The following is a 144,179-nucleotide window of genomic DNA, read 5'->3' on the forward strand; positions in this document are numbered from 1 at the left end:
GGTCGTTCACTATATGGCTCAGATACAGGTTGATCCAGAATATCGCTCCACATGCTTGCAACATGTCAACAATTCTTGTTCACCCCTGGGCAAAAACAGCAGGAAAGGTACTAAGAGAAACAGAGAGGGAGGGCTTGCAGCATACTGATGTGTTTTCAGTAGCGGGGAGACACTGTACACAATCACAATAACAAACTAGACAGACTTTAGGACCCTGCGATGTCGCGATGCCAGAAGAGATTGGAGGAGTGGGGGCTGGATGAGATAGTGGAGGAGGAACAGAGATGTGGAGAGAGAAGAGGAGCAGGAGAGTCAGAAGCCACTTCTACTGCTGTTTGAAAGTCTTGCCAAAGGGATTCAGACGAGCATTGGTGGTATAAATATCCAGAATAAACAGGATTAAAAGAGCAACTGACTCCATCTGAGTGAGTGTGAAGTGAGAGAGAATAAAGTGCAGGCATCAGGAGTACTGAACTTGGGAGGCAAGAAGCATCACTTCTCATATGCTTAACCTCACACACAACCAGCTTAACTACTCATTAACTCGCACCATCAATCTAAACCCGTTTTACAGCGGCGTGGAAGATATGTGTTGGTGCTGAATTGCTGAATGTGTTGAATTGCTGTATTCGCCTGTTTTGTGGAGTTCAGCAGTGCTGGAAGACACTTGACACATACACACACCCGCACACCCCACGGACATCATCACAGAGTTCAGCATTAGAGGTAGGTTCTGCTCTGCTCTTTTTCTGCTCTCATCTTGAACTTTTTATTTGATTGTTTGAAATATAAAGTGCACTTCAGAACAGTAAAATTCTAAAATTGATTGTCTTGCACGGGTTTTTCTTTTTGAACAATTGTGCTTAAACTACCAGCTTCATGTTTACTGTTCGGTGCATTGGTTTATTTTTATTATTACTTCATTTTGTTTTAATAAATTCAGGATTTATTGTTTATATTTCTCTGGGTTGTAACTGTTATATTTCTCTGTATTCCCCTTCGACCGGATATGTAATATTTCACATCACACCTAGAATGAACAGATGTGTGGGACATTTTTCAATTTTGCTGCGCTGTCGTTCAGACCTCTGACCTCTCCGCATTCTGCCCAGAACGCAGGAAAAAATTGGAAACAATCCTTTTTGATTTCTGCAGACAGCTGATGGTTGTGTTGAACAGATTCAATTCCAAATCATGATAACGGCTCACTCAGCCAGCTCAACTCTCCTGTGCCTTTTACTTGTATGGAATGTTATGCTATTTCTGGCAATCAAAACACGTAAGCCATTATTATTGTGTCATAATATTCGGATACGAGGATGCTGTTGCTCAGCAGTAAATGGGCTCGTTTTGGCAAGGACGCACTTTCTGCTATTGTTAGGGGAGCTGCACCAGCTTCCATTAGAGAGAGACATTTCTATTGTTAGTGACTGTATCCGCAGTTCACCGTTGCCTCCCTAGTGATTCATGCAGATTGTGTTCTGCAAAGTAACTGCAAAAATGTATGACTACTCGCCTATATTCATGCATTAAGATATTTACTCATAGTAAACAAAATTCAAGTGGACACTCGTGACACCCTTTTCTATCGTGTTGACGTCTGGTATATTTTATTTAAATTACCCCAGAACATATAACTCTCAGACAAACCTTTTTACATTTATATTATATTGGAATTTATATGATTTAATATTTGTATCAAGACATTTTCAACATGCAGTAAGGACTTGAAAGGGCTTTTCCCCTCATTTTGGTGACACACACAGAGGTTGTTTCACAATATTGGTGAGGATCATATCATTACCCTTTAATTAAAAAAGCAACAACAGCTGAATGGAAAAATTGTGAAAATATTCCTTTTAAATATAAAGTATATCTTCTTTGATTCACACCTGCAGATTTAAAGTGTGTCTTCTTTGAATTTAGCAAATGATCGATCTGTGATGTTAAGATTCTCTGCTGGTCACTCGTCTTGTGATGTCAATTTTTATGTCAGAGTTCACCAAACTTGAACTTTTCTACACAGTGGAATGTAAAAGTAGTTGACAAATAAATCACACGTGTGCCAATGGTGTGAAGTTCACTGACAATGAACATACATTTCTAATATTCTATTCTATTTTTTATACTATACTATAAATACTATAAAAATGATATATTATTACACATGTTACGGATTATTTGTCAACTACCCATTTACAGTTTTTTGCATTTGTATCAGTATGAATAGAAATCAATGGAGTTCAAATTATAATGTGATCTCCCCATAACCCTCACGCAGACCTGTAGACTTTCAGTACATCACAACACAACCCTTTTTTTAATTATTTCATTATTATTCTTTTTATTTTGTTTTTATAGGACCTCCTAATCATTTTTGAAATTACTTACTAAATTTATGAAGAAATGTAAAATATTTTCCCCATAAATGTGGTTATTTTAAATGGAATGTTTTTATGAAATCTCTATAAATCACACTTTCAGATTACGAATTAATTTTAAACTCTATGTATCTTTTCACCACCCGCCATTGTGGACACTGAATGGAAACTGAATCTCACAACCAATCTAACCTGTCCTGAGGACACACACACAAACGTACACTCTTGTTGTTTATCAGTGTAGTGCTGTCACATGCAGCAGCGTGCCGCTATATTCTCCTGCCTGCTGCCCGCTGTCGAGATAACCTTTTACTTAGTGTGAGTAATAAACAATTAGCCGGTGATTATGTCAAACATGTGATATTCATTTGATTAAATGTGTACTCTGTGATGCCGAGCATCTGTGCCATCGCAAACTCCCAGACCTTGTCAGATTTGTGTCTATCTAGTAATTTTACTGTTAGAAGACTGTTTTTTACATTGTTATTGTTAAATATTTCACGTGGTGCATGTCAGCGGTATAGGTTTGTGTGTTTGTGTGAGCTCTGGGAATGGTCTATCTGCATGACTGTGATGAAGGAGAAGAGGAGAACGAAAGGATTTCAGAAGAAATTAACAAGGTGAAGCAAGGCGTTGCTGCACATGTTCCTGTTTTAAATAGCTTGTTTAAAGCCTCAAATGCGCACCAAACTTACAATTACTTGCACCAATATAAACAACAAAATAAAATAATGTCATCTATTGCTTAATTCTAGAGTATGAGCAAAAAGCATGTAGGCTTATTATGTTCTTTGATGCACCATCGTAAGCCGGTAAATTTAAAATATGCCCTTGACACTGCTTGTGTATGAAAGTGCATCTTGTGTTGTATGTGCCATATGTGCAATACACCATTTCCGAATTATCGTGTTTTTGCTCCCTGTGCACAGCACAACGATTGGGTTCTGTAGCTTGCACAGTTAACAGCCCTGACATGAGGTGAAAATATCCAATTCAGACTTAATGAGAATGAAATGGAGAACTGAGGCAATTTCACGAGAACAGAAAGTGAACAACAACTGCTGCACTGTTCACGGTCATGAATCAGGTTCATTGACCTCTCTTCTTTGAAACTACACACTGCTTACTGCAGGACTAGAAGTGTGCACAGTGATCTCAGAAACACTGTGTTGAGGGTAGATGTGACAGAGTCGTCTTGAGCAGATGTAAGCACACAGGAGAACAGTTGCAAACAGATGGGATCTTTTTATTTATCCTCCGTAAGGCCAAAGAAAGGTACTATAAATTTAACAAAAGAAAAAAAACATACAACAAAACAAAAAAAAAACTAGAAAATTACAAAATATTATTTCTATGGATTTATACTTTGTCAAATAGTTTATAGTTAAATTAACCGCTGAAAATTATTAACTTAAACTCCGAACCACTTCCTATTGACCCGGAAGTCATAGCGTCATATAAGCCCCACAATTGAGGCAAAAAATCCTTTACTCCAACAAACAGGAGACGGCAGTAAGACACAAAGATGGTATGTCAGAGCTATGTTAATTTTAAACTAAATAAAAAGATACATGATTAACGAAAAACCTGTGTTGCGTGGTTATTGTAACTGGTAAAGATTGTGAAGTAAATTACCTGGTTTTAAACAGCTCAATATGTATTGATAATAGAAGCTACAGCATTTAAATCACCGTAGTATTAGATATTAAAGTGTGCACACGAAAGCTACGGGATTACTGTAGAGTTTGGATAAAAGACTAGGTTAACCGCTAATTTGCAAGAATATGAGGAATAGGAGAACACATTGACCCGCTATAGACAAACAAATACCAGCAACATTTGCACTCAGTCTTTGTGAACTTGAATAGGTAGCGCATCGCTGCCGTGACGGTAGCTATGTGCCCCGTCACACACTGACACTCCCAGGCATCATCTACTATGTGATTGTTCAAGGAAATGTTAAAAATGTTATATTAGAATGGAAAAAAAAATGCAAAGATGGATATGAAACAAACAACTTTTTAAAGCGCTTCATATTTAAAATGTGGGTCTGTTTATTTTGAACTATGGTCACACCTACAATAATGTTCAATTGGAGATTAGTAAACTCATTAGTTAACATGAACTTTCTTATTGGCATACAGTGTGTGGTAAATGAAGATCTCGCATAGAAAGAGACTCCCTTTTCTCTCCTGAACTTGGCAACCCTACAAGCAAGCAAAAATAGACTTAAACAAAAAGAGTGCAACGCAGTACAAAAATACTCAAAAATAAAAAAAATTATAGTTTCCTCCACTCTCTTCTTTATCATCACCAGTATAGATCTGTCAAACCCTGATGCCCTTTTCTGTACCCAAATGGTCCTAGAAGAATAATGAGATGTCCTATTATAAACAGATGACATATAATGAGGGAAAAGTCACACAGACGCACACACAGTGTTCATGCACACAGACAAACACGCATAACACGAATAAGACAAGTTTTGTCTGTAGAGGGTCTGTATGTTCCCGTCTGCCTGTCTCTCTTAGGCACAGCTGGTGTGGGGCACAATGAGGCCTGAGGGATGAGGGAAATCACCCAGCTAAGATATGTGCAAATGTCTCTTCTGAAACAGTGACTGCACTCGCCAACTCAAGGGAAAGAGAGAGAGAGAGAGAGAGAGAGAGACTGTACAAATAAGTGTAGGAGGCACTAAAAATGCATGCTATTACTATTTTATGTCTTTAAAAGGTGTCCAAAACTCTAAAAGCAATAGTGAAAATGATTCAATTTTGTAAGTACAATTTAATTCAAGTAAATAATATTTATAGCGGATTCCATGTATAGCCCACTATAAATGACATTGGTTTCAAATACCACCACTGTACCCCAACCAACCTTTTTTTAATCTGACTACCAGCAAGCTTGAGATAAAGACAAAGAGAGAACGAGAAAAGGTTAATGGACTTGAAGGATGAATGATAAATGAGCTTATTTCCAAACACGCGTAGAACGCTGCCGTGCAAACCCTCCCCCATCCACCTCCCGCACAAACCCCTTCAGTGAAGCTGAATTCCTTTTTCCATTATAATGTCATTTAGAGAGAATTATGTATCCTTCCATCCCGATTCTAATGTGACACTGCTGGGCTCAAGGAAATATTGTGCTTGAATTATCAAGACTAAGCAGAGACGTACAGCACGGAAATGGCACTTGAAACTTTGCCTCATTAATCTTAGAAAGTACATTGCCAGCAAAGTCAATCGGTTTTCATATAGACCCATTCCAACAACAGTGACTTCATTTCTGGCCTGTTTAGCAACATGCACCCGTTTCCATTCTACTTCATTTCAATCATGTGGGGCCGCACACTGAGAGTGCTTTCTGCAGGCTGCTATTGTCTTTTCTCTCATCACGCCTCTTCTGTGCTATCAGTGAATATTTCCATCATACATCAGCGTGTTTGTTAGTGCCTCGGCTGCGACCTCCTACTGCCACTTACAGAGAGTCATCTGTGTTCTCTAATGATGTGTTTGTATAAAAACTTAATACAAGTATCCCCCTAAAATCAGACATCTGACACGCACACATTTACTATAATGTTAAACATGATATAAAATAACACAGAAAATATAGCAAGGTTATTATATTTGTAAATGTATTGATGTCGAAAACATTGTCCTTTGCTAGTTTAATATTTAATATATGTAAATAATTTGTAAGTTCACTGCACCAAAAATTAAAACGGACGGAGTGTCTATTTAAACAGAGTACAAATAGCCCGCTTTGTTGGCACTGTGAACTAGCTCCGCCCACCAATATGTGATTGGCATAGAGAAAGTGTAAGAACGACGTCATTTCAAATAGCAAATTTAGTGGCGGAAGGTGTAAAGTTTGGCACAGGAGACAGGGGTCCACCTCTTGCTGCAAATGCTTTTTTTGGGGGGGGGGGGGGTTGCCTTTAATTGTACAGCTTAGATATAGAGAAGGCAGGAAGCGTAGTGGGAGAGAGAGAGAGAAGGAATGGACCACGAGATGGAAATCGAACCTGGGTCGCCCGGATCACTGCCCTCGAGGCTATCGGCTCCAACCTGAAAACGCTTTTTAACATGTTTCTTTTACCTTACAGATCATAAAGGCATTTTTTAAAATAAGATTGATTTAAGACTTAAAATAAAAAAAATTATCATAAAGTTTGGGTGTAGGGTAATGTTAGTACACTAATAATGTACAGAGTAATACACTCTGTTATTATTGCATAATGTTTAATGCACAACACAGTACTGAGGTGCAAATAGTAAAGTTATCTGCCACTATTTATAAGTAAATAGTCTTTTACTACTATTTCTACTTAATCCAAACAAAATACAGGTATTCTCGGTTAGTGTAAATAGCATATCACTAAGAAATCTTTCTGAAAGTTAGTCTGAGCATCCCGACGGGTCTATGGTCTGAGTTTGTCTGACATTTGCAGATCGATAATTATTTCAATTACTGAAACATTTTTGTTACTCTGGTGACACTTTGGTGAAACTGTCCCTTCAAGAAATCAGTGAATATGCTGATAACTGATTGTTACAAGGTGGCTAATTCATATGAATTTGTAGGATGTGATTGTGAATCGAATAAAACATTTACAATTCTTTAAAAAACGATACTGAAATCCCTACCCAACTTAATCATCACTGGCACGAAAGCAAATCATACTAAAACGTACAAATTAGATCATACAAATTCATATGAAACAAACAAAATAGTTGCCATGAGATTGTGTTGGAATATGATTCATAACAAATGTACACCCTCAGTGTACACACATTATTGGGACATACACTATATGGACAAAAGTATGGGGACGTCCCGTTTCAATGAACAGCTTTGACTAGGCATTTCTCTCTTCTGTGACTACAAAGCTTAATACTACATCATAGAATATATTATAGCAACAGTTTGGGCAGGACCTGATTCTATTTCAACATGACAATACCCCTGTACACAAAACAATGGTACAAAAATGATACTTGACTCGAATGAGTCTAATGTGGAAGAACTTGACTGGTCTGCAAGCCTTGATCTGAACTGAGTTGAACAACATCCAATCACCCAAACCCATCAATGACTTGTACACAGGCTCTTCCAAAACTGTTGCAACAAAGATGGAAACAATTAACCACTTTAATATGGTATTGTACTATGGTATAGCATTAATAGTTATTTTGATCGGACTTACTGGAATAGCTCAATATTTATTCCAGGCGTCCCAATACATTTAGTGTATTTATTGTGATATCAAGCTATTTGGCTTGGGCAGTCCATTTATAAAGAGAGCCTGAAATGGTCTGTTTCTAAAGTAATACTGAACTGGGTAAAGCAATCAGATAAAAGACTGAGGTCAGTAAAGCGGTTAAAAAAGATAAAGTAGGAAACGCAGATAAGAGTTGCAGAAAAAGAGCAGGGTGAGGTAAGAGGCTCTCTATTAAAGCGTTGGTGCTGATTTGCTGCCTGTGCTGTCCTTGTAGAGCTCTGTCCAACTGACGGGGTGTTTTATGTGTGTGGCAGAAATCAAACAGGGAGGCAGACTTATGATGCAGCAGACAGCACTTCTTTTATAGTGACCGGTTGGGAGGGACTTTGCAATAAAGCTGATTGCATCTCTCCTGGAAGCAAGCCATCATAGCGAGTGTGTGCTGGGGGAGGAGTCGGAAAGGCTTAAAGGGATAGTTCACCCAAAAAAATAACCTCTGTCATTTATTTTCCCTCGTGTCGCTGCATTTTTAATTGAAAGACAATGCTCTGGTGATCGATGGATTTCGAATGTGTTAACATGGGTTGAATCTCCAAACTCACGAAGAAGAGGGCAGCTGTGATTTTGTTAGTAAAGTCTTTTCTCATTACTTTTTACATTTGGCTGCAAGTAAATGTTAATGATAAACTTTGAATTGACGGGTGATTTATTCCTTTCTGATCAAAGGAGTTATATCAGTTTGGGTGCAGTTCGGTGTCTTTGAACAATTTGCCAGCATGTTAACAGCAGCCCTGCAGTAATGTTGATGGGAGGAAGAAACAGGTATCTGCTGCTGAAGTATCACATTGCCAATCTATCTGTGCCTGGCCACAGGAGGAGCAGAAAGACAAAACACATGACAAGAAATGAAAAGGAAGAACAGTAAAGGATATAAATGGACAGGAGAGTTGAATGAGATGAATTGGAGTAATACAGGCTACAGTTATTATAGCAAACCACAGGAATGCTTTACCAGCAAGCTACAGTAGTCCATAGATCTTCTGAGTACGGTAATAAACAGACTTACAAAGTCAGATAAAATTCAATTTGGCTTCTACTTCATACATCTAAGTGCACCACTATGGAACAAATTTCTTTCTTCGTTGTGACATTTTGTTTAGGGCTGCTCGATTATGACAAAAATCATAATCGTGATTATTTTGGCCAATATTGAGATCCCGATTATTTAACACGTTTACTCATTAACCTTTAAAACAACATATAAAATAAAATAAAACTTTAATAAACTAAACAAGAAAAGAGAGGATCCTTATCCGTTTACCTCGATTATTTTGTTTTTGTAATTGATGATGGCCAAAAGTGACAATATTATACATTTTTGTTGAGAAAAATATATTATTTATTGATAAAGTTTGAAGTATTCTGCAGGGTAAATCTCACAAGTGACAGGAAAGTGACAGATCTGTCTGATTTGTGAGTTAGCAAAAACTAAATGATGTAATGATGAATCTATTGTATATTATCTCAATTTCATTGTTTTACTTTCAATAGAAACCCCTGACAAAACACATGCCGTCCTGCACTGCACAAACAGGGATATTCATAAACGTTTGAAGCTTATAAGAATTCAGCTTTTTTGCGTGCACACAGACACACTCATTGGAGAGGGCAAACGATTGCCTCGAGGTAATTGTTAAAATCTAAATTAAATTGAAACTGCTTTTTTTTTCTGAAGCAGTGTTCTTGAATGTCATTAATATTAAGTATGCAGAATCCTTTATCAAAGCAGTTTTACAGGCCATTAACAACTAGCTTCAAGGCTGTAACGTGCATTCTTAAACCTAAATCCATTAAGATATTAAATTACAAAACATATTAATTTACAAAATAATCTGCTATGCCTCAGGTAAATCTTTCACAACCACATAATGCCATCGACAGACATTATTTTCGGCACGCTAGACCGGTGCAGACAGGCATGTAACTGATGGAGAACAGCATAAGGTTAGTAATGAGAGACAAACTTTCACCTGCTTCTTCCTGAAGCTGTCATCCTGGTTTTTCAGGGACTGGCTGACTGACAGAGAGACCCCTGGGAAATGTGACAGTACTTTCTTTCGGATTGTGATAGGATGTAGTTCTGTTACTGAGACTCGGCCCAGAAATGGCTTATTAAACAGAGGTCTATCAAGAGTAAAGCTGCAGAATCTGACACTCAAGCAGGGGGAATGATATTTTATGCATAAACATCTTTCATTAGAAAATTAATGCCATTCTGTCTGTTATGTCTTCATATTTGCTTTATTTATTTTGACTGAATTTTAAAGTTAAAGGGATAGTGTACACCCCAAAATTACAATTCGGTAATTATTTATTCACCCTTGTTTCGTTCTGTGGAACACAAAAGAAGATATTTTGAGAAATGTCTCAGTGGATTTGTGTCCATACAATAGAAGTCAATGCGCCGAATGTTGTTTTGGTTAGCAGTGTCCTTCGAAACATCTTCTTTTGTGTTCTGCAGAAGAAAGAAAGTCATACAGATTTGGTGTGAAATGAGAGTGAGTAAATTATGACAGAATTTTCTTTTTTGGGTAATCTCAAAATTTGAAGTAACAATAAAACACAAATGCAAAGTGCTCACTTCAAAAACTTTGTCCAGAGTCAGCAGCACTGTGATGTTCTCTAATGTTCAGTTGGCATTAACTCCAAAAGTGCACACCCCTTTATAAAGAAAAGCTATTGAATAAAGCATTAAGATGACTCTAAAGCATTAAGATGACTCAAATTCTTAAGACAAATCAGACCAACTGATGGTATCAACTTAAACAGAAGCTGGAGGCCATATCATAAATTAAGAACATTATCTGATCATAAGGTCCATTTCACACTGAAGATCTCATATAACTACGCATTTGTCCGGCTGTTTATATTGCAAATGTTATTTTATGAATACATAGCTCGAAGCAGCAGACCTCAGCTCTAAATAATTTCTCATTTGACAGTTCTGAGCTTTTTCGGGTGTTTTTAGGTGAAGGCCACAGAGATTTATATAGAGAGCTGTGAACCACATGACGTCCATCACGGGCCACAGGATCTGCCAGAGGGTGTGTTGAAAGGAGCCTATTTCAGTGCCCATCTAACATTTTTTTTAAGGGAACTTGGGCCACTGGCATCTTGCTGCAGAACATTTTTCCACATCAAAAAGCCTTCTGGTCTCTCGCTGACACGCTTTGCCTTTGAGACAGATGTGCTCCTGAAATAGGCCATTCAGAAAACTTCAAAAAATAAGTTGAATTGATGAGTGTCTGTTACTTGGACGTACTGGCCTGCCATTCAAGCTTCACAGACGGGTTGCAGTTGATAGTTTATGCAGTTCAGCAGTTCAAGTGGATCACTCATGTGCTTTAAAGCTAAATACTTTGTTCTTTTCTTTTGGCAGCACTGTCCATGTGCCACGATGAAAGGTGAGAGGTGCCAGAGAGACTCTGCGTCTGTTCTGACGTGGGCCGGTTGGGAGAGCATGCTGCATTAAAAATACATCTCCCAATGGAGCGTTCTGGTCTCAACTAGCACACAGCAGACCCTGCCAACCTGCCAGAAATCAATACCTGAGCACTGAGCATTTCTTCATCAAGACATTTCTCTACGGCCACAAACGGAATGAGATTCCTGGGCACTTGCTGAGCAGAAACTACACTCTGGAGAATTTCTATTTTTGTGGATGTCAATTTCAAAGCTCTGAAAACCAACTGGGGGACTACAAACTGAGTAAATCTATATATGTTTATTTATATATTTCCATCAATAATAGTTGCTGAAGCTGAATTTTTTAAACCTACTGGCGATTGGTCTTCGAGGATGTTTTTAACACCAACATTTTCTTAAATTATTTCAAAGACGTCTGCTTTGATCTGTCCAAATCCCAGCTATTTATATTTCAGTCAACTACTTATTTAGATAAAAGTCTCCCACTGCTGTTAAAATTCTGTTAAAATAAATTTTGCCCTTTTTGTTTGTATAGAGAATCAAAGTGAAAACAGAAGGGTAGATTACAGATAAAATCCCTCAGCATTACACAAGCCGTCTGCGGTCTCTGCGAAACAAGGTATTCTATCATCAGAACTGACTTCCATATTTTTCATGCAAATTGAAGCACATTAGCATATGTATGGGATGAGATACATCCAATCATGTCAAATGTGCTATGCGGGCCTTGTATTCAGCCATCGAGAGAAGGAACAAATGGCATCTGACATGTGAATATGCAAGAGCTCTACGCATTTAAATCACATACTGAAATAAGTCCTCACTCAAAGCAACCTCAGATGAGAATTCGTCATAGCATTAGCTAGTCACCAAGATTTATGCTTGTTGAACCAAATATTTTATATGAGATGATTTATTGCCAAGCCATTGCTTCTGTATAAGTGACACATTCTTAAGAGTGAAACTGTCATTCAATCCGTGGCAAAGACTCAGTAAATGTTGTCACCTCCAGACTTTAACATTGACCTCGCAAAATGGAGAGTCTAGATGAACTTGAACATCCACTGTTGGCTGGCAGCCCCAAGAGCCCACGTGGAACAAGCAGTGGTCGTGGTCTGTTTAAAGGCATATTGGTGAGAAATGAGCAGGACAAAAGACTGCCCCCTCTGGACTGGAGAAATTATTGCAGTTCTACAGATATTCAACAGCAGCAACTATTGGACCCATGTTCATTGACTAGCACTCTAGAGACTCTTTACCCTCCAACCACCATTTGGGCGGCTGCTGACTCCTTGGGCATCCACAGTAAGGAGTATCTGGAAACCACATTTGTGGACATTGGTCCTGGTTCGCCTTTGGAAAGGAAGTTACTGGCAGAGACTAGAGATGTCCACAGCGTATCTTACAGCATGGAGGATGGGGATGACCTTTTACCAGACTTTGCGGTAAGGAGTTAAATCATGAAAAAATTTAAGGGAGACCAGGGCGGCTCACATGGGGAGGTTAACTCTAAAATAATTACATTTTTAACTTTATGTTTACATTTATTATGTACAATTATATATGTACAAATATATAATTAAATATTCTATAAATTGTTATTAATAATCATATATCAAAATAATAAGTAATCATTCTTATTTGTTATTATTATTTATATTATGTGGTATTTTTCAAGAAAATAATATTTAGATTTTCAATAATTGTTTTGTTCCTCATATTTATTTTATTTATTTAATTATAAACAGTTTAAAGGCAATTTCCATTGTAAAATGTTCAGTGATCTTTCCAAAATAAACCCTGAAATATATTTTTGTGAGTTTAAAGTGAACAGTCAACCTAGGTCTCCCATATAGTAACAAATGTGAAGTTTCCATATACCGTGGCTTCTTGCATGTGAACATCAAATCTTCTAGCTGTTAAGCTTTGTACTGCATTCACTAATGTGCTGCATATTGCAGTTCAAATTTAGAATTCAAATTCAATACTGTCAGGGATTGACAAATGAGCTTTTAAATGAGAAAATCAAAAAGGCATGAATAGCAGGGATGGGGGGGTGGTATGTACGGGCATTGGCCTTCAAACCAAGCACAATTGTTGAAAGCTCTGCATCCACTGTTGTGTGAATAATAATGCCACTGTGTTGATGAGCCGCATGCCAACCTCTATTTCATACACCAGTAAACAAGATCTAGTTTGGCAAATATTCAAATAACAGATTTAATTTTTTCCCTGAAATCAATATGATTGTCGCCCTAAAGAAGGTACCTGAATAGTTCTTTATGGTGAGTCTAAAGCTGAAATACAAAATATTAAATCTGGAAATTTGACAGCATGCATGATTCTTATTCACTTTGTGTCATTGCATGTTGTCAAAGAAGTGATTAAAAAATCATACTGCTTAGCATTCTGCATTACAGCGCAAAACTCCTCAAAAGCAGCTTGTCACAAAGCAAACAGTTAAAAGCGCGTTTGACGTTCTCTCTGTCAACACTGATTACACATGCTGTCATGCTATCAGAGCTTTTTATCAGGCAGTCAAGTGTAAAACTGCTACTACTTAAATATTTAAAAACATGCGGATAAAGAAGAGAGGCATGTGCAGACCAGAGCATGTGACTGTGTTGTTTAATTAAAAGCATCTCGTCTGTGACACTTCATCAGTAAAACATCTGACTGTCTATTAATTATTATAAATATTACCACAGTATTTCTTAATCTTAGTTCATTTCAGCATTTACTAATATACTTTTTAAAGCCAAACATTGAGTGGCGGGGCTTATGTCTAGGGTGGCCAGGGTGTGACCAAGGAGACATCAGGGGATCCACAGACCATGACAAAAAATGTGCGTGTAACCCTGACCTGGCATCAAATTATAAATAAATAATCCTAGGATTGCTGATAAGAGGTACAATGGGATACTGTACTTCTAAATGTATGTAGATTAAATAAATTATAAAATATAAATAATGAAAATGCTGAAAACATAGTTTAACATAGTTTAATTACTTGTTTAATTTAAACAGAAGCAAAGCAGCACCAGAGGTTTCTTTAAACTGATGCGGATCTTAGAAGTAGTCTTAAAAATACAGTTATTATATATATATTCAAAGTAGGTTTTCGATGTAGTCTTTTATGTAGTCTTCCAAGACTTCTTCTAAGACTACTTGGAAGACTACTTGGAATATAATAAAAAGATTTAAGACTACTTTTTAAAGAAATAACTGCATTTTAAGACTACTTGGAAGACTACGTTGAAGACTATATTTAAAATAACAGAATTTGGAATAAAATTAAGTAACTGGATTTTTTAGTCTTCCAAGTAGTCTTAACAATACAGTTTTTTATTCCAAGTAGTCTTCCAAGTGGTCTTCCAAGTAGTCTTAAAAGTACAGTTATTTTATTCCAAGTAATCTTCGAAGTAGTCTGTGAAGTAATCTTCGAAGTAGTCTTCGAAGCAGTCTTCCAAGTAGTCTTTGAAGTAGTCTCCAAAGACTACTTTTGAAGCAAGTATCAGATTCAAGTCACTGATGCTTGCCTAGAGGACTATCACTTGATCTGCACCGGGATACTTTCACACCATCCTTCCTGGTGGAACATTCTTCCTAACGCAGTTCGGTCAACCACATCTCTTACAACCTTCAAAAAACTACCTAAAACCGATCTTCCTACACAAACTTCTGCGAATACTTGACAGACAAATGAAAAAAAAATGTTTTATGAAATAACTATATTTTTAAGACTACTTCTAAGACTACTTGGAAGAGTACTTGGAAGACTACTTGGAAGACTACTTCTAAGACTACTTCTAAGACTACTTGGAATAAGATAACTGTTTTTTTTACTTCTAAGACTACTTGGAAGAAAAAAATTAAATAACTGTATTTTTAAAACTACTTGGAAGACAAATAAAATAACTGTATTTTTAAGACTACTTGGAAGACTTCTTCTAAGACTACTTGGAAGACTATTTGAAAGAGTACTTCGAAGACTAATGGGAAGACTACTTGGAAGACTACTTCTAAGACTACTTGGAAGACAACTTCTAAGACAACTTGGAAGACTACTTGGAAGACTACTTCTAAGACTGCATGGAAGACTACTTGGAAGACTACTTGGAAGAGTACTTGGAAGAGTACTTGGAAGACTACTTTGGAGACTACTTGGAAGACTACTTTGAAGACTACTTGGAAGACTACTTGGAAGACTACTTGGATTTTTATGACTACTTTTTAAAGAAATAACTGTATTTTTAAAACTACTTGGAAGACTACTTGGATTTTTAAGACTACTTGGAAGACTACTTGGAATAAAATAACTGTATTTTTAAGACTACTTGGAAGACTACTTGGAATAAAATAACTGTATTTTTAAGACTACTTGGAAGACTACTTGGAATAAAATAACTGTATTTTTAAGACTACTTGGAAGACAAATAAAATAACTGTATTTTTAAAACTACATGGAAGACAAATAAAATAACTGTATTTTTAAGACTACTTGGAAGACTATATTTAAAATAACTGTATTTGAAATTTAACCTTTTTAAATTAAAAAAAGATTGCATTTATAGATAAAAAATCGTAAAAGATTTTAAAAGCATTGATAACAGGAAAACAGTTCAGTGATTGAATACAAATTCTCTTCTTGTGTCTTTGAATTATGTTTCTACAGAAGTTACCCTGCTGTGTTAAAAATACACAGTGCACATGTGAAGGACATACTGTACATGATGTTTTTAGAAGGACTGAGTCAGAATTGTTATACACAGTCCTAGGGAAAGAGACAGATTGGAAACACAGCCCTTTTTTTGTAAAAAAAAGGCAACATTTGCCTGTAGGCAGCACAAGTGCTGAACATTTGCCATAACCTCATTCAATCACATTATCTCACAGAAACAAGCAAAACCTGCAACAGATACGTTTATACAGCACAGCAAAACAACTGTGAATCATTGCCCTTGTAAAACAAGATCAAATATACCTCAAGCACACATGTACTTTTAATATTAAAAGAGCAGTTTATTTTAAAATCAGTCGTGCTGAAATACAAAATATTGTTCAGTAGACCTAAATACAAGGTACAATATTCTATGTTGGGCAGTTTCATCGTTTGAAACATTACATTTTTATTAAAAAGAGAGATTACAGATCCTCCGACTTAATCTTTTTGAACGTTGTCTTCCAGGACTCTTCCAGTGATGACTTCAGTGATACAGACAGTGAAAGCAACTTTCCCATCATGATCCCTCAAGATTACCTGGGGTTGGCTTTCTTCTCCATGTTGTGTTGTTTCTGGCCTCTGGGCATCGCTGCATTCTATCTTTCCCAAAAGGTAAATTCCTCATGGACATATGCTGCTCTTGTTGCGCAAACTGTATACAATTACATCTGGTTGTCTTATCTGAGTGGACAAGCAAATGCATTAAATGGACGTGAAACATTCGCTTAAACTGTAAAGAGAAATGAGAGAGACAATTAAGAAGCACAGCTGGAAATGAATTGTCCCGGACAAGTTCCTTTATACAGCAGTCAATATAGAAAATTATTTGACAGCAGAATGTTGAGACTGAGCAGTTAGTATAGAGTACTCTGAACAGGCGTATAATACAGTAAGTGTTTGATATAGCACTCATGTAGCCATAAAGCATAGTTATGTAGTGAATCGACAGTGAAATCTAAATCCTCCAATCAAATAGACAGCATGAATATTCTTTTACCCATGACCTCTTATCGATGATGAAAATCAACAATTCTGATGTCATATTGCCCTTCAGTTATTACAAATATGGCAGATGGTATGTGGGCAAAAACTAATTGAATGTCAGTTGACTGAGAGGACAAGAAAAATGAGGGGACGAACTCAACCCATTAATCACAGACTATAAAGTCTTACTGCGATACTGCTCTATAAAGCCTAATTATAACTTGTCTTTCACACCCAGTATATACATTTAATGAGGATATCATCATATAAAAAGTATTTCTTTTCTTTTTTGAAGTGTAATTATTGTTGACAAACCATTGTTCAAGATGAGTTTGCTAGAGGACTTCTCATATTGACATTGTTTTTATATATATGACCCACTTGGTTCTCACAGTCCAGAGAGCAAAATGACTGAAACTGGTAGAGATTAGCTGAAGAGCTCAAGGCAAGTGCTCTTTTGGGAAGTGCGTGTGTGGACATTATGGAATTACACCTGAGGCTTTAGGCAGGATTACCCTGAGATTTGCTGGATTATGCCACCAAAGAAGCAACATGGCAGACATCACAATAATACAAGTCAGTCCACTGTTCTGAGTGAGGTTCAGTGAGTCTAACCGGTGAGGCGAGCAAGTAGGTGTTGAGGTTAAATGGGGCAACAGACATAAAGAAAAATTTTAATTTAAGTTTTGGGATTGGTAACCAACTCAAAGCAATGTTTAGCAATCTTGCAATGAATTGTAAACAAATGTCAATGCTTGGTGTCCATAGCAGTGGGCAGCCTACAGTTGACAGACAAAGCTCTGATCAATAGACTTAATTCAGGTTTTAATTTGTGTCATAATGAGGTGATTGATTTTCAATCGATTGTTAGGTGTTGTTTAAAATGAGGGGATCGCAGATGTATAGAGAAACTATTATTAGAGATCTTATGAAATGACTGAAAAACACACACCTTTGACTAACCAGCATATTGAAAAATAGACACATCTCTTGAAAAAAACAGTATATGCTGGTTAGGTAGGCTTTGAAGCATGGTAGCTGGATGTGCTGGTTTAAACTGGTCATGTGCTGGTCCTTTAAGATGGTTCTTAACCAGCTCAGTACCAGTTTAAACCAGCACATGACCACCTTAAACCAGCTACCGTGCATCTGACCCAGCCTATGCTGTTAATTCAACAGGGAAGCTACAGTATATCTTTTGACACACAATAAACAACATAAAGCAATATTTCACAAGCAAGTAAAAATATTTCGATTTAGCTTTGTTAAAATATTAATAACTAAAAATGTTAAATGTTTTTAAGGAGTTAAAATCAAAATGTGCATATGATTTAGAATATAGGTCTTACTGATGGGACTGTGGGGGTTCATAAAACTGAGTTGAGACAGCAGAGGTCCATCACCTACAGTGATTGTTCACTTTTCTCTCTCCTCTCCAGACAAACAAAGCGTCGGCGCAGGGAGACTTCCAGGGTGCCAGTGCCGCGTCTCGGCAGGCTCTGTGGCTCTCTATCCTCTCAATTGTTTTCGGGATCATCACTTACATCTGTGCTGTCGCTGCCCTTATCTCCTATCTGTCTGGGAAACCTCCTTAAAGACAAATGCCTCATTATTCTCTCTCATTTACTGCAGCAAAACACCTCCCTGTATCATAGTCACACAAACTGCTGCTCTTTACATACATACAGTACACTCAATACACCTGCACATGTAATTAATACTGTACAGGCATTCAACAAAGACCACATCTTATTTATACTCTCTGCAAGTTCATGGCAGTCAAAACTTTATTTACAACACAAGATGTACAGCAATAGAACAAGATGCAGCCAATAACAATGTGATTTGTATTGTAATTTTGCTGAAAGCTTTGGGTCAAAACATACAGTATCATCGTAATCATTGTAACATGCACAGAAGAGAGAGAGATTTGTAATCTGTATCTTCAGTCGTGTATGAGTAAGCAGGGTAGAGAGCAACTGAGGCCCAAGGGTTTGTTTGAAAAGATCATGACAAGGACAGCAATATCTGGACATCACGGCAGACTTCGCTGCAAAACACCAGGACAATCCCCCCTGAGACATGTGACTCTGAGCAAACTGGGTCAGTTTCTACTGCAACTCTAAGACTAAACTAAAGATAACTAAATCGAAGATACCGCAGTATATCATAATTCATTTGATATTGAAAATCAGACACTAAACATGAGGTTGCAATACAGTGTATGCAGGGTCCAAAAATTACTTTAGTCAAATCTGAGTAGAAATATTCAATATTGATAATGTATACATATTACAAGTTACATTTATTATTTTATGATAGTTTGATCCTTGCAAATAGAAGCTATGCAATGGATTTAAATCAAAGAAATGCAAACTGTAAAGAAAATATCCTGTACGTCATCATTTTGTCTCCAATTCCAAAAAGTATACTTATACTTTTCACATCGAACCCAAACCTAAAAATATGAAGGAACAAATCAAGCTTGAGCTGTTTGTCACAGAAAAAGCTAAATGTAGCCAGTAATAATATTTAAAGAGTCTCTTTTGTCTCTCACCATAGTGACAAAAAGTTGGTTTCGGAACCAGTATGTACATGAGAATTACAGATCTGTTTAAACACACATGCACAGGTATATACGCACACTCATACAGCAATTTCTGTTATGCATAATATATATGGCATTGCAACTTTCACCATGAATCATGACATTATAAAAACCTCTCTTGCTTTATAAATGTAGACACTCCATCTCCCCATCATCTAACTAAGCTAAATGGAGATATTAAACACCTCAGGTGGCTCGGCTAAAACAACTTTCAAATCTGAACTAGTCATAATTAATATTCCTACTGAACTACAAAGCAAATTACATGTTTTGCATATGTCATATTCCCTGAGGTGAAAGGATCATGTAAATTAAAATCTAAAGCGTATGTGCTTACTCATAGAGTCACTGACTTAAGCTGCATGTGTGATTGAGGGCGTGCGGTAGATGTCATGAACAATGGATGTTCCATACACAATGGAAAAGGGAATTCTGGGATATTGACCAAAAACGTCTGTTTATTCATTTGATTGGTAATTAAATATTCACACAACAGACCTGACGTAACGGCGTAAAACCTGTGTAAACTTACACTCACAATAGGATTCTCTAAACTAAAACGCTACATATTTCAATGGCAAACAAATCAATATCATATCAAGTCCCAGAATTTGGACAATTTTCAAGAAATATTCAAATGCCAACTGATTTCCACTACAATCAGAAAATAACAGTATTTCATTTAAAGGTTGACACGTGCCCTGTTCCAAAAAGATTAAAACTAAAAAACAGCAGTCAACTGTCTTGGCAGGTGTTCTCCGAGCTCCCTGCAGTTCAAAATTGGGTCATATAATAGTAGGAGATTGTGTTACTTCTACAAGATGTCCCATCGTGCAGAGGCGAGCAGTTGCACACCCTCTCTGCTGAATCACTATGGCCTCTGTGATATCAGATTTGAAGAGGAATCATCACAAACAGCTACACAGAGTACAAGTGCTGGAGTTTATTCTCAGTTATATGGAAGAGATGATAAAGAAAAGATGGTTCTGCCTTCCTTCCTCTACATTTTTCTTGTGTAAATGTGTATGTAAATTTCCCAGATTCCTATTACGAAATAAAATGCACTTAATTGAAGGCTTAATTTTCTTTTGCTTTCGAGAACATTTGCTGTTGCATTGTTTTTGTGTTTCTTTGGGAAAAAAAGTCTACACGCTCTAATGATACTCATTACAAGGCTCATCTCTAGAGGAAAGAAATGAAAGATCAAGCACAACTTCACTGAACAGCAATTAATGGTAATACATGTTAATGTACTATGTAATTTTCTCAAAGAAGCAGCTTACGCAACCTAATAAAAAAAATTCATCACTTCAGTTCCATTTGTTTTATAATGATGGTTCCCACAAGTGTTTTAAACTCCTATCGTACGTACCGTACAAGCATGTGCTTTTATGTCACACAACAAACAGCAGCTTTATTATTCATATTCAACAACTCCCTCCTGATATTCATCGATTCAATAACTTGATGCCAAAATCCACAACACCTCATGTTCAACTTTTTTTTCAGCAGGGCAAACAAAACAAACTGTTGCACCGAACACAAATATTATGCAAATTAAAACAGCACGAGTTTCAGAATGCATAGAACTGATTGACGACTTGGAATTAAGGAATTAATCTGAGATGAAAAATAAAGCCTTGTGGGTGAAACCATGTGGGCAAGGTCATAACAAATACTGTTAAACACATACATTATGCATAAGCAAAATTGATTGGAGCCACATAAAAATAAATCAAAAAATGTTATAATAAGCAAAGGAATGACAATGCACACTCAAAGTAATAAGCATGTTTTATTTTATCTTTGAATACCGCCGTTTGACAGAATCTCTGTAAAACTGGAAGATCTGTTCAGAAGCTTTTTGACTGATCGCTATGCACTGCTGCAGCTGTACAGAGAGAAAACAAGATAATTTCTATGAAAAATGTTTGTGCGTTAAAAACATATATACAGGTAACAATGTTTCAATGTCATAAATAAATCATAAAGCAGAAAGAAACTCTTCACGTTAACTTACCTCTTTGATTGAAAATGAACCTGTAGTTGTTGACATCAAAACATTGTGTTCGACGCTATCAATAGCAAACGTTAACAACGCTCGACTTTCCTGAGGACACAAAACACTCAGAATAAAGACCACGGTCACAAACTGTATGTTTGTGCTAGTTGTAAGTGGGAACGTGAAGTGTGGATTACCTTCTCCTGTCGAGTCGTTGGATCTGTGATGATCTGACCCTCTTTGCCAATGGCACAGGTCACGCCACAAAAAAGGTAGCTCATGGGCAGCCCGGCATCAATCAGAGCCATACAAGCAGCATTCAGACAGCACGATAACAGCTAAATGTTTGATAAGGATACATACTACAAAGGACAAACAGGAAACTGGAAAGTGGTAACGTTTAATTCAACTTTGTCTGACTAGATAAATATATTATGAACACACAGGTGAGTTAAGTACTGGAAAAATACAAATCTTCAAAATGTTTTTGCTGGTGGTCAGGATACAGAACCATCATCATGGATGACCTGCAGGATCAGAGTGAGAGAAGACCGGGGGTGAAGAGTCAACAGAAGAGCTGCCTCACAGGTCTCTCGTACACACTGTTCTCTCGCACGCTCTCGAACACCTAACACAACAAGAGTTTAAGAAGATCATGGGAAACATTACCTGTACCTGTCTGACATCTGATGGTAAGAACTGGAGAATGCAAGTCTAATATGAATGACACTGCTTCAAGTGCATTTGGCCGCTGATAAATGGGGTGTTTACAAAAAGTCATTACTAAATTGAAATTCACTTCTCCTTAACAACACCTGACGTGATCATTAATCACTTTAACAGTCTGGGCAGTTACTCATTTTTCACATCTGTCTAAACACTTTACTGGTAAACTGAACCGATAATTGCTGTTGTTTTAAAGAAAGTGGCTGAAATGTAATGGCTTCATGAAACGTACAGTTTTAATACATTTTAAAGGGGCACCACTGGGAAAACGTGCAACAAGTTTAACACTCATAAAGTTTTTTACTCATAAACAAATGCACAAATTATTCAGATTATGAATATATACAGAACGACTTTCAAATGATTCTGTGATCACATACTTGGAAGCCCTACTTTAGGCTGGATAAGAACCTCCACTGTTGCACGGTCATAGATTTCCTTGCTCACTTTAACCTCAGCTGGTCCATAAACTCCCGCAAGGATACTTGTATCCCCTGAAAGTGTATTTACAAGATCTTCAAATTGATACAGCTTTAAATCCATCAATCAAATAACTACATGCTGTGGCTCTGGAGGCAGCCATTCCAGAAAATTTTGAGATGAAGACACACCCCTCTGGAGAACTGATGCAGATAACGGTTACCTTGAACAAACGTGGACGATCCGTCAGGTCTGGATAATAAACTCTGCTCGTTTCCATATTCTCTTAAAAATGGACAACTCTTATCTAACTCCATGGTGGTAGCTCAGTCACACACTGCTTGTCGCACTCGAGACGCGTTTTCGGCGCACGATTATGACGTGGAACTAGTTGTTTACGGTTGTTGAGGACATACGCACTCTAGTGGTAGTATTACGGTAAAACGCGTGACCGCACAAAAACGCCTAGTGCACGTTATTTAAAACGATTTTTAAGTCTCTGTTTAGGTAATACAAAAGCACGTATTCTCCAAATATGTAACTACTTTTCCTGACATAAGACTTCAAATTTAAGTATATTACATGTTTCTGTTGTGTGACTTTGTCCAGCAGGTGGCGCGCTGTAGAGGATTTACACAGATTAGGAACAGAGTCGAGAAAGTCGTGAGATATATTGACGTAAAGATGGCGGCTGCTAGATGTGTAAAGAAGTTATACGGTGTCGGGCTTAATGCAATTCGTCAAAATGCTGCTTTGAAGGCCACAACGGTCCTCCAGCAAAGGACATTCCGGGTCAATGTAAGCTTTAAACGCACTGCAGTTGCATTAAGTCGTAAGGCGTGGATTTATGGCTAGCAAAGCTAGCCAATGAGATGTATGGAGTTGCGCGAGCTTCAAAACATTAGCTTTTATTTGGCTTGCTTGTTATGTATAAAATCAGCAATACTTCTTTGTTAAGCAGCATAATCGTGCTCTTAAAATACCGTTAATGTATTTTGAAAAATCTTAGTAATGTTAATGTAATGCTTTCATTTGTAAACCTATATACTGCTGGATGACATAGAAATGTGCTTACCATTTATGGTAACATGTACGTCATACTTGAGTTAGATTTATTGGTTCATTTAATCTAGTATGTTATTATGGGATAGATTTGCTTTGCTATGTTATGGATAACCTTCACAAGACTGTAGATTTACACTGACAGCCGATTGGCTGATTCCGGGGGTGTGGACCAAAATTCAGTAAAGCTCTCAGTCGCCGTGTGTCATTTTTATACCTTTTAGATTGAATTATGTAGAATTAAGCATATAAAGTGTGTAATATATTTTGACATTGATCATTTCATTCATGTACAGATCTATTTATCATAGCTCTTTGCATCCACACTTTGCCTCAAACATGTCAGTTGCTAAGATTTTGTAAAATATCTTTCTCTCTCCAGGCAGCTCTATTCCAGGAGTCTGATTCTTCAGCAGATAAGCCTCAGTTTCCTGGGGCCTCAGCTGAGTTTATTGATCACCTTGAGTTTATCCAGCCCAATGTGATCGCAGGAATCCCTATCTATCGAGTGATGGACAGACAGGGCCAGATCATTAACCCTTCAGAGGATCCTCAGGTATGGAGAGCATGAATGTACACAAGTGACACCAAATCCTGATATAATTTATCATTATTGGTCTGTTTATAAAATCATGTTGTTATGGCTTTTGCTCTAAAGATATTTTGTAAAATGTCTTTCAGCTTCCAAAAGAGATGGTTTTAAATTTCTATCAAAAGATGACACTTCTCAACACAATGGACCGGATTCTTTACGAGTCTCAGAGGCAGGTAAGAGACACAATAGTCAGACTTTATTTCAGTGTCGCACTTGATTATTATGTGACTAGAATGAAAAAATAAATCTTGGTGTTATTTGTGATCTAGGGGCGTATCTCATTCTACATGACCAATTATGGTGAGGAGGGCACACATATTGGCAGCGCTGCAGCTCTTGACCCACAGGATTTGGTGTTTGGCCAATATCGAGAAGCTGGTGAGAATATTTACAACCTGGAGACACAGATCATCCAAAATATTGGACGTGGCATAAAAATGCTCAGAGAATGATTTTTTTACGAATATATTGAAGCATCTGTTTATATTTTACTAAACCCTCGTTTTTAGAGTCTAAACATAAAAAATGTCTGTCTATGAACACATTTTCTATTTTAAAAAAGTGAAATAAACTTTGTTATGAATGTAACCAAAAAAGGATGCAGTTTTTTGGAGATGACAAACTTTGTAGGATTTCTGTGAAAAATCATGAAACAATAACACCTTATTAATGGAGAAGGAATGCTACTTTATAGAACATAAAATAGTTACTTTATTTTATGAATATGTAGCGTTATGGATGTGACAATCATGAAAATGGCACTTACCTGACTATATGCACAAAAAATTAAAGATCTAACATGGCTATTTGAACCACCAAATGTTAATATCTGTGCTGTTACCATAGTTAAAACCAGTAATTTTGTCACGGTAAGGTTGACATTTTCATGGATTTTTTTTCTCTGAATATTACAGAGCAGTTTTATCCATATCTCCATTTATTCTGTGTTTAGGTGTATTGATGTACAGGGGCTTTCCTCTGGATCTGTTCATGGCTCAGTGCTATGCCAATGCTGATGACCTGCACAAGGGCCGGCAGATGCCTGTTCACTACGGCAGCAAAGACCTAAATTTTGTCTCCATCTCTTCACCACTTGCCACTCAACTCCCACAAGGTAAGAAGTTACAGTCTGTATGCACTTATAAAGTCTGTATGTGTATCCTTGTTTGATCATGTCTGTACTTTGATCTAATATGGCTCTTGCAGCGGCCGGGGCAGCATACGCTGTGAAAAGGGAGAACTCAAACCGAATTGTGATCTGTTACTTCGGAGAGGGGGCAGCCAGTGAGGGAGACGCTCACGCCGGATTTAATTTCTCTGCCACCCTTGAGTGTCCGCTCATATTCTTCTGCCGCAACAATGGTTACGCCATCTCCACACCCACCCATGAGCAGTACAGAGGGGATGGAATCGGTAAGTAGTTCTTATTGTGATAGGTTCTTGTTGCATTTGCTTTACATTTGCTTTATTTATTTTTTTGCCTGTAGCTGCTCGAGGTCCAGGATATGGACTCATGTCGATCCGTGTGGATGGTAATGATGTTTTTGCTGTGTACAATGCAACGAAGGAGGCGCGACGTCGAGCAGTGGCCGAAAACCAGCCTTTCCTTATTGAAGCCATGACCTACAGGTATAGTTTTATAGTTCTCACTAAAGGCACATGATTTCAGTATAGAAAGGTGTAAGATTAAACAAACTGAAGGCCTGTTTTACACCCCTTATACAGATGGAAAGCATAGTATCAAACACTTTTTGTTATGAAAGAGCTTGACCTTTTTCATTTGAAATTTGGGATAAAAGTTGTCACAAGTTCACAAAATTAAACAAAAAAATTATATTATTATATAAACACATACTGTGTTCTTATTTATTAGTAAATTTACAAAAAAAGAAAAACATTGTGGTCTCTTAATTTGTTTCTGCGGCTGTAAAATCTATTGCTGTTGTTGATTTGAGACTTGGGTTGGACCTATGCCCAAGACTTTATATAAGACTTTATTCACACTCAGCGTCACACTTTTGAAAACGTCTGCTCAGCACAAACCACACTAAAATGCACAGTCAACCTGTTTATGACTGGGGTCTGTATGAGTATAGGCTTTTATGAAGCATCATAAAATAATGGAGCTACTCAACCATTGTTTGTGCTTGATACAATGAATCTCTTGGGCGTAATACAGGATACACATGAAGTGACGAGGCACACAAACAACACTTACTATTAAGTAATTCTGACTGAATTCTGTTGATGTAAGCAGTTTATGGCTAAACTTTATATATTTCCATTTGTATGTGAATATGGTTATTATTAGATTTTATGACAATCAAGTTTCCGGTCATTCCTAATGGCCCACTCCCAGTAATCATTTCATGTTTATGACCATTATCAAAGCAAACACTCAATCCAGTAACCCAAATTATTTTCTTTTTAGAGCCACAGCTTAGTTGTTTAGTAGACATGCTTATTATTCGTATGATTTTTTCCATCTATTGCAAAATGAGCAAAGATTTAATATCTGTTGCATCCTGCAGGATCGGACATCACAGCACTAGCGATGATAGCTCTGCCTACCGCTCGGTTGATGAGGTGAACTATTGGGATAAGCAGGACCACCCCATCTCGCGCCTGCGACACTACATGACCGCCAAAAACTGGTGGGGGGAGGAAGACGAGCGGGCGTGGAGGAAACAATCCCGCAAACTCGTCATAGAGGCCTTTGAGAAAGCTGAGAAACGACTGAAGCCCAACCTCAACCTGCTCTTCACTGACGTCTACTGCGAGATGACCCCTCATTTAGCCAAGCAGAATGAAGCCATGTGGAGACACGTGCAGCAGTATAAAGAGCATTACCCACTTGATCTCTATGAGAAATAATCCCTGGATTTTCAAAGGGTCAATAGACCCAAATAGGAAGTGTCTGCACGTGTGAATTTTTTCGTTCAGTTTCTGAAATTTAGGTCGGGTTAGAAAGCACAGATGGATGTATCTGTTTTTCATGTTCTACTCTCATGTTTGCAGCTAGAGAGCTCTCCACTTTTATTTTGTGCCTTGAGATGCAAATAAGTGTGAAAATCAGTAGAAGATCCTATACACAGGTACTGATGTAGTTAACATTTCCATAGTAGTCCTTTCATAAAGTTTAACTGTATTGACAGTGTTATTAACATGGTTGTCACACCTTCTCTTTTTGATTTAAATCAGGATAACATTCATTCCTGTGCAATCCTTCAATAATCTCGTCATATTCTGAAGACGTTTATTACTTTTTCAGTATCTTTGCAACGTGGGCCTTCAAAACACTGTATATCACTAGTATTCATGTCTCAGTTTTCCACAAGTAATAATACAAATTCTTAAAGGTGATCTGATTGGAAAAATGGTTTTGAAATATACATTTCATAATGTAGGTCAGATTTTCCACTCTAGATTAAGCTTTAAAACTAGATGCACAATGTTGGACTGACCAGGGGTTAGAAATGTTTGCTGTCCTTTTGTAATAATTTTCCTCCCTTAGACGATATAGAAAAACTGTAGCTCTCATTCTTTGGTAATAATGAACAAACTGTTACTGTGTGAGACCCACTCAACTGTTACATGACATCAGGATTGTTGTGTTTGAGACTCATTCTTTAGGGGTTTGTAAATTGTATTTTAAACAATAAAAATGCTCATTAAATGTAATTACTTATGTCAGTGAAGTGCTTACTGTACGCAGCCAGAGCTAATAAAATGGAATATGGGTATGGTCCTTGTTTAATAGATACCACAGAGGGTTTATATATGTAATAACTGTTGTCAGCTGAAGCATTGTGCTAGCTAATGGAGTTCAGTATGTGCATTATAAATGAGGGCTGAGCGGTGGTGAAAGCTACAAAAAATGACTTCCTTCTGAAAACTGTAACAAAGATAATGTGTGGTATTTTTATAAACCATGATGCATACATTGAATGAGAATTAAATGGATTGTTGAAATGGGATGTGTCTTGTGAAAAGATAAAATAGAGCCTAAAAAGACTATTTTCAAGTTATGGGTAAAATATGACTTGATTTTTCTTTTAAAATTCACCCATTAACGTTTTCTCTATATGTTGCAGTATAACTGTAAGTCACGAAAATGATTAGTAAACCCCCTGACTTGGACTTCAATTTTTAAGTCATTTGTGACAATACTGCAATAACGTCATTTCATGTGCTATTTTTGTCCTGTGGGGGGTGCAATGATATCTCTTTTTGTTCCTGTTTTTATGTTAGGTTCACCATACAACCATTTGTACCTGTCTGGCTCAGATAATTCATCGGATTTCATATAAAAGAGATTCCATTTTTACCCTGCATACATTTTTGGTATCCTAAATTAAATTGTGAGAACAATTCAAATGGTTTTACAGTTCATAGTCAGCTATTACAGATTTCAAAGTACTGTTTTTTGTGTTATTGTTTTTTGTCATTTGGGCTTACAAAATTAAGATAAAAATCTTATTTTGATGAATTGATGTAAAAACACTAGCAAAATAAGTTGAAATGACTTTAAGAGATAATTTGGTTTTACAAATTTTCCCATGTCAAGTGTGAATCAGGCATCTCTTAATAAAACGCAGTTGGCCAGTTTAAATCAACAGTTTTATCAAAATGCACGTCTACATATTTTTTTAGTGTGGCTGAAGTGAAATTTGCTCAGCTGTTTTCGCAGTTTACATAGAGAGCTCTCTGACGTGTTCTGACAAGTTGACAAAAGAACGGGCTTTTGTCACTTTAAATGTAATACAATTTGAGCTATCAATAATCCGTCGCATTAGAATTATGAGGTTCCATCTGACATTTTGGTCAAAATTGAGTTATTCACATATTCTAATTTATTTACATTAACTTATAATTGTTTTTTAATGTGTACATTTGGCCCTCCAATAGCATCTGTCTGCAAACGAGATGCACTGTCAGACACATGCACTCTCAGCAGCGCATGCGCACTCGTCACATGCACGCTCTAACGTATTTCACCAGGTGAACTGTAAGATTCTATTAATAAAATGTAAAGGTTACTGCTTTTTAAGAGTACCGTAGGTATTTATTATAATTATAGCTGAAATACATTGCTGAACATCTACACTAATAATGAAAATACATTACTAAATAAAACCTTTTCTGTACACACATATACATAAATGACTCCTACAATAAACAGGTGCTTGTTAATCAATGGTTTAATGATAAAGTTTTATTATGTAGACATACTATATATATATATATATATATATATATATATAAAGAGCAGGACGACTCACGTCTGTTTTTGCAAAATTGAGGCTTCCATATCAGCTTTCAATGCATATGTGGCATTGTGAAAAGATTTAACATAAAATCATAACACAAAACAAAAAATGGACAACCCTGTTCAATTTTGTACTCGACAAAAGACTCTAAGATGCATTTTGTACATTCTCTAAAAATGTTTGCATGTCCTGCATAAAAACAAACATCAGAGGCTCTACACTATCATGTTCTATGAAATGTGTACTGAAGAACTGTTCCAAGGCCTCTGCAGCCTCATCATCCTCCATGCACATTATAAGTGGAAGCTGAACTGAGCCAAGAAGATCCAAGTAAGAAGGTCCAAGTAAAGTTGTTTACAAATGTGTCTGCTGCAGCTCGGTCGGTATACGCCATAATTGAAAATATTACAACAAAGAATGGCCTTCTCAGCTGCAACTCTTGCTTCATCACAACAGGGCGCAAAGTTTTGTCGGGGCACGGACGGTTTTCTCGCGTGCATAGACGTCACGATGTTCATGAATGAGTGTAAAATGCCCACTCACGTTGCTGTCCGATTAATTACAGTGGGCACTTGTGCACAACATTTTGTATAAGTTAACTTCCGTTTGAGACTTTTTTTATGTTGCTCTGTCAGACATGCGCACATAAACAAAACCGGGAGAAAATGTGCAAAAACGACCTCTGCCAAGCGGGTTTTGCTAACGCCGTTAGCTTTGACCGATAAATAAAATAAACCAGTTCTACGCGTTTACATGACCTTACTTGTTATCATCTTATTAAGCATAATCGGAGTAAGACTGTGCATGTAAACGCACTCATTACTCTTGTCAAGCAAAGCAGCTCAAAGCCTCAAACTACAGTAGGCCCTATGATTTGTTTTAGGTTTTGGTCAGGAGTTTAAAAAAATATATTTACAGACATAACACTAGTAGCCAGCAGCGCTACCTTCCTAATTCACATGTTTAAATACAACCCATAATGCCATTAACGCTTTAAATATTATCTTATTAAGACCTACAGGCCAATTAGTCAACATATTTCAATAATAAACATGATCATGTTATTTCAGCCATAATCATCTCTAGAAAGTAATTTTTCCTGTCCCCGCACCTTCTGTGGAAAAAAATTAAGGCCAGATTACAGAAACTGCTTCTGTCTAAACCAATGGAAATTTAAGACCCACCTTATCTTGAACATTTACAAAAAAATGGCATGATGAGAGTATGGCAGATTTCATCACATGTCACAACAACAGCTTGGGCCTGTCTGTTAGAAACAGTCAGCTGCCTGATGTTTTGTGAAGCAACAGCTTTTGTGAATGTTTCCTGGGCCATCCAATGTTCTTTGGTGTCTTGAAGGCATGTGGTATAACAAAATGGATTGTTTCGTTTGGTGGTTATTGACTCTTTCACCAGTATTTAAAACAAAAGAACATAACATCCATTCAGAAGGTTGTCAGAAGAACAAACACATATCAAAGCCTTTTCACATTGGGGATTATAACCCAATTATTAAAATAATAATTCTCTGCCCGAAAATATTTACTAATTTAAACAAAACATGACTGTTGAACTGTAACACGTTGTATTGAAGTACTAGCATGATCAGATACCAGCAGATGTTGGTTAAATGTTTAGATCTGTAAAAATGATTTAATGTTTGATTGGTCACTTTATGAAGTATGGTATGTAGGTACATATATCTAATAAATCACAGCACTCTTTTTTCAAAGACATTTATTTTCTGTTTCATTCTGAGATGATCTGTGGAACAAAAAAAAACATTTACAGGAGTAACGTGCAGAAATGTTTCGTCTTGCAAGTAGAAAAGAAAATGAAGGTGAGTGTTCAGGTCAAATATAGGCTACTCATTTCAGCCAATACACTTTGTGGGCAATGTGGAAAATCTGCTAACCTTTAGAAAAATGCGCAACCAAACAAGTGTGGCATGAATCTTTGCATGTGTTTTTAATGTTTTTGAGCTCTATATCAGAAAACACGGTCTTGATATCTGAACGCCTTGGCTGCAGGTCAGCAACAACTGTTTTTGTCAACAATTTTCTAATAATCTGCATGTTTATCTGCATTTTAGTCCATGAATCAAGTCCTAGTTCAGATGTAATATCTGAATACAACAGTGAATCTGTGCTGTCTATGTATCGAAACAGATGCAGGCATTTCAGTCAAATCTGAGTTCACTTTCATAAGAAAAGATAATGTAAATAAATACATAAATATATCGAGAATAAATACACAAACCTCGTACAACAGCTGTTTTTCTTTAACAATACATTAAGTGGGCTTTGTAACAGCATTCGACACAAACAAATGCAGCTGTTAACAACTTGTTTTTTCAAGGCTTATTTTCAAAAAACCAAAAAATTCACATGTGAACAGCCTGTTTCAGCATTCCTCTCAAGAAAATAACAGGTGACATCATCTACTTTCAGTGTACATGCACTTGTCGGCTTTCAGTGTGAATTTGGACGTGAAAGAAAGGATGAATAGTGTTTTTATTGGATTTAAAGGTAAAACATTCATTAGGATCCTTAGTATTACTGCTGCTAATTTGTGATTTTCCATAAATCATTATTATTAGGCATCCTTTATGTTTGTCACTGGGTTTTGCATTGTATTTAATCATTTAAAAAGTACAGCTTTTCTTTTTTCATTTCCTAAAAAATGGAAATACAAGGTTTTGGAAAAACAGCAATGATATGCTTGTTGTTTCCCCTCAAAAATTAGTTTGCTCTTGCCATATAACAATTTATGACAGTGAACAAAAAAAGACCATTAAACTATCATAGCAGTTCATTATACAACTAGTTTACGACAGCTAAGATTTCCAAAGGCATGTTATATGCCATATCAGTTGTCCATCCTGCTACTTTTGCTTTCAGAATATAGTGAATTGACAACAGAACCTCGTTGAATCTCACACATGCAGTAACATATTGAGCTGAGAATGCTTTTCATTCATAGGAAAAACAACAGCTACACGTTTGGAGAGACACAGGGACGAATAAATAATGTTATTTTCATTTTGAGGTGAACTATTTATTTACTTCAGAGAGATTTCTGCATGAAAGACAAAGATGGCAAGGAAGTTGACCCCCATGACCTCTGACTCAAATGAATGCTATTACAATCATCTCCAGAAACATGGTTACATTTTATACCCCAATAATGTCCTCATCTTTTATGGTGTTCATAACTTGCTAATTACACAAAAACCCTGAAATAAAGAAATGCTTCAAACACGAGTCTTCCATTTTAATGATGCTCTCCCTCTATCCATCCCCGTCCTTCATTAGCCTGCATGTATTGTGTGGTTGCTCAGAAGGACTCTGTGAGCTGAAGAGGCTTTTGAAACGCAGTAGGGATGTGGTACTTTGTTAGCCGCAGATAAGAGCTCAGAGCAGTGTGTTATGTGCGCATTTAAAAAAAAGACTTTGACTCTCACAAACTTCAGAAATTACAAAGAAACGAATTTTGCCGAAACGTCCTAAAGCAACAATCCATCACATCCCACAAGGAGTAAGCTGTATCTTCAAAGTTTGAAAAGTTATATTCCATTAAACATGTGCTATGCACCCTAAGCCTCACCACTGATTGATGAAGTAATTATGGGCTGTTAAAGTGACAGTACAAGAATTACTTACTCTTTGAAATCTCACCGTTCAGCCACCCAAGCCACAATACAATTCTGAATATAAAGAACATTTGTGCTTGACCATGTGTTTCATACGCTGTTTATGTGTAGCCTCTAATACAGCAAAAGTGACATCTACCCGTAAATGTGTAGGGAGTATCATTGTCTGATGTATGAAACAGCTGAAGGGCTTTTTATCCTCTTATTACTTTCGTTTGTTCATTTATTTTGAAATGCTTTCTGTCTGTTGTGTGCTCAGGATTAGGGATTCTCAGAATACTTTCCATGACATTGTTTTATACAGTGTTTACAGTATGTTGAGTATAGTTACATTAAGAAATAGTTCAGCCAAAATAAAAAATATCTGTCATCTTTTATTTAACCTCATGTTGTTAAAAACCTGTTTATGACTCCTCTATATGAAACACAAAAGATATTGTATGGACAAAAAAGTGGTTTTGTGTCCATATAATAGAAGTAAATAGGGGACCATGTTGTTCGGTTACCAATATTCTTCCAAATATCTTCTTTTGTGCTCTAGAGAAGAAAGTTTACCGTTTGGAATGACACGAGGATGAATAAATTATTCAACGATTTTCATTTTTGGGTGAACTTTCCCATTCACAACCAAATCTTTCAGGCCAGATTTTTCAGTTTGTTTTCATGCCAGATTTATAATCAAACTACCACAGCTTAATATGTTTGCCCGTGCAGTTTTAGTGATGTTCCACAAGATACCCAGAACATGTGGCCTCTTGATTTTGTGGTATAGGAAAATAGCTATGTTTTATGAAACCAGACTTTATGTGTTCTGACTGTCTCAATATTAGCTTTATTGGTAAAGCAACATCTCAGTAAGACCCTCTGCAGATTTAAAGCCCACAGCTTGGGTTTGACATATACTTCAGCTGAGTATTTACTGAGGCGAGCTCTGAGCAGCTCTCTAAGGCAAACCCATTTAATACTGAACATACTTGTGAAAATACCCTCATTCTGAAATACCAAACCCTTCACCACCATTCTGTCTCCTTTGGCGTTAACGTAAGTGCAAAGTTGAATGTGTTATATGTGGATGTTGTTGTAAATTATGTTTGTTTCATACTTTACACTTAGGTACAAATACAGTAGTTACATTGTTTGTTCAGTTGAATGCTAGATCACTTTATTTTGAAGTCTATGATTGTTCATCTTTAAGTTATATTTACAATGCGTGTCCCCATAGGAACACAGGACAAGTGCTATTCATTTAATTAACGTCTTAGACAAACGTTACAACTTTGTGATATCGAAGTCCAGTATAGCAGCCAGCCTTGGTAAATGGTATAATGGTTTAATACCGCCGAGTGAAGCTGAATTTGACTTGAGGCAAAAATCTGAAGATCAGTAGTGCTGTGCTAGCAAGACGGTAATGTAAACAACAAAACATAAACTTAAAAATACACTTGTAAAAAAGAAATCATTCCCTTCTTTGTGTTCAAATATCAGTCTTGTAGAAGTAAAGGAACGTAAATGTCTCTTAAACGGATCAACGTTCACTGTTGACTCCGTGTCAAGTGCCGGCTCAGCCTGTTAAACCTGTTCACGAGACTGCTGTCACCATTTTTCACAGCTCTTCCTGATGCAGAGTTCTCCTAGACGGAGGAAGATCCAGTTCTCAGATTTCTAACACTATCAATATATTCCACAATTTCCCTTCCGTCCGTATGTGTCTAGCACCCCCTGGCGCTGAGGTTTGTTCTGACAAAATACTGATCATGTTGCCTTTAAAAAAAACGTATCTGTGCTTTAGAATATGAGGTCCATATCGAGCTTGTTAAATTGTGGTTTACAGGAAAAGCTTTACTAACTGTTCAAGGTGGTAAAGACGCTCTGACATCTGCTTTGGGTCTTGCAGTAACCATCTCTGAAACACAAAGATAATTATTCTTTGACACATCTGTACAGAGTTTTGTTAGACAGAGTAAGGCAAGGACAGATGTAATTTAAACACATGGCCTCATGTCCTACGACGAACCCATGTTATCTTGTTGACACTGAGATGATTAAGTCTGAAGAGATTGCTTTTTTCATTACCGTAGTCGAAGCAGATGTCAGATCTCCACATTTGGGTCTGTGAAGCCTTTCTTTCCCTCGTTCACCAGAACAGGTTTCTCCGTCCGGGTGTGCCACACAAGAATCTGGAATAAGGAAATATGGGTTACTTAAGTAAACAGGTGTTTTCTTTGTTTGGTTTTCTTAACTTGCGTGTGTGTTAGTTGAAATCTATTTTTTTCCATTATTGCTTTGTTATTATCGTAGCTTTCAAAATGTTTTTAACCAATGTGATTATAATTCTAAAACTATTTTAAATAGTTTTAAGTATTATTTTAAAAACTTAAAAATCTGCCGCTGCACTACACTGATGTAAGTGTATGTGGAGGCATTATACTTATACTTATAAGCACTATAAAAATAAACAATAAATAAAAAATGACAAAAGCAAATTAAAAAAAATTATAAAATATTATTTGAACTGAAATAAAACAGAAACAACTACTATTCTCGTTGTATAGCGTGCTATTGTCCCACATCTATAGTACATATCCCAGTAGCACACACACAGGTTAAGTTGCCTCTCAGCAGCTGTGTGTCATCCACAATTTAGTTCTAAATTTAGCATGGTGCTCGTCATGGAGTGTAGATCATCTCCACATGAGAACATATCTCTGGGTAAAAATCAGAAGTGCTGAAATATACATCAGTTGTAGCTATCATGCAGCGTTGGCCTCATGCGTGCATGCTCCTCTCAGTATGCAGTGAGATCAGGAGCAAGTGTACATTGTATTTTAATCTCCCTATTTATGCCATCAACATACCAATCCATACAAACAAATAATCTGCCTCATTACCCTCCCGGATATTCTAGTAAATGTCTAGAGTAATAAACAGTGCCCATTTCATAATTTCTTATCCAATTCCCATGTTTCCGTCTTTTAGAAACCGACATCCTCCTGATCATTGGCCCTCATGAATTATGTATGATTGTGTTGAGACAAGCCTGGAAGCCCCGTTTCCAATTCGGCTGGCAAGTCCGACTTGGAATAATGGTGCGTTTCTGTGTGTGTGAGTTGAGATGCACTGGTAGACCTCAATTCATGGAATAATACAGAATTGCATCTTTTCCAGTAACTATATGATGCCTGTGTACCTTTATTTCTTTGGGTTTAAATGAGTTTTCAGAGAACTCTTGTTTACAGTCAGTATGAATCCAGGATAACAGAGCTTATGTAAAAATACGGCTCAGAATTGGTTGTGGTTCAACTGCCTCTCAATGGATAAATGCTTATTAAGTCTCATTGGAGGTAAGATATCCCTGAGCTCAATAACATTAGTCAGCTCCTTTCTACATTAAATGTCTTTTTTTCTTATAGGCGCACACACACACACACACTCGTTTGTATCACACATTTACATTTATTCCTCAAACAGGCACATTTTTTTCTTTGAATAATTTACAAACAAATACTGCAGCAAAAGGGAATAACTAACATGATTAAGATGCAATAAAATGTCCCGGAGTTGTAGTTTTTAGTCGAATGCACAAAAAACGATTTTGTTGATTTTTATTGGTAAAAAGGAATTTACTGCAGCTGCATGCACATTTACAAATTCAGACAAACATGACTATCCTGTCATTACTAATTCACTCTTACATCGTTCCAAACCTGTATGCTGTTATTTTCTTAAGCTCAATTCAAAAATAAAAGCCCACTTGATAGTTTCGACGTATTTATCCATTTTGATCACCTGCGTTTTTTAAGTGCTATTTTTGAATGTCTCAGCTGTTCGTCGAATGTTTTGATAATACCATTAACCATTAAGGTATTAAGCCAGACATGTTTTAAATGTTGCACTAATAAAGCAAGAATATTTTTAAAACAAATGTTTTGTTTTGTTTTTCGAATGTTTAGCAATGACAATGTTGCTAAAAAGCTCTTTTTTTAAGAGAACTTTTAGACAACGTTTAAGAGAAACTTATAATAACCTTCCCTGTTAGCTGGGCTAGTGCACAAATTATATGTTTTATTTTTTGCTGTTGTTATGTGGAGATTAGGAGACATGAACAGCCATCGCTGTGAAGACTTTGTGAAGATTATATTTTTGTGTTCCACAGGAAAAACAGCACCATGGATTTTAGAACAACATGAGATAACATAATAGAATAGTTATGTAACTACTTTTATCATTATAATTTTATTATTATTATCATTTAATCATACTTTTTTCATTACATTGAAAAGGCACACATTTGAAAACGTGTTATGTGGAATGTTGTGATGTCTCCTCACCTTAGTGCAGTTGGCAGCTTTTGGTTCCAGGTCATTGAGAGTGACCAGCTCTCTGAGCAAGCTGCTCTCCTGGTATCCCCCCTTCACTCCCCTCAACTTGAAGTAGGCCTGAGGCTTAAAGAGAATGAGCCGCAGGTTGATGGCAAAACCTGCCATGTCAATGGCAAAGGGCCGGTGAGGGTCAAAAACTGTTTTCCAGCCATAGACTTTCCCAGCTGCATTGACCTTTGGGGACTCGTACCGTAAACCTCCAACAAAGGCTACAGGCCAGACTGATACCTTACGGGTCAAGCGCATCTAGAGAAATAAAAGACAGAGAGAAAGAAGTTGTTACATTTATTATAAATGTTGTTTGTTTTTCAGCAGTGTAGTAGAAAATTCAGTTTTAAAATATGTGATAATACATTTTTATTTTCATATTAATGGGGTATTACAATATGTTTTGCTTGAACTGCAGTTTCCTAAAACTGATACTATTAAAATACTTTTGTTTATTGATATCAAATATCAGCCTTATTATTAATTGATTGATCTAAATGAAAATTACAAATGGTGCACTATAGCAACAAACGTAAATAAACTAAAATTATTCACTGAAAAAAAACTGAAATAAAAACAATAGTGCCACAAACTCATCCTGGCCATGGCAGTTTGACCGTACTGTTCTATCTCTCGCTAGGACCCATGCGGAACAGACACAAAACTGATAAGACTTCTACCTCAGCCCATGTACAGTGTGAACAGTGTGGTAACTCAGACACCAACAAATAGACCTCAACATCAGAACCCATCCTGAGCAGGTCGTGTGAGGTGATCAGAGACCCCAAAAAACAGACAGTAAAAGACAGAAAACATGTGAGATAGAGAGAGACAGACAGACACGTGCTCCTTTAATCTTCATGCTTCAAACGCTCCCTACCCTCCTGCGTCTAAAATGCTTTGTGTGCCGCCCAGTCCAAGTGGTCCACATCATAAAAGGAGAGGAACAGTAAGCCTAATGAACAGTGAAGGCAAGACCAGACCAGAGAAGCAGTTGTCTTTATACCCATAATGCATTACCTACCATGTCCTGGGAAGGCTTTTACAAAGAACTACAAAAGGACGGAGAGGCGCAGTGTTCCTTTTTCTCATTTGTGAAAACCGCTCACTGTGTGTGTAGAAACTAAATAAATTAAGCTAAACGTAAAGGATGGTTTTGCTGACTGTAACAGTATAGGCTGCCCGGACCGATTCAAATCTAACTTGAGTAATTTACTGTGACCCCTCTGCACCATATCGGGCATTAAGAAGAAGAATCCTGGCCAAAATGTCACTCTCCATTGGATTAATTTCAACACAACTAATATTATATTGCACCCTGGGCATTTTTCATTAAAGAAGAACGGGGGCGTTTTCTCGACCAGTTGGCGAAAAACAAAAACAGCTGGAATTAGAAAATATAGCTCATAAAAAGGATGCATGCTCATTGCAGACTCAGGGGGAAATTAATCTTTTTTAAAGTAGCTGTCACGGGGAAAGGCTGACAAAGCCGACTGGCCTAGTTTCGTGTAATGAACGGCTCTTTTCTGCCTTTTGCCTCACATTTGAGGTACATGAGCTCAGAAAGAAGGGAACCTAGACCTATAGATGACTCATTTTTCAGCACAGGAGATGTTGAAATGATTGTCAAGTCAGAGAAGCCACAAAGGTGAGAGGAATAATGGTGAAGTTCCTTTAGCTCTGAGCTCGGCACTAAAAGTCCAAAGTGTACTTCATGCACGGGCAGTCTGTGTGACATAATCCTACTAATAGCACTAAGTAATTATTAGAACAATCAACAAAACCCACTTAACAAATGAATTATTGATGGTACAAACTGTATAAAAAATTTAAGGCGATATTAAAGCGCTAGTTCCCCAAAATTCACCCTCTTGTCATTCCAAATATGTATATGATTTTTTCTTCTGTGGTAGACATTTTCAATTATAGAAAAGAAGATATTTTGAGAAATGTGTCAGTGGTTCTGTGTCCATACAGTGGAGGTCAATAGGGTTAAATGTTGTTTGGTTACCAACATTCTTCAAAATATCTTCTTTTGTCTTCTGCAGAACAAAAAAAGTCATACAGGTTTGGAACGACATGAGGATAAGTAAATGATGAAAACTTTAAGATTTTTGTCTATAAATGCTATTCATAAACATCTGTTTTAATAGCATAAGAACATAGCACATGCATAGACAAATGAATACACTTTATGAAAGACCTTTACATCAAAATATTAGTCACGTTAAGTAAGAAGTTAATAATTGAAAGCCTTGTGAAGAGGGGATAAAAATAGGCAGCATTTGTAAATAAGCTTGTCATTCAAAGTGCCTGCATAAGCATTTTTGATGCAACAAGGTCACATGCATAATTCACAAACTATTACAATATTCTACATTTTAAAAGGTATTCTGCCTCTCCTCGTTGGCATTGACTTTTTTGAGGGTTGGCGATTTGAGGCCATGCATAACATAACTGTGACTTTTTGATGTTAAAAACTACATTGAAGCCTAGAGAACAAGTTTAAATAATTCATATATAATAAACTATAATGTTTTTACTTAAGATTCAATATTTACAAGGTAATGCGAAATCAGTGGTGCACAATGATTCATTTGGAGTACTATATTGAAAGCATGTTAATCTTAGCTACATACATCAACAGTGGCAGCTTTTGTTCAAAGTCTTATTATAGTCTTTAGTCCTGCTGTTGTCTGCGCTTCAAAAGTATTTCTCTGTTACGCTTTCTCACCACTATCAATTTTTATTATTGAGGTAATCTACCGCAAAGAGTGATGGGGACGAGACAATTGAAGACCTGACAGGCCGTTACAGCGACCTGCAGCACTACAAGGTAAAGAAATGCATTGAAAGTATAGTCAATGTGGAAATGTCCATACAATGATCATTAAACACAAATGGATATTTCTACCCAAGTACCAGTAGGTGACTGATGAAAAGATAATACAAAACAGATCACTCAGATGAAACACTTAGCACAAAGATTATTATTTAATCAATGTGAGTAGTCAGACTCACTTAACAAGAACAATTAATTGATGTGTTACAATAAAGCAATAAGCCCCGCGAAGCAGTGGGTTACAGTGCATTTTATAACAGCTAAGGGCGGTGTAAGACTTAGCAAGTTTTCATAAATAAAGGAAATAAAATGATATTTAGGCTATGTGATGCGGTCAGCCGATATAAATCTGGGTATTTGATAACGTCTTAGATCTCGGCTCAGCCAATCAGAATCAAGGACCAGTACTGACATGTAGATGACTGTTACGCCTGTCTTGTCTTACCTCCTCAAAGAGCTCCAAGCTGTACGTATTATCATCATCCGCAAAGTAGACGATTCCCGCCTGGCTGCTGTTAGCGTTGAATGTCTCCCGGAGCCATCTCAGAGCCAGGTTCCTCTGCATGGTTCCTCGAGGAATCCTGGGATCTCTTGTGTCCCCCCGGAGCTTATAGTTCCTCGGGGTCTCCACGTTGAGATGCGTGTAGTTAAGCCCCGTCTCCTTCAGCAACCTCGTAACTAAAGGGGTTCTCCTTTGAGAGTCCTCTACTAGGATCCAGTGTAGGTTAGCCACGTGGAGGAAAGTGTTTGCCAGTCGCGTCAGCTCGGCCTTCTGCACCGGGCGACTGTATGTCGGGGTAATGACGTGGATGGTTGGCAATACATCTGACCAGGGTGGGGGTCTTGTGTACACATATTCCGTACGGACCACCTCAACTATGTCCTTGTCTTGTGAGCAGTATTCCTTTGAGTCTGTGGCCGGCCCGGCCTCGTGTCTGGCCTCCGTCCCGTCATCTAGGGGACACAGAAAGAGAATTAAGGCATTAGCACCCCCAGGGTTGCTCTCTTTATGATTTACGCATGCCACAAACCTTAGAGGAGTACCTGCTAGCCGCTGTCGGTGGATGGTTAGTCGCTCTGGTATGATTAAGATCTCTTTTACTAGATGGTGACAGACTGGAGGGGGTGAGAGCAGGAACCATGAGATCATAATATTGTTATGTTGCGATTAAAATTAACAAGTTGACTTGTCTATGATTTAGTTTTTAATGCTCAATGAACAGTTTACTAACCCCTGTTACAAACCATATGAATTTCCTTTTTCCATAGAATACAAAAGTAAAAAAAATTAAAGGATAAAACATATTGACGTAAGTGATGTTTGGGTCCAAAACAATTTGGTGTTGATGTGATATTTTTGGAGCCCGTTTCATAGTGATGGGCGGTATACCGGTTCATACTGAATACCGGTGTGTATTTTTTGTTTTTATATGAATTTGTAATATACCGTATTACCGGTGTATGCAGCTTAAACAATGTGCGGAAATGCTGTTTCAGTGGGGTCCCTTTTCACACAGGGACCAGCCTTTCACACAGAATGCGTCTTTCTATGTCGTGGCACTACTGTATCATCACTCGCGCATGAGCGCTAACGTTACATATTCCGTTCATGTCGCAATGGAAGCTGAACAGCAGATGTCTGTAACACGTGTAGCAATTGTAAATTCGCATTACGTTATATTAAATTCACTCACGAGCAAACATCTTCAAAAAGCGAGCGTGTTCCCCTCATACCTACTCAATACTAGCATATCACGATATGTTTCTAGTGTAACCTGTTTCTCTGAATGCTATGATGAGGATAGACAGCGTGATGCGATTGATTTCCTCTCACACATCTAATTTAAGCCTTTGTTTTATGATTATTTGATATGATAATATGATTTCAGGAAATCATGAATCCATTGTGTCTATGTATCACATGCATGTTTAATGGTAAAATTGTTACTATTTTGTATTCAACTATTCAGACAGATGGTATTAATTGTCGGGCATTTTTCTCTATTTATTTTCTTTAATAATGTATGCAAGTTACCTTTGCATGCTATTCAGTTATTAAAGTAGTCTAAATTTTGCTGTCATAATAGGGGAACAGGATTGTTTACATTGTGTAGTTACAAGTTGTTTGCAAATTGTGCACAGTTAAAAGGTTCTGTATTCTGTCATGCATCCTGATTCCTTCACTTCATTAGTGCAACCTCTTTATAAACACCATCATTTTGTGGGACTTGCTAACCTCACTAGTGTGGCAAATATTCACTCACCAAATGACAGTATAAAGGGCATTTTAAGTCAATCAACTGCAGCATTTCCTCTCTCAATCACTAGAAAATGTGGTAAAAAAATACCACCATATACCGTAAACCGCTATAAATCTGGAAAATACCGTTATATAAATCTACGGTGATACCGTCCAGCACTCCCATTTCAGAAGGAAAGAATACCAGTGAAAAAAGACTTAATTTCCACCTCACAAAGAACTTTCTGAAAATGTTGGCGATGTTAAAAGTTATCAAAGTTTTTTATGCAGTAACATTAAAAGATGACATGTCATTGCTAAACGTTATATATGTGCGATTGTTAGCAGAACGTTTAAAAATACTCAAAAGTAACGTAAAACATAATAACAATGTAAAAGAAAACTTTCTAAAAACATATTTTCGGAAGCTGGAAGATAAAGATAATGCATTAGAAAACTTGAATATACCTGCTGTCCGTCTAAAACATTGTATCTGCATATTTTATTTATTTATCATGGTTATTGTAATTAGTCACCCTTTATGTCTGTCAATGGTTTTTGCAAATATCTAACTCATAGAAAGTATTAAAAAGGGCTGATCAACTTTGACAACACAATATTTAATCAATTAAAAATTACAGTGTTTTTCTTATTTCCTGAAAAACAACGAATTTGGACATCCAAGGTTTCGGAAGGACAGCAAATATATGGAGTTTATCAAGAGGGATTGTCCCTAATTTCTAATAAAACTTGAAAAGAGTAACATTTTCATCATTTTCCAAGAAAGAGAAAGTCAATTGTTTGGGTTTAAAACAACATGAGGTTGAGTAATTGAAAGAATGTTTGAAATGATTAAATGAGCATGGTGGAAGGCTTTTGCTGGGAATGATCACACAGTGCTACCGAATATAAAAAATGATGGAGTGGGCAGCTTCGGCATGATCACGCTGAAATCTTATTAAGGGTAGAATTGATGGTGACACCTCACTCATCAGATCTTTATCACGTTCAATTAGAGCCATGCTTTCACTCTAGTCATTTTAACACCGTGTAGATTAGCGCACTCCATTAACAGTCCAGATGTTCCCTGCCTCCAAGGCATCACACAGACCCAAGATAATCATTTCATAATAAAGTTTTATGAATACATTTCTCCGATAGCCAATGATATTAATGATCAAATGTATAGATCTTCAAATGTTCCTTTAGGTGGAGCTAGAGGTCGTAAGTGACCAGTGGATTGCCGTGAAGCCTTTAGATTGCCAGCTTTGCCCCATAAGCCCCTAAAGAACAGTTTGGGTTCAGCTTGTCATCTATATGAATCATCCACTTACATAAGGGTTTCAAAGGGGGCGCTAAAATAAACCGCAGACGTGATAACTGGTAATTTTGACTCAGAGCCACAAAAAATCACACCACAGAGGGTGGTTTTATTGCAAAATTCTTTCACAATTTATCTGCTGAATAAATGAGAAGCTCTCAAAGCGGCTGGATAATTTCATTTGAGTCATTTGGATTCTTGAAATGAGGCTCATGCACTCAGAAACTCAGCTGTCTGAAGTGGTAGAAAGTGGAATTTAGTTTTATCTTATGTATAGTGACTATTTTAATTAGGTCACATGAAATGGATGAACCGAGAGACGAATATGAAGCTCATGTTTTTTTAGGTTGGTTAGCGAGAATATTTTTTGTATTCAAGTGGCAGGAACATTAATCTTGTTAGGCACCACCTCTTTAACACTGTTTAAAATATCATTTTTTACAAGAACAAAATGCAAATGTTCTTGAGATGAGACCAGATTCATACAAGTATCAAATTAATAAATCTAATAAATCAGAAAGTCATTTTGGGTTTGTGCAGACAGTTTCAGTCACAGTTTTATAGCTCAAGTAATCTTCAACAGAAGTTCATATCAGTGTATATAAAACAGATGTCAGTACCCTTCCGGATGGCAAGCAGGGGGGCAATCGCACTTTGGTGCCACACAGTGATGAGAAGGGTCCACGGTAACACAATCAACACGATGGCAAGAATATCTCTTCTCTTCGGCATCTCCAGGGCTGGTTCTATGCCTGGTCATTACCTGAGAGCGTGTAAATGAGATGATATGTTTACCTCCTGTCACTTCTATCATAAAATCGAATTAAAAAGACTAGCATTCATCACTACGTCCATTTAAGATCCCAGGTGACGCAACCTAATTTGTACGTTTTAGCTAACCAAGCCACATGCTATTTCTAATGCGTTTTAGTTATGAATGTCGTCTTCAAAATATGATCACATCAAAACATTACGAAAACATCTTTAAGTATTGAAAGAAATTATCTGAGTGGTGCTATCTACACATAAAGCTCTACAGTGTGTAACACAAATGTCTCATGTGTCTCATTTCTTTCCTAATCCTGTTTGGTTTATTTTCCGGGAAAACAACATACGTTTCCTTGAGAAGCAAGATAGTTAGTAAAGATAATTAAGTTTATTTATAGAACTTACCCCACTGGCAAACTGTTCTTTCCCATTTTTGATGTTTTGTCAGGAAAGTCAATTAGCCAATGTGGTAAGAAACATAAACACACAAATAAAATCACTCCCTTGTGTGTTAAGGGTAAAAAAGTATGTGCGAGTACAGTACGATCTGGATCTCCTCACCCTTAGTTAGAAACAGCGGATGGCCACAAGCGTAATGTCCAGCAGGGACGGCCGCATGCTGGAGGTCATCCACCGCGCTGCCGGCTCCCAGAGCACCTCATGCTATGATGTATCCAAAGTACCTAAAACATACAAAAATAACTTTTACAAACTCAGTCAAACACCTTTGACATTGTGATGAATTAGAAAACATTGCCTATTTCTAGCAAACATCATTGACCCAGACTTCAGATTCTCTCATTTAATTTCAGTTTCTGCAAAATCATTCTGCCAAGCACACAGTACAGATGATGAGACAGTTGCTATGTTGTCCTTCCTCCATCTTCTATCCAACCGTTACAGTGACAAATGTTTCTTGGCCCCAAATCGCAATATTAATACCTGGTAAAGCAATCCAGAGCTGATAAATGAATCTTTTTGTATTTGGAGCAGCATTTCTTTGCTCTCCCTCTCCCTTAATCTCAGTGGTAATATTTGCAATACAAGAACAGATGAATTAGCTGTCAGCTGCCCTCTGTGCCAAACCTCTTCCTGAGAGAATAATAATTCTGTTATGAAACTATTATCGCTGAAACCCATCCAGACACGCACAGGATAGCTGGGTATGATGACGCGCTGCCTTAAACCAGGCCTGTCTGTGTGTGTAGGCTGTAGCACGAATGCTGGTTGACTGCAGTAGCGACAGTATATTTTTAGCTTCTCTGGGGGCAGACAAATTGAAGAGAAACGAGAAAGCGAGAAAGAGAGTTGATTTTTTTGCCCTGTGTTTTTTTTTACCTGATATCAAATAGAAATGCAGGGTTAGGAGTTCAAAAAATAACCGTGTGTCAGCATAGAAAACATTTTAAGTGTGGATGTTGTGGTTGGTTTTCTTTTTGGAAATTAAATGTATCTGCCATTAGTAAATGTACGTGATAACATAAAAATCATATCAAGAGTAGTAGAATATGAAAGGGATAGTGTAGAATCTGTTGGGCAAGTAAATAAAATAAATATATATTATTAAATGTCAGTAATAAATAAATAAATGGACATTAAATAATGTTTTTAATAATTTTACTACGTCAAAAAACAGACATGAAACCAGCACAGTGTACGACATTGGATATCTGGAACTATGGCCAAATATACAGTTAAGCAATCGTTATACAAAAGTATACCTTAAATCACAGAATACCCTAATCGACCAATCAGAATGAAGTACAGTATTCCTGAGAGTTATCTAATAATAAACATAATGTTTCAAATATTAAGACAAATGTTTTTAAAAGCTGTCAATGTAACAAAGAGAAGAGTAGATAACTATTTGAATGTAGTTTGAGACATTATTGATTTGTTGCATTATGTTGTACTTAACCATGGCCCGTGACTGTCAGGAAATATCAGTTTAATCCGTTTATTCTATGACAAATTGTACTAACAGCACATCAGCTGGTTCAACTACCTGCAGACCACCTTCTGTCTTGATAGATTTATGAATCTGTCTATAAATGCAAGATGCTGAGTCTACATCTCACAGAAGGCTGTGCAGTGCAGAACCCTAATGGCTGGAATACACTACAAGACTTCTGAACTGATTTTTTTTTTAAATAGACATCATGCACTTGCAGACTTTTTGAAAGTTTCAGATAGAACCACACTAACTGGTAAAATCTGCAGACTGGCACATACTTTCTGCAACAAGTCCAGACTGGAAATCTGGGCAAAATCTGAACAAAAGTATTGTAGTGTATTTTAGCTTTTAAGCGATTTAACAGGCTGTTTTTACTGGAAAAATGCTGCTCTCAGGATATCGCACCGACAGACTGTGTGTATGCTGAATGTGTAACTCAAGGTTAAAACACAGGACTGACCCTCAGAGAAAAAATCTGAAGACAGCCAGACAAGACAAACTGTTCGATCTGAAACACACTGAAAGAACATGATAAACAGCAGTTTAGTGAAGGAACTTCACAATAAAGAAAAAAGGTACAAAATCCATCACCCTTTTAAAACGTACACCTGCATATTAGTACCTCAAAGGTACACATTGGTATCAAATGTACCTAAACGTTACATATTAATACCTTTTTAAGGGGTACCGTCCTAGTAACAGCTTTTGTACCTGTTTTCACAGAGTGTAGGGAATAAACTTAAATGTAAATATAAAGTGAAAACAAAGCCTTAAACCTGTCCATGCAAATCCCAAAATATTTTTTTACAAAGTGATGTTGCCAAATACTTCGTCATTTTCGTGGATCTGTGTAAACCTAAACGCAAAGTGGTTGACTATTTTGCCGTGCGTATGTGAAAATTAAAATAAATGCAAAGGAAGAATTTCTGTTTTTCATTGTGTAATATGGCCTTAGACAGCAAACTTAGACTATTTACTTCAAACATACAGACATTAATGTATATTCATTTTATATTAGATAATTTATTAGATATATTTAAACATCTTAAGTGTGTCTCTACTGCAAAACAACATTTTGATAAACTAAATATTCACATATTATTAAATATTCATACCATATACACTAGGTGAGATTTCAAAACGACAGCCTGAATCATGCACAGCATCACCGATCACTATCTGACAGGATGGACCTGATGCGTCCACCACACTCAACCAGCTGTGAAGAGAACGCCTGCAGGTGGATAACTACCATCCTGTTGTGAAGACATGGCTGGCAAAGCGGCTCCGTCTTGACAGGTGGTGCGGTCACTCACCTTGGTCAACCCCCCACTAACTTCATACCCCCCACGTATCTGGCGAGGTGTCTGCTACTTAGAGGTTTTCGAGTTATGAGGCCTGGGGATTTGTAATCTCAGTAATGAAAGATGAAGTTGATAAAGTATCTTTTCTCATATTTCTCCTTCATCTCAGAATGATCTAATTGGAATGCACCCCCATACCTGAGAGCGCTGAACAGAGCAGAATGTATTAAAGGACTGACCAGCTCATTTCTGTTCCTGCCCACTGTATGTATTCAATCATTTCCTGACCGCTGGCCACCGCTCTGTACGCGACACGGAAATGACTTAGAAAACTGCAAAGAGATGTGGCAATACAGATTTTTATTTATATATATATCGAGCAAATGTACCGGATTTTAGCATAGCATGAACAGTACACGTAATCTTGATCGTAAAGATAGTGAAGCTGCTGTTTTTTATAGTAACAGCCTATGTGTGTAAATAGATTTAACGATCCATCCATATATCCATCTACAGTAAGTATCCATCTGTCAATCTAGCTATTCAAGAATCCATCCATCTAAAGTTAAAGTTTTTATTATCTCTGTATGTTTTCTACTTTGACCGATTCCAGTTCTTTAACATAGAGGTGTAAAGCAGGGGTTCTCAAACTTTTTGGAGCCGGGGACCCTTTACAGCTATATATTTCCAAGGACCCCCTTATAACTAAAACAGTGATTAAGTATATGCTCACTACAATTTGTACTCTTAGCATTGTAATATTCACCCTAATTCACCACTTCAGACCATTTTTATAGAACAGAAACACATTTCAATTGAATTCACATTGATAGCATTTATACTTGCAAACAGTGGGTCATCATTAGGGCTGAGCGATTCATCGAAATCGAATCGCAATCGCAATGTCAGATGTTGCGATTTTTTTAATCGCATGAGGCTGCCATGTGAAAAATATGAAACAAGTCTTTTTCAATTTGAGTGACATTCTTGCTAACCAACTGAATGAGCGCACCTCTGTTTTGCCCAACCAGCACTGCCCTAGCCAACTGCATAAACCAGTCATTAAAAAAAGCAAACAAACAGAAAGCGGGAGGGAGGGAGGGGGAGAGAGAGAGAGAGAGAGAGAGAGAGTATGGCGTCTGCAGAGTCCGATCGATACTAAATACTTAAGAAAATTCCAATTCAGAAAACCACAGACCAGGGGCGGACTGAGAGTAAAATGTGGCTTTGGACTTCTTCAGCAGGAGCGGCCCACAAAACCCAGCTCGCAACATAACACAAAAATGCACACACCATTCTATGGCACTATAATTCATAAATGTAAACGTTTTAAGACCTTTCATGCCACCTTGCAAAGTCAATAAAACAAGCAAGCAACTAAGTGTCATGAAATGCGGAAGGAAGAACCCAATTTTAGGCAGCGAGGAAGGGGTTCACAGAAAACTTTAATAAATACAAACAAAACGACCTCGAGGGGGTAACAAAACAAGATCCAGGGAAACAATACCAAACACAAAATACTGAGAACTAAACACAATTGACAAGAATTTAAACTACAAAGAACACCTAGACTAAACAGACCATACACATAGACTAGACTAGACTAGACTAGACTAGACTAGACTAGACTAGACTAGACTAGACAGACCATACACATAGACTAGACTAGACTAGACTAGACTAGACACATAGACTAGACTAGACTAGACTAGACAGACCATACACATAGACTAGACTAGACTAGACAGACCATACACATAGACTAGACTAGACTAGACTAGACAGACCATACACATAGACTTGACTAGACTAGACTAGACTAGACACATAGACTAGACCAGACTAGACTATACACATAGACTAGACACATAGACTAGACTAGACTAGACAGACCATACACATAGACTAGACTAGACTAGACTAGACTAGACAGACCATACAGATATACAGACCAGACCAGACACAAAGAATTTCAAGACTAGTCATAAAGCACAAGGCATGAACCAACTACACAAAACAAACGAGCAAAAGATAATAGACATGAGGGCATTAAATAGGGGAACAAACATGGCATGATTAACAAGGTACAAGTGTGGGTACTGAAACACTCAGGGGAAGCTAACGAGGAAACGTGAGGGGCGGGGCCAGAGACGAGACCGGAGAGAACGTATATTCTGTCATGACTGACAATAATATGTTTCTTTCCACACAAAACACCTGGCTCTGTCATGATTCTGCCACCAGACTAGAAGATCAAGACAAAAAGAGGCAGAACCACAACACTAAGCAACAAACAGAAATCTAAATGACATAAAACATGTACATTTAATATAAAGTATTTATTGTAATATAAGGTAATGTATCTAAACTGACCATGACATGGTGTGACTAGACTTTGCTAACAAATCTCTCTCTCTGTATATACCTTATATATATAATGTAGTGAAGTAAAATATTTTCTATTTAAAAATACTCAATAAATGTTCTTGAGTAAAATACAATAAACCTACTATACACTTACAGTTACATTTAGTCATTTAGCAGTCACTTTTATCCAAAGCGACTTACAAAGAGTTCAGGGAGCAATAAGCGATATGTCATACAGGAGCAATAATACAATAGGTGCTTATAAAAAGTTACTAGTTTCAACAAGAGCTAGACCACAACGTGCAGCGAAAGATAAAGGGTTAGTGTACAGGTTTTTTTCATTTGTTTGTCAAGTATTCACAGAAGAGATGGTTCGTTTATCGTTTTTTGAAGGTTGTGAGAGATGTGGTTGACCGGACCGGAGTTAGGAAGAATGTTCCACCAGGAAGGAGAATGAGCGCGTAAGCGATTTACTGCCCTTATGAGAAGGCAGTACAAGACGCCGCTCGTTTGCTGAACACAGGGTTCTTGATGGGGTGTAGGAGTTTATGAGGGTGTCAAAGTATGTCGGAGCAGATCCAGTGATAGTCCTGTAGGCACTGGCAGTTCTAGACTACTGTATAAACGGGGGGGGGCAGGCAGGGGCCACTTATGCTTTTAGGGGGCACACTAACATGTCTCATGATTATTTTTCAGTCATTTTTCACTGTCGTGTATAACTGTTTTCTCCAGAAGTAAACAAATAAGCTTATGAAACAAATTCAGCTCAAATTAATGTTCCATGGTCATTTATTTCACAACACATTGTATATAGTCAAAATAACAATGACAACAATAAAACCATCTAGGCACTTTTCTGCATCTTAAATTTACACACACCAATGCAAAACTACCCAGTAACAAGATATCCAAAAATCTAATTAAGCAGTCATCTAAAGAAACAAATGTTCACATGTGATATATGTTGTTTTGGCACACTTTCATGTGAATGCCATGTAAACTAAATACTCATGTAAAAACTCATGATTTTCAAATGGAATTTCAGGGTTACAAAGGTTGTATTTTGCGGTTGTTGTGGTCTGACTCTTTATTCGGAAGCATCTTCTTTCTACAGCCTTGACTGACTATTATCTTTAGTTTTCCTATTGGGAACATTTTGAAAGATTTGTAAATTAAAAGAGGTAATAAAAAATACACAGTAATATAGAGAATCTTTGTATTGTCACGACTGCTTTGTATGTAGATTTAACATGCGCAACACCGGACAACATAGGCCAGTATTTTTATATGATGTGTAATGATATGCATTTTCATTATATTTTTACAAAATATTTCCATTACCTGTATGATGTAGACGTAATCTCGGTGAAGGGCGCACAGACTCGACATTGTTTCTGTCTTGCTTGCATACACAAGCATCATTTCTGCCACTCGCAGGACAAACTGTGCATTGTACTCGAAATTGCTCGGTTTGGTAAAAAATCCCAGAAACGATTCCAGATTTAGGGGGGCCAGTGGGGTGGCCAAGTGTGCTGACACAGGGCCACTGGCCTTCTCTGCTCCCCCTAGAACTGCTCCTGCCTGTAGGCATGCATCAGTCACTTGAATCTGATACAGGCTTCAAGCGGTAGGCAGTGGAGAGAGATGAAAAGGGGTGTCACATGAGCCCTTTTGGGCTGTTGCAAGACGATGCGTGCTGCTGTGTTTTGAACCAGCTGGAGTGGTTTGAAAGCCTTTGCAGGAAGACCAGCAAGGAGAGCATTGCAGTATACTACTTGAGTAAAGCTACTATACACCTTTGCTTTAACATTAAGCCAAAAGTCTTGCACATAGTGAACAGCTCTATCCGTGTCCTTCCTTAGTCAGCTCTTTATTTGTATGCATCAGCTCTGTGCTGTCTTCCGCTCAGCTTGTTAAATAACCTAATCAGCCAGTAGGAGATGGAAGAAATGCTATGCCCACTTTGATTTAAAGGGGAGAATTTTTCAGTAAGGGTAAGTAAAGTAGGACTGGGCCATTTGCAGAGAGATAGAACTGATTGATGGTGAGAGTCCTGTCTTCAGCATACCAGCTCAGTACTGACGAGAGATTCAAAGCCTCCCAGCAAACACGTGTATGTGGGGCCCACATGGGTTGTAAATGGGCTACAGGGGTACAGACTGGGCATGGGCTCAAAATGGGCATCTTATCTGGGGCCCACTTGGGCGACCCAGATAGGACCTACATGGGTGAACCCAGGTGGGCTCCCCATGTGGTTTCTAGTTGGGTAATTCATGTGAAATGTGTGCATGGGTTTAAAATGGGCTACACTTATGTCTTTTCACAAGGAGTATTATTTAATTAATTTGTTTCTTTTTCTAGCCAAATTTAGTAGGTATAGCCATGGGCTCAAAATGGGCATCTTATCTGGGGCCCACTTGGGCGACCCAGATAGGACCTACATGGGTGAACCCAGGTGGGCTCCCCACGTGGTTTCTAGTTGGGTAATTCATGTGAAATGTGTGCATGGGTTTAAAATGGGCTACAGTTATGTCTTTTCACAAGGAGTATTATTTAATTAATTTGTTTCTTTTTCTAGCCAAATTTAGTAGGTATAGCCATGGGCTCAAAATGGGCATCTTATCTGGGGCCCACTTGGGCGACCCAGATAGGACCTACATGGGTGAACCCAGGTGGGCTCCCCATGTGGTTTCTAGTTGGGTAATTCATGTGAAATGTGTGCATGGGTTTAAAATGGGCTACAGTTATGTCTTTTCACAAGGAGTATTATTTAATTAATGTGTTTCTTTTTCTAGCCAAATTTAGTGTCCACAAATGTACATTTCGAGGAGACAAACCTATATAGGTGTTAAGGCGGAAATCCTATCTAATTCAATGTAATGTTTAGAAAATATAAAAGTATTTTGTTACTTAGTGTTAATTTAACATTTTTAATTGTTTTATTTTGATATTGCTATAATTTAAATATTGTGTTTGGTTTTTTTATGTATTTGAATAATGTACCCAACATTTATATTTGAATAAAAAAAGAATGGTCTTCACTGCGCAGAACCATTGGCGTATGTCATCAAAGTACCGCGAGATGCAGCCGCAGAAAGATCCGGTGAGATTTCCTTTAGCAATTCCCCTCCCCCTATAAGTATTTGAATCGCGCCGCCAGCATTTACCTGCACGTCCACAGACTTGGCTGAACTTTGCCTGCAGTTTATAGAAGGTAAGAATTACAAGTTAAACAAATATATATATATACACAATGTATATACTCTTTAAGTATGAAAATACTGTTTCATTATGGTTCAAAAACGTAGTTTTGATTCTTGTCATGATCGAATGAAGACAATATCGCGTCATATTTTTCTTATTTCTGGCGCCAATGCTAAACGATAATGCTGTAAATTATGCCTTTGTTCCCAACGCCATCTAATAGTTCAAGACACGAAAAAGCTTATACTTAAACTACAAGTTTGGCACCATGCGGTGTGCTCACGATCGAGGAAGATTAGCGTTATAACAATTAGATCAGGGCTCATAGCAGAGAAGCTAGTATACTCTAGTGTATAAAGCAGCTTGGGACAGATCTCTGTCAATAATTAACAAATAGGCTTTAACAACTTTTAACAATACACAAAAATAAAACATTATTTCATATTTATCATGCAAACAAATCGTTCTGCAAGGGCACATGGAGAAGATGGGTAAAAGACTCTTTAATTTTAAATCTTGATGTTTGGCGCCAGAATGCTAACCTGACACCCGTTGTTTTAACTGTGAAAAGTGGAATCATGGTTGAGTAATTATTGTCTTTTCACAGGGCTGTTGGGAGAGAGAGGAACGAGGACTGAGGAGCTGCACAGTTTTTTTTCTACGATTATAATACACAAAGTTGTAAATGTAAATATGTTTTTTTTAAATTCTAAATGTACATGTGTTTTATAAAGTTTGAATTTATATTTTATGTATGAATGATGTATGTATGATTCAAAAGAAGTTTTAAATTGAAATAAACTTTGCTTAAAAGCATACACTGCTTGGTTTTGATTCATTGAATACCTTTAGGATTTTTATAAGATAAATGTTTGGATTTAGCGTAAAATAATTTAACCCATACAAACTATACAGTATATACAAATAAATTAGCCCATATGTATACTAACTGTGGCCCATAGGAGACCCATATAAGACCTAGCTGGGTCCCATCATTAACCCATCTAGGCATACACCTGTAGACACCAAATGGGAGCTATCTGGTTAACCCAAGTGGGGCCTGTATGGTGTCCATTAAGGGCCCATCATAAGCCCATGTGGGCTAACACATGTGGGGCCACCATGGAAACTGCGGACAAAATTAGCTGGGTCCCAGTTGGGTTGCCCAGGTGGGCCCCAGATATCAGCCCAAGTGCAACCCATTTGGGCCCCACATGGTTGTGTTTGCTGGGCTATAGCCTCAAGATGGCCGTGTCGCATTGAGAATAGTGCCAAAACCTGTCCTCCTTCCACTATTTCATTTACTTTCAGTGTGCTGAATGTAATCGCAAAAGGCAGACACTAAATTAATCGTGAGCCCAGATATAGCGGAGAATGAAATCGATGGGGAGATGCGGAGTGGAGATGTATATAAAATCTCTCTGCAACTTAAAGCCACCTAACATTCAAGTTTTAGCCATTAAAGATACTTCATAAACAAACAGGTCTCTATGAAAAAGGAGTTATAATTATTGTCGTTTAAGAGATTTACTTTTTTGTCTATGCTAAAGAAAGTAAACTCTATCTAAATCTGCCAGACCTTTCCTTTAAAAAAGGATGGGTTATTTTCAACCCAGCACTGGGTCAAAAATGGATGAACCCAGGGCTAAATATGTGCCGAAGCCGGATCCGGCACCTCCGAAATCCAATCTGGCACCTCCGTTTGACAGATCCCACTCCTCAGGCGCTAGTTGAAAATGTTTGTGCTGACCTGTTGCATGCATATGTTTAGTCAAAAAAGCATGTATAAGCAATAACTATTTTATTTTGATAATGAACAGGCTGTCAAGTTTGAGATGTTGGAATATTGTGTGTGCACGCAAGGCGTGTGTGGCACAATCGCTTACTCATAATGGCAGAAACAACTTTAAAAACTCTGCAATGATTTATGGAATAATGCTGTGAAGAGATGCAGAAATGTTGTGTTTACATGCACAAATATTCACAACATCATCATTATGACAATTAACTGTTTCACCTTAACGCGCATTTGAAATAAAATCCTGTTCATTTCTTTGATAATTCTGAGATTATCTTCGCATTTGCTTTTCCATTTAGGCTTTTTTGCGCATTTTCAAAATATTTAATAATAATTATAATGTCGAGAAATGCACACCTGCCAAATTATGCAGGGTAGCCTTTCCTTGAACAACACCAGTACCTCGGAATTTACAAATGAAGCACTGGATGAACCCTACCATTGGGTTATAAATTAAACTGTGTTAGGTTGTTTTAACCCATAGTAGGGTCAAATCAGAAAAGATATGGGTTGATTTAACCTTTATGACCTGACGTTGGGTTAAAAATAACCCAGCATTTTTAACATGAACAACACGAGTGAACAATTTGGAACACAATTGTTTTCTAAAGGGAGCAGAATACTGATGAACAGATTGCGGTTATATCCGCGGGCTCTGCGGATAATCCGCGGGTGGGGCGGGTTGGGTATCTGATAAAAAAACATTCTGATTAATTGCGGGTGGGGTGGTGGATAAGATCAGTCATTAATAATGCAAATACTAACTACATGCTCTGAAATATGAATGTGTTTTAAATGCATCTTCATCAGACAAATGAAAATCTGAATATCATAGTTTGTGTGTCTGAGTTGCAATGACAGAAACAGCGATTATCTCATTAAAGTCTGAAGGGAGCTATAAAGCCTGTGTTTATTTTAAAAAATGTGGGCAAAGCCAAAAGTATTTATTTAAAAGCAGCCTAAGATCAGTGTATTATTTATCAGAGATGCGCAAATTTGCTCCTACGTCAAAAATGAATGATCCACTGACTTCCTACTTAAAAACTAAGAATTGGATTTGGAATTAATAATGTTATGGTCGGGTGCCGATATCTAGATCAGAGAAAATTACATTTTTCTACATACTTTACAGTTACTTTTAAACAACAGTAAAGTACTGTAAACTAAACAAAAAAAAAGAAACCAACAGTTGGGGCATAAATTAACCTATGATGGGATATTTAACCTCAAAATGCTGAGTCAACCTATAGTTGGGTCAAATATGAAAAAACTTCTAGGTTAATTTAGCCCAACGGCTAAGTTTGTCACCTTTTAACACAGTGCTTGGTTGAAAATAACCCAGCATTTTTAAACTCTATGAAAATTGATTGAAGATTTTTGTATGTGGGCTTGGTTATAACGGCAGATAATGGTATACGGTCAATTTACCATTGTAACTGTACTTTCTGTATCCAAGTAATATAGAAAGTACAGTAATATCTCATTACACCTGCTTTTTATTTAGCCAAGCTATTGTTACAAACTCCGGTCCTGATGCTGTAAATAGCCATAAAACCCTTTAAATCTCATACAAAATTCAACCTTTAGAGTTTACATTAGCAAACACAGTGGTCTGATCTTTAAGCACCCTACAGTGATGAGGGCCATCTGTCTGACCACGATAATATACAAACGACTTTGAAGTATTTCATTAATCACATGGTCAGTGGTCATTAAAGCACAACCCTCTGCGTTTTCTTAATAAGAGACCGCTGAAGTGAACTGTTGTCTGGACGCTGGTGAAAGCCATCCGGCTCTGATCTTTAGCTCACTGATTGCAGCATCTTCAGCTGCAAACACAAAGCTAATCAGACTGGGTGAGAGCAAAAAGAGCAGGTCCTCTAATGAGCGAGATCTTCAGAAATCTTCACTCGGGGGACTACTCTGACTCATAGCATAAACATACAGGAAAAGGAAATTCTGGATTTTAAATTTGATTGTTGCTAATTAAACCATAGGGAAATCACCTGAGGTTGAAAAGTTTCCCGTTCCAAGCTTTTTAGCTCCCGGATAGAGACTAATTGGTGTAGGTTTAAATAAAGAGTGAGGGGATGTGACTGTGTTATTACCTAAAAGGAAGGCAGTTGTCTTGATAACATTTTAGCATGAGGGTTATACACATAGTAAGCTGACATAATACTCTGCTCTTAAAGAAGCTTTTTCTGGAGTAAAGCACTGCATAGGAAAATCCTAGATACTAAACACAGGCATAGTTTACCCCAAAGTTATAATTCCGTCATTATTTATTCACCCTCTTGTCATTCGAAACATGTATATGACTCTTTCTTCTGTGTATCACAAAACAAGAAAGTACACAAGAAATGACAGTAAACGATTGAAAGAATTGTAATTTCGGGGTGAACTATCTAGTCTAGATTGCAACTATTCAACTTGCCATTTTTTGTGTGCCATATGCATCAGCCAGAAAATACGTAAATATCAATTCAAAAGGTTCTTGGCATTACACTTTGATACTTTTCAGTAAATAACGAAGATAAATCATGCAGTTTTATCCAAAGCCACTTAGAATGCATTCAAACATTTGATCAACAAGTGTGTTCTCTGGGAATCAAATCCACGAGCTGCCACCACAATACTCTACCATTCGAGCTACAGAAACACTTATAGGATCACATATAAACTGTATTTACCACGTTCGAGAGGTTTAGGATCACATTTGCCTATTTGTCATTATCAAGCCCCATAATCCCGAGACCTTCACACACCAATTAAAATAATTTATACTGCAACACACAGAATAGTGCCCTGTGCAATTTTCCATGCAAGCATCAATACCATTCTGTTGCTCTGTTAATTGCATAATTACTCAGACTGATGTTGTGAGTGATTTTGTCCTTTAGCTTGCTGTCACACGCTTTGAACCCTAGGTGTGCCACTCCAAACCACAGGACCACAGTGATTTACACTGATGCCTTCCTTAATGATCCAGGTAATTAAAGTGTACAATCATTAGCACTAACTCTCTTAAACCCACTGCCAACTGGCCTACATGAGCAACCATCTAAAATAACATTATTGTGTTTGAAACCAATTCCAAGAAAAAGACGAAAAATTTTGTACATCACTTTCTTCAAGAGAATCCAGAGAGCACCCGACTGCATGGAAATAAATGGAGATGAGTTTTTAAAGACTGCACATGGGTTCAGAAAAACCCCTTTAATGTGAAATCTGCTGCCAAAAGGGTCGTAAAAACCCTCTTTTATACTCTTGCACATTTGCATTGCTGCATTTGTACCGTGCTGTAGATCGAGAGAAGAAAGACGGTCTCAGATGGAGCCCTGCCAGCATCACGTTCACCAGGGACTGCAGATCCATTTGACCCAAACGCCACGCATTCATTTCCACATCATTACATCCCATAAAAAGCGAGTAGCGCATGCTTGAACTAAAAATAGTATAACTGCCACTGTATTACTCACAGTATGATCTCTGACTTTCTGCAGAAATTAATCAGAAATCATTCAGTTTTTATTTCAATGTGAATGTGACATTTAAAACAGCCTGATTTATGGTCAGCCTGTGACAAATCAAAAATAATTCATGCTTCTGTTAGTAAAGGACGTGCTCTGTCATCGCACCCGTCACGAGTTATACAATGTGCTTCCACCCCAGAGGTTATGTCCTTGAACGAGGAAATGTTATACCGCACGCTTCGCCTTTTGACCGAATGATTTTCACGTCTCAGCTTACATTTTCTGGCATTCTACAGTCAGCAATGCAGCGACTGCTTATGCCAAAGTCACATTTTAATACACTCAGCGGCAGATTAATATGACAGAAGGCAAGAATTGCTGACAAGCAGAGATGCCGGGTATCGGCAGCTGCAGAGGTGTGGTGTCAGTGCTTCAGAGTGACTTTGCAGGGAAAGTTGACACCTGACTGGCTTCTTAAGTCACTGTAGCAACACTACCAGTGTTAGCGTGTATAAATTGTGGCGCTGAACAAGCAGAGAGTGAAGATAAGAGACAGGATACCAAGAACAGCCTGCAGTTAGAGAAAGGGGAATAGAAACATCTCTATGACAAAATAATTACAATGGTTGCATTTTGTTATTAAAAGCTTTTTTTCAAATAAAAAAATAAACACTACAAGCATGGTAACACTTCAAAATCAGATTGTATTTGTTCACATTTTAAAATCAAAAGCTTGATCTGTTAACAATAGTTATGGCACAATAAACTAACATGAACAACGATTAGTTATTAAAGTTAATATAACCAGTCTTAATTAACATTTAAATAATATACTTTGTATAATTAAAATGAATACGTGCTAAAAATCTACATTATTTTTTGTTAGTTCATTTTAGGCAATGCAACAAATTTCTAATGTTGACAAATACAACCTTATTGTTAAGTGTAACCAAAATCTTCACTTTTTAACGCCACAATTTCGTTGCTATTTCATCTAGGTGCAGATGTTTTCATTTTGAAAATGAAAAGTTTACAGTTACAGTGATTGTGTCTTTCTTAGATGCTATTCTAGTAATCTCTTGTCTAAATCTAAAAGCATCCGTGTGAGGAGGTTACCATTAACAGCCAAATTTGTGAGGCAGGTAACACTCACCTCTGACTAAACCATTTAAGCGTACAAGGGGAGAAAACAAAAGGTCTAATAGGATACTGAATGATGACTGGTAATGGCTATGGAGGAGAGTAGTGCATCTGGAAAGGACTGATTTAATTGAGTTGAGGATGTGAAAGATGCCATGGGGGTGGCTTCACTGGTTATGTATTCAACCTAAGGTCTGCTTACTTCTGGAGTATAGTGGTAGGAAAAAATATTATGCTGTCTGTCTCCATTTCTCTGTATGGTATTTCATTTTATTAATGTGGTCAAAACTTACCTCTGGCATTTGTCATTTTATTTAAAATATTACTTTCAATGTTTATCATTAATTTACGTCTATTTTTGAGTATATTGTATAAGAGGTCTACTGAGTTTGTCTTAGCAGGCCAAGATGAGATGGGTGAGCTTGCGTGACAGTAAGTATTCTGCAAAAAATACTTAAGTCCAGCAAAGAACATTCGTTATGTAAGATAACAGTCCAACGTCATGATTTGAAGAACAGCAATTCAAGGAATAATGCACAATGCAAAGAAGTTGATGCTTTTCTCACTTGTAAAGCTGTTGCCTGACTGGTTTATTTGGAAAAGGGATAAAATACATGAAACAGTGCTGAATTTATTCCCAACAGCTGAGGGACAGAATATAAAAGATTGATTGCTCTCGTGCTGCACAAGATTAAAATTCATCCCTGATTTAGCAACGCTCCAATATTGAAGTCCAAATAAAAACTTCTTAAGCTTACACATGAATGACCATGTGCTTCTGACTTTGTGCATGGCCAAATATATTACACAACAGCATATATATATATATAAATATATAAAAAAATATGTATAAATATAAGAGTCATGTCTAGTCCAGAGCGAAAATGTGTGCCTCCTTGTCAGAGGTTCCTTAACCAGCTGGACAGACATGAATTCTGTTTTGAGTGCTTGGGGATTGATCATGCTACCCTGGGACTAGAGGGAGAATGCGAACTCTAAGATGAATTTGACGGAAGCTGTTTCCCCTGTGCACTAGCCGAGCCGCAACATCCTCATGTTCGCTTCCGAAGCGGGCCCTGGCACTTCTTCGGATCGGGCAGAGGACGAGGCATCCCTTGTTTCTGCAGGCTTGGAGTGCGCCGCCTCAGGGCGTTCCTCTCACGACGCAAAAGCATTGGAACAGCTTCTTGGGCAGTGACGAATGCAGTCAACTGTCTTAAGCGCAACTGGCCGCAGGAACAAGAGACCCCAAAGCATTTGAATCTAGATGACAGGGGGGCCAAGGAGATGAGCCAAAAAAAGGGGCCCTCCCCTTTTTTGAGGATCTACACACCGAGGTATCTCGGTCATGGCAGAGACCTCATTCCTCCCGTGTTTTTGTGCCGTCAATGCTGATTTACTGACTATTGTCTGCGCGAGACCACGGGGGTACACAATGGTGCCCTGTGTGGAAGAGTGCACTGGTGGGGAAGGCTTTTATCGCAAGATGCTAACGACAGACGCTTCCCTCATGGGTTGGGGTGCGGTCTTAGATGGCCATCCAGCCCAAGGGATCTGGAGAGATCTTCTCGATTGGCACAACAATTGCCTCAAAATGATAGCTGTTTTTCAGGCCTTGAAATACTTTCTCCAGCAGTTACGAGGCTACCATGTCCTAGTGCGGATGGACAACACTTCAGTAGTCTCGTACATAAATCACCGGGGTGGGCTGCGGTTGCACCACCTGAACAAATTGCCCCAGCAGATCCTGCGCGGGGCAGAGGGGAAATTCCTGTCTCTCAGAGCGATTCACAGCAAGACAAGACAAGCTGATACGAAAGGGGAATGGAAACTCCACCCTGAGATAGTCAGACAAATCTGGGATAGCATATTACGAAGCATAGGTGGACCTCTTTGCTACCCAGGAGACAGCACAATGTCCCCTCTACTTCTCTCTGAGTCATCCAGCTCCCCTGGGTCTGGACGCGATGGCCCAGACGTTTTTTACGCATTTCCTCTGATAGCTCTGCTCCAGGGAGTCCTATGAGAGTCCGTCACCAGGGGTCCCAGCTTTTAATGATAGCTCCCTGTTGGCCAACCAGTATCTAGTTTTCGGATCCCTCCTCGACGACACACCATGAGTGATCACAGTCAGGAGGGATCTCCTGTCACAAGCACACGGGATACTTCACCCCTGTCTAGAGCTTTGGAATCTCCATGCCTGGCCCCTAAAGGGCACCAGATGAGAGGTTCGGGGCTTCCGACCGATGAAGTAGAGACTATTTTAAGTGCTAGGGCTTCCTCCACCAGAAGGGCCTACGCCCTTAGATGGAGCGTTTTTTCTTCCTAAAGTTCCGTTCTCCACTGTGCTTCCGGTTGTTCTGGAGGCCTTCTGTCCTCCACCTGTTCACGACGTTGGAGCAACAACGACTACACCTACTGTGTCCATTATGCGCTCTTCGGAATTACATCCACAGCACTAGCCAGTGGCGTAGATTGAAGCAGCTTTTCATGTGTTATGGGAGCCGCAACAAAGGGGCAGCTGCCACCAGGCAAACAAACATTGTCTGGATGTCCATGATACTCTAGGCTCACACGTCCTGGAGTCTAAATCCCAGAGTCACGTCTTATCCCTCTTCTTGGCTTGTGCACACATACCACACAACCTTGGGGGGTCCAGACACCTCCAGTGCAGCGGTGTTGGTATTCTCCTTCCCATAGCATTTGATTCGCAGCATCAGGAGTATTTTTTTATAGGGAACGTCTCGGGTTACTTGGCTGTAACCCTGTTCCCTGAAAAAGCAGGAACGAGATGATGCACCTCAATGCCGCACTGTAGGCATGCCGGACGTCCTTTCATACAAAGTTGGAACCTGAATACGAGTTCGCACCACGCGTATTTATAACCTGCAGGTGCTGGTGTAATTAGCCACGTCACCTGTCAAGGTTATTTAAAGCCAGAAAATGTTGCCGTGTTTGACACACGTGCTTCACAATCGGCTGAATAAAGACGTTCTCCCATGGCGCTTGAAACGCAGCATCTCGTTCCCGCTTTTTCAGAGAAAAGGGTTACAGCCAAGTAACCCGAGACGTGCACATTATATAAACCTGAAAAACAACTTCTTTTTTTGTTGTTGCTTGAAAACTAGACTATAATTTTAAGGAGAGCTACTGGTCTATTGCTGCAGGGCATCAAACCCAGAGAAGATTTGGATGAAGTCTCAGCAGGGAAGGTTCTTGTCCCTCATGTTCTCTCTTAGGCCTGTCATACAGTTAGTTCTCTTTCAATCGACTTTTGGAAAGTCTTCAATGACACAGTTTACATTTACTTCATCAGCTTATTAGAACTCTGTTAAGTTCTTTGCCACAGAAGCCCAATTGAATTCGGTCAGTTGAAGCAATTTGGTTAAAAAACATTAAATCTGACCTATAACATTTAATGCCAAGGCATGCATGTCACCTACATAATACTCACGTCCCTCTTCCAATTTATTTCCCATTAACGGCTTCCTCACTTTTGTAATCATAAAACTCTTCTTCCGTTCAGACATTACTATGCAGACATTATTCAGTTTGCCTTGTTATGTACCTGTAACTGTGCAAACAGACCAACAGTTTTGGGCAGTAGCGTCGCTACAAGTAGTGACGCTACTAGCTTAACTACATTTTTCAGTAGCGTGGTGGTAGCGTCGCTGTTTTCTCAGTCAAATAGCTTTTCAGTAGCGAAGCTCTTTCGTTGATGCAAAAATTATAATTATACAACAATTGTAATTGTTTATTGAATAAACTATTGAACTGAACATGGAGATTACACTGATTACACTGGGACTGTTTTGACTGTCAACTTTGGGGTGTAGAAGAATAAAAAACTAATTTTCAAGTCCTCTGGTTTAGGAAATAATTTAAAAGTTGCCTTATCTGTTTTTTATCTGATGCAGGGAAAATGCCTGCCAATCTGTTTGAATAAAAGTTTTATTGATTACTGAGAAAGCATTGATTTGGAATGAAGTTATTTCAATATAAAAAAAATATTTAAAAAAACTGCTTTGATGTAGTAAACTACTTTTGCCATGTTGCTGTAGCTTAGCTTGCTATATTTCCCAGGGGGGTAGCTTCAGTGTAGTGAAGCTTTATTTAATGTAGAGTAACTGATAGCTTAGCTCATTACATTTTTCAAGTAGCTTGCCCAACACTGCAGACCAACATCTTGCTGTAAACCCTTCAAACTGAAAAATGTCTCCAACGCTTAAACATGCCCCCAAAGGGTGGAATAAAACACAAAGAAAGGAGAAAAGATTAAGTGGATTTACTATACATGCTATGGCTCATTTACTTGCATTGCTTCCAATCATGCCAATGCAAAGAAAAATCATGTCGCGGTTGAATACCCTTAGCCTCCACAAACATACACACTAACAACCCACAATGGCATGGTTGTCTCAGTCGCAACCACGAATGTCCGTCACAGAAATTGAGAACAGAGAACATTTGTCTAACACACAGCCATAAGTACTCTCTGTAGCATCGCGGCGAGCTATAATTTAACATCAAGATATCAGAAGTCCAAGATACAAGGATTTTCTGATGATATCCGATCAATCAAAGGCTCAAAGGTTGCATCCCGCTTCAAGGGGGAACGTTTCCTATTCATATCCTAATGAATAGATAAAGAACAGCCTATTAATAGATGTTCTTGTGGGTCTACAGAGGAATGGTTTAGAGTTATGTTCCGCTTGCGTAGTTGTAGCACAGATGAGCTTTAAAAAGAGGCATAAAAGAGATTTAAAAAGAGACCGAGGTAATGTATTGTATTCTTTTTATCTTACATAATCCAGAATAGGTACATGTACAGTATACAAAGTTGTCATGTAAGATGGCTGTGTATCATTAGTAACAACTGTTTGCTAGATATAACCTCAAGGGACGAGAGAAAGGGTTAAGAAATGAACTGACACTTCAATGATGAGAGTAAACGATCCTGCAAGGCCAGCGAGAAACAAACAGATGTCAAATCATATTAAATGGCTGTGTCCACAATTGAGAAGCTAACCGAAAAACAAGCTAGTTACTTCACTTAACATGGTGCTCTGAGCATAGAAATAAATGGGCCTGTGTGTCTTCTTAGTATAAATTATCCACGTGCCTCTGGGTTCTAAGGCCCTGCTAACATTATAAGTGATAAACCCGTGTGGTGATAAATCTTTATAGATTCTTAGCTTCCAGAAAGCAAATTAAAACAGACAGATGATATACAGATAAATAACAGATGACATTTTTTAGCAAGACCAGTGGATAGATGCCCTACAAGAATATCCAGTGAGCTCTTGTATAATGAGACATATAATTATCCCTGTGGGTGGAATGTATGGGCAGATGTTACTCCATTTGTGCTCGGCTGATGGGGTCAAAGTCACAGCACATCTATTTCAAACTGCTTCAACTTTCTGTCAGTTGATGGACCGCATAAGTGAAACGCATTATAGCCAATCACTGTTTAGATGTTGACTCCAGTGTAATTAGCATATACTACCATAATAGGATGCAGCGTGTAGCTTAAGAATTATGCTTTGTGTATTTTTGTTATTTTTTGTTGAGGGTTCAAATTTTCTTTATTTAAATTTGCTACAGTACATACCTATGACCACTATTTGCCTAGAGCATTGTGTTATTAACACAAAGGTTGTGGGTTTCGATTCACGGAAAAAAAACCTACTGATAAAAATGTAGTAAATGCATTAAATAACACAAACTAACAATGAGGAATATTTATTTTCAGCATTTTGTTGATCTTTGTTAATATCAGTACTCACTCTGCATTAACTAATGTTAACAGATATAGCTTATGGTTTCAAGAATGTATTGGTAAATGCTGAAATGGATATGAATTAAGATGAATAAATGCTGTACAAGTACTGTTCATTGTCAGCTCATCTTTGCTAATACATTAACTAATGTTAACAACTACAACCTTATTGTAAAGTGTTATCAAAAAAGGTACGGTTCGAATGCAGTGAAATCGCAAGAGATAACAGTGCCAAATGGTTAAATGTAAATGTTGACAGACGAATATGCAAATTTGTCTTATGGTGTGACTGCAGAACTTCAACAATAAAGACAAATCTCTCTTATATGATAAATATAAATATTAATAGTATAAACAATATAAAATGAACAGTTTGTCCTCTAATTTTTGCTGTCACACATCACAGGACACATGTAAGATTTGTTCGTCAACTACAAAAGTTTGTCTATAACAGTGTGTTAGCTCATAGTGTGGAATAAGTGCTGGTGTGTTAGATTCAGGCACAACAGCTGCTGGATCTCTGGTGTTAATTAACTTCAGGTAGCCTACTGCAGATCAGCACTGGTCTCAGTTCAGCTGCACTCTCTCGCTCAAGCTCCACAGGAGCAGAATGCACTGGCAGAACACTGCTGCGTTTGAAAGGACACTCTTTCCGTTGCATTTATCATATCCGCAACCTCCTGGTGCTTTCAGGCCGCGTACACGCACCTTTGTTTGTCTGTGTGTGTTTATGGCAGCCATTGTGCGGCTGTCTTATCTAAATCTGCTAGACTCGTCTGACACTCATTTAGCAGGACTATAGAGTGTGAGCAGACTCTCATGAGCGGACGGGAGATGCATGACGGCCGAACTGTCAGAAGATTGATCGGAGAGCGGCCTGATTAGCCATCCATTCTTTCAGGAAACAAGACTGTAATGGATTGTCTTTTATGGAGTCTAGAATTGCCATTCTGCTTATTTGGTGCTCGTGAGAAGGGCAGCCAAACACAAATGTACTGAAATTACCAAGTCAAACTATGGCGGTGATGAATGCACCTTCTCCTTTAACAAATTACCATTACATTGGAAATGTCAAGCCACCACCTGAATGATCTGTGAAAGTAATGGAATTGGCTTCAGATGGCAGGTAGGCTATAAACAAACGCTTAATATGCATTATACACAACATACAATGCTGTTTGCAACCCATTTACTTATGTAATCTGACAAATATCAAAGTGAACATGTTTATTGTTGGATTTGGGTCTTATGTAAAACAGCAAATGTGCTATCTGCTGCTATCACCATAAAGTATTACAGATTTAAACAGTCGATATACAGAAAACTCCATCCAGTTAACGTAGACCGAGGGCCTTCAGCACTCCGACCCCCTACCTTCATCTCACATGTTTATTTTACAGACACTAGACACTACCATACTCAAAGTAAAAGGCAGAGGTAAGATATTCCACAGAAATCTACAGCGAGCCGAGGTGGCTCGGATGAGCCATAGCAAACCGTAAAAACACACAGAACCATGTTATACATCATTTCAATAATTTACAGCATAAAGTTACAATATGTTGACATTATACATCGCATACATACACACTGACCGAAACACTAACATGCCTTAGTCTTGCTTCAGGCATTTTCTGATCACAACAATAGCATGACATCGCATGCAATATTTCAATCACATGAAACTGGTTTCAATCTGCTGTAGTGTTGCTGAGTCTTGAACACATCCCAAGTATAAGTCAAAGTCAAGAAAGATGGATCTGTTTACATTCACTGCTGTTATGTTGATAATTAATACAGTGCTGAAATCTTGCGTTAATGAATAATAAGTATAACCAGGGGTCAGCTGTGGCCTAATTGTTAGAGCGTTGGGCTTGTGATCAGAAGGTTGCTGGTTCTAATCTCAGTGCCAGCAGGTCATGACTGAAGGGCCCTTGAGCAAGGCACCTTACCCCTGATTGCTCTGCAGTAATGTGCACTGTATAAAACTACTTTGAGAAGTTGAATATATGAATCTATTGTTTCTGTGGCACCAAATACACGAGAAAAAACTCATTGGAAAATACTCCAAGTCTGAGTTTAAAGTAATGAGTTAAAATCCCGGATAATGTTTGACGAACCATTTAATTTGCTCTAATAAACTCTTCCCTGCATTTTCTTTTCTACAGAGCAAGTACAAAAGGGCATAATGAGTGTAATTGCAAAGGCAGAACCGAGGCTGGCAGTAGCAGTAGAGGATACTCACGAGTAATAGTTTGCCCTTTCTCCCGCGGCCAAAGTGGACACTTCACTGATCCCAAGACTCAATAATCCTCACTAGTCCCTCGCAGACCGGCGGGGGTCTGGAGCACGGAAACGGAGGATGTTTCTCAGATTGCCAGGGGCCGTCCGGTCCTCTGAGAGGCAGCTGCTGGCATCCAGACCACGTGGGCCGTCACGTCCTCAGCAGGCGGCTGTGGAGACAAGAGCGATCATCTGTGAGGGAGAGAATGGCTCATTCTCATTCTGAGACAAAGACGCGCATTGAGGGCCAGAGGACAAGAGGAGGACAGATTTTAAGCAGGCGTCCTTCATTACAAGATCTTGTTAACGGTGGGAAATCTGTATAAGGGTAATTGTGAGCCATTGGCTGTGGAATACTGAATTGTTTTTCAAATCTGATTTTATAAGAAAGACTGTCAGTATTATCATTTTGGATTTGTTGGGACGGGGTTGTCACTATCTACATCAGTAATAGATCAGATAACAAGCATTGGAAGCATTATTTTATTTTACATATTCAGGCCCAAAGTTTAAACTTTATCATGTTCATAATGTTAGCACACAGTAAAACATTTGTGCTGTTAGAGATAAAAAAATACTTGAATACATCCAAAATATAAATAGAGTTAATAATAAAATAGACTTTCTGCTGAAACTAGCCTTAAGGGAAGTTGTGATTCTGTTTTTTCCAGCTCTTTGTTGCTTAATATGGACGTCCTTTTGTTGCTATCCATTTGTGTATAGGCCTATAGATGAATGTGGAAGCATCTTCTGTCAGTAAAGTATATTGTGTGCACCAGGCTTTAAAACCTTTATTGATTCAACATAAAAATGACACGTCTGTTCACAAATCAAAACAGACTCAAAGGAATTTCATTTAGGTTCTTGGAAAAGGTACCAAATTACCAGGATTCATTCTAATATTGGAAAAAGTCTAAAGATCAATCAAGTAAACAAGTAGTTGAAAATTCTGTATTGCCATCTCTGTTTAAAACAATTGCATCTTCATATGTGTATCGGAAAAACAATACTGTATATGCAATACATGTGCTTATATAATAACAGCGGACAGAGGCAGCTCATTTCACTTGCACAAAAATCATATCCGTGCCTTATTTTTTATAACTTATGAATAAGAATGTAAAATTACTTGAGTTGACACATTCACTTTGACAATGCTAGTATGCTTATTTACACAATCATTTCCCAGAAACCGATAAATGTGTCTGCTGAGAGTCACGTCATGTGTTGACAGTAAGAAACGTACCGTCTGATGTGACCAGTGAGATATGAGGGGGGGGGGATTAGTATTGATCAAGTGTGCCAGCCCACAGACGCAGGGGATAAATTCACAGTCCATTGTTGTCACAGAGCTCCCCCACTCCACCATACATTCAACACTTCTAACCACATCATCTACGCTATAAATCCAGCGCAAAGGAACTTGAAAGTGTGTTTGTCTGCAAAAACTGCTCCTGGACCATTTTGCACATCTGCATCTCTGAAATGTACAAATCTTATACAGTCGTTTTTTGTCTCCATGGAAACCATAGCTACCTCTTTATAGAGGGATATGTAGGGGTCCCTGAAGTCTGGGGGGAGGGAGAGAACGTGTATACTTGGGGGAAAAAAATCCATTCCTTTGTTCCATTTCTCAGGTGGCACTTAGAATCTTATGAAGATGTTTTAGTTGTTCAAAACAGATTTATTTACATAATATAAATGCAAACATTATTGTAACGTAATTGTAATTGATTCAGTCTGTCATCAAGTTGCGTAACATTTCCAAATCGTGATGGTCAATTATCTCTGCCGATAGCCTTCTTCAGCTTTCCTAATGTGTCTGTCGTGTTGAAAGAAAAGTTTGAAGCCAAGATTGCATGTTGCGTGCTTTTACATAGCAGGCGGAAAAAATGCAAGAATGCAAAACAACCACAATAGACTTTCTTCTAAATGTTTGATGGGTGCGGTAAACCGATGCTGTGGATAATGACGGGGTCTTGGTGCGCAAGAAGATGTCTGTCATTTACTAGAAAATTGATGGGTTTTGTAATGAAAGAGAAATCATCACCCATCTTAGTCTCATGTAATGATTAATTCAAGTAAGCCCACACAAAGTAAATTGCTCTTTATTCTTTAGTCGGTAGACAACATCAATAATTCACTTCACAGTTTTGGAAGGTGAACATGTGGAAACTTTTCATACACAAACTCAATGGCTTATTTTTTTTATGCAATAAAAGCACAATTAAGGGGCAGTTTCCCAGACAGGGATTAGTTGAATCCAGGACTAAGCCTTAGTTAAATGATTTAAGTCACTTATAAAAAAATACTTTACAAAAAGCTTTACTGGTGTGCATCGAAGTACAAAACAAGAACATATTCAGTGTCAGTGCATGTTGTTTTCGATTATTACACGGCTTGTTGGAGTGCTTGATCCTGATTGGCCAGTTGCGACATTTGCAGGTTTGTTATTCCCAGATAACAACCTCTCAAAACTAATAACACACGGTAACCCGGATGCAGCAAATCATTTTGAATAAAATTATTCAACCAAATTGCCTGTTCATGACATCTGAACGTCATTTCCTACCTTAAAACCGTGAAATGGCTTTTCATCGCAAAAGGTCAGCATTTCATGTCCAGTCTTTTCTCATGTACCAAGTAACCGTGAAAAAAAGAAAATATGCAAGACCAGTTGCCATGACAATGAGTTAACTTCCTACCACTGAACGTCTGCCAATCCACCTGGTGTGGAATGACAGAATGTTTTATAGAGCTCTGTGAGGAGTGGGACATCCTAGCAGTGGGCGTTTGGCTTTTTCACCCTGTCAACCTGAGTTGAATCTGAACCGGAAATCATCCACCTTTTTTCATCTTCACAAAGCTACGAAACAATAGAATGAAATTGACAATAATAGCTTCTGGTCAAGAGGACTCTCATGCACACAAGAAGCATATTTTGTTTTGAGATGGTGTTCGATTGCTCAGAGGCAAAAAGCTTTCACCTTATGCACTGTCTGAAATTGGAACATCTAAAACACATGATTGAATACACGTAGTTGTATCGAGTAGCACCTGAGGAGATTTTCAATGCTCGATGTAGAAACGATGGAAATCTAAAGGACACAGGTGTTCAAACTACAAGAATTTCCACATAGCATGAGCTCTTGATTCAAGAGATCTGTCGGTGATACAAATGCTGATATGTTTGTGCGCCGCACCAACTTGTGTTCGTTCCCGTACATATTTCCTAACCCACCACACAGGAGCTTGTTTGCCAAAAGTCTATATGCCAAAAGTCCAAAGCTGAAACTTTCCCTTTGGTTCCTGGGAGAGGGGTCCGTAAACCCCGCTGGCTGCAAGCTTGCTGATAACATCCATATCTGAGTATAAGCAGTTCTGGCACACCTGCAATTCAGCTCCTGGTACGAGGGTTTCCACAAGGATGGCTCATGCTAAGCAAGTGAAAAAGCACAAAGTTACAGTTTGGGGGTGAGGATAAAATACTTTTTATCTTGAAAACAGATACTGTATGATAGAAAGTATAAATATGAACGAGAGAAAAACTTAGCGAGTATGATCAACCAGGTCAAAGAAAATAATGTTTATTACAGTTTTTATTAGCAGAATTAAAGGGATAGTTCACTTATAAATGAAAGTTTGAATATCATTTTTTCACCCCATCTGTATGAATTTGTTTCTGCCGCAGAACACAAAAGAAGATATTTTGAGCAATGTATGCAACCTAACAACATTGGCCCCCATTGACTTCCATTCTGTGGACACAAAATCACAGAGACATTTCTCAAAATATCTTCTTTCCCTTTTTAACTTATGTAACTCAATTAGAAAATATGATGCCATCGACACCTCAAAGTTTCAATTACATGGAACACACACACTTATAAAATACTCTCAAAGCACTGTAAATTGCTTTGGAGGAGAGCGATTCACATTTTTGGAAGGAGGACAGTGAAAAGAAGCTTTTAAAGAGCTATTTAAAGTAATAGCCTTCACACTCGACTCCAGGACTTCCTCAATGAGAACTGCACATCAGAGAGAGATATTGTCACAGTCAGCACAACGGACAGGAGGAGTCCAGATCTTTTCAGTGCCTGTCCATTTCACTGGCGATAGCTGTCAGTCAACTCTCCTAGTCCCTTTAATGGCAGCGAGGATTCAATTAATCCCAGCAAAACGGGGTGCACCAGTTCATTTTCAGCCCTGGATGCTCGTGGCAGATCTGTTTACCTTGTGTTTCGCCTCAGGCTCCACACAGCCAGAATACGAACAGCAGAGGCCATCACCCATGCATGAACAGAAAAATACCCAAAGCATTGAAGCACTCACACTGGCTTGTTCGCATTGAATTTTAATGAGAGGCCACTGACATAGAGGACTGATGGAGGAAAAATGTCTCGTAAGCCAAGTTCGGTTTAAGCTGTGATAGTAGATAGAGAAGACTGACCATATATGTTCAGGGTTACGTGTTAACGTATGGAACTGTATGTAAAGTCCTAAAATATCATCATACAAACAATCTCAGTGCAGAAAAATAGAGAAAGGGGGATTTTTACACCTACCCATTTCCACATTCCCTTCCGTATCTCTCTCTCAAACAAGCTCTATATTCCTCAAATCAAATGAATATTGTCTTTCCTGCACTAGTCTGACACTTAAGAAGAAACACAACTGAACAGAAACCACGATCAATTAGAATTCAGCAATTTTCAGATTAATGTCAAAGTATAACTGACTAACAAGATATTAAGAGCACTGAAGAAGAAATCATTCCATTAAGCTGCCACTCACATATTAAGTTCATGCTCCGATGAGTTACACTATTAAAAACTGACCTATTCAGGTCAAATGACTAGTCCATTATGACCCTTAGACATTTGCATGTTATATCTTTGTGGTTATAAGGTGACTTCCTGCAAATAAGGAGCACTTCTGGTGCAGTCAACCAAACAATGAGAGCTGCACTTGAAATTGCGTGCGGCTCCCGGAGGCAACGTGACAGGATGACTAAAGAGGAGCTGTCCATTCTGCAAGGAGCGAAAACCACTTTGCCTGCCACCGTATGCATGTCAGTGTAATTACAAGCATGTGGGGACAAGAGGAGGACCACGATTTTCAGTTGAAAATTACTATATTAATACTCTGCAAATGAGAAGCATTTTACCAGTCTCTTAGAGCATGTGCCTATGTGCGTAGTGTTTGAAACAAGGAAATACTGGCAGGGATTTGAAATCACAAACACAATTTCGTCTCTAATCAGAAAAGCAAACACACAGCCTGATTCTACATTCTGCTGGCAAATATATACAGAAAAACATTCTGGCTGAAGAAACCGTATGCGCAAAGAACACAAAAAAACAGAACACATTTCTGATCGCTCCAGAGTCTAAGTTTGGATTTAGATATTTATTCAAGCACTTTTAGTTTGAGCCAATTTGATCTGGCTCCGAAAAACACACCTGTGGAAATTCGGTCTGCCTCCAACCGCTCTACTTGTTTGACACTCAACATTTCAATGCATTTTTCAAACTGCCTATCCTGCCATTCTCCAAACTGAGGCATCTGGGGCCCAATCATGATTCTGCCACGGATCCACTCTACTCTGCCAAGCCTCCCTGAAATTACCACTGAGGGTTTTGTCAGTGACAGAAGCTCTCAATGGCCCACATGATCAGACTCCACAAACTAAGCGTGAGAGCAATAAAGAAATCGAACTATCTCATATTTAACAGTGAATGAGACTGCGTCTATCTACTCCATGAAAGACCCTGGGAAATAAGACCACCTCAGTCACTTTGTTGTTACCACTGTAATATTCTGCAGTCTGTAGAAAGGAGCTTTCTGACAGCTGGAAAGGTGTCCGTTGGGTGCTTCCTTTAATTGTATATGTTTGAAATGAGAAGCGCTACATGGTGTGAGATGTTGCTCTGTGAATTATACTCTCCCAGCCTGACAGTGTGTTACTCTGATCTTTACCAGACACCCGACCATCTCATGTGTTTGTGTTCTGAAGTGTAAAACTACAACGGTTCATTCTTGTGAGAGATGCTACGGAGTCCTTTGGATTGAGTGTTTCTTGTTAACTAGGTTGTATAGTGGCTTCTATACACAATCGACCTACTATATATTTCTCTCTCGTCTATTTTTATTTCAGTGTGTGTTTCTGTGTGGATACATGCATGTATACCATTGCAGATGTTGCTGTAAAACAAATTTGCTCTTTATAACCAATGTTAATTTGAATCTAATTCAGCAGCATTTATATAAAGTTACCAGTATGACACTGATTCAGTTTTGAACAATAAAACAGTCAAATTTGTGGATAACTTGCCAAGTATCTTCTTTTCACTTAATCAGAGCTTCTTTGTCTTTCACAAATTTTGTTATGCCATTTGTCTTTTTTCTGCTTGGCATTGTATTGTTGCAAAGACGAGTGAGAGATTGTGTGAGGCATTCTTTTAATTTGTTGACAGCCCTGACATTTTTTATGTTTTAAAGGTTTATGAAGCATGATTGAAGTTTCTTCCTAAACCCCCTGGGTGTGTGATCAGTGATTCCATACTGGGACATACGTTTTCTGGGTTAAAATTAAGTCATAAATATGAGAAACTATAATACATTTACATGCACTAAAAGGAACTCATTACTCACCCACAAGTTGTTCCAAATCTGTATACATTTATGTGTTCGGATGAACACAGAGAAAAATATTTTTTAAGAATGCTTGTAACCATTGTAATTTGTCCAACTATGGTAGTCAATGTTGGCCAAGAACGGTTTGGTTAGTAAAGGCTTAACTGATGATCAGCTTCAAAAAAGTATTATTTAAGAATGGCTTAATTCATGTTTCTCAAACATTCCTACTGTACTACAGTATACCTCTACCAATAGTTCTGCCTCAATCTTGTGTCATTGATTGATTCAGAAGTTGATAAAGCAGGATGCTCAAACAAAAAGGTATTTTTCTTTGGGAGGTTCAGACTTTCCGAGGACTACAGTAATACCAAAATATTAAGCCATTGAAAGACACAAAAAATGTATATGTTCATAGCCAAGCAGGACAAACATTTTAAATAAGATCTGCTGACTTTTCACCGCAGTATCTTGACAGATTCAAGAACATTGTGGAGATATAGTTGCTCATGAGAGGCAGTATCCTGCATTTTAATACATTGACATGGAGTCATAGGTATGTGGGGGGAATACTGGAGATCTGACAGGTTTACAGTCAATAAAAATGTTTTGTATACTTTTTCTCAACCAAACGAAACAGGTCTTCACACTATGAATTCCTCAAAGATTCTGTAATCATACTATACTTATCCGGGCTTGGCTGAATTTAGACAACAATTAACAGCATGATTTTAAAGACGCACACCGGGGAATCTTTGCAAATAAAGCTGAACTCGAGACAGAGGAAATAATTTTGCACTGATTATTTATTCCCCAGCACCCCGAGAGCTTTGGAGAAAATCAATAACGTATGCAAACACCCGACCAAACAGCAATCGCAAATCACCGGGCGTAAAATATACACAACGCTAAAACAAACATAGAAATGAGTTTGGTCACAGATGGAGCTGTAACATATCGCACAGTCCTGCCCTTCAACTCAAATTCAAACAGCGCTGTGAAAAGTATAAATAAATCTGAATATATTGACTGTTCAAGGAAACTCAGGTTGCTTATAAATATCCTTATGTTAAGCATCCTCCCTTTTTCCCATCAGAATGAAGGGGTCAACTTACACTAACATACAGTACACAACTAAGTTATCCCCCAGTACACAACTAAGACTATCATCCTAGTCACAAAACAAACAAACATGAAATTTGTATTTCAGTTACTATATTACTACTTGTAACACAGTCCAATAAAAGGAAGGAAGGTGGCGCAACATTTAATTAAATAAACAAACAATAAAACAAACTTAAAATACAAACACAACATAAAGTCCAAGCCTGGCCCTCTCTCGTCATACACTCCTGTCGCTCGTCATTTTATGCTCCCGAAGCTCCTCCGTGAGAGATGCGAGACCGGTGCACGCACAGCTGAGAGTCATTGTCACTCACGTGCCCAGCCTTGCGCATTTCCCTCACGGCTCCCGTCGCGCCCTGCTCGCCACACTACTTTATTAGCTTACTTGCAGATTCTGCTAAGAAACCAGCAAAGCTTCACTATAATCCATTTTGGTGACCTAAAAAATGCTGGTTCAGAAAAACTTCCTGTTTCAGTTTTTTAAACAAAAGAAAACTACCAACAGAACATTTTTTATCCAATTCAAATTCTTAGATGGATATATTTAAGAGTTTTTCATTTGTGTAAGATTTAAGAATCAAATATATAGAAGTGAAACTAGAAGCGCTTCTGGAGCAGTGTTTTCTGTACTGTAAAACATATTTTTCTTGTTATTTGTTGAATCTAAATTTTTCAATTGGCTCAGTTAAAGTTTTAAAGAAAGACTATAAAGTGATATATTTATGAAACCTCATCTTAGCCCATTGAAAAATTTAGATGCGTCAAGTCGCTAGAAAATTATAGTTGAGCTCTGAACGTTTTTTTTTACAGTGAATGAACACATAATTACCCTCCAGATTTAATACAGAAAAACTGTGTACTATCTCAGTATGTTCTTGTTTTAAATAAAACATTAAATTGATCCATGGCCTGTACGGTAAGATTTACAGGATTTGCTTACCTATGTGAATAATGGGGGACAAGCAGATTATTTTTTATTAGTCAATGCTTTTTAATCTCTTAAAAACACAAGGTGCTACAGAGGAATGGTCAACATGCAGGTCTTCTATCAATTGACCCAGCATTAAAAAATACTGCTGCTGCCGCTTGTAAATTAACCCAATGAGACATGCTTCAGCGCACACTTCCACAGGCTGAAAGAAAGCCGACAGCTCAGTTCTTTCTCTTACTGGTATTACACATCTGCGATGGACAGTATCTTAAAATAAACCTTCAATAAGACTTAAAGATCTATCTGCTATTAGTTTAATGCCCAGAGGAAGATTTTATTTCCCAGGAGGTGGCACTTTCAGAGCTCAGAAAATGCATCAATTGCTCACTCAATGTCTTGGATTGTTTCTTCAAATTTTCCTTAAGAGGACGAAAGAGGCATGAATAATGTAAACATATAATGATATAATGTTTCTGATATCAATAACATCTGATATGTGATTTAGATTTTTTGTAGATTTGGGGGCAGTTCATAGCAGGTTACTTGTTTGTGGGCTATTTTAAAACATGCAGACAGCACAGGTATCAAGAGGTTCTTTTCAATATCTCATTCTTACTGGTGGCATCTACTGACAGCAAGACAGACAGTGAGTACCAAAACTTAATAAAGTCACCTACTGAAATCTAAATTCTATTCACAGCTGTCTATAAAATTAGCTCCAGTGTTACGTTTACCTCTGCTTGAAATGTGAGACCCAAATTGCTTGGACACAAGACTGCACAAAGGCATCTGCTATACCCTCAGCAAAATCGTGTAAGTGGCAATTTTGGCCTTATTGAACTGAGCTAAAAGCAGGGTAAGCTATTTTTCATGCAGTACACAGCCCTAGACAGCAGTTCAAGGCTTAGGGTGGTTGTTTTATAAACTGGTAACAGGGGGCATAAATGGATGCAGCTCTATGGTGCACAGTGTGGTTGGAAATTCGTATTCGGTCGAAACGGATAACGGCGGTCACTTTAAATCGGTTTAACTTAATAGTTCTCTAAGTATTAACCAAGAGGTTAAACCAAAGCTCTCCTGAGGTAAACACAAATGGTACGCTGGAGCAGCGCTGTAGTACTTGAGTGTGGACTAGAGACGTTTTTCTGTAGTCTCGGACTTGTCTCGGACTCATTGGTATCTGCACTCGAACGTTCTAGTTGGTCTCTACCGAGTCTGATGATTTTTTTGTTCTTCCAAACAAAACCATTGTTGAAGCATATATGATTGCTTTAGTTGGACTCTTGACTTTCATTATGTTCATTCTCTTTCCTCTTGTAGTAGGTTACTTTTTTTGATGGGTGTCAAGCTGTAAAAAAACTGATTTAATAATACTAAATGAAGTTGATGGCTGATTTGAGTGTTCTGGTTAAATTTAAAGTTTTTTGGATGTGTGTTTTTTCTGTCAATTCAAAGAAGTAATAAGCCAACCACTGCTTTAATCTCACAATGTATTATCACACAATAATCATAAATCAATGACAAAATGCACTCATGAGAAATTATTTAGGAAACTGCACAAAGACTACAATCATTATCACTTGATCCCAATGGATATTAGTTTGCATTGCCTGAACAATTGTAGCACACTGTTATAACAGACAATGAAAACCTAACGTTAAAACACAAGAATCAAGAGCCCAACTAAAGCATATAATGATCGTTTGTTGAAAAATTTTTCAACATTAATTGTGGTTCCAAAAGTGATGTTGATTGAAAGCTGAGAATGGGAACATTTTCCATTTGGAGCCCAAAATGTGATTGTTACACTACAATAAAAAGACTCGAAATTTGAAGTTACACTTCGTTTTTATGTGACTTTGGTGGAATTGATATACCTAAAGTAAATAAAATTACTTAATTGTATCTGCTTTTTTATCATTACAAATAAAATATGTGGTTTGGAAGGAGATTCTTTTTGTCTTGACCATCTCATTTGGACTTGGTCTTGACTTGGACTTGAACCTCTTTGGACTTGGACTCAGTCTTGACTCAATCTCAACTTTTCCTGGTCTTGGGGTCAACAAAGCTGGACCGACTTGTGCTGGAGGCTATGTGCAGACTGCATTGTTCTGTAGGTCGATACAGATGCAGACAGCACTCCACTTCTCTATTCACAACACAGTCACTATTGACTTAATTAATAGAGACATGTAGTACAAGAATTCTTATGCAATTCAATCATACAATATATATTAAATTAAAGCACTCTACAGTGTTTTTCCCTAGCCATTTTGAGGTAACAGTAAGGCTGTTAACCGAACTTCTGTAATAAACTGTAATATCATATCTGAAGTGTGTAATTTAATGTTCTTACTTTTGTTACCATTCATCAAACTAGCCATTGGTCAAGCAAACACATTTTAAAATACAAAGAAATATTTAGGCTAATGTAATATAGCTGTTGTTCTTCTGAAACCGTGTATCTCCATATTTCTTGATTAAAATGTTTGGCCATAAATCATTATTATTAGTCACCCATCATGTTTGTCACTGGCTTTTGCAAATATCTTTCTAATAAAACGTATTAATAAGTTCTTGTTAACTTTAACAACAAAGTATTTAATCATTTAAAAAGTACAGTGTTTTTTCTGTTTCCTGAAAAACAGCTAATTTGGACATCGAAGGTTTTAGAAGGACAGCAGAATATATTACTATATTTAAAAAAATGTAATAAGAAACAACCCGAGTAGCCAAATTCTGCTGTAAAACTGTGGACTTGCCAACCCTGAGGCTGAGGTGACTTTTCATCCCCATTACTGCCAAAATCAGCTATCAATAACTGAACATGTCCCTTTCTTTCTTGTCCTCCATTGTATTTTTTTCACAGCTTTAGTATAGCCTAAACATCAATGCAAAATGCACCGGACATTTTGTGAGGTAATTTCCATTTTCTCAATCTGTTTCTTATAAACCTTATTTCTGCAGGGCTAAAAGCACATGCCCATAATAGCATGAAAGGGCACATTTTTTTACACACTACTGGCAAATAGTTTGTGGATTATTTTAAGAGGTAAAAATGGAATGAGAGCAAGGATGGTTTAGCATGTGATCTTTTATCACATATGTGATGTCAATGTGAGACAACTACATTTGCCCTTAGATTATCCGTTCGCACACTAGACACGCCAATTCTGTTCTGGGAAAAGGAATCTTATATGTCACCAAACTGATTTCACCCTGAATCCTGCAGATGGATGGGCTGATGTATATTCCTGTGCAAACACTCTTACACTGTTTGCTCAGGGTTTAAAGGCTGATATATTATCGAGGGATATAACTTTCTTATCTTGGATGATAAATGATTTAATTTCAATCTAGTTACCAAGTAAATCAGATAGAACATTTCTCATGAACGTGATGAGGTTTGCAGTGCGAGTGCTAGAGAACCTTCACAATTTGAGTAACACTAAAACAAGACACTTACGCTAAAACTCTGCAAGTATAAATGAATACAGCACAGGCAGAATTCTATCTGTATGAAAGTATTGTTTTATTGTGCTCAAGAACCTTACTAGACAAGCTAACAGCTGACCTAATGACACCAAGGAAGTCTTTTTTCAACTCACATTCACTGGGATCATCTCTACTTTTTCATCTCTACAGCTTTATACCTTTTAACTCTCAGCTTAGCATCCTGTTATCTAGATAAAACACACAGCTATCCTCTTTAGAGCTCATCCTGCGCTGGGACACACAAATACAGACGGAAAACCCTACAATACTCTGTCAAGTGGTTACATTTAGCTGGTCTCAGGCTGTACATCCACAACTTGTCAGTGGTACATTTTCATTTGTGCAATTGGAAGACTCTTCTATCGAAAGCAATACTGTACATTTGTTTCTGACTATGTGCAATCCCCTGGGAAAAAACCCATGATGCTGGCCTTGCTAGGCCCATGCTCTAAACACTGAGCCACAGGAAAGTCTAAATGGCAATGCCTAAATCTGCTTACATGGTAGATGAGGATAAAGTAGATGCCAAAAAAGCGAGGATGCGGTCCCGCTCAGCCAGAATGTATAAGGGACTTTCAATTGGGATTGTTAGAGATACTCGAATGGGATGCTATAGGCTTGGATGACACAAATCCACAAAATTGTGAAAAAGTTTCCAATTTTAGTAATATTTTTGGCATATCGCTTCCCTGACACTAATGAAGGATTCATAACAGAACATCAATACTGAGATAAATGCAGAAGTCTTGATAAAACTGAAATAAATGCTTTTACATACGTTCTATAATAATGCTTTACATTTTAACTGTAAATTCGATCTTCACTACATTTATATATTTTTAATAAATTTTATTTTTGAACACAAAAGAAGATATTTTGAAGTAGGAAAGCAAAGTTTGGGGCACTTTTTTTTACTTTGCCAGTAAATGGTGGCCAAGATTGGTTTAGTTACTACAATTCTTCCAATATCTTTTTCGGTGTTCATCAGAACAAAGACATTTATTCACTGTAAAAAATCCAACTTGCTAAATGTTAAAGAATACTTGTTAAAGGAGTGAAATTATTGTTTCACACACACTAAACAAAATGAGCCTAAACATGTTTCAAACAAAGATTATTTTGTTGAGCGGACTTAGATTCTCAAGTTTTTGGCCAAAATTTGCCCACCCTACAAAACAGTGTATTCTGAATAAAGAATATTGCTAGAGTTTGAAAGTTCCCAAGATGCATTGCAGAATGTTAAATCCTGTGTTTCTTATTTGTTTTACTTAGTGAGGTTTAAAGATTAGTGAGGTGTGCGTGCATGACACCTGGGCACAACCAGTATAAATACTCTCAATGCTAGCTGTTAAGTTAATAAATAAAAGTTTCCGTCTCACTGAGGTAGATAAAATTTACAAATGTAGTAAAAGACAAATAAATGTGTTTATTTTAAAATAACCAATCTATGTTCTCTTTATATGTTCATCTTACAAATGTTTTTATTTCTGTTGTTCATTGGGTAAACTTAAGTATGTTGTTCCAACTAATGACTTTAACATCATTTTTTAAGTTGGGAGGACTTCAGTCTCTGTTTTTTTTTCGTGTTAACTCAAAAACGTGTTTGTGATAGTTTGCCTTTCATTTTATTTTTACAGTGTACAGATTTGGAACAACTCGAGGGTGAGGGAATGATGACAGAATTATAATTTGAATTGTTTCTGATTCTGAAAGGTTAATTTCTTATGAACCGTTTCAGCAGTTGATTTATCTGGAATCTGATTTGAATGCACATTTTCTGTGTGACTGTGAGAATCTGCAATAGAAAGAGGAAAGCGTGTATTGATTGCCTGTGTTTGAGATCACAAGAGAGCGCATGAAAAAATGAACAAAATAATGCAGGAAGAACAATTAGCCATGAACAATAGAGCTTTTCATTGGCTGATTAGCCCGTAGACTAGTATATTTTCCTCTGACATTCTGTGATATTACCAGGGCGTTACTGACATTTACTGGAGCAGCAATAAGGGCTGTTGTTGTTGTTGTTTTGGCTGATTCCCTCCTCAAATTGTAAGTTTGCTAGTTTATTTGTAATGTATTTTTATTCTTTGTTTCTACCTGTGATCTTTTAAGATTGTGGTTTGAGGGCTCATTCTGTTTTTCATCACAGCTCGCTTTGAAGCCGTGACGCTTCATGTTAGAGACTCCAATGAATTTATATCTAGGTAGTCTAATCAAAATCTGCGAGACATGCTGATGAAGAGGAACGATCTGTTTCCTCGCCTCACTCTGACACGCAGGTTTTTGATTAAAAGCACTACCGCAGACTCGCGGTCTCAGGAGAGGCAGTGCTACTCTACAAAGCATCTGGCTCTGTTGGCTCAATTCGCACCAGAACTCACACAGCAGGAGACTCACCACAGCAATTTAGGCACATTTTACATCTAGAAAAAAAGAGATAAAGGAAAAGAATAAGTGAAACCTGTGTGGGCTTATCGAAAAGAAGAAAGTAGATTTTTAATGGTTCTTAGATTCAACAACGCTGAGACTGGCTTTCATTGGATAAAAAAATCACAAACACTTATATAAAAATACCTACAATGAGCAGTGCTGTGAAACTGCTCAACACGGACGACGAAATGGTACGAATACAGCACGGTGTCTATTTTCCTCCATCCTGCATGTGTTCAGCACGACAAACCACGCATGGCCGTTGCCATGGAAACAGAAGGAACAAATCAGTATTGCCAGTCAGCAACACTGTGCCAAGGTCTCGACTGGGCTCAGCGTGTCCTGCATGCCCTTCCTAGGACCTTCTGAGTCGGCATTGGCAGGCAGAGTGCAACCGGATCAAATTCTCATAGGAACCCGGGACCCAGAAGGGGTGATGTGAATTGGCTTCAGTTTGTGCAGAGAGGTACTTCTGTTTTATTGTGGTAGCTTTCTGCTCTCTTTGGTCTGACTGACCTTCCAATAAAGATTTCGGATGTCTTTGTATTGTTTGAACTCAAGAGCCCTAAAAAACTATTTAGGTCGTCAGCTCAAAAAATAACTGGCTATTTTGTTCTGCCGAACACAAGCAAGATATTTGGAAGAATGTTTGTAACAAAACTGATCTGGGGCACAATTGACTAAACCAGAAGAAAAAAAATACTTTTCCTCTATAGACAAAAAAAAATAGTGTGGAATAGTGTCTGAAACGGATGCGTCACTACCATGACACATATGATACTAAATATTTCCTACAATCTGTAAAACATTGCGTACCAACTTGTTGAGGTGCAGTATGTGGCGAATTACACAATGTTCAATTACAAATATGCTTGTCTCCATTAAATCTCTGTGCACCGAACACAGCATTCGGCGCTGAGGTTACATAGGTATTGCCTTCTGAAAGCCATGTTGCTAAGCTAATCGCCTGTAGAGTGTGAAGCGTGCAGATGGAGAGCTTTAATTGGCCATTGTTTTGACAGCTTCTCTCAGTGAGTTAGTCTGATGAGGAACTCTGTGTGTGTGTAAACGCCGCCTCTGACAGACTGAGAGCAGAGACAGATTGGAGCGATCTGATAAATGTCCCTTCCTGTTGCAACACACACATTAGCTGTGAGGACGAGAAACGCTTATATAAACTTTTACACCTTATGAAATCAATGCCTTGAGTATAGCTCATAATATTGAGCATCATATAGAGTATTATATAATATCTATATTATCTTTCTCTGTCTACTATTCATCTAAGAGGTTATGATTCACCTCTTTGATGCAGAGAGAATGCAAGAGAAACAGCTAAACACCGATCAATCGCACAATGCCTAATGGTCACCCATTCCACGCAATCTGATGCTTATCTAAAGAAGAAAATTGGCCTGTCTAATAAGGTGAAGGTCAGTTAAAGATGTGAAATGATTTTTTTATTCAATGCAATTCCAACACATCACATGAAACGTGTAATGGAACATAATACTGCTTTTATATGACAGCAAACACTGTTTTTAGCTTAACACAAAACAACTATAAAATCAATGAGTCTGACTGAATAGAGACAACTTTGTATTACAGGACCACTGGGTAATAACTCATTGTTAATGGGGTATGTATATTTGTGAAGGACATGTATATATTATCATGACATACGAGCAAACAAGTGTATAGTACGCTTTATATTTCATGCATGAACATTGATTTATGGTAGATGAAGTTGAAGAGAGCCAGAGATATGGGAAATTAATAGAGTTAACAGGTCAATACATTGAACATATATGGCACATCGCTCTCAGAATCTAATTACACTTCTGAATGTGCTGATGCTGCTATGGATCAAATGACCGATATCACTTCCAATGACTGTAATAACCCAGAGACACTGACCGGATATTAAATCCTTTGTCGGATTTGTATTCTAGGATCTGTTATTTCTTAGGATGGCATTTTAGTGGCAAATAACAAACCAAAATCCTTGGATAACATTAAAACAACAATCTCATAATAAGACTTTAATGAGAATAAAGTCATAAAGTTTCAAGAATGTTAAAATCATAGAATTTCAAGATTAAAGTATTGTAGTAACGTTTTAAGCATAAATAATCAAGTTAGAGGAATAATCAAACAATTACAGTATTAAAATAATCATGCTGTTTCTTGTAATATTGTGATTTAATTACCAAAAAACGTCAACTCATTATATGATGCATAATACGACTTTTTTTATAATAATGTTAATAATGCTATCACATGTTTTTTGACACTCTCCTCATCCTATACTACCATCTGTAATGCTCTCTGGGAATCTTTTGTCTGTGTTGTAAGTTATTATTCTTTGTTTGTTACTTATTGACACTATAATTTTCCCATGGTTACTTTTATACTGTACATTATTGCACCGTGATATGTAACTGCAGTCATGACCGGGCTGGGCAAATGCCAACCGTTTATTTAACTGTCAAATTGATAGCGAAATGTCTGTTTATGATTTGTTAATCGATTGTCTATTAACTGTCCACTGTCAACTGTTTAACTGATTGTGAAATTACATGTTTAGATATTGTGAAGCGATTGTCTATGTACAGCGTCCTGAGCCTGGGATAGGCACTTTATAAATTGAATATATTATTATTATTACTATTATTATTAACTTGATCCTCCTAGAAAGCCAATTAAGGGATAATCCTTATGAAACACTTTATTCCTAAAATCTTTTTTTAACAAGGCACAAAAACACCCATCTTAATTTCTTTCTACATCCTGCACAATTTAAATTGTTGCTTATTAAATCAGAATAAATTTTTGTCTGTCTATCATTTGGCGCATCTCTTGTGATTATTCATACATTTTTGAATGGCTGACACGGACTGATTTGATTGCTCAAACAGCCTAGCGTCCTCAGTCTGCAATGTTAAAAAAAACTTCCCAAATCCAAGCTCCTGAGTTGCTTTATTTACCCAAGTCTTATTTACCCAAAAGTCTTGATTCAGACTTTCCATCATCGCTCCATCCAGCTCTGATTATCTTCCTAAACCGTCGCCATTGAATGCAGATAGTTTTCACACCATACTCAATATCAAATCACAGAATGTACAGGACGGGTGTGAAACAAATTGGCATCTTCAAACTTTGCTAGCTCATTCTCCCTAAATACTTAGACTCAAATGTGGAGTGTAAAAAATAAAGTCAGCTATTCTCTTTTGAACCTACTGAATAAAATGTTGGATCCCTGTGTTTTTAAATTCCCTCTAGTAAGAGTTGGTTTTAGTCATTTATTTTGAATTGACTGCAGTGTTGTAAAAAGCATTGGACCAGCACGGGTCCAAGAGGCAATCCCCACGCTACTCTCATGCACGCTTGTCTTTAAAACATAACATTAGCATGTCAATGTGAGCTCAGTTTGCTACCAAAGACCCAGGCGGATAAGATTGGTACAGCATGGTGTTGTCGATAAACCAGACGCTTTTACTTCAGAATTCCCACTGACATGTTTTCACTGCAGACAAATCGATTAGTTTTCTGTTTATCTCATTTAGCATTTATGGAACAACTGAACAGCGTCAAACCTTCTGCACCCCTTTGGTCATTACACCGCATGGATTCTTTCAGCAAGAAATCCTGTCAAATATTTTTGTAAGACCATCCAGTGGTCTGTGCAAGACTGACGCTTTTATACGCGTCCCGCAGAGGGATGCATACCGGCATGCGGTCAAATTATCATTACGTGATCTGACACATAAAAACGCACGATTGAAATCTGTTGTCATGGTTTTCAAATGCCATCATCCACCCAATATTTGGGCCTCACTTTTCAGGAGAGAAATAGCCACCAGCTACTCAATGCCCCTTTGTAAACATAATTTGTGCAAACTGATGGACCTTAATGGGATTTCTCCGACATTCATTAGGCTGATATAGCCATTTTAAATAGTGCGTTCACCCTGCATCTCAGCACCTTGGAACCCAATACCAGGAAAAGTCTGGGATAAGAGGACAAATCAAGTTGGACAAATCAAAAATGAAAAGCAGCATTAGGGAGTGCTGAAGTGACATCTTACTCTGGAGGTAAAATCAATAGCCAGCTGTCAGATTTAATGCAACGTATAGATGCTTTCGCCGTGCTCTGAAGCGTGCAAATTCACTTAAAATATTTAGACACTCATGTGGTCCGCATATTACAACAAAAACTCCATAGTGTTTTTGTCTTTGCTGACGTAAAGAAGCGGATGCTTATAGTAACTGTTGCCATGCTTTCCAGGTCAGTGAATCCTTTGGCTGTGCCACCTATTAAAAGGATTGGTGCATCCTAAACCCACAAGGTTTCACTATACAATACTGGCTCAGTATGAGACTGTCACAGTTCATTAGTGTTAATGATGCATGGTGATGATTCTTCTTCCAGCTGTGGTGATAAGTAGAGATGTCTGATCATCTCTTATGTTTTATACATACATTCTAACAGACAGATCAGAGAGATCAGTATGTTAAATATCAAACCGAAGCAGAAAATAGTCTTCTGTGAATAAATGGGGAGCATGTTAAATTACTGCTTGAAAGGAAAATGAAAGTGGCCCGTGGCACGTCTCCCACGTTGAGAGATGGACTGTTTTCAGAGCGAGAATGGCAGCGAGTCTGCCTCAGATGTGTAGAAAATCAATGTGTGCGCTACTGCCAGCCCCCCAGCTCAGAACACATCATTTCAGGCTGTGTACATGTTGCTAATGTTGTATATTTCACCTTGAATGAATGAATGTTGGGTTGCTAAACGGAACAGAAGAACAGTGGGTTTACCCACTACAATTTTTCTAGAACTGGTTTGCTCAATATGTACTGAAATGAATTCCGTTTTACGTTAACTCTCAAATTGCATGTTTATCATTTTATTAAAATTGCCATAACAGAAAGAGGCTTTGTATTAAATCATATAGTCCATTTAGTGTGCAATAACAAAAAGAAAAACATTTAGGCAAGCTGCTTTATAGTTTGAATTGACCTGCATTAACAGAAAGAGGATCTGTATTAAATCATATAGTCCATTTAGTGTGCAATAACAAAAAGGAAAACATTTAGGCAAGTTGCTTTATAGTTGGAATTGACCTGCATTAAAGAGAAATTTGCAACCAAATGTATAGGTTCATGATCTTTACATATTTACATTTCGGTAGATCAAATGGTAATTGACTCCTTTAAACCCCAAGAGTATTTCACAAGGATTTAATTCAAAGCCAAGCAGGCCGCCGATGACTAATTATACGAAACCGATAATTAAAGCCAAAGGCAAAAGTGAAGCTGTCTCATTGGTGGCTTATTTTGTTAAAACATATATTCAATTCTTTTACTTGCCAGAAACATCCAAAGGCAAAGCAAGCACATCACAAATCACTAAAGTCCAAAATTCGGAATAGCCCAGTGTCGCACCAGACACAACCCCACATTGATGTGGTCTTTTGATATTCTTCAGATTATCACACAAAAGGTGAACAAGAGTGTCTTGCAGCATATCAGCGGAAAATATATTTAAAGAGGCAATCGGTTACTACAATACCTCATTACCGAAAAAACAAGCAACCCAATGAGAAACACCAAACTTCTTTCTGGAGTTCAAGTGAAGCTGCTGCAGTTATTTATACTGTTTTAAAAGGCTGACTATTCACATTTTTATATTACAGTATTTAATTTCATACTGATGATATACCAAATGTTGATTCCCTAGCATTGCTGATGGCACTGCAGTCACAAAGACCCAACATGATTAATCAAATCAATGCAAAATTTTTGAATTCCATTATTTAAGCATCAAGTCAATTTGTTAAATACCTCTCTGAATAATAACAGACCGATTCCATCCCTAATTATATTTAATCGGTTGAGATCTGTAGTGATGACTAGTATAATTATGAATTTAATAAAATGACATTTAAACACACTACATTATACACTTGACAGACAGAAAAAAAGGAGTACTCATACTGTAATTTTATATGTATGAAGCCAATGGAATCCAACAATCAATGTGTATTATATTTGCAAGCAGTGCAAAACAGTGCATAACTGCATGCAGTTCACCAAATGTCCCCCCCACCCCCATTTCTAAGCAAAACAGCAACATAAATCATTATGGCCACACGCTGTGCGAGATCAATCCTGTTTCATACCGTAAAAGGGACATCATTGAAGACTCAAATTAAATATGAATGCACCTGGTATCCGTAGATGAAACAGTCATGGTCACCATGTTGTGAGTCTACAGATTTAGAAAATGTGATTGGTCTCAGATATTTCACAGCGCTCCTATCACAAGCGCAGCAGCAGCTGTGCAGGAATCGGGGGCCGTTCCAGACGGAATATCACAGGTGGGGAGGAGGGGTGGCCCTATGTATTACCACTGCTGTTTTAGTGAGCAGTCACGATAGACAGCTATACTTAGGAGAATTAGATTTACTAAAGGGAGACTTTATTGTTTTTAAAGGTCATTTGCTTGTTATCCCTCATGGCTGGTGGTGATCTTTTCGGCATTCTCATCAAAAAGGCATTTTGCCTGCTGTAAAATGCAGGATGTCTGCACAGACATCTGGAGGCTTCAGACTTTTCAGCCGTATACTGAACGTTATCCTCATCCAGTGGATTCACAAGCTCTAGGAAAGGATTGAAAGTTCACTGAAAAAGTTTCGGAAAATTTTCCATTTTCCATATTATCAGAATGTGATTTGAAAGAGTTGTGTGGTCGATGCTGTCTACATTTGATTTTAGTGCAGGCAAAAGAGCAGTATGGAGTACGGCAATAAAAAACTAGGGTTAGGTATTGTACCTGTGTTCTAAAACACTGTCCTATTTTGAAAATTTGGGCAGACAGTTTAAAGAAATCTTACAGTACTTGATTCCACTTTCAAAGTTATAATAAATCACATTGATGTAGTATAAGTGTCCTGTGTAAATCTTGGTTGGATTTGCTGTACACTGCACCACTGTAGAAAAATGACAACAAAGAAACCTTATAGGTATAGTTTAGCTATAAATGAGAATTCTGTCATTAGTTAGTCATCCTCAAGTTGTTTCCAACCATTTCTTTGTTCTGTTGAACAAGAATGATATTTGGAAGAATGAGTTAGCAACTGAGATTTCTGGGGCATCATTGACTACCATTAAAATGGTTGGTAAAAGGTTTTGTTTACCTAAATTCCTAAAATATTTTCTTTTGTGTTCAACAGAACAAAATATTTTACTATAGTCTTTCTCCTACCATAAAATCTGAGTTGCTAAGACATTCTTCCAAATATCTTTCTCTGTTTTCAACCAAACAAATACATGTATACAGCTATGGAACGACTTGAGGTTGAGAAATTCATGACAACATTTTCATTTTTGGGTAAACTATCCCTTTAAACCTTTAATGTTTAGTAGCTAATAGTCATTCAACTTAACACAATTAAAGATTGGGTAACACACACAGTTTCTGCCAATCTCATATTAATCTTGAGAACCTATACAGTAGTATTGCATACGTCGTATGTATCAAAGATTATTTAGTTTAATCAAATTTATAAAAGATGCTGTTCTATTGTTTTTTTCTGGAAAAACATGAGCAGGCAGTGAGACGGAACTACAGCACGAGTACCAGAACATCATGGCATTAATCCCTTCGAGTTTGATTAACTGTTTGCAGTTCATGCCCGGCATCTTTTAGCACTGGGAGCGAGCCATCTATCAGTTTCAAACGATTTCCAAATCCACGTTATATTCACTGTTTACAAAACATTCATCACTGAAATGCCATGAACAAACAAACATGGCACAGCCAATGGGTTCTATGCACGCGTGACTACCGCATTTCAAGTTCAAAACCTTTGGCAGCTTCCGGTTTGGGAGACTTAAAGAAAAATGACAAAATAGTTCAATTTAGCAGATGCTGTATACATCGGCACACAGCAGTGGTATACAGAAGTGCTGTTCTGACGTATTTTAATGTTATAACGGAATGCTAATTTATGAAAGTAACATTTCATATAAGGTAGAACAGCACTTCTATGTACCTGCTATCTATTTTTTATTTTTTCCATTTCTCCCTGCTTGAAGTCTCCCCAACCGGAAACTGCAGAGGGTTCTGAATGTGAAATGCGGAACTCAGGCATGCCTGTAGCCCATCTTGATGCAGCGCAGGCAATCTTGACAAGCAGGATATATCCATAAATGTAAATGGCAAAATAAAAATCCTTCCTTAGTGGTGTTTTGGTGTTTAATCCTGCATTTTTGTTAGGAGACCTCGTAACCTGATGCTTCAGAACGACCAATGACAAATTTGAGAAACGAAACATGATGAATGAATGATGTTTAGTGAATACCTGGTTTAAAATCAATACTAAAATTCTTCTGTTGGATTGGTCTAGCATGCATGTCTTATTATACTGGGTTTAAATTACATTTTTGCCTACTTATCTGCAAAATCTCTGTTGTTTCAGGGCCCAGTTCACTAAATGCATTTCATACCGTTTTAGACATGCAGTAATAGGGCATTAAAGACGGAGGCAGGGCAAATAGTGCAAAATTATGAAGCTTTTTTTTTACATAGAACAGAGGCTGATTGTGTTTAATGGGTTCATAATGACTTAATATAAATACTCACTGGGCACATTTCCGCACATTTAGCACCAGTATACAGTATACACTGAAAGATCATGTGCTGATGTTTTGCAGAACGGTTTAATGAATTTGTCTCAAGGTGTTTGAAACGAGTTTACAGAACACTCTGCAGTAGCATATTCAACTCATTTTTTATGGTGTGAAACTGTCCATGGTAAATAAGTTTATCCAAACATTTTTAAGCACACAAATCAGAAATTGGTGTAAGAAACAGTAATTGCACAGCTGCCAGACATCATTAAGAAAAACGTAAGGCATATATATGAATGAAGAGAGTCGTTGGCACACGAACGGTGGGCGTCCGCGTGAGACCCCGCTGAGGAAATATGGCCTGGCACCCTAGCTTTAACTTCCCAGCCCTTCTGCCACTATAAGCCGAGCTCTTCCGGGGGTAACAGCTGCTGTCCCTGGGGGGGATATGGTTCTGTAATGAGAGTGTGTTTGTGTGTGTGTGTGTGTCCATGACTGCACAACTAAAGTGGGCCAGAGATGGCAGCCAAACACAAGCTCAAAGACCCGCGGTGCGGAATTCAAGAAGGCAGAATAACAGCCCAGCCTGAGGCCTGGCAATCTGTCCTCCTGCTTTTCCCTTCATCCTTCTCTCTTATTCTGTTTCTCAGCTGTTCATTAGCCGGCCATTGATAAGGAGCGATGGGTGTTGGTGCTCCGCTCTGGCCAGCGCGAGCTGGTACAGAGAGTTGATCTTGCCATAGCGGTGTGGCAGCATGGGGATGAATGAATAATGCATCCGTGGTAGCGTCACTCAGGGAACAATTGTGCTGGTTAATATTCATGGCATGGAGATTCAGATGGCGTTGTGAATCGCTTTACAGTCTTTAGAGAGCCGAAACGCCACCAGCAAACTAATAGCCTTTGTGACACATATGAAAACAGGGTTTTTTATGTGGGTTTTCTGTGGGGAAAAAAAGAGCGAAATGGGACACAGCAGTTGCAGTTTGAATCAGAGTTTGTCGACTTCACAAATTGTTCGCATATGAGTGAGAGAGTGAGAGTGTGTGTGTGCATGTGTGTGAGCAAGGGAGGGCGAGAGAGCCTGCAGCAAGCAGCTCTTTCTTATCATGCTTTCAAATGCCAACATCAGAACTGTTTCGATCAGAAGCACTGTGAATTTTACCCACAGGACTTCAAAACATCTCAGAAATCTGCTGAACCCAAATCCCTGCAACTTCACTGATTTAGCTGAGGGGCTGACTGATATTGTTGGCTTGTATTCTTCTCTTTTGTACTGTTAGGCACGATGTGACCACATAAGTTATCATGCAGTCTGTTATGGCAAGTAAGGGATTTCATTGCTTACTGATCTGCATATATAGTATGAATACTCAGGTGTGTCTTTAATATTGTTGAAGGTGAAATACAAGCCATCAGTGCTATGTGCTGACAACACAAAGCAAAGAAGGGGCTAAAAATGTTTAGGAGAGGCACCTATACCTTCTTTTACTGAATATATATTGTAATATCCAGTGAAAGGTCATATTTTCTATTAAACATGAACTTAGCATTGACTCATGCTGGACATTCGTAGTTTTGTTGGATATACTCAAAATTTTTAAGGGTTGTTGTTATTTGGTCAACATTGTTATTAAAGGAATTTTTTATTGTGAAATGGATAGTTCACCTAATAAAACTCACCATTTATTTGCCCTCAAGCCATTTAAGACCTACAGTATATAACTTCTGCTTCTGTGGTACGCAAATAACGTAATTTAATAATATAAACTAATTATAATTTTTGGGTGAACATCCCCTTAAAATGTTTTGGTTCGATTTTTTATAGTTTTTCACCTCCCTTCAGTGGCTTATCCCTTCACTGTCTCATCTGTTTTCTTCTTTTCTATTAAAACTTTGCTCACAACCTCTGAAATCATTATTGACGTCATTCAAAACCCAAAACCTCCCAGTTATAGTTCTGCCCAATCTGTTTGATCACCAATTCATTTTCCCAGAGTAATTCAAGTCCAACAGGGACGCATTTCCTGATGACATCACAACACGTCAGTACTAATGGTTTTATAGTCTTGCCCTGGAGCAGCGCTGTCTTGGTCTTATGTAATGATTTATTTGGATATGGTTGTTATTGCTTTAGCAGCTGGCTGAGTTGTGTTTCACACAATAAATGAGAGTGGATGGAGTGTTGATGGAACTGACACTTTCCTTCTCTAATTAGCATCACGTCTAACTCACACTTGTTTAAACACTGCTTGTTTACTTTGTGTGGTGTCACTGGGTCAGGTGGTTTTAAGCCTTAAATGACTCAACTTTAATACAGATTAGATGTAGATTAGGACTAGCGATCCTAAATAACCTAAGGGAAGCGATGCAGTGTTAGCTTCTGTAAGTTCTTTTGTTAGGACAGTTTTGCGCTTCTTGCAGTGCATATATGTCATTTATTGAACCTGTTCCTCCGACAGGTGCCAAAACTAGTGAGTTTCATAAAATTTCATATTTTTTTTCCTTTAAGTTTTGCTACAAATTGCCAGAAGATACAATAGAGCCGGAAAGGATGCGTACTGTGCATTGACTTTCTGGGCTCAGCCGGGATTATGAGCGATTCCTTTCTTCAGGCTAGCCGCAGGTCACTGTCAAAACCTCATCTCCATGTACATCCTAACATATGCATGGCTTGTTCTCCAGGGCTCATCCACACAAGCGTGTCTTAATCTTCCACACGAGAGGGAGCACAGCAGTCTCAGCCTGAAATGACTAAATGCTTGTCGCCCATAATTTTTACTCCTTCTTTTTGCTTTGTTCTGTCTAAATCAGACAAAGAATGTTTGTCTTACCTTATGTAGCTGCAGCTATTTCCATAATGACTGATGCTTCATTCATCAAAAAATCCCTCATCCTTCTTTTACTCTTTGTCTCTCTTTATTTCTTCATCTCCTCTGCTGCTCCCTGTTTTCGGTCAAGTCGAGTGTTTCTTTTTCTGTTTGTGCTGTAGCTTCTGGAATGAGCTTTAGTATCAGAGTGGAAACATGGACCGTAATTAGAAGCCTGGAGGACGATCGAGCCGGTAGATTTACCCCCCTTTCTTCTCTCTCCTGTCAGACACGCTCTCACTCAAGCCCACGATCCGAGGGATGTTGGCAAGACTCCGCAGTAATGGTGTGGTTATTTGCTTGGTGGTCTCTCTCCGTCCGACCCTTGATTTCTCCCTCCACGTTCAGTGTCACGGCTGTGGCTGAGTCCGGCTGTCAGAACGCATGGAGATACATCTGTGAATGTGTTTATGTGGCTCCAGCGTAGCCTCTTCGCAGAGACCCCCCCTCGCTTAAGATGTGCTCACTAATGGCATATACCATTATGGCTGAGAGCAGGGTGGGCTGTGAGAGAAGCAGGGGGAGCGAGAGGGGGGGAGGATAAGGGAAGCGAGGTTTGGTGGGAGGGATTGAGTGGGTATTAATGCTATTGTGTTTGTATGTAAATATTGTTGCTTTTTTCTTCACGTTTTTTTGTCAATGTAAATAAAATAGTGAAAGTGGACCAGCAGTATCAGCATCATACATGTGCTCATTAGAGCAGTATTGATGCAGATGACTCTAGCTGATCTGATAATGACCAGTCTTTAGTGTTTTACTAGGGCTGCCACGATTTTATACTTTCAATACATGACTATCGTGACCAAAAGAATTCACAATTATTTATTAAATAAATAAATAACGCTATTATTTAAATTCATCTTTAGTTTACTTTATTATAGCTTTTTATACTTGCCAATTAAGCATATTCAAAGTAAGAGTTGGAAAGAGAAATTGTAACCATTTCTTAAACTCTTTAGGCAAAATGTTGAACAGGTTCTGAATTATTTACAATATTATCATGTGTTGTGGTAACATGAAACATTGATATAACATTGTTATGTTATGGTTATTGTCAATGTAGGTTTTCACACCCTTTTTTCATACTGTAAACTTTAAGTTTACTTTACTTTATTTTTAAATCCCTTTGTACAATTTGCATTGTTCAAAGCAGATGTACAGGGAAAAATTTTTAAACAAATCTGCACTTTCTTCTGTGTTTTCCAAGACATCTCCCTCGTGCCTCAAGATCAGTGGATTCTGTAGTTGTCTTTAAGAATCGTCTAAAAACACATCTCTTCCTTCAACATCTGACACATTAGTACAGTCTTCTATTTCTTCTCTACTGTCCTATCCCAACGACAAAAAATTAAAATAACTTAACTTCATATACTGTGGTTGGCTAACTGAGACCAATTTTACTGCACGTATGCATTGTTGTTCATTTGTTCTTTTGTTGCACAAATTGCTTGTATTATGTTCCCCTACTTTGTAAGTCGCTTTGGATAAAAGCGTCTGCTAAATGACTAAATGTCAAATGTACAGTAAATGTAAGTATAGAATCAATATATAGCCCTCAAAAGTAAAAATAAAGATACATAGACGTATACAGACACATATAAATGCATACTGTCATTTAATCTGTATTTCTAGATGTATTGTGACCATTCCAGTCCTGTGTCTGTTAAATTTCAACAAAATCGAAACCGTGACATAAAGTCATCCAACAGTAATACGAAAGACTCATGAAAACTTCCCAAAATACAAATGTTACTGTTGTATTGCTTAAAAGTGAAAATGAATTTGTTTTCTCTGCAGTTTTTGTGGTCTGATAAAATTCAGAGCATCTTTTCTGTTATTGACCTGTTCCTCCAGTTTTCATTTTCTGCAAATAAAGGCTAATAGAAAGAAACAATATTTGTACATGAAATTTGGGATAAATGTTTTTCCAAGGCTGTATATAGAGTACAAAGTGCATGCTCTTGTTGAAATCAGCTATGTATTGTTTATTGGCCATAAAATGAAAATATTTACCAGCTTTTGTCAGCAGAAATGTAACTATTGGTGCATCACTTAATTGAAATCTAAAGATGTATATCACTGCTATTCTTTGATTTAATACTGTAATAATGTAACAGAAACAAATAGTTATTTATATATTTTCATCCAGTTCAAGAATGACTGTATAAAATATAATTTCATTACAGTGTCTCCACCCATCTCTACCCAAACAATTGTCAATCGAAGTTTTCCATCTGGGTAAATTTCCAAAACGGCCTAGCAACATTTTGAGATCACTTGGGAATATTTTAACATTCTGACATACGGTCTTTGGGATCACCACATGTACACTAAATGAACAGATGGATTGCAATACAGAGCACATGATCAAATATGCATCCCATTGTCCATTCTGCGATTGAGAAACCTTTGTATTGTGTTCAAAACAAATGATTTATATGTGTTTGCAAAATAAATAGCAAAGTTATTCAAGCTCACAGTAATTAATCATCTAATAATTCATCTGTCTACTGCTTAACTTTGAAGCCACATCAACATGAGTTTTACAGCTCATGGTTTCAGCGAAAACAATTGATAAACATTGAGAATACACTTAATTTAATGTCAATATATCTGAGCCTGTTAATCTATAAAAGTAAATTATTTAAAAAAGAAATTAATGTGTTTAAACTGCCATTAACATCCATTACATACTTTCTCATGCGGCCAGAATCTGTTTGCTTTGCCATAGGATACAAATATTCAGGCTTGTTGTCTGGATAAATGTGTCCACAGAGACAGAGAGTTATATAATCCCACCAAATGTGACGGACCAGCCCAGTGGTGAGAGAACATTCAGAGCTCATGGAGTAATACGAGGGTGAGACATTTTAAATAAACATTATTTTGTGGCGTACCACCCGCTGACAGGATGAGAGTATGTGTTTGTGTAGCCTCATCCAGAAGAAACAGAGGAGGATTGTCACCAGACACTGAGATCAGTCAGCTGTACAGAGGAACCAGTGAGCATTCAGGATTTTAAGTTGTAAAAAATGTTAAACCCCATCTGTATTGTGAGTGACACACTGTCATGTGAAACTGCACGTCGAATGAGAATTTTTTTTGGGGGATTGTACTTAATTTGATCTTGTGTCTGTGGTTAGAATAAAACAACTTAAAAGAACTACAAAAGTTCTAAACCATTACTGTTTTTGTGCTGTGCTAGGTTTTTGTAGTTTTTACATGGAAGGTCATTGGAGAAGTGGGACTAATGGCCACATGACTGATTCTTTTAATGTAAAAAGGTCCGTTTTGGTTTTATGCAGAGCCGGACAGTAACGGAGTACATTTACTCGAGTACAGTACTTAAGTACAATTTTGAGGGATCTGTACTTTACTTGAGTATAATTTTTGGGGAGTACTCATGACTTTACTCAAGTACATTTGAGAGGCAAATATTGTACTCTTTACTCCGCTACATTTCTATCCATAACCGTAAGTACCCGTTACTTCTAAAAAGGAAAAAGAAAAATCTCGGAAACCACCAATTTGTTTTTTCCCTCTCAAACGTGATTGGATTGTGCAGGCGCCACTTATTGGGCCAGCCTATCAGCAACAATCACCCAGACCTCAGAGCTCTATCATTTGCTGTACAGCTGTCAATCATCTCACGTCTGCATGACACGTCCTGTGTACACTTCCTCATTCAGGACATCCGCGATGAAGCTAAAGTAACATTTCTTCACCAAAACAAGAAGCTAATAAATGCACGATTGAAGAATATGTGTTTTGTGTGTATTTTCATGCGATTTGGGGGTATTTTTATACGAATAAAGAATAAAGGGAAGAGTAGCCAATAGCGTCATATAAAATGCTAAATATAACATGAAATGAACTTGAAAACATCGCGACCGGTCAGCTGATTTTCTTTAATCATTATTTTCTCTTCTTTGCTCTATGCTGCGTGTATAACACGGTCAGGTTCAGAGGTGTGTCAGAACATTGCTATATCGCCTTCTTTGCTGTTTTAGGTTTATTGATTTCAGGGGCGGCGTTTGTGTATGGCCCTAGCGTTCAGAAAACATTGTTGAAACAAAGTACGTGTGCATAATGAGACTCATTAAAGATAATTAAACTACTTTACACTGATGTGTACATGTAGCATAGGCGTCGGAAGCATGTGTATTTGAGAATGTATAAACACCGTTAATTCACATAGCGTCATTGACGTATAGTCGGTAAGACCGAAGATATGTAGTTTTGACGTGACATCATCGTAATGTTGGTTCGAAGCTCTTTTTGGCTAAACTCGTTTGTCTGCATTTTCCACATTTAAGATCATATACAGGCATTTATTTCCAATAAAACAAAGAAACTGCTTACAAAATGCCTAACAGTGATTTTGGAATCGAGTGTGAGGTTATGGGTAGTGCGGATGGTCTTTATTTTCCCAATTAGTTGGCATCCATTTAATAATTTTAATAAATCGAATAATTTACACTATTGTTATTGTATTTCATTCATAATGTAAAACGCTATCTGTGAAAAATTTTAAAAATATATTGTACGGACATAGCGCAGTCGCAGTTTAGGCTATTATGTATTTTGCGATTTGCCACTAGCTATGCCAGGATTAGCTTAAAAATGAAAAGAATCAAGGCTTAACAACCTTGCGACAAGGTAAGACATGTTTTATATTTAATCTTGTTTCCTGAATCTGATCAATGGTTGGTTTATATTTTAGTCTCATAGTCGATTAACGTAGTCGTTGGTGGTGGTTATGACAACATCTGGCTGTGGGTTATTTTTTACTACTTTAAGTTTTGTGGTTATACATGTGGTATCATTTGGTTTCATTGTGGTTCGTTTTTGTATGGTCTGAAGAAATTTCGCCATACCCTAGGTTTTGATGAAACGCCACCACTGATTGATGAAAAAACAGAGAAACTCACATGTACACACAATTGTTAGCTGAATTGTATTTTCTAATATTACTCATTAATGTAAGCAGAGTATTTGCTTTGATGTTCTTGAGTATGCAGTGTGTTGTTTAAAACTGTTCGGTTCAAATGTGGGTGCAAAAAATCCATTAAAACTCTAGCAGAGGTGAAAAGAATAAAGCATGGTAAAAAGATTAAAATTACTTTATTTTACTTTAAATTCCTTTAACATTCTCCAAGGTATTAACATTAACATTTTTCATAACTCCATGTAGGACGTTTCTGTACATAAATGTAAGCACTGTGGCAGTAGTAATGCAATATTTAGAAAATGTACTCTTGTACTCTTGATACTCAAGTACTTTTAAAAACATGTACTTCAGTACTTTTACTTAAGTACACATCTGACTGTAGTACTTTTACTTGTACTTGAGTAAAATTTAGCAAGGGGTATCTGTACTTTTACTCAAGTAATGAACCTGTGTACTCTGTCCGCCTCTGGTTTTATGTTTACTTATGACTTGTGGTAATCACTGGTTTATTTGGATGACGTCTGCTCTATAATTAAATAATGTTTTGAATTATTAAACAAATGAATATTGTCCCCTATATTGATGTCCAAAGAAGTCAAAAAGGAAGTGCTTGCGACGGCATAGATTCGCTGATTTGTGGGGCTCATATGTCTTCATGAATCAATCTCTACTTTACATGTTATGGGGTTGTACACAGAATTCCTAATTCTGGACGGGTGACCTGCCCCATTCTTCATTTGAGTCTTAATATTTAGCATTATAGGCATGAACTTGATTTGCCAATTGTACTTGCTTTTTATTATGTGGGAAACACATAAAAGACAAAGAAGAAATTAAAATGTAGTTTTAATGGCCATTACTCCAACTCCAAAAATTCATAAAGGTCATGTTTAGCATCCTGCTTTATACTGTGGCTTCAAAATGTCTTAATTCACTAAGAAGTTTCTGATGGAGAACAAAGAAGAGGGTGAAGGATATATTAGATGAAAAGCAACTGAAGTATGAGCTCTTATCCAACAGCTGTATGTTACATTCAGCTGTAAGGCGTTATGCAGTATTTTGAGCATGACACAGTTGTGGCCCAGTGTGAATCAGAAACACTTCTACACCAATGTCACTGTGAATCATTTGTAAAAAAAAAAATAGTGTCAATTCTTGCACTAAACAGAGTATTTCCAATCACATACTAGAATGTGTTTCTTCATGGCTGTGATGCAACGTATCATCAGTCTTTTGTAGAATCTTGGCCAGAAGCTAGAAACTGATGTACATCTATAACATGCATGATGAAAGACAGGGCTATGCTTGATCACAATGAGCACACATAAATAATATTTCCCTACCATTAAAAGTGCCATTATGGCATTCCTGCTTCCAAATTCACTACAGCACTAAACCCAGCAGAGCTCAAAATGATGCATGTGCATGTGAGCAATGATATGATTCACACCATTATTACTTTGCTGCAGTAATCCAAACATGATATACAGCAGCTGGCAGCATGCGTGAAGTGAAAAGGGAAAGCATAAACACACATATGGGAGAACTGATAGGAAGGATTAGGGGCCTATCAAAATGGTTCCTGTGTCAAAATTGAGAAATGCATGAGGCAATCTGTGATGAATATGAGGTGTTGTGATGATGCATGGTCAGGTATGAGAGCCGGTAATAGCCAGTGTGATGGTTTGTCTATGTCTTTTACCTTGAGCTGATATGGACTCTTCTAGGAAATGTCATTCCAATAGCAGTCTATGGCACAAGGCAAGCTTGCTGAGATGCAATAAATAATAAAGATAAAGGAGAATAACATTGAAGAATAACCATGACATACAGCTTAAGCAATGGAAACCACTGAATAAAGGCTCAAATCCCCAGCAGTCAGACAATATACAAAAGAAGCAGAAGCTAAAAGGAAAGATATATGGAATGTACTGCATATACAAACTGTGTTTTCAAATCTGAGATCTAGACAGGCAGGCTAAAAAATGGCAGCAAACGTGTCATTGTAATCGTAGAGAAGACACATACAGTGTCATTATTGACAGCCATTGCTGCTTTAAGCTGTTCTTGGGTATATTTTAATCAAAACACAAACCCTAGAACAGGACTTTCAGCACGGATATGTTTTTGCCAGACAATAAACTTGACATTTAAATTTAGACTCAAGGAAACACAGTCCGTGATTCAGAATTGTCAAACATCTCCAGTTTCATTCTACCCCCCTCGCTGTATGTACATCAGATATGTTAGAAACAACTGGAGCAAGACAAACACTCAGCCCGACTCTAAATATAAAATTCACACAAACTGCTTATTTGGGCTGTGAAATTACAACAAATGAAGTCTGAAGCATAATGTCAATAAAGCAATTAGCCAAAAACTTAGCCAAGCCTTGTGTGAAGTAGCAAATTCTGATGTGCGAACTAGACTCGGGGTTGAATAAATAAGAACCATTTTGAATTTACATCTTTGGATTTTAAGGATGGTAAGAGATACATTTAATCAGCCATACATGTGTGTATACGATATTTAAAATTGTATAAAAAGGAGGCACATGGCAGCTCATATCTGCTAACTGCATTCTGCGTTATATCCTAGGGTTTATCAAATAATGTGTTTTCTTGCTTGTTAAAGAAAAATGGTGAGCGAGATGGTGAGCGAGCGAGCGAGCGAGAGAGAGAGAGAGAGAGAGAGAGAGAGAGAGAGAGAGAGATGAAATCTACCAAAAAATCATTTGAATGGCCAATTAGAGTAATGATGATCACCCTTGACAGTCTGAACTGCTGATTATGATGAAGTTTTTAGAATGGAAGCACTAAATGATGAGCTTCTCTAATCGCACTTCAGAAGTATGAAATGAAATGGCGAGGACAATCATTAGAGGAATGAACAATAATAACAGCTTAACCCAAAGGGAAACATTAATAATTCAGGTGAGCCAATGGAATTTTATACTGGGTTAATAAAATCCAATGATGGGAAATCCTGAATGAACCCTGCGTAAGTGTGAGCCCACCCAGTAATTACAAATCTTCCAGCAAACCCAGACCATCACTAAAAAGTAATGCAGCGCAACGTGATTTTTTGATATATCAAATGGTTGCCTTGGTGTTTCATTTTCAAAACATTATAGACTTTAAAGGAAAAGGAATTTCATGTTTTGGTAAAGAGATATTGCCCTTGTGCACAGTTGTTCCAAACCCATATGACTTTGCAAAGTCAATGGTGTACTGACAGACTTTAACTGGGTGCTTTTATTGGTAAAATACATGTGACGTTGCACAAGTAGCACACAAATATTTGTTGTAAAAAAATACGTTGTATGGGTCAAAATTATAAATTTTTCTTTGACAAAAATCATGAGGATATTAAATAAAGATCATGTTCCATGAAGATATTTTAAATATATATGTATAAATTTTGAGTGGACACAGCAAAATCAGCAAAATCGTTAACATAAATGGCCAGAAACACACCTACAAACTTAAGTCGCTGCTACCCGCTCTTTGGGAATCACCCGCTTAAGTTTGGTATCTAGGTAAAGCTGAGAATTTCCAGTTTACAGCACGTCATTACAGCGGTAAGCGAATCAACAGCGTTAAAATAAACCTGTTTCTTCTTATAAGCAACTTCAAAGGCGATTTTCTTAGTATGTAGATTTTTTGCACCCTCAGATTCCAGAGCCAGCCAAAATATTGTCCGATCCTAACAAACCACACATCAATGGAAAGCTTATTTATTCAGCTTTCTGGTGATGTATACACAAATTGACCTTTACGACTGTTTTTTGTCCAAGGTCACATATATTTACTGTATGTGGTAAAAGTAATAACTAACATGGAAGATAAAAATTTATTTTTCTTGTGGACAACTAGTAATTACGGCAACATTATTAGAGCTATGCTTTTATTATACAATTGGTGTTCAACAAATGTTAACAAATGCTCGACTTAATTTCATTAAGCCTTCAGTTGAAATGATAAATCTGTTAGCAGCTGTAAAAGGAAGCTGCAGGGAGTGGAGGTGCAGTCTTATACTTCTGATGGCTGAATTATGATGATTGCTGGCAATGCAGTCCCAAGTATGGGATTATGGGTAATACCCAGTGACACATTAACACTGTACTGGAATAAAGGAGAATTAAGAAAACATATTCAAATCTAACTTTTGACAAGTTTTCATAACTTAAATAACACGAACAACTCAATGAAAGGGTTAAAGGAACAGTTCACCCCAAATTAAAATTCTGTCATGAATTACTCTTTAGTTGTTCCAAACCTGTATGAATGTATTTGTTCTGATGAACACAAAGAAAGATATTGGGAAGAATGTTAACAACTGAGATTTCTGAGGCACCATTGACTACCTTAGTAGAAAACCTTATTGTGTAATTTTAACCAAACAAAGAAATGTATACAGGTTTGGGAAAACTAGAGGGTGAGTAATTCTTGACAGAAGTAACATTTTTGGGTGGACTATCCCTTTAATGCGGTTGTCAAAGTCATACAAAAAGCTTGTCAGGTACTTTGTAATATTGTGGGTTCTGCAATTCTAAGGTTATTCATTTCTTTTCTCAGAAAAGTCTATAGAACCGTCCTCTTTGTAAGATTGTTCCTGACCAATCAATATATTGAACACAACAAACTCTCAACAGAACAAATAAAATTAGCATTTTATTTCTGAGGTATTCAACCAATAGTCCTATGAAGAAATGCATGTTACTTGAGCTCTCCTGAATAACTGCTCTGCCTTTTTATTATGATGAATTCTACAAGTATTTTGGCTGTTCGATCTAAATCCTAATGTAGCCATGCAGATAAACAGAAGGTGCAGTCCTGATATCTACTTACGCATGAATTTATTGATTTATGTTTTGAGAAAACATTCATGTGGTTAGTTAAGTTTGTACTGTACTTCACAGACACATGATTTTGATCCCATCCGAAACAAGCATCTGTTTTCTCACTCAACCTTTGTAGAAATTCTTAACCAGACTAAAAACTGCTTTTCGGTTAACTTGGCAAATTTCTGTAATTATAAGGTATTATATTTTTTTCAACATCGTCTCTCATTTGTTTTGAAGTTCATTAAGTACCAACAAAGAAATGTATATTAACAAGATGTGTTTCTGCCATTAAAATTAATGGGGAGGAACGGAACACTCAATATGGCCGCCTTAGACAAGCTTTGCTCTTGCGTAGTGTCTAAAGCAACAATGCAGTAGCAAACCCTCAGGGCCCTCTGTAATGACCTAAACAAACTTTTAAAAAACGTTAAATTACTATTTTGAATAAAAGTCAGCCGATTTTCCCTATTAAATATGTATATTTGACTTCCTGAATTCATTAGAACAGAACTTTTGCCAGCTAAAATAACAGTTTGTGGATAAATTAAACGTACAGCCAGCATCCAGTCCAATTAAAAATATTGTGAAATCAATAAGGTGAGTCTGCTACAGACTGCTCTGTAGCCACTCTTGCAGCAATTTTAGCCACAATCCATAGAAAGTAAAGATTTTAAACCTACCGACATATATTACAATACAGACAAAAGTACAAAACAATTATGTTCCTCACAGAAAACTAATTTCCTCATTTGTTTTCTAATGTGTTTAGGTTAAATTAATTTCAATCAGGGATGGAAGTTCAGATATGTAAACCATGAAAAATGTACAGTCAATGCTTCTAATTTAGGACTTGTTGGCATGAACTTGGCATGATGAGTTGGCTTAAACACATTTTGCAAAAGGAGATAATCCATGTCAACCCAGCATGATTCTAGAATGTCCTGAGATCTTTATGCTATGGATTGCATTAACTGTAGCCTTCCCATAATGGGAATTTATAAATGACTTGCTGTAGGGGATATATCGTGTCAGATTCACTTTTATTTCACCAGTGGGTTTGACAGATCAGCCATTTGAAGAGATTATGGGCTGTCAGATTTCAGGACAGTGGCTCATGAATTTTGCTCCAGGACACTTGTTTCTCTTCACCCACTCGTAAAGGAAGGAAATTACCTCAATCAATCATGTCAGAGGGTCGACTGAGGCCAGACTTCATTAGGTCACCACCAATCACACCAATCATATTTATTTCTTATTTCCATTACTTTCTTTTTTGCCTTTTATGTCACACAGACGTGTAAACATCACAGTTCCTGATATGTCAGCGTTCAAGTGGGATTGAACAAGAGGTCTGTGTTTGTCGTGCAGGAGGAATCTACACGTGTAAGTCAATATTTCACCATGAAAGCGAGTTTAGTGAGTAGAGGGAGGGGATGGAATTGAATGCCAACAGATTGCCCCACCCAACTGGCCAATTCAACTTTAAAAAATAATGCCAGTGGTCAAAAACACATTGGGATAGCATACACACTGAAAACCTGTAATATAAACCTTGTGACAAATTTGAAATGAATCAGCCAATTTTCACAATGACCATGTGTTTTTCTATACGTATTTTTATTGTACCCTGTCTCTCTCTCTCTCTCTCTCTCTCTCTCTCTCTCTCTCTCTCTCTCTCTCTCTCTCTCTCTCTCTCTCTCTCTCCATTCTGTTCTTTCTGCTGCTGCCGGCATGAGTCCTGCCCTGGGTTTGTTTTTGCCGCTCTCCTTCCCGACAGCTTGACAGCAGGAAACTGACCGTCATTTTCCCGCTCAGTGAACAATTTCCCAGCCCAATCCAAACCCTGCCAGCCAGACCCTGCGGGAGCTCTCATCTTTACCTTCAAACGTCTGCATTTGGATGAGCTTCTGTGAGTGTACTTTGTGTGCATCTCTCTGCAAATATTAACAATATTAACCCCCATTGACTGTAATTGACCTCTATTTCTCAAAATGTGTTTTGCAGAAGAAAGTCATATATACATTTAGAATTACATGACTGTAAATGAATTACGACAGATTTTTTTTACTTTAATGTGCGAGTTCATTTGACCACGCCCTTCTGGACATTTAAATGAAATTTGAATTGGCAATGACAGAAAGAGAAATTACTGAGTTGAAATTGAATTGCAAGACATTTAAAACTGCACACAGCATTAATTCATTCCAAAAATGTTTACGTCTTAGAACTGAAATTCAAGTACTGCTACACCGTGTTCACTTCCTCAGTTACGATTGAAATCAGATTCAGTAATTGAATAGGAATTACAAGTCATTCATAAACGGAGGCTGATTGCACTATAAATTAAATAGATCACTCAGTGGAAACAGAACTGAACATAGCAGATCATTTATCAGGATTACAGGTTTCTCAATGTAGGATCATTGCAGAAAACTTCCGTTCTTGTCTATAAGATTTCTTAAAAAAACACCTTTCTAATCTTCCGCAGGTTTGATGGCTCATTAGCGTTTGAAGATGTCATGGATCTGTGCGGAGACAGAGAGCGTTCTCGGTCGATGTGACAGATCTGCTGATGCAGCTCGTACTTCAAGTCCTTAGATACAAAAATAGGTCAGTCTTCTTCATCTAGTGCCTTCTTTCAATCGCCTAATGAGCTGCTGTCTTTCAACTGCACAATATCATTCACATGGGCTTTAGGCCAGCTCCACCTACCCTACATGTCATACTGGGGATGATGAGCCTTCAGCTTTCTCCTCCCAAAATAAATGAAGCCGGAGATAGGTGTATTGCGCTGTTGTTGCAGACCTTTGAAGCTACTCTATTTTTCTAGAGTTCTGTTATATTGAAAGTTTGTTTATCGACCATTAGGAGACCTTGGGAAACCAATCAATGAGCTTTTTGTGGAAAGAAAGGGACCTCAAAACAATTCTGTAGAGGTTTTGTAAATGTTGGACAAAATTTTTGAAAGAAATTGTAAATGTTGGACAAAAATAAAATGTTGGACTCTGACTGCGGGTGCCGCTTTCAATGAAAGACAAATTAGTCAACCATACCTTTTTTAAAGGACATTTTTTTATTCGAAGTGAGGACAATTGGGTACTATATTACAGTATAACCATAAAATCATCTTTTGCTTCTTTTGCACATTTGTCTGTGTCCGAAATCGCATACTGTGACAGTAGGAACTGCATACCTACCTACTGAGCATTAAAACAGTGCGTTCTATATGTATGAGTGGGAGGGGTGAATACATTACTAAATGTTTTTATTGTCATGTGACACGATGCCCTTTGACCTATGATGTCATAACTGTCATGAAAATAATAAAGGTGTTGTTAAACAAGAACAATTTAACCATAAGGTACTTCTTGGCACCTACATTACCCACACTTGAAAAGAGCTATTCGCCTTAAAGTTTTATTTTTTTTATGTTAATTCACTTTTTGAACTTAGCATCTTCTCAGGTCTTGTGGAATAATGGGATAGAATAATGTCCATCCAATGCACACTTACAAAAGAAAGTTGTGCCATATGTCTGGAGTACTGTCACAACAAAAGGCTCTGACCAGACTGGCATTTTAACAGTGAATCTAAAGATATCAAACCTAACAGCTTACATGTAAACTCGCAACATAAGAGGACAGCTTTTATAATTTATATTTTAAAACAGAACTAACCGGACATCCAACAATGTTGTGTGAAAAGTGCTGCATGTGTTATACATGCTCAGTGTCTGCCTGCGCATATGAGGGTATTTTTAGCAAGCCAGTAACTAGTTAGACCTCATGAAGTGTCAGAATTCCTCCGCTACATGGGCAAGCACATATCTAATACACACTCCTTTTATATTACACACTCCTTTATATGATTTTCGGTCGTATACTGCTATCACTTCCTGTTTTTGATTCGGTTATATGGCTTTGGTCCGTGTTGCGTTCATAATGCAATCGATCCCCACCAGAGTTTATTTGAAAGTGGACCGAGACCCATCTTTTTAAGTGGTCCGCTTTTTTGCTGCGCACCCGGGTTTGGGTGGCAGCATTCACACTTACCCCCAAAAAAACGCACTAACAGAGATATCGCACCTGAGTTTGTTTTAATAGAACCAAACATGCATATATGAACACACCCTTAGTGTTAAGCACATCCTTTTTCATGTTTTAATTTTTCTTTTTGCTGTAGAGATGCTAGCCTTGTTTTGCAGCCCAACTGCCCTCTATCTCAAAAGTCAGCCGACAATATCTAGATCATTTTATTTAGCAAATAACAAAGGCAAGCAGCCACATATGTTTCTATTGTTTTCTGAAGCAAACAGGACCCGATGTAATGCACATGCTTTTGGTTGTTATTTTGAATTACCTATCAGCCTTGTCCATAAATTAAATTATGGGATTAGCCTTCCAAGGTCAATGTGGTTGGTGTGATAATTTTAAATCTTGCTGTAAGTTTACCCTTATCAGATTTAGATATCCCTCTTAGTTCAAAGAGCTGGAAAATATACAGGACCCTCTCATCTTTCATTCGAATCTGTTTCTGCATTCTGTTTTTCTTCCATTCTGAATGTGAAAGCACCAAACTTGGCATGGGACCAAGTTTGGGATTGTGAAATGAGGACTAATGGGACTAATATAGCACCGTTTTATCCCCCCACACGCGATAGCTTTTCCCACATGCCCCTGAGAAGATAAAGACTTGGCAGTGGATGCTAGCGGCCAAATGAAGACAGGAGCTGGGGGAAATAGGGATGTTAATGAAAGCATTTTGGACAAAATAGCATAAAGCTTCCTTATCGCAGCCGAGCGAATAATGCAGTAGTGTGACTTTGCCCTCAGCGAGCAGCTCTTTTGCTTTCTCTCTCGCAGATCAAAGTGTAGGATCCAGGAGACAAGCGGCTCTGCTGCATACAGAGCGTTTGCTTAAGAGGGACGCAGGGCGGAAGCTAAATAAAAGAGAAGGAGAGATAACGTGGAGCTCAGATAAATGAAGAGAATAGAGGATGAGTCCTGTGCATCAGCCAAAGCTTCGTAATTAAACCTCTGCGGATGAGAAAGGCAGCCGTTTTCAGGCTAAGTGCAGGGGCTTTGTTTGTCCTAATACATTGTTTCTATAGTTGCCTGTTTGGAAATGTAATGTAATGAAGAGGGCCTCTCTTACTAGATGCTTTTAAGAGCCATATATTGAATCAAAGGGTCTGCTACAATATGGGGAACTCGCATGTACTTCAAATTTCAAAAAGTGTATGGTGTATTATGCTATAGTAAGGCCAAGAAGGAAATTCAGACAATAATGAATGAGGCATTCACTCAGTTTGGTACAATTGCTAAAGATTGAAGCCTTGAGAAGTTTTCTCAAAATCTATTAGTTGATTGAAAAATGATAATAGTCAAATAATGTTATACTGTCATGTTGTAATCTTTAAATGCAATGTGAACAGTGTAGAGTTTTATGTGTACACTAAGGATTTACTTATTTTTAACTTATTTTGATTACTTTTTTTCAAACTTTTTTTAAAGGTAAATTAAGTTATAAAACTCTATGCAAAATCTTGCCACAATTTGTTTTTGTAATTAAATAAAAAGAAAGTGGGCCAAAAAGTTAGCAAATTAACACAAAGAAATCTAACAACAGTGTCATATTAAGCAATATTACAGCTTGAATTGTCCTTTATTGATCTTCTGCATTGAACAGCAGGATATTAGACCAGAGGTATTATAGTTTTGTTTTGTTCCCATTCGATGGAACTCGAGCTACGTAACCATGGCAACACATTGGGGAACGTCTCTGCGTGGCCGCATCTGAAGCACGTGTGTCAAATAAACTCATAATGAGGCAATGAGCAGGATGCAGTGCGGACCAAGAGAATAAAAGGGCATCCCAAATAAGCACACTCAGCTTTATGTGCCTCAGCAAAACAGTTTAGGTAGCGTGCTCCTTCCTGTCCGCGGTACATTTTGGACAGGGACACGCATGATTTATGCACTGTAAGAAAACAATTAAGCTATGCATCGATGCAGGGGATCTGAGGGACATGGAGGAGTTGGCGGAGGCTGTGACCCATGCGGTGGCTCAGCTTGGTTTAGATTGGCCAGCTGAGCAGCTGTGCGCTCATCCACAGAGCTGGCTGGATGAGCGATTTAAAACAGCCGGTTCAGCCTCCGAAGAGTTGCCTTCCCTTCTTTTCTGTCCTCCACGACGAGCTGTCTAGGCTGCCGACACGGGACCTGGTGGTTGTATAAGAAGGTGTGTTCTGTCTTTTAAGGCGGTGTTCCTTCTGGCCATTACCTACCCTAGGCAGTGGGAGATCTTCAGGCCCTGTCGGTATCTCCTAGTTTGCTCCGGGGATGGCGAAGGCTTTTCTGTACCCGAGGCCGGGTTATGTGTCTGAGGTACTAAGGCTCATTGTTCTGCAGGCCATTTTACCCCGTTTAGGAGCATGAACCAGAAGAAGCTGAATTTAGTGAGTCCTGCGAGAGCACTGGATGCATACGTTCACAGGACTGCTCAGTGGATGGTTTCCCAGGAAAGGTTTCCCAGAGACCAAGCAGACTTTGAGCTGGCGGATAGTTCATACTATCTCACTTGCCTATGAACTTAGTGGCATACCCTCACCTGTTGCCGTGAGGGCCCACTCTACTTGGGGAATGGCTGCCTCTATATGGCCTTAGAGGTCAGGGGCTTCACTTTAGGACGTATGTGATATGGCGGGGTGGTCCTCGCCGCTCACTTTTGTATGTTTTTTTAACTTAGACCTATGTCCCTCTTTGGGGTACCAGATACTGTTGCCTTGACCATGTTCGGTTCATACATGCTACAGGCATTTGGTTGCATGGTGGCGTGGGCATCTTGTTCCCCAATGTGTTGCTATGGCGACGCAAGTTCCATCTAATGGGAACATCTCTACTTACGTCTGTTACCCTGGTTCCCTGAGAAGGAAACGTTAAACTGCGTCTCCCTGCATTACTCCCTACATCCCTGTAGGCACTTGCTTCGGCACTTAGTAAGCTGAGTGTGCTTATTTGGAATGCCCTATTATACTCTTGGTCCGCACTGCATCCCGCTCATTACCTCATTATGAGTATGCTTCAGATGCGGTTACGAAGAGGTGTTCCCTAATGTTTATTTTTTTGTAGTTTGGTAGTTTCTCTTCAATAGGCTTTTTAATATTTTTTATTTAAATGTTTTTATTTGATATTTATTGTTGTATTGATATACACACTCACCTAAAGGATTATTAGGAACACCATACTAATACTTGTTTGACCTTCAGAACTGCCTTAATTCTACATGGCATTGATTCAACAAGGTGCTGAAAGCATTCTTTAGAAATGTTGGCCCATATTGAAAGGATAGCATCTTGCAGTTGATGGAGATTTGTGGGATGCACATCCAGGGCACGAAGCTCCCGTTCCAAAAGTTGCTCTATTGGGTTGAGATCTGGTGACTGTGGGGGCCATTTTAGTACAGTGAACTCATTGTCATGTTCAAGAAACCAATTGGAAATTATTCGAGCTTTGTGACATGGTGCATTGTCCTGCTGGAAGTAGCCATCAGAGGATGGGTACATAGTGGTCATAAAGGGATGGACATGGTCAGAAACAATGCTCAGGTAGGCCGTGGCATTTAAACGATGCCCTATTGGCACTAAGGGGCCTAAAGTGTGCCAAGAAAACATCTGACTCTGCCATCTGAATGTCTCCACAGAAATCGAGACTCATCATTCCAGTCTTCAACTGTCCAGTTTCGGTGAGCTCGTGCAAATTGTAGCCTCTTTTTCCTATTTGTGGTGGAGATGAGTGGTACCCGGTGGGGTCTTCTGCTGTTGTAGCCCATCCGCCTCAAGGTTGGGCGTGTTGTGGCTTCACAAATGCTTTGCTGCATACCTTGGTTGTAACGAGTGGATATTTCAGTCAAAATTGCTCTTCTATCAGCTTGAATCAGTCGGCCCATTCTCCTCTGACCTCTAGCATCAATAAGGCATTTTCGCCCACAGGACTGCCACATACTGGATGTTTTTCCCTTTTACCCTAGAAATGGTTGTGCATGAAAATCCCAGTAACTGAGCAGATTGTGAAAAACTCAGACCGGCCCGTCTGGCACCAACAAGCACGCCACGCTCAAAATTGCTTTAATCACCTTTCTTTACCATTCTGACATTCAGTTTGGAATTCAGAAGATTGTCTTGACCAGGACCACATCACCTAAATGCATTGAAACAACTGTCAAGTGATTGATTGATTAGATAATTGCATTAACGAGAACTTGAACAGGTGTTCCTAATAATCCTTTAGGTGAGTGTACGTGTAATTTATTTCAGTTAAATTATTGTAGTTCTTAAACCTAAATTTATTTCACTTTATTGCAACTTTAAGATTTAGATTCAAATCACAGAAATGTTTATATATTTTTAGTTTAAGTTAAGCTATAATAATCTTAGATACCATCTACACAGCATTTCTTAAACATGCTGAGTAAAATGAAAGCTACACTGTGGCAAGCTGAACTGTGAAAGTTAGTTTCCCGGCACATATGGGGTGCTAGAACAGCAAAACACTCATATTTTGACCACAGAATAATGTCTGAGACTTAAAGGGATACTTCACCCAAGTACTCTTCCCATGGTAGGAAATAATACAAAACTGAAAAGTGCCCCAGAACTGTTTGCTTTCCTAAATTTTTCTATATGTCTTTTGTGTTATAAAGTATTTTTCCAACTATGGGAGTCGATGGGGTGCAAAATCTGTCTGGTTATAAGCATTCTTCCAAATATCTTTCTCTTTGTTCATCAGATTTAGAACAACTCGAAGCTGTGTAAATGATGACAGTATCGCATTAAGAAGCCCAGATCATGGATTTTACCATGAAGTCTATAGGGCATGAGCAGACTGTGATTCACCTGTAGCAGTATAAATATAAATCAAGATCAATTTCATACATTTCAGTTCCTTTGTTGTTTTAAGGTGTTAGTGGAGACACTATCACTGTATTGCTAGGATACATATGAGCAATTGATCTTTAGTACTCTGTAATGTTCAACAAGCTCTTTGCCTGTTGTCCTTTTACCTATCTCTGGCTGGATGTACAGTAATAGATGGAGGGGATTTATATCTGTTCCATGCTTCGCTATGCATTCACTACATTCCTGAAATGGAGAGCAAATGTAACAGCACTTTACATCTTATACTGTCAGTTATGATTTTACGCTTAATGCATTGATTTAATTTATGACAGTTTTTTTTGTTTTGAAGCGATTTTAAAGAAATGTTAAGAAACAAGTGTGTTTTCCTCTCTATTACTAATATATGGCATGCTTCATTTGCGCTTCGTCACGAAACATTTTCCTGTTGTTCACTCCAGTGCTGAAACTATTGATGGGGAAATATACATTTACATTGAATATAAACATTGAATATTATACGATTATAAAAACGTCTTCGTACAGTTTATTTACATGAACCAACTACACTTAAAATGAAATGGGTCACTTCCCAACACAAAAGTAGCTACGAAAGTGAATGTCATTCATGGTGAAGTGAAATAAATGCATATAAAACAACTTTTATAATAAATTCCCATATCCTGTTCAGTCTATCCATAAACCTCAGAATGTCGGAAACTTTAATTTCCATATAAAATGCCTTGATATAATCTAGACGCTGTTTTATATGTACACAAACAAAGCTTATTGTGACAGATGTGCTTACTCAACAGAAATGCATGAAGAATATGCAGATAATACAATGCTATCGCTTTCACATCCATCAGACGACCGCAGCCACGGGAGAGACTTTCTAGGCCAAACCTTTCTAATTAGACATCGATGGCACAGTTTCAGGGGCTTAAATGAGAGCATCAAGACTTTATTTTAAATCCAAATATCATATACATTACCTCTGCATGCCCCTTACTGTGGCCAAATTTCATCCCTCAGCCAATCACTCATAAAATGGTGATATTTACAGTACATGTATTCATTTGGCAGACGCTTTTATCCAAAGCGTCTTACAAGTAGGAGAGCATGTAAACATTTTGTCAACATGCTAAACATTACCGTTAGTTTACAAGTCCATGCTACGAGGACGATTGAAGCTGGAGTAAGCAAGGGAGAGAATTAACAACAATAATGTTTTTTGTAGACATAGACGTTTATTGGTTAGTCAAATAAATGCAGAACATGTATTTAAATGTTTTGAGAGTTATTTTTAAACTTGTGAAGGATGCTGTAGTTCGGTTGGAGGCTGGCAGTTCATTCCACCACAGGGGAACCCATTGAGTAAAGGTTTTTGCAAGCGATTTGGTGTCTCTCTGTGATGGAACAACCATCGGTCATTTTCAGACCGAAGATGACGGGAGGGGATGTAGACCTGGAGCAGTGAGTTAAGATAAACGGGCGAATTTGCCGTTATCGTTCTGAAGGCCAGTGTCAGCGATTTAAACTTGATGCGGGCAGCAACTGGCAGCCAGTGAAGGGAAATCAGGAGGGGTGTTACATGGGTACTTTTTAGCTGATTGGAAACTAGACATGTAGCTGCATTCTGGATCATTTGCAATTGCTTGACTGCATTGGTTGCAAGGCCTAGCCTTTAGAGAATTGCAGTTGTCCAGTCTTGATATGACCAGAGATTGGACTAGCAGCTGAAAGAAATGATGCCATGGTGAAATAGCAGATTTGTTTTAAAGTTTCACAGCAGTCTGCCATACAGAAGACTCTAGAATTGGCATCAGAAGAATTAATCAAAAAGTGTTTTGTTTTTCGCTTCAGCAAATATAATTTTAAATGATGCAGAAAATTAAAGCAATAGAATTGTATTTGCGCAGTGTGTTTTTGACAATGACAAAGGATAAACAACCCAGATGACACATTATTCTGCATGGTACAGATCATCTCAATATACAGTAGTATGAAAAGTGCATCTTAATCTTTTAAGATATTTTCTGGACAAATCCATTGGTACACTGTACACATCACATTTTTAGAAAATGAAACAAATTTAACATAAAATGACACAAAAACATACAATCACATTATAATGTATATTCAAATGTACATTACATTGACTTGACTTGTTGCTAAGAGAGTGCTTTGCCATTTCAGAACAGAAATACAGAAGAAAGGTTTAAAGTTCAAACTGTGTTCACACATTATTTAAAAAAATAAAATAAAAAAACTTCATGCATTTCATGAAATTGCTCATTAAAGACAAACCTGCCCTGTAAACAAAACAAATCTGTGGTCATCTGTACTGGAAAACAAATCTGTCTGTTTATCTGAAGAACAAAAATAAGCAGAGAAGCATTATTATGAACACAGGCAAGTTTTGAAAGCTTTATGGAGTGTAGCAGTTTTCTAAGATCTGTGGCCAACAATATTAAGAACAGGGATAAATACAGGAGCTGTGTTTGTATTTGTCAGAACTTTGTGGAGAGAACCCAAGTGCAAGCAGCCAAAAACAGGGATGATGGGGTGAACAAAGATTTTAATAAAAAATAAAACAGGAAACAAAAACCCACGAGGGGGTATCAAGACAATACACAATAACTACAACGATAAACTGAAAGCTAAACACTCAACAAGAACTCTACTGTAAAAACACAAAGACTAACTATATTTAAACGTATCAGGTAAGCCAAGACTATTCAGGACGAAGTAACAAGAACGGCATACAAAATACAAGGTACCGAATACAATGAACGAGCACAGGACAATGAACACGAGGATGTTTTATAGGGGAACAAACACAGGATAATTAACAAGGGGCAGGTGTAGGTAATGAAACACTCAGGGAAGGTTAACGAGGAAACGAGATGGCGGGAAACACTGACGAGACACGAGAAAGAACATGGCAAGTCTACATTTCATAACAAAGCCATGCCTTTCTCACACAAAACCTAAGGCTATGCCATGACTCCGCTGCAAGACCAAGAATAAACATGACATGATAGCGGAGTCATGACAGTATTCATGCCAGTAAACAGATGTTTAGGCCTGTGCAAAATAAGGACAATGCTAAATTAATGACATTTCAATGGTTGTTTTATAGTGTATTAGCATACTTTGTTTAATCTGGAGGAAGGGCAGATGGTGGCTCTCAATATTCAACACTGGCATTTATTGCACTTTCTGAAGGGAACAGAGATGACTCCATAACCTTGTGTGCAAACAACTTATCAGAAGAAAATACTTAATATTTTTTGACCTTGGCAATAATTGTATTTGCATTATTTATTGTAGGAATCATTGTGTTAACTTTGTATGATTTGTACTTTGTAAGTTTTATGCAGATTAAGTCCACATATGTATTTATTTATGTTTTTGATCCATATAGGAAGAAAACTGTTTTACATGGATTAAATGGTTAGTATATTGGTAATGGAGGATTTATAAGAGCAGATTATATAAATTTTGATGCTTGTAAACATGCAATAGCCGGAAGTAATGGCAACCTTGCCATCCTCGGGTATTAGTGACAACCTTCTGACCTTGGGTTTTAATGGCTGGTGTAAAAATCTTAACAGCTTTTCTGTCTGTACGTTCAGTGCTGTCATGTAAAAAATTCACAATCCCTCACAATCTGCAGCCATGAAGGAAACACTAGCTCTTTAAAATCAGTTTAATCCATCAAATTTGGTGAAAAGTAAAAATTATTGTTATTATTCTGTTCTCGATGGACAGATGGCGGTTTGTCTATTAGCTGTAATCTCCTGTAGCAGAGTGGAAGAGCTGTGGATTGGTGCTGACAAAGGTTTAATACTGTGAAATCCAAAGGTTTTAGCCATGGTTTGTGATGTCGCACATATGGTTGAACATCTGGGGAGAGCTGTGTGCTTTGATGTCTCACTCTTCAGAGGCAGACACACTAAACTTAGAAATAGTAAGATGGATGCTCTCTCTCTCTCTCTCTCTTTCTCTCTCTCTCTCTCTCTCTCTCTCTCTTTCTCTCTCTCTCTCTCTCTCTCTCTCTCTCTCTCTCCCTCTGTCTGTCTGTCTGTCTGTCTGTCTGTCTCTGAGTCTGTGTCTCTGTCTGTCTCTGTCTCTCTCTAAAGCATTACAGTAGCCTACAAATGCTTTAGAAGAGTTAGAATTTGCCAGCCTTTTCATTAGGAATGAATGCTTTTTTTGTTTAAAGTGTTTCTGCATTTGGGTCAATTACAGGCATTTTTGGCCGACTGTTTAAAAACAAACTCCTGAAATTCACTTTTCTATGTGTAATACATCATACATGCATAATTGAAGAATTATGCTTTTTTATTTGGTTGTCAGGTCTCGGGTCTAGCACTCCCTATGTTGTTTGTGTTGTGTTCTGTCATTGTCGTGTCGAGCACGTGATGCTGTTGTGACACCTCTCACGTGCTCGGAGTCTGCATGTTTTTCCCATTACCACTCGTTTCTTTAATTAGTCATTAGTTAAGTTAATTTCCCTCACCTGGTCATTCTTCTCCCTCACTTTGTACACGGCTGGTTTCCTCTTTCCTCATTTATTTCATTCCATTTATATACTGTGTGTTCACCCTAGTCTGTTGTCAGACCTTTGTAGTTTTTGACCCATCCTAGTCATGTCTGGTAGTTTATCCCAGTTATTTGCCTTTGGGTATATCAAGCGCTTGTTCCGTTCCGTTCCGTTCCGTTCCGTTCCGTTCCGTTCCGTTCCGTTCCTGACTCCAGCTTCTAGAGCACTTCCGGGTGTGGTTTTCTCATCACTGTTACCCAGCGACTGCTGCCTCCTGCTTCATCCTCTGCCACTGACTGGATCTTCCGGAGACGTTTTCGGCCCTAGTCAATCCGTGAGTGCGTCCATTCCGGAGGAATCTGAGTTCGGCTTATACAGAGCTTGGCAGTTTCTCTTCCCAGTCGTCGGAGGAGTCCTGGAAGGGCTTCCCAGATTACTTACGCCTCAGAGGACCACAACTCTACACGCTACTTCCTGGTTGGATTCTCTTATCTACGCATGGTCTTACCCTGAGTGCTTTCGCCTCGGATTTGTGGTAACCTTGCGTTTTAACTACCCTGCCATGGGAATTTTCATGGACTGTGTTCTTCTAGTCTAGGGACTATAGACGGTAGCTCCGTCTCATTGGACTGTTTTGGGTGGGTGTATATTATCATCGCATTGTCTTTGCTGAGATCTGTCTATTATATCCTCTTGACTGTCGTGCCCTGTGACTATCTGAATTCTCCTGCAACGGCGAGTAAGCCTGCCCTGTTCTCAATAAAGAGATACATGTTATATTCTGCATCTGACTCCTGTGTGATCCATGACAGAAAGGTCTGACCAAAGGATGGAGTCAGCAGGATCAGACCCTGTTCGTTCTGCCATCGCACATCAGGGAGCTCTGTTGGGTCAACAACACACTCTCCTCAGTACTACAGTCCAGGAGGTGAGCGAACTCAACTCTCAGATGGCGCAGATGCGCGCTCATTTCGATCTCCTACAATTAAACCCAGGAATGCGTGCAACACCCCCAGAACCTCATGCAAACAACCCTCCAGTTTACAGGAGACCCTCAGTCTTGTCCCTTTCTTTCACAATGTGCTCTTGTGTTTGCTCTACAACCCCGCCGGTATGCCACTGAGAAGTCCAAGGTGGCACACTTCATCACCCTGCTTTCAGGAACAGCTCGGGATTGGGCAGTCACTGTCTGGGAGGCCGAGGCAGCTTGCTGTGCTAACTTCGAGGTTTTCCGAAAGGAAATGATCAACCTATTCGACAGGACCGCTCAAGGAGATGCGGCGGCTCTACTGGCCAGCCTTACCCAGAAGGGTGGTTCAGTTACAGACTATACCATACGTCTCAAGACTCTAGCTGCTACCTGTGACTGGAATGAGAGCGCCCTACGGGCCCGTTTTCTGGAAGGACTAGACCATATCATCGCTGATGAATTAGCACCCCTTGACTTACCTAGGGATCTAGATTCTCTCATCTCTCTCGCAGTTCGGGTCGAGAGCCGGGTGTCCCGTCGCCACCAACGTCGTCTCACCAACCCGTTCTGGAATCAGCATCAGCTCCAGTCTCAGTCTTCCCACGCCCCACACCGAAAGCCTTTCTGTGACACCTGAACCCATGCAGCTGGGTAGCCTGAAGCTCACTCCTCAGCAGAAGCAGGCACGTCTTTCCCAAGGCCTATGCCTTTACTGCGGCAAGCCTGGACACTTTGCAATCCAGTGTCCGTTAAAAGCCAAGGCCCACCCGTGAGTCGGAGAATCCGGGTGGGCGTGATCAAGGCTTCAACCTCTCCTCTTCTCCGCACTTCTATCCTGCATGGTCAGGTATAGGGGTGTTCAACACCTGATTCAAGCTCTTCTGGATTCGGGGGCTGAGGGCAACTTCATCAGCACCCAGGCTGCTCGGGAGTGGGGAATTCCAGCCTTACCACTCAACGAACCATTGGAGGCCAGGTCGTTGGGAGACAGACCCCTTCCTTCTGTCACTCACGTAACTCCCAGTGTAAGTCTTTTGATTTCGGGCAATCACCGTGAGAGTATTGTGTTGTACATCCTCGATGCCCCTGGTAACCAAGTGGTACTGGGTCATCCATGGTTAGTACAACACAATCCTCACGTGGATTGGCAGTCTAGCTCTCTTCTTGCCTGGAGTCCTTCGTGTCATGTTTCTTGTCTTGGTTCTGCTTCTCCTCCTGTTTCTTGACGCCCCCAGGTGCAGCCCGCGGACTTGACGGGAGTTCCGGTGGAGTATCACAATCTGGGTGAAGTGTTCAACAAGACCCGAGCCACTTCTCTTCCTCCGCACCGCCCCTACGATTGTGCCATAGATCTCCTCCCGGGCACCTCTCCGCCTAAGGGTCGTCTGTACTCCCTCTCTGGTCCAGAGAGAGAGGCCATGGATAAGTACATTCAGGAGTCCCTTTCGACTGGTCTTATTCGGCCCTCTTCTTCCCCAGCAGGCGCGGGGTTCTTTGTTGGCAAGAAGGACGGCTCCCTTCGTCCTTGTATTGATTATCGAGGTTTGAACGACATTACTGTTAGAAATAGGTACCCCCTACCTCTCATCTCTTCTGCCTTTGAACTCTTACAGGGAGCCAAGGTCTTTACTAAGTTAGACCTCCGCAATGCCTATCATCTGGTCCGTATACGGAAGGGCGATGAATGGAAGACGGCTTTCAATACCCCCTCGGGACATTATGAATATCGGGTGCTCCCCTTTGGTCTTACCAATGCTCCTGCTGTCTTCCAGGGCCTCGTCAATAACGTGCTGGGGGACATGATAAATAGATTTGTCTTCGTGTACCTGGATGATATTCTTATATTCTCTCCAGGCTCACACCCAACACGTTAGACGGGTTCTTCATCGCTTGCTCATGAATCAACTCTGTCAAGGCGGAGAAGTGCGAATTCCACACGATGTCGGTTACGTTCCTCGGTCATATTTTTTTCTCCCAGCGGTATCCGGGCTGATCCTACTAAGATAAAGGCTGTTGCCGATTGGCCCTCTCCCAACTCTCGAAAGGCCCTCCAATGCTTCCTGGGTTTCGCCAATTGCTATCGGCGTTTCATCAGGAATTTCGGTCTTGTCGCTGCACCTCTTACCGCGTTGACCTCCACTAAAACGATTTTCAGGTGGAGTAAGGAGGCTCAGGTTGCTTTTGATTCATTAAAGTCCCGTTTTGTCTCTGCACCTGTTTTGTCTCTTCCAGATCCTGAACTTCAATTTATTGTCGAGGTGGACGCATCAGATGTCGGGGTTGGTGCAGTCTTATCTCAGAGATCCCCCACTGATGGGAAGGTGCACCCTTGCGCCTTTTTTCCCACCGCCTCTGCCCTGCCGAACGTAACTATGACATCGGAAATCGAGAGTTGTTAGCGGTAAGATTGGCTCTGGGGGAGTGGCGCCACTGGCTGGAGGGGGCAGCGCAACCCTTCTTGGTCTGGACGGACCACAAGAATCTGGAATACATCCGTTCAGCCAAGAGATTGTGTCCACGTCAGGCCCGATGGGCACTCTTCTTTGGCAGATTTAACTTCACCCTCTCGTACCGGCCGGGTTCTAAGAACCTTAAGCCTGATGCACTCTCGCGGCAGTTCGAGACCCCAGAGAGGGAGGTTACGGCAGAGACCGTCATCCCTAAGAGGATGGTGATCGGTGCCCTCTCTTGGGATATCGAACGGCGAGTGGTGGAGGCCGGACGAGGGGTGCAAGTGCCAGCTGAGTGTCCAGAGGGTCTATTATGGGTTCCGGAGGCTTTGCGTCCCGAGGTTCTACGGTGGGGTCACTCATCCAGACTAGTCTGCCATCCAGGAGTTCAGAAGGCTGCCATGCGCCAGCGTTTTTGGTGGCCATCCCTTGCCACCGATGTCAGACAGTTTGTGTTGGCCTGCCCCACTTGCGCACAATGCAAGACGCCCAATCGTTCACCTGCTGGTCTTCTTCGGCCCTTGCCCATCCCTTCCCGCCCTTGGTCCCATATTGCTCTTGATTTCGTCACAGGGCTACCCTCCTCTAAAGGTAACACTGTAGTGCTCACGGTGGTGGACCGCTTCTCTAAGGCGGCTCATTTCATTCCCCTTCCCAAGCTTCCCTCGTCCTGTGAAACCGCTCAACTGTTGGTAGATCACGTTTGCCGGTCGACGTGGTTTCTGATAGGGGGCCACAGTTCTCTGCTCGGTTTTGGAAGGAGTTTTGTAGTCAGATCGGGGCCTCTGCGAGTCTGTCTTCCGGTTTTCACCCCCAGACCAATGGGCAATGCGAGCGGGCCAACCAGGATCTTGCCAGAATGCTCCGCTGTCTGACATCTAACAACCCGAGCTCCTGGTGCTCTCAACTCTCGTGGGTAGAATACGCCCTCAGTTATGTCCCCTTTTCTGTGTTCCATGGGTTACGATCCTCCCTTGTTTCCGTCACAGGAACCCGACGCTGCGGTACCGTCTGCTCTGGCCTTCGTCCAATGGTGTCGTCGCACCTGGAGGAGGGCCAGAGAGGCTCTGGCCCGAACCGAGAGACGGACCAAAGCAGCAGCCGATCGTCACCGGTCCTCTCCTCCTACCTATGTTTGTGGGCAGCGGGTATGGCTTTCCACCAAGGATTTGCCTCTCCGGGCGCCATCTCGTAAAATGGCGCCCAGATTCATTGGTCCGTTCCGCATCTCCAAGGTGGTTAATCCGTTGGCTCTCAAGCTCCCCCCCCCCCCCTATGGTCGGGTCCACCCTGTTTTTCATGTGTTCAGGGTTAAACCTGTGTTTTCCTCTCTTAATCCTGCCGGTAACCATCCTAATCCCCCCTCCTCCTCGTCTGGTGGATGGCTCGCCAGTCTATACGGTCAGGAAGTTACTGGAAGTCCGTCGCTGTGGCAGAGGCGTTCAGTACCTTGTGGACTGGGAGGGCTATGGCGCAGAGGAGAGAAGTTGGGTACCATCCCGGGACATTCTGGACCAATCCCTGATCGTGGACTTCTACCGGAATCGAGGTGAGCCCCCTCCTAGGATGCCTGGTGGTGACTCTGGGGGGGGCTACTGTCAGGTCTCGGGTCTAGCTCTCCCTATGTTGTTTGTGTTGTCTTCTGTCATTGTGTCGAGCACGTGATGCTGTTGTGACAGCTCTCAGAGTCTGCATGTTTTTCCCATTACCACTCGTTTCTTTAATTAGTTAAGTTAATTTCCCTCACCTGGTCATTCTTCTCCCTCACTTTGTACACGGCTGGTTTCCTCTTTCCTCATTTATTTCTTTCCCTTGATACACTGTGTTCACCCTAGTCTGTTGTCAGACCTTTGTAGCTTTTGACCCATCCTAGTCATGTCTGGTAGTTTATCCCAGTTATTTGCCTTTGGGTATATCAAGCTCTTGTATTGTTAATTTGTGTTCACCGTGTCCTGTCTTGACTCCAGCTTCTAGAACACTTCCGGGTGTGGTTTTCTCATCACTGTTACCCAGCGACCGCTGCCTCCTGCTTCATCCTCTGCCACTGACTGGATCTTCCGGAGACGTTTTCGGCCCTAGTCAATCCGTGGGTGCGTCCATTCCGGAGGAATCGGAGTTCGGCTTATACAGAGCTTGGCAGTTTCTCTTCCCAGTCGTCGTCGGAGTCCTGGAAGGGGTTCCCAGATTACTTACGCCTCAGAGGACCACAACTCTCTACACGCTACTTCCTGGTTGGATTCTCTTATCTACGCATGGTCTTACCCTGAGTGCTTCCGCCTCGGATTTGTGCTAACCTTGAGTTTTTACTACCCTGCCATGGGAATTTTCATGGACTGTGTTCTAGTCCCAGGACTATAGACGGTAGCTCCGTCTCATTGGACTTTTTTGGGTGGGTGTATATTATCATCGCATTGTCTTTGCTGAGATCTGTCTCTTATATCCTCTTGACTGTCGTGCCCTGTGACTATCTGAATTCTCCTGCAACGGCGAGTAAGCCTGCCCTGTTCTCAATAAAGAGATACCTGTTATATTCTCCATCTGACTCCTGTGTGATCCATGACATTGGTTTGTTTATTTCAAAACCTAATTTCATGGGTTAAAACAGTTTTTGAGATTAAAAATGTGGGACTATAGATGATACAATTAAAATGTAACAAAATAATCTTTACAAAGAATTATGTTCAAACATCCATATGCACTGCAGCCCACCATCAATGTCCAAATACATTTATAGGCCATACAAGGTCTCACAGCATGCAGTCCACTCGAAACTGTGTTTTATGGGATTCATGGGGCACTGAGATAGAAGACAGGCGGGCTATAGCACCTCTAAATAGTATGACTCGCCCAGGATGACTTTCAAAAAGTACTTTGGCCTCTCATATGATACTCCTGTGATAAACAGATATGCATGCAATATTTAGCATTATCAAGGATCAGGTGGGGTAGTAACGCAATACATTTACTTCGTTTCATGTACTTGAGTAACATTTTGGAAAATCTGTACTTTTACTTCATTACATTGCGTGACGTTCCTTCATATTAAGATGTGCATTATAAAATGCGTGGTTTATTTCTAATTTGTTGTCTCTTTTTACGGGCATTCCAGAGTTATTTATTATGAGTCGGTTCTTTTGAAAGCATTAATTGAACAATGGGAAAAACCGTCTGACTATGTTCACGAATCAGTTCAAATGAATTGTTCAGTTCCTAACACGATCACTCAAACTGCAAAATTTCAGAACACGCAGAACACAAAGATGAAGTGGATATGAATCTATCCAATCATAACTGCAAATGTGTCATATTGTTTGCCAGCAATGATAAATGCCCGCCATATGCGCGCACCTGCGCGACTTGTTCGTCAGACACAGCAACATGTGCGTGACCTGTTAGACACAGAGGCGTGGGCTTGCAGAAATAAACATTTAAAGAACAGAAGAAATAAAACTTGTAAAAGTACACGGTTTACTGTATGTTTTCAAGTAAGAGCTTTTCACAACACACACATGTGACACAACATGTGAAAACATTAATTTAGATTCAAATCAGTTTGTATTTCATATAAGAGATCACTGCAGATGTGTTAGATCATCTTGGCAAATGCTCTGAGTTTAGATAAATGCATTGTAAACGCAAAACTCTGCAGGTTCACTTTAGTTTGACATGGTCTATTATTCTAAATAAAAGTTTTCTAAAGTGGTAGATGTGTAGAGTACATTGATATTGGGAGTAGATTTAAAGAAATGCTTGTCTCTTCTATGTTTGTCTATTCTTTAGTCTCTGTGTGTATATTTCAAAGATATCTGCTTATGATAATAATAATTTAAAATATGTATTAAATATCATATTACAATATTGGGATTTTACGAATAGTAGGCCTATATAATCAGATACAAAGTAACTAAGTAACTAGCTACTTTAGTTTTTCATTGCATACTTTTTGCTATAAACTTGTCACAAGTCCTATTTACTACAGAGAGAGACATCTGAATAAAGGTCTGACTGCATCTTCATATTATGACTTTGGTTAGTTTGAGACGTGAAAATGACAGAGCGTTGTCCAGTGTGATATCATGGATCCTGGCCATCTGTGTGGGTGAGCTGGTTTAGTTGTCAAGGTCTTGGCAAGTGTGTTTCTTGGCTTGGATGAGTGGTGGCTCAGTTTTCGATTCAGATGAAAGACATTAATCACGGCAGAAATGAATAGAATCTGCATATGAAAATGATCATATGAAGTAATTTGTTATAAGGGGAGAATAAAAGTTCTCCTGATTCTCCATTTTATATTAGGAATCTGCATCCATTTTGTAATGTAGGAATCACATTTTTGTGGATGTGATAATTATGGTTTCTTTAATACATCTTTAAACACAACATTTGTTTGCAAGTGGGTACTTGCGTCTTGGCATATTGGCACTTGGCGACAGTACTGTATCTTAACACATGATATAATGTGTACAAGACATATATCAGTGCCAGGTCTCTCTTTAAGCCAGTGTTAGTGCTCAATATCAATGTCCAGAGGATGCAAAAATGGAAACATAGTAATAATAAAAACACTGAAAACAACAGCTTATTAAAGTAGCTGCACAACATTAAAACATTTATATTGTTGTAAGTTAGTCAGGCCACAACATTTGAGTGTAAAAAAACAATACCTGACTTGTTATTGTCTCTTTGTTGTAATATTCTCTCATCCTTGGTAAGTACATTATTGTTATTGTCTTTAATATTAACAAAAAAGATCTTTGGAAAATGAGTTTTATGTATTTACGTTTGATTTAGTTTGCTTAATTAATCTATAAATAATACATTAATATCATGTCAATTATGAACATGTAGCTCTATGCAAACATATGTGAGGATTCTTCTTTTTAGCAGGGAACAAGATGACATGTAGACGTATTGATTTTGAGTCAAGAATGAGAAAACCACAAGGTGCAGGGTGTGTTGAAAGAAAATCACAGTTCTTTCAGTTCATTCAATGGCCTTCATAACTGCCCTTGTTAAATGATGCCCTGATTCAGAACCTGCGCTTATGAAGACAAAGAATATTGACATTTATCTATGCAAGCTGTCTGGAATGATACAATACAAATAACTCAAAAGAAACAGAGGATGAAACAGTGTCTTGATTTCGCTTCGATAATGATTATTCAAGATGTAAAAAACTAAACCAAAAATCTGTAAGAAATATGGTTTTGTTTAACAGTTAGGTTGTAATTTCGTATTTTTTATCACAACAATCTTATAATGTCACGGTTTTATTAAACATTTTAATGTAACATTAAGATTTTCTTGCCTTTATGGATTTTTCATCACAACTGAAGTAGGATTTTCATTAGGATTAGCAAAATCCACAACTGCTAGGATAAATCTATGACACGTTGGCATTAATAGCAGATTATAAAGAAATAAAACTGAAAAAAAGACTAAGCTAACGCAAGCATAGAAAATACGAATCTTAGAAAATGCTAATTAAGAAAATCAATCTACAAGCAAATACAAAAGAACAGGAATAACGTAACTCAGGAACTAACTTCAAGATGATGACATAGAAGTGAAAGTATAAATCCATATCTGGGCGATTGAACTGTGGGTTTAATGTAGCGTAGTGTGTGTCTGTCAGCAGTAAATCATAAACCAAGACTTGATGCAAGATAGCCTGCAGAAAGGCCTGTCTGAAAGAGTGCTGAATGAATTATAATGAAAAGATAAAGCACAAGTTACTATATGACCCCATTATAGAAATGTCATCTAGTACAGTAAATATGGCAATTGTATGTTCAGCAGTGACATTTTCTTAAACCACAAAAGTTGCATCTGTTGACATTAGTTAATTCACCATGAACTAACATACAATACCTGTATTGGCGTTCACTAACGTTTAGCAAAATATCGGTAAACTCAAATTTGTCTCATCTTTCAGTGATCTGAAGAAAGCCGTCACGTCTTGATTACTGTAATGCTTTGTATATGGGTGTTAGCCAGTGTTCATTGTCACGCATTCAAAGAGTACAAAAGTTGCTGACAAATACAAAAAAGAGGGGTCATATATCCCCTATCTTTGCTTCCTTACACTGGCTACCAGTTCATTTTAGAATAAAGTACAAGGTTCTTCTTTTACTTTTAAAGCTTTGCATGGACTTGCACCAAATTATGTTTCTGAGCTTATAAACTATAGTAGCTCACAAAGGTCTTTGAGATCCCAAAACCAGTTGATGCTCCTCGGTCACGCTTAAAAAGCAAAGGATATCGAGCAGTCGCTGCTCCAAAATTGTGGAATGGTTAACCTTTGTCTATTAGAATGTCTACCTCCGTAATCATACATTTTAGGACTTGATGTTTGATACTTTTATTACTATTACTATTACTTACATAGTTGATAGTATTTTTTTCTCTTCTTTTTTTCCTATTTTATTGTATGTTATATTATCTTACTGTATGGAATTGTACTGCACTTTAGTGCACTATGTGGCTTTGAATTTGCTATATAAATAACATTTTGATTGATTGCTTGTACATTAACAAAGCTTAATAAATGCTGAAAACTATTGGTTATAGCTAAATCATGTGAAAAATTTTAACACTCTAAAGTTATAAGAGCTCTTGCATTTGTTTATAAGATATATTTGATTATGATAATTTGCACATTTGTTTACTCAATGGTCTCTCTTGAGGTTTTGAAAAATACATTGAAATGATAAATCGAGTAATTTCATGTCATCTGAATTCTTTCTGTCATCTCGGATGTATGATCTTGTTTACATATAGATTTCAGCTCAGGTATACAAATGGAACTGCATACAGCCCCATCAATCAAACAAGAGAGAAAGAATATGGCTCCATCCCTTCGGTGCAGAATCCAGGCAGGAAGATGGATCTAGTTGTTTGACATGCCATGATAGAGATGGAGACCCTCACTCAAAATAAATAGCGAAAGGCTCTTTGTTCTGTGGCTCTCCATATTAAGCTTGAGGGAAACAGTATACTCTCTTATTACTCTATTGCATTGCTCTAAATCACCTCACAGACAAGACCAGCGGAAAGCGTGCATGACCATGGTGCGAGTCTTTGTGCTTTAACTAGAACATATCAATACTCTTTCTGAAGATATGCTCTGTTTGGTTTGAAGCTCTGAGGTTCACTATGCTTTAATGGAGAGAAAAGTCCTTAAATGAGCACTCAGATTGAGGATGAACTTAAAGCCTCTGCGTTGCTTGACATTTTAGTAGAGCTAAGAACCTGGAAAACCTAATAGCCTGGTGTGTTTTAATGTCAGGTGGATTTAAGAGCTCCGCTCATTTTCAATGGAAGATTAGCCCGTCTTCCCTTCTGACGTGCTGTTACTGTCAGACTGACCTGCCATCTCTCCGGTGTCTCTCTCCAGCATCCGAGTACATGGCTCAGCAGCCTATGTCAACTGTTATTTTCTAAGCAGCAAATATTGATTAAGGGGCAGCATTGCCGAAAGTGCATCTGTCTGCTATTGTATTCCCTTGATCACACGTCTGTCTCATCTTCAGACTCATTTTTTGTGCGCTGTGTGAAATGCAACTGCAGAGTAAGTGACTTCCGTGGTCTAAAAATCACGGTGGAACCCCACTGAATGAAATATTTCAAGTCCCCACAAAACCTCAGAGAGATTTGGAATGTAGTAAGAACAGCCAGTGAGCATTTTTTAACCATGGCAGGGTTATGTTTGTTGAATTTCTTTTGTAACCAAAATAAAGATATTCTGGCGGCTTTAACTAACCTTATGACTTGCCTTTTTAGAGCACGGATGTGGAATTTAAGCACTCTTTTAACAGTCATGGAAACTGGTTTATGGTAATAGTCTTTAAAAGCTTGGAAGCCATTAGCTATGTTTCCATCACCCTGTTTTTCTGCACATTTTATTGTGTTATCGCTTTTATTCAAAGCAACTTTCATTGCATTACACTATATACATTACAGTATACTATATGCAGTACGTGCAGTCCCTGTGATCGAAACCACGACCTTCGTGTTTCTTGCACCATGCTCTAATCACTGAGCTACAATGTAAAATCAAGTTATATGTTTTTACATGAGCTACAAAGAGTTAAATGCGAATATTGGGAGATGGAAATGCATTTTACCAAATCAATTCTGAACATTAAACCCAAGTGAATAATCGTTTTTTGGTTGCTATATTACAAAATGCCACTGTCATCTGCTCAACTTGATGGAAGCGCTTTAGCTTTTTTGCGAACTTTTAAAAGATTTGCTTTATGTTGGGATGGAAACCCATCTATTGTTCTTTAGATGGGTCTTTATGTATAAACAACAAGAATATTTGGATTGCATAAATAGAAAGGCATTAACCCACATTATGGACCTTCCTCACAAAATCCATTTAATTGCTTTTTCCAGGAAGAAATTATATTTGTTTGCAGATGATGAGGAATTTATTTGATTTTGAGATGGAAGGCCTCAACCTCCAGAATGGATCCGCCTGGCATTAACCCTCCCTCCGTTTGTGGTTGAAAACCTGTTTGGAGGAAAGAACTAAACATGTCAATTAAAGATTGTTGTAAATATGGTCATTTTTTATTTCATACTGACACATTTTAATTTGCAATAAACAGAATTTACACAATGTTTTTCACAAAAAGGAAAAACCCAAACATGTTACATTTAATTATATGGTATATGAACCATTATATCAAACAAGCAGGTTGTTGTCCTCATCCAACGTTCAGATTGACATCAGCAGAAAATGAAAATCAATTTCAGAAGAAGAGCAAGTTATTACATTTGGATTAAAGATTAAGACAATCGTGTTTCTTCGAAAAGCGCTGGTGAATCGTTCACAGTAAGACCATCAGTGTGCTTTAAGAAGTAAATGGGGTCATGATTTTCTATTTCTCGATGACTTCCTCTCTGAAATGACAGCATGAATTGTTAAGTTGTAGTTAACACACTGGGAGTTATAATCGTTGTACAACTGCACTGTAACATATAGACATGTATGTACAAAAAGCCTTGGGAGGAAAGAGAGTGTGAAATACATGTGGGGTTCAAGCAGCCCTTTTCTCATATTAACTGTAATAGAGTTTGAGATGCAGAGCTACATGTTGCCTCAGCGGTCAATGGTAGAAGAGCCTCGCTTTATGTCTGAACCTCGCTTTATGTCTGAATAATATAAGGTGTAAATAATGAATTCCCCAATAGACACCGCAAAGATGCTGCATTACATTGTTGCACTAGTACTACATCAGAAATACATTTAAAGTGGATATAGTTTATGTTGTTGGACCCATCTTGCACTTGATTTTCAATTTCAGTGTTGCGAATTTAATTTCCTCGGCGGCCTGGTTATAGTAGATCATAGATTTCCAAACAGTAAGATATTTCAATCCCTCTTTGGAAAAATGCAACAAAAGGATACTTATCGACGTTGCCTGTTTTCATACTGGGGATCTCAAATTCTGAATTGTACACCACATGCTCTTTTGGCAACGCCTCTGGTAATTCCAATGCAAGGGGGTCTGTGAGTATATTTTGCATCATTTTGAGGCAGGGTGCCAATCAATCTGCCTAGTTATGATGCAAAATGAAGCAATTGTAGCACGATTCTGTTTCTCAGAAATAGTTTTCCCAACTGTAAAAAAACTGTAGCAGGGTATAATAGCAATTATACCACGTATTGAGACCACGAAGAAACCTTGGTTGCGTCAGCAGGGCTGATATGGTAAACAGTAATCCTGCTATGGCTAGTGTTTGTTTACCTGCCCTGCCTGCCTCTCAGAAAATGATGTAGGACTGCTGGGCATATTAACGTTAATTACATTATGCCGTGTTATTAATATTCATGAGCCAAGTTGATTAGCTTTAGCTGTGTCTTCGCCTTTCGGATTGATCAAAAGCCTTCAGCATTAGAATAGCAGAGAGAATATGTTTTGAGTGTGTAGTGTTGAGCATGTAAATGAGTCGAGTTATGAAGACCCATTCAGTCAGTGTAATTCGTTACACTTCAGATTAAGATTATAGCCTATCTGATAATAGGTCACTTAAAAAACATAAGAAGATTGTGAAATTAAAGAAAATAGTGGGAAAATGTCAATGCCAGAACTGCTTCCAATGCCAGAATTGAATGCCTAGTCCCTTGTCTTTGGAAAAATAATAATCTTGTAGGGAACATGCCCCTGGAGCCCCCTAGGAAATAAGGTTTCACTTGTTTACCCGATGATGAGCCTCTGTGCCTCGGTGATACTGATGAAAGCCTAGAAACGCCTCTGGTGTCTCTCATTGGGCACACAATGATATCAGCTTTCGCATTCATGCACCCTTTACAATAAATCATGTCGATGATTGTTTTTTGTGTTTTGTAATGTTCACACTTTTGTGTCAGTGAACGCCACATGCTTAATCCACACTTCTGCAGCTGTCTTCACACAGTTTGCAAAACACAATTTCAAAAAGAAAAATCTGCGTGGCCTTTACGCAAAATTGCGAGCCTTTATTACGCCCTTCATGCTTGTCATAAAATTGGGGTTTGTTGCCATGGAGACCACAGTCTGTAGTACCACCTCTAGTGACTTGGAAGCATGTGTGTATGTGGGAGAAAGAGAGAAAAAGCTAAACCTGTCTTTTCTTTGTTTCTTTACTCTCATTTTTACTTAGATTTTGCCTAGATCTTTGATATATTCATTTGTTATTATTGTACAGTTTTCTTGCTTTAGTCTCTTTAATACCATTATTTGGAATGCTCAAGAAGCAATGATGAAGCAATGAAGGAGAAAGGGTGTGTGTGTTCTATATCAGCTGAAGTCATGGAAATTCTGTTCATAAAAGCCTGCGTCTCCCTTATAGCTGCCCGGCTGACCCCAAAACAAATGCAGCTAGCCTCCAGAATGTGCTGGCGAGCTGCGGAAATGACCCCAGTTTGTCTCTCCAGAATGACATGAGGATAGAAAGTGTCCTTCTATGCTCGCTGAATAAAAGATGGGATTTTCTGCTGAATATTTTTAGTGCTGGTCTGTAAAGATTAAAAGGTTCAGGCTTTGAGCCATCAAGATGAACGGTTTGTTGATGTTAGTTTCAAATATTGGCTTAGAAAGAACATACCAAAAGAAACTATTGTTTAGAAGCATACTTTTTTTACATGTAATATTACTTAAAATACCAGTATGGGTTCACAATGTGGTGTTAAATTTTATTTGCTTTTCAGTTTCTATTCAATGTATTTATATTTAATATATACATCAAGGTCTTCTAACCCTTTGAATCTATTAAGCGCTGTTATGTCTGAAAAAGGAGGCGTGGAAGTTCCTGTGGAGCTGCACTGTGGCCTACTTTCATGCTTATACTAATGTTGAATATGAAATTAAATTGAGTGTCATTTGAAGATTATGTGCATATGGAGAGAGTATTCTTGACAGCCGAAGATAGTGTGTAACTGCGTTTTTGTCTATGTGTGCAGGGTGAGCACACAAGGAAATTGATTTTGCGCTTATTCTTTTAAAGGGGGCGAGTTACCCAAATTTTAATTCTGTCATCATTTAATCACATTTGATTGTTCCTAATCCGTATACATTAATGTGTTCTGATTAACACAGAGAAAGATATTTGAAAGAATGCATATAACCAGACATATTTTGCCCCCCATTGACTACCATAGTAGGAAAAATTACTTTTGAAGAATGTAGGACAGCAAACAGTTCTGGGGCACTTTTGACTACCAGTGTATTATTTCCCATGATGGAAAAAAGCTGTCTGGCTCTAGCATTCTTCCTAATATCTTTCTCTGTGTTCATCACAGCAAAGACATTTATACAGATTTGGAACAACTCCAAGGTTAATAAATGATGACAGAATTTGTCGGTGAAGTATCCCTTTAAATAACAACAACAGCTGATAGGTCTCTGTTATTTGTTTCAGATGGTTTGTAAATGGGCATATTGCTTTGCAATTAAAAAAATCCAGATTATTACAGGTTCAAACTACTGTAGCATTACAGTTATTTTAATAGAGGGTCAACAGAACTATTAAAGTGTGGTTTTGGATCTAAATATAGGCCCATGTATTATGTGCACCTTTAGCTAATGAATGTGTCAACAGGACTTGTGATTTCTGGAACTGAGATGAAGTAGACACGTCCCTTCATTCAGCGGTTTTGGATTAGAGTAGTACTATAATGCGCGGTTGCTATTTTCACAGGTATTCCATTTATATGTCTTAAAGGCAGGGAAAGCGATTTCTGAAAACTGTTGTTTTTATTTGAAAACGACAACCAAACACTCTACTACGCAAAAGGAACACGTCCCTTCCTGCATTGGTCTGCCCTCAAACATGCTGTGCAATGCAGGCATGAAATGCTTAGCTTTATCATAGCTTAGATCACGCAAATATTAATGCAAATGAATAATATTTTTTTTGAAACGGTTACAGTTATGTTTCCACGTGATCCTGGTTCGACACGACATGATTACAAACTGTTCTCGGTTTGGAATTTTCGGCACGGTTGTCTAACCATCCTGAATCGTGCTAATGAATGTGCGCAGAGGCGTTATAGCTCAGTCTCTTGTGTTACAAAGGCAACCCCTGACGCGTTTGTGTTTACATTCTAAAGATATCTGTTTTCAGCTCTACGGTGAAAAATTTAACGTTTTACGTACCAGCTGGTATGGATCGGCACAGAGAAGAACGATTAAGCAACGAGATAGATTGGCGCAATGGTGGAAAAGCGCTCGATGACGCTCAACTACTCCGTTACACAGCTTATACAACAAAAACATATCTTTGTTTCTGACAAACAGCAAAACCAATGTTACACACATACTGATCCAAAGCAACCTCCTGGGGGTAATTTTTACACAATCGTTCTCTCCAACATCTTTCCGCTAAAGGCCTTTTCCATAGTACCGTGGGTCCTTGCTCCTGCCAGATTTTATCCTATTTATACTTAAAATCTACAGACCCTTTACTTTTATGTAATAAATAAGACATCGCTCTTTCTACAGTCTTTCTTATGCCTGTTTGCTCTCTTCCCTCAGCGTTCAGCAAAGGAGCATGCAGTACATCGCTTTCCTTGCTGGTGGAACACTCTTTCAAACTCACTCCGGTCAACCACATCTCTCACACATTCAAAAAACAACTTAAAACACATCTCTTCTGTAAATACTTGACAGGTAAATGTAAAAAAAAGTGTTCTGGCTTCTTTGGAAACTAGTAACTTGCTGTTAGCCCCTATGTGGCATATCGCTTTACTGCTTCCTAAACTCTCTGCAAGTCACTTTGGATAAAAGCTTCTGCTAAATGAGTAACAAAAAATGAGAAGACATGCTCTTACTGCTGGTTGGCTACAAGTTTGTTACATTTTTTTAGCTTATATGCCTTTAATGATAGAGTACAATGGAGAGTAGACAGGCAAAGATCTAAATAATAAGTCTAAACGTGGACCGGATAGCCGGCTGCACCGACCTGGAATGCCCGGCTGGGGATCTGTTGCGGACACAGGATTCCTGTGGCTTCGACCCTGGAAGGGAGCTCGACGGCCTCAGCCCTGGAAGGGAGCCCGGCTGCTTGGACCCTGTAGGGGAACCCGGCAGCTTCGACCACTGCCGCTACGATCCCTGCTCCCAAGTCCAGACAGCGGGTTAACAAAAGATTTTAATATAAAAGACAAATTATAAAACAAAAACCTGCGAGGGGGTAAAATAACAGGGCAAGGGTAAGAACAGGAACGGTAACAGGACCTAGACTAGACTAGACTAGACTAGACACTAACATTACAACAACTAACTAGACTAGACTTGCATGACAAGACGGGTGGCAGGGGTTACACCACACACATACAATTATGTTAGGAGTTAAGATTTTCAAAGTTAAGTTACCTGTGGCTTAATTTATACAACATTTATTCAATGTTTTTCCTTTCAAATAAATTTGTTAAACAAATTTTGCATGTAAGACTCAACATTTTAGGGATTTTAAAAAGAACCTGTAAACGCAGTTAAGAGACACATAGCAAGTCCACTGTCATGGGTATTGTTCTGTCATTATTAAGGTTTGTAAGATATAGTTCATCTTTGCTTACTCACTGTTTTTAATGGGTTTTTTTTCATTCTTTCAGATGCAATGGGTGATGAAAATAATTGCTGCTTTAAAAATGGGTTAAATCCACATCCGACGGACACTTTAAAATACGAAAAAGCATGGCCACAATAATGAAGGGTCATTCCAAACCTCAAAACTGACCACTTCAAAGAGCCTTTAGGATGAAGGACTACATCCTGCATTACAGCATGAGGATGAGCGCATCGGACTGGAACATATGTACAGTGTCCAATCAACAAAGCCAAACAGTTTCTGTTTGATGACTGTGACAGTTCAAATGCTGAAATGTGCCTGAATGTGACACGTGAGATCAAAGATAAAGGTGAGAAAAGGTTGTTAGTCACCACATATCACATACATACAAATGTTGTTACAAAGGCATCGTAAAGAAATAGGTAAAAAGGTTTGTTTTTTGCAGTCACAGCATATATGGATTGGCTGAAAAAAATATGAAATGCAGTTGTATTTGATATTATACTTTATTTACAGTTAAGCATAGGTTCATGTCTTGATGCTTAAATTCGATTTGGTTGGCAGTTTTTTATAGTTTATTTCTTTATTTATATTGGTACGGCCGCAACAAATAGCTTTACTTTTAAACTCTGTTTACTAAACTGAGTTATCTTTGAATTATATGGTCAAAATGAGTTTTCCAAAACGCTGTAATTGACTTCAATTTCGGAGGAGTTCTAGAAGTATTAGTATTTATAGATCACATTTATCTTTAACATCGATGAAAACACTTTCTAGCGTTTGTTATTCGTGAAAGGAAGCGTTTCTCTGACGTCTCATGGAACCTGTGCCAATCTAGCACCAGAGGGAGGACACTGACAGAGTTTAATCCCAAATAGTTTATTGATTCAGGCAGCTTTCTATTGATTTATACTATGAAGGATTCCAAGCTCTGCATCTATAATACCACAAAGGAGCGGGGTTTGAAATGGATTTGCGAAGCCTGAATAACTTTATTTGAGTCTTGAATAACAAAAAGTGTAGACACTCGCAGCTGCATCTTTGCCCTTCAGTAGGTCATGAAGGCTCATCAGTATTCCTCTCACCTTCACAGGTGATAAAACAAACATGTACTTTGAAAATATCTGATTTATGTACCCTGCAATTACTCACCGAGGGCTAGATTCATGGAATCAAATTTATGACTGGAACACTCACTTAGACTTCAATAAGAGCTGTGAAGAGAGAGGGTTTACATCTCATACTCAATAAAGTTGTTGTGTTGGGATTTAAGAGGTTTGACCCTCAGGAAAAGAGGTTGTGTGCTGTCAAACTGCACAATACAACCTCGCTGTGGAGAGACTTATAATTCAGCGTTAGACAACATTCACACAGTCGATGTTGCAGTCAGTTATGTTTACATCATTTAAAAAAATGAACCCAAAAATTTAAGTTCTGTCATCATTCACTCATCTCAAACCTTTATAATCTCTCGAAAATATTGTGAAGAACGTTGGTAACCGAACGACAGTCTATTGACTTGCATTGGTTTTGTGTCCATACAATAGAAGTGAATGGCTCCCACCGTTGTTCTGTTACCAACATTCTTCAAAATATCTTCTTTTGTGTTCTGCAGAAGAAAGAAAGGCACACAGGTTTGATATGACAAAATGGTCTACACCAAACTTGGCTGACTGTCAGCCTAAACAAAAAATTGTATACTTTACCTTTAATATGACCCATGTCATTGTGGTCTAGAAGTAGCTGTAATTTGGAAGCATTCAAAAACTAAAATATTTGTTAATATTATGTGTCTTGATAACAATGAATTTTTTTTATTACTGTTAATGTTATTTGCTGTAGTAGTAAATGTTGCTTGCTTTAGCATCCTTATGGTCAGTCATTCATGCTCAACAGTGTGACATTTCTTATTGTGAGACGCTATGGCCACATTCAACATGATCAGAATGAATAAGCCCACATCTTCGAATGATTTGCTGTAATGACCCTAATATCCCAAATGATGATGTAGTTCATGCTGCTGTTTAGAACCAAAGCCAACTGTGGATTATTACCGGCGATGATTTATCTTTGTGGATATGTATAATGAGAGTGCTATTGATGTTGGCCCTCAGAGTGATGGCCATCACTTCATTTTACAGCTGGAGCTTTCAAGCATTAGTATTTTTCCTTTTTTTAAATCGTTGATTAAAAAAATCACAAATCTGCTAGCATCATGGAACATGGCGTAATGATATTTGTCCATCCCTTACCAAATGACATCAATTTATTTCTGTAACAGCTGCTCTATTGAGCTCAATCAGCAGTGTCCTGAATTGCAGAAGCACCCTTTTGATTCCAATCTGAATCCAGTCCATAGAAATCGTAGCCAGTTTGTTTAAGACTCTTGCAGCTGAAAATAAATGGGAATTATAGACTCTGAGGAAGAATCAAATGCACTGTGACCTTGAACTTTTTCCCCTTATTCAATTACACAATTATTGTACAGTCAGTGCCTGATTCATCTGTGTGTTAATAATGGAACTGTCAGAGTAACAAAATTAGTCTGACATTGTACACATGACTCTAAACACATTCTGTGAATATTATACAGTACAATGATAAATGGAGTTCTCGTATGGTATTTACTTTTGAAAATGAATAATGGCTGCATAATTTAAGGTGTATTTATTACATTTTATACAACAGACAGAGGATATTAATGCTTGCTGCTCAAAGAATCAACACGCCCAGGAGGAAAATTTGTGATTTGCTTTAAGATTAGGAGACTGGAAATGTAGGATTATATAAAGCCGATCTTATTATAGCTTTGAATGCCCTATTAGCCTATGTATAATGCATACAACTGCGATGCATAATAGATGTGAACTTCACTGCAAAATGTTAGCAAAAGGCTAAACAAATGGCAGGGATGGAAATTCTTCACCTTCATTAGTTAATCATTAGCTTTACACAGCAGGACCAGCAGTGAAGCATAAATGCATATCTGGTTGGTAATTGGTGATACTAGAAATCAACTGTCATGTACCAAGGATGTTGATGTGTTTACTCATGACATAGTTTACTTAAGGACTTCTACTATGGCGTATTTGCATTGGAAGATTCTTGCATCGTGTGTCCCATAGATGAAGAAACTGATCAATATTTTATGACATTCCGTATTATTCACATACGTAACTTAGGATGCAACAGCTGTTTGTTAGGACTCATTTTAGGACTCATATTGAGACATATGTGACACTTCAGGTGCTTTTTCTTTCTCCAGCTTGGTACTTGATTTGGTTGCATCTCTTGTTTTAAAAAAAAGAATTCAGCAGATTGAGAAGACCACCATTAATTATTAGTCAGTAATATGGTGCATACCTCTATTGATCCAATAAACAGCTTTTAAAATAGTGTCACGGTTGACAATTCATTTAGAAATTGTGGCTTCCACAATATTTTCTCAAATGTTTTGTAATATTGGTTGGATTAGATTTTTGGACCACCAGTTAATTTCTCTCTCTCTGCCCTGGGCTAAATCATAACTTATATCCACAACTGGTGTAATTGGTCTGTGAAACAATTTCCAAGAATATTCAGCAGACAGTTAAAAATCAGGGCTGGGTTTCCCGATAACGTTGTCTCTTACGGTGCTACGAAGACTCTAAAGGTACACCTTAACTCAAATTATACCTTTTCTAGGCAAGTCCCCCGAACTAGTAAAAAAAGTATATTATACTGAACATATAAGATGTTTCGTCTTGTTTTATGAAAGAAAATTTAAGAACAAGGTACATTTATGTTTGAAACAAAATTGTAAATTAAATCTACAGTAAGCTACTGGTAAACCTGCTGCAAAACTACAGCAGTTTTACAGAGTACTGTAGGTTTATAGTAGAAGTCCACACAAAATTCCCTTTGAGTCAAATCTAATTCAATTAAACTGAAACCATTATTTATAGTAGCCTTAATGCAGTAATAATTCAAGCTAATACATTAGCAGTATGTAAGATAATAAAGTTTACTTCATTACTCTATTCTGTGGGTTGGCAAATGCTCAAAACACACATCTCTGTCATCTGTGCTCCTAAACAACAACTGAATTTATATGATAGCAAATATTTCCACAGTGGAAAGCTTTTTGTGTTTGTTTAGCCTCAGGTCTGCAGTATCTTGAGAAATATGTTTTATAGATTTAACTAGCTTTTCACAAAATAAAACCTGGATTTCAACAACCACAGAGGAAGAATACCATGGGTCACATTTTTTACTAAACTTTACAAACCTGGGAAGAAATTACCCTCCCCTGCTATCTATCAAAGTCATATATTTTCCCAGTGTATGGTGAAGGGGTTATCTCGGCTCTTATATTAACGCTCACAAACAAAGAAGCTTGTAGAAAGCAGGTTCTGACCAACTAGATCATATGAAGCACAAAACATTGATCATCTTTCAATATTGCTCTCTAATCTATTTCCGAAGCTAATGAGTATATCTAATTTGTTTTGTTACGCTAAGTAATTGCTTGAGTAATTGACATTGGTACAGTACAGCACATAGATTGAGGATTTTTCCAAGGGGTCAAGGTGTGGCTGGTTAATGGGTGGATGTTGTAATTCTGAATAACAATTTTGACAAGCAATACTTCTCTAAAGTAAAGAAGGCTGATGAATGCATGAAACATGCACGTTCCCGTAATGACCACCCACGTTGCCATGAGGTAATTTATATGTCACAATATGGCAACTGCAATTAAAAATTGCAGGATTCAGAACTGAGCATCGATGAGCAAGAGGCAGATTTTAAATCACATACTTCTGAGAACCAGCTGAGCAAGTGCCGTTAAGATGAATGGAAATACTAATGGAAAGCTTACTGTTGGGTTTTATAGACCTTATTTGGTTAATCCTATTTAATTCATGTTTGTGGTTTGTATTGAGAGTTATATAGAGGAACAGATCATCAATATAGTCTTGTGGTCAGAATAAAAAAAAATGTATGTGTGTGTAATGGCATTGACAATGAATTAAGTTTAGGATTATTGTAATTTAACTTCTTTTTTTAAAATGGATGCCATTTCTAAATGGTCACATGAATATTCCAAGCTGTTCTCATTCTAAAAATACTTCGGAAAAGAAGGATTTTAATTGATCAAATGATAAATCTCCAAACTGGTCTCCTACATTTTATTGAACAAATGCCATTTGTGTTCTTGGTATGTTTCTGGATCAAACCTGCGCTTACCAAAGAGACTTAATTTTTTTTATTTTGTCTTCTTACATATATTGAATTGCTGTGGACCACTCCCAGGCACATAAGCTCCATTGAATGATTGTTTGAAAGGGAGCTATCAATAAAACGGCCACATTAACCTTCACGACACTACGTGACCGCTGTTTACATATATGGCCCGCGCAGACAGTTCCCTCAAAATAATGAACTCATTTAAGACCCATTTGACTCACCGTATTGATATATCTATTGAAAGGGTCTGTGCTCCTCTGAATGATTGGATATGGGAATGCTAGAACGTTCACTGGAGTTAATTTATCCATGAAAGTCGTTTGTGTGGTGAAATACCCTTTCTCTGGCGAATAAAGAATTTTCGACTGCAATTTGTCTATTCAAAGCTCTGATCTCAGTCACTAAAGGGTATTAGATGGAAGGCTTAAGGTAAACACACCAGAGAGAGTCACTTGAAAAATTGTGATTGGGGTTTATCAAATAATATTTTGGGCCTAACCCTATATACCATAATAACGTAATATTAAAGCTGCTGTACAGTGCTTGACAGGTGTCTGAATTCACCTTTAATGGATGTGTTCAGTTTTTAACTGTGAATAGTAGGCGGTATGTCCTTAAAAAGAAGTTAGCGTTTGTTAAATACAATGTCAAGTTTTTTTACGGCAACAGATTTTTAAGGAGAGATAATGATTGACTATGGTTATGCTATATATAGATAGCAATTTCATTTGATCTCTTCCTGAGTACCACAATTTTCTAACTTTAATGTAACTGACAAGATAAACAACCAACCTGATCTCACAGGAATTCGTAACAATTTTACAAAGTGGCAAATTCATATAAATTTGATGTGAATCGTACAAAAATATAAGATTACTAGAAAAAAAGCAATACCGAAGACCAACCCCTAACCCTGCCCCTAAACCTAACTTCACTGACGTGACAACAAATCGTACTAAAATGTACGAATGAGATTCTACAAATTCATATGAAGTATCCAAAATTAGACACCTCGTAAAATAGTTACATTTTTGCCATGAGATTGTGTCTAAATGAGGGATTTTTTTATCAGCACAACCATCATGGTTTCAAGCCCAGGGATCACATATTAAGAGATAATATTTGGATTGAATACAATTTAAATCCCTTTGGATTAAAGAATCTGCTAAATGCAGATGAAACGTGAAGGTCATTGGGTTATAAAATGTTATATACTCTAAAAAAATAGAACCCAGTGTATAGCTGACTTAATGTATGGCTTAATGCATTGTAATATCCTTACACTACTAGCATTTGTCGTTAGAAACACATAAAATATTTTCCATTCTTAAAAAAAACTAAATGTAATACTTGTTTTAACCTAAGGAGGCCGCCATGTTCTTTTTGGATGACGTAAACTGCTTGCCCACACAACTTGTCATGAGAGTTACCGGAGTCAGGTGCAGGATTTGACAGGTTTATTTAATACAAGAAAATAGAGCGCTTCAGGCAACAAACACTGCAACTGGCAAACTCAATCAAAAGAAAAGAAAGTCAAAACCCTCTGACGGAGCTACCGTCATAAACGTCCCGGGACTATAAGTCAAAAAATGATCTGAATATCATCCAGAAAACAAGAACAAGAAATTCCAATAAGTCCAAAGCAGAAAGAGCAAGGCGTTCTGTAGTGTCATCCACTGTGTAAGAATCCAGAAAGGTTAGAGTCTTTAGTCGGCGGCTTTCTGGTGGGTTTGAAGCTCAGCAACGAATCCCAGACTGTAGTCAAAATAGCTCTGTCCTTTCCTCCGGAATAGACGCACCCGCGAACTTCAGGGCGTAAACGTCTCCGATGGAATTCAGCAGAACCCGGATAATCCAGTCAGGAGAGAAGGCAACGATCGCTGAGGACAGTAGATAAGGAACCCCAACAAACCCCGGAAGTGCGCTAGAGCCTGGAGTTAGAAGGTGAGACAAGGTGAGTAACAGGATACGCCGCAAAAAACTAGGAAATCCAGATAACTGAAAAACTAAAAATAATCCTTTCAATACAAGGAGCAAGACAAGGTGAGGTCTAATACACTAAAGGTCTGACAATGGGTAAGAGGAAAAACATAGTCTATAAGGGAACTGGAACTAATGAGTGAATGGGAAACCACCCGTGTGCAATGCTGAGGGAGAGGAGGTACCAGGTGAGGGCAATCGACTAATTAACAACAATTGTGAACCAAACGGGAGAAAGAAAAACACACAAGACTCAGACACGTGATAGCTGTCAAAACCCACATCACGTGCCAGAAAAAACTAAAGATAATAAAACATAGACAACCATAGGGAGTGCTAGACCCGAGACCTGACACAACTAGGCTGCCAAACTAAACATAGACACACTAATCATTTCTTCAGTAAATATAAGGTTCTGTAGGATAATATATATATATAGAGAACTGCCTTAATTCTACATGGCATTGATTCAACAAGGTGCTGAAAGCATTCTTTAGAAATGTTGGCCCATATTGATAGGATAGCATCTTGCAGTTGATGGAGGTTTGTTGGATGCACATCCAGGGCACGAAGCTCCCGTTCCACCACATCCCAAAGATGCTCTATTGGGTTGAGATCTGGTGACTGTGGTGGCCATTTTAGTACAGTGAATTCATTGTCATGTTCAAGAAACCAATTTGAAATTATTCGAGCTTTGTGACATGGTGCATTATCCTGCTGGAAATAGCCATCAGAGGATGGGTACATAGTGGTCATAAAGGGATGGACATGGTCAGAAACAATGCTCAGGTAGGCCGTGGCATTTAAATGATGCCCAATTGGCACTAAAGGGCCTAAAGTGTGCCAAGAAAACATCCCCCACACCATTACACCACCACCACCAGCCTGCACAGTGGTAACAAGGCATGATGGATCCATGTTCTCATTCTGTTTATGCCAAATTATGACTCTACCATCTGAATGTCTCAACAGAAATCGAGACTCATCAGACCAGGCAACATATTTCCAGTCTTCAACTGTCCAATTTTGGTGAGCTTGTGCAAATTGTAGCCTCTTTTTCCTATTTGTAGTGGAGATGAGTGGTACCCGGTGGGGTTCTTCTGCTGTTGTAGCCCATCCGCCTCAAGGTTGTGCGTGTTGTGGCTTCACAAATGCTTTGCTGCATACCTCGGTTGTAACAAGTGGATATTTCAGTCAAAGATGCTCTTCGATCAGCTTGAATCAGTCGGCCCATTCTCCTCTGACCTCTAGCATCAACAAGGCATTTTCGCCCACAGGACTGCCGCATACTGGATGTTTTTCCCTTTTCACACCATTCTTTGTAAATAATATTCCTGTGTGCTGTAATACAGAATAAATAACCTAACCGCAAGAATCTTATTATTGTGTTTATCAGTATTCTCATAATGAATAAAGTAAACGAGTATGGTGGATGCTGATGTCTTAAATAGTCTTACAAGTCTTAAAGGCGGTAGTTTAAAGCTATGATTTAATGCATGCTTACCTTGAACAGAGACTTACTGATACTGAATGCGTTCTTCTTTTATGGCAGGCAGACTGGCTTATGTCAAGAGGACATACCGCCCCCTACTGCCCGCATGTGTTTATATATCTGATCTTATGTTTTATGTGTCATATTGTACTGTTATATATAAATGTGTGTGCAGGTTTAGGTTGCAACCATTTGACTTCATGGATTTTGAAAAAAAATGGCGCCCTCCAAGTAAAAATATGTTTTCAACGTTTATGAATACTGTGACAGTTACACTGTTATTTTATTTCACAATTACAAAGTCATTTCTGCCATTATTCATATATTAAGCCATACATTACTCGATACCCAAGGATCCTTTTAATGGTTGGGTCAAAAGGGGATGAACGCAGCCATACTTGACCTAAGAATGTTTTCAAACAACCCTGCCTGGGTTAATTTATAACCAATGATTGAATAAGTCTCTTCTTGAAAATAACCCAACATTTTAGGTTGTACAAAAATAGGCAAACGTTGTATTAAAACTATCAGACAACAGTAAGGCTTATCTGAGGTTTCATTCTTAGTCCATTTCAGTGTCACAAAACATTTGCATATTTGTTAAAGGAGCAATGTGAGGTTGCAAATTGCAACCAATGGCTCACTCCACCCCTCCCTTT

The 144,179-nt window shown here is 38.3% G+C and overlaps 4 protein-coding genes across 5 annotated transcripts; 2 read left to right on the plus strand and 2 right to left on the minus strand.

Annotated features, from left to right (window-relative positions):
• The first annotated feature begins 261 nt into the window (after positions 1-261).
• Positions 262-20,514, plus strand: tmem91 (transmembrane protein 91). Its single transcript, XM_079466101.1, has 4 exons — positions 262-726; positions 11,048-12,539; positions 16,283-16,429; positions 18,241-20,514. The coding sequence occupies exons 2-4, from the start codon at positions 12,129-12,131 to the stop codon at positions 18,394-18,396; spliced, it is 714 nt and encodes a 237-aa protein (XP_079322227.1). The 5' UTR covers positions 262-726; positions 11,048-12,128; the 3' UTR covers positions 18,397-20,514.
• Positions 18,566-23,344, minus strand: exosc5 (exosome component 5). Its single transcript, XM_079466102.1, has 6 exons — positions 22,781-23,344; positions 22,518-22,631; positions 21,918-22,039; positions 21,609-21,749; positions 21,430-21,519; positions 18,566-21,300 (listed from the first exon to the last, which is right to left on the minus strand). The coding sequence occupies exons 1-6, from the start codon at positions 22,872-22,874 to the stop codon at positions 21,205-21,207; spliced, it is 657 nt and encodes a 218-aa protein (XP_079322228.1). The 5' UTR covers positions 22,875-23,344; the 3' UTR covers positions 18,566-21,204.
• On the plus strand, positions 23,179-28,840 carry bckdha (branched chain keto acid dehydrogenase E1 subunit alpha). Its single transcript, XM_079466100.1, has 8 exons — positions 23,179-23,355; positions 24,002-24,175; positions 24,301-24,387; positions 24,484-24,592; positions 25,167-25,328; positions 25,421-25,627; positions 25,702-25,843; positions 26,746-28,840. The coding sequence occupies exons 1-8, from the start codon at positions 23,242-23,244 to the stop codon at positions 27,086-27,088; spliced, it is 1,338 nt and encodes a 445-aa protein (XP_079322226.1). The 5' UTR covers positions 23,179-23,241; the 3' UTR covers positions 27,089-28,840.
• Positions 28,841-31,212: 2,372 nt separating this feature from the next.
• Positions 31,213-94,536, minus strand: b3gat1a (beta-1,3-glucuronyltransferase 1 (glucuronosyltransferase P) a). Of its 2 annotated transcripts, XR_013787174.1 has the most exons (9): positions 94,067-94,516; positions 67,941-68,148; positions 45,235-45,356; positions 44,526-44,668; positions 40,791-41,299; positions 37,465-37,761; positions 35,210-35,313; positions 34,984-35,039; positions 33,948-34,897 (listed from the first exon to the last, which is right to left on the minus strand). XR_013787174.1 is itself a non-coding variant. In XM_079465361.1 (8 exons), exons 4-7 carry the CDS (start codon positions 44,635-44,637, stop codon positions 35,227-35,229), a joined length of 1,005 nt encoding a protein of 334 aa, XP_079321487.1. In that variant the 5' UTR covers positions 44,638-44,668; positions 45,235-45,356; positions 67,941-68,148; positions 94,067-94,536; the 3' UTR covers positions 31,213-35,039; positions 35,210-35,226. The 2 variants fall into 2 exon arrangements, 1 of the variants encoding a protein (XP_079321487.1); XM_079465361.1 differs by having other exon boundaries at positions 31,213-35,039; positions 94,067-94,536.
• Between the last annotated feature and the right edge of the window lie 49,643 nt (positions 94,537-144,179).

The sequence above is a fragment of the Barbatula barbatula genome, assembly GCF_947034865.1.
Source record: "Barbatula barbatula genome assembly, chromosome: 10".
NCBI classification, from domain to species: Eukaryota; Metazoa; Chordata; class Actinopteri; order Cypriniformes; family Nemacheilidae; genus Barbatula; species Barbatula barbatula.

Excerpts from the sequence above, each read along its gene's own strand:
- tmem91 (XM_079466101.1), top strand. The coding sequence starts at position 12,129 with ATGGAGAGTCTAGATGAACTTGAACATCCACTGTTGGCTGGCAGCCCC. Across the intron at positions 12,540-16,282 it reads ACCTTTTACCAGACTTTGCG|GACTCTTCCAGTGATGACTT; the intron begins GTAAGGAGTTAA and ends GTTGTCTTCCAG. Across the intron at positions 16,430-18,240 it reads CATTCTATCTTTCCCAAAAG|ACAAACAAAGCGTCGGCGCA; the intron begins GTAAATTCCTCA and ends TCTCCTCTCCAG.
- exosc5 (XM_079466102.1), bottom strand. The coding sequence starts at position 22,874 with ATGGAGTTAGATAAGAGTTGTCCATTTTTAAGAGAATATGGAAACGAG. Across the intron at positions 22,632-22,780 it reads ATCGTCCACGTTTGTTCAAG|GGGATACAAGTATCCTTGCG; the intron begins GTAACCGTTATC and ends ATACACTTTCAG. Across the intron at positions 22,040-22,517 it reads GCCTAAAGTAGGGCTTCCAA|GTGTTCGAGAGCGTGCGAGA; the intron begins GTATGTGATCAC and ends TTGTTGTGTTAG.
- bckdha (XM_079466100.1), top strand. The coding sequence starts at position 23,242 with ATGGCGGCTGCTAGATGTGTAAAGAAGTTATACGGTGTCGGGCTTAAT. Across the intron at positions 24,593-25,166 it reads TGGCCAATATCGAGAAGCTG|GTGTATTGATGTACAGGGGC; the intron begins GTGAGAATATTT and ends TTCTGTGTTTAG. Across the intron at positions 25,844-26,745 it reads ATTGAAGCCATGACCTACAG|GATCGGACATCACAGCACTA; the intron begins GTATAGTTTTAT and ends TGCATCCTGCAG.
- b3gat1a (XM_079465361.1), bottom strand. The coding sequence starts at position 44,637 with ATGCCGAAGAGAAGAGATATTCTTGCCATCGTGTTGATTGTGTTACCG. Across the intron at positions 41,300-44,525 it reads CCTGCTTGCCATCCGGAAGG|ATGACGGGACGGAGGCCAGA; the intron begins GTACTGACATCT and ends TGTGTCCCCTAG. Across the intron at positions 35,314-37,464 it reads AAGCTGCCAACTGCACTAAG|ATTCTTGTGTGGCACACCCG; the intron begins GTGAGGAGACAT and ends TCCTTATTCCAG.